This window comes from Neltuma alba, unplaced genomic scaffold (assembly GCF_004799145.2).
Source record: "Neltuma alba isolate B1F8T4 unplaced genomic scaffold, ASM479914v2 tig00013120_pilon, whole genome shotgun sequence".
NCBI lineage: Eukaryota > Viridiplantae > Streptophyta > Magnoliopsida > Fabales > Fabaceae > Neltuma > Neltuma alba.
In genome coordinates this window covers 41,088-185,266 of record NW_021637442.1, presented here as the reverse complement: position 1 = coordinate 185,266, position 144,179 = coordinate 41,088, and the positions used below count along the sequence as shown (strand labels likewise).

Genomic DNA, 144,179 nt, shown 5'->3' with positions numbered 1-144,179 from the left:
TTGCATTTCATTGAGATACTATGATATTTTTTTTTGCTTTTTAATTCTCTAAAAAGACTTCAAAGGTTCAGATCTCATTCTATAATCAACTTTTTAAATGGGGATTTATCCCTGGCTTTCTCAAAGGAAAAATTGAATGGAGAGAGTGTGAATAACAAAAATATAAGAAAATAAAATTCCTAAATTTTCTCCAATTTAAATTTAGTGAGTCTTAATTCCGAGTTTTATTCTTTCCTTTTCCTTTTTCTTGGCATGAGATAAAGTCAAATTTGTGTAATGATAATATTGACCAATATATAAGTAGTTTTTTAATCGTACGAGGCATGTATATGAGAGAAGTTTTTTTTTTCTCAACTTACATGAAACGTGCTTATAAGTTATTGCAAACATGATTCCAAATGAAATGGACAATTAGTCAAACTAGAAGTACAAGGAACAAACATTTATCAAACGTTGATTGTCAAAAGAAAATTTATTAAAAACATTTATATTATAAGTCAAATGTCAATGATATTAAAAATTATAGTTACAAATTATCTATTAATAAAATTCTCAAGTCAATGACATATCTTAAAACCATACCTCCCTCTTATTCCAAATATAAGATTCATAACTAACAAACAAAATAAATACAAGAGTTATACTATACATAAGTATTTAGAAGAGATCAAGTCACATTTATTAGAATTAAGTAATTTATTTAACTTTTTTAATTTACTTAAATTAATTAAGTAGTTCTTATATTAAAGACATGAGGGTTAATTTAGAAAAAAAAATCAATATACATTTTTTAAATTAACCAACATAAATAGTTTCTTAATATTTAAAAATTAGTTATTCGGCTACTATATTTAGGATATGAAAAAAATATTATTATCAGTATGAGCTAATTTTTCTTTGACTTTTCTTTGCTTATATGCATCCATTTCATCAATAGTGGAGGGTTATGCAATGGGACATTTTTGTTTATAGATTTCCACCATTTATGAAAGCACATAATCTTTTCTCCACTTACTTATTTAAATGGTTAAAACCTAATCTCATCCACTGTTTTTTATTTTTATTTTTAATTTTTCTTATGTATAAACTGATCGTATTTTTCTATTTTAAGTAACCATCGCCTCAACTTATTTGAACGTCAATCAATTTATCTACCGCATGATTTAATTATTCCTTGTACATATTGTCCATGTCAAATTTTATTGCGTGCAATAAGCTAGTGAATGCTCCAAATCTGGAAAATGAAGAATGATTATTTGAACTGAAAAAAACAATTCAATCATGAAATTTGAATTGGGCAGAAACAAAAAAATTATCATAGAATGTATAAATGTTGAGAGAATTTCCACAATTTTTATATGGTGAGATTTTTGCGAAATTTTCATTTTTTTTACCGTGTAAAACTTATTATGTTAGAAACAATTGGGTAAAATGACTCAATTTCTCCTAATTAATAATAATAATTTTTCCTTTTATTAGAGACAATCTTATTTAAAGCATGATTGTATATTAAATATGGATATCTCTCTCGGCAAGAATTTTAACCTTAATTCACCATATTATGAAAAACTAGCCATGTAAATCTTATTGATAATTCTTTATCCTTTTAATTAACACATTCAATAGCATCACTGACTCAAAAATTATGTAACTTAATTAACGGATTAAAATATATTGTATGGTATAGCGTGCTGTACAATATAATATAGAATCACATAGACCCTTCGTCATTGGTTTAGTTTTCTTCACTATCAATTTGTTTTATTTTAAACAAATAAAAAAGATAATGTCCCTTTCAAAAGAAGTAAAGAAAAATGAGGTGGAAAAAACAGTCTTATACACAAGGGAAAAAAAAAAGGAAAATTAGACAAATTTAAAAAGTGTAATATTTGTTTTCTTAATTCTTTTGAAATAAAAAAGATATGGACATTAAAAAGTATATTTCAATAACTCAGATATGTGATGTGGAAAACCACAGTAGAAGATCATATCCCCTCATTAACCATATTACTAAAAGAAAACAAGTGGTTGATGATGACAGATTTGTGAGTGTTTATATGTTACTTCCCTTCATTAATAATATGAGAACTAGTTAATTAATTTAAAAATTTTAAATAAGTTAATTAACCTTTTTTGATAGAAATTAGGAGGTATTTTTTTCCTCAATGGCTAGAGACTAATCCACCTGAGGCATAAAGATTACTGAAGTAGATTTTGCCTCTCCCAACGAAGCTTTTTTCATGCACACAGTTTGGTTTGAAAAAATTAATTAATTAGAGCAAATATAATTTGATCTCCTTAAAATACCCATATGTAACATTAGATTAATAATCTATCTATAAATTAGGCAAATTAATTTGAAAAAATAATAGATATGATAAATAAAATTGACTAACTTATTATATTTATGATTAAATTTAACATCTCGATTGATTTGTATGTTAAGGACAGGAGGGAGTATATAAAAAATGTGTGTAGGTGCATATAGTTGGATGTACCAAATGCCAATAGAAGTGGGCAATGAGTCATCAAGTTGAACCTTTCCTCCTTTTTTTCACCGTCACATAAAAATTTATAAATGAGATTCCTTTTCGGTTTCTTATGTCATATTAAGTGAATGGATTAAATAAATAGGATCCAACATAGATAGACCCGTAATTATAATACAATAAATTGACTTGTTTTTTTTTCCTATTATTTGTGGTTGCTTGCGTCTGCCAAAATAGTCTTCCTTTAGAATTATTGTAGCACCCACTATATCTATAAATATATATATATATATATATATATTATATTTATTTATATCATAACTTTGCCTTTGCCTCCTGTATAAATTGTGCATCTCACTGATGTCAGCTTAATTTGCCCCCACAATGATATGGTTGTCCACAAACCTTAATAGTTAATTAGTCTCATTCTCCTTCCTTGGCATCACATTTGTCCACATCAATTATAATATATTTTACTTGTTGTTATTAAATTATTATTTCATGTGCATTTGATAATATTTTCTATATTGTATTATAATAAGTAGGACTGCAAATAATATATCTTGTCTTACTAAATAATGTGGTAAGTGATATCAATTATACAATGTCATTATAATTTATCAATAACTAACTGTTTAAGTATATTATTTATCAGAAATATTCATATTCTATAACTTCTTTTAAATTTTTTTTAGATTCCATTTACATCTTTCCATAAAATTAAAGATTATCAGCATCTGTAATGATGTTGGTTTCACATATTCAAATAAGCAAAAAATTAATCTGTAGAGTTCTAGATTTTTTTGTTGAGGCCAAGGTATCCATCGCCAGCAGTAATGATTAATCTTCTCGCATCGTAAATTTTTTCAAGAGGCTTTAGTGTTAGCTACGAGACCCTTTCCATACACATTATCAGAGATTGAATTCCTGACTAGATTTCTAAAATTTTATCTAGTCTTAAATCTATTCTTATAATTTTTTTCTTTTTTATCATGTTCTCATAGTTTTATTTTATTTTTAATTAAATCTCTATCATCTTTCCTTTTTATTAAGTTCTTATAATTTTACACTATTCTTGTGAGTTAAAGCCCAATTTTGCTGCTAATGTAATAGCTATTGTTATATGAAAATTTTTGTTAAATTAATATCGTCCTAGAAATATTAAACAAGAGCAAAATCAACCTAACTATTAAAACAATAATATAGACTATTAAAAAACTAATATTGACCTATAATATTTTTAGGAATCAAGAGTGATTGCGCTCTTTTTCTAATATTTCTATAGCAATATTAGTGCAACAAAAACTTTCAAACACCCGCAATTTTTATAAGAAAAAAAATTTTGCAACAAAATTACACATTAACTCTATTTTTTTCCTGATGGAGGCCATTCTTGAGTTTAAATGTTAATTTAAATTAAAGATTAATTAAAAAAGTATAAAATATATTAAAATACATTATATTTGCAAGCCATCAGCAATTGTTTCATCTAATTAGCTCCGTACAACACTTGGCAAAACACGTATAACGAAACATAATTTAAATATTTAACACTATCAATAAATTAGTTTAAAAAATTATAAAAACCACCTTTTACAAAGGTGATGTGATCGGTTGCTCCAATTTCTTGCAACCAATTCACAGGTTCACTTTGGTTGATTAAATTCACAGGACCCAGAAAAATTTGAAGGACGTTGTTGCTGTTCATCATACTTTTTGTAGTGGAGTCAATTTTCCCATTAATTTTCTCTTTAATTCCACCTATAAAATCCCCCCACCATCATCGTCACTCTTGCTCCAATTCACAAACAAACCAAAACTCTCTCTCTTTCCGAATGATCATCATCAACGCTTGAAAAATTTTCTCATCCACTTTCCTTCGTTTTCCCCATCCAATTCCATGGATTTTCTCCTCGCTTCCGACACCCCAAACACCCCCATAATGGAATTTCAACTCCAAGCACTACTCTGCAACAGCGGCAACAATTTTCCACTCCAGAATCTCAATGCTCAGATTAATCATCCTCATCATCCTCCTCTTCCTCAGCTTCAAGATTTGGCGTCGTCTCAGTCGACTTCCGATGAAGCGGAGGATCAGACGGCGGTGGTGGCGGCGAACGAGAGGAGGCACCGGAGGATGATATCGAACAGGGAGTCGGCGCGTAGGTCACGGGCGAGGAAGCAGAAGCAGCTGGACGAGCTGTGGTCGCAGGTTGTTTGGCTGCGGAGCGAGAATCGGCAGCTGCTGGATAAGCTTAACCTTGTCTCGGATAGCCATGACCGAGCCCTTGAAGAGAATGTTCGTCTCAAACAGGAAGCTTCTGAGCTGCGTCAGATGCTCTGTGACATGCACTTACAATCCCCTGCTTCTCTTCCTTGATCTCACCATCATCTATCTCTTCTTTGATCCTCAATTTCTCTTTTAGATTAATTAATCCACCATATCATATGTAGAGGTCATATATTTTAATAAAGTAAATAAATTTAGTATTAGCTTTTTTTTTTTGGAAAAAATCGGTAAAAACTCTGTTTGAAAATTTTATTGGATAGGAAGACCTGAACTCAGGTACTGATGACGCTTTTTGTGTATTGAAACACATCAAGTTCTTCTTACCAATAAAATTTTCAAGTGGGATATTTTGACCCATTTTTTCAATATTTTTGATCCCACTGCATCTAGATATTTTGCCATTTGAGTTGATTTTGGATATGCCTACGTCTACACATTCAAACAAAAATTGAATGGTGAGGTGATTGTCTCAGACAAGTTTACATGGTAGGCCCTTCCTTCTTCTCCATCTTGTTTTTTTTGTAGAATGTCTGTTTATGCTACTATCGATCTCTGATCATTAATATAAAAACTTATTTGACTTTTATTTTGATCATAAATATAAGATTCCAATTCACTTTGTCTCTTGTATTTATCCATTTTTTTCTAAGATAATTCTTATAATAATGGTAATTCTAGTCAATACACTTGATTAGTAAAGATATTTTAGAAAAAAAATAACACATATTTGTTACAAATAACTAACTTCACTAATTTTTTTAATTTATTCAAATTAGTCAAATAGCTCTTATATTAAAAAATAAGAACCAGAGATAGTATTTTATAACTTACGCATGCTGTTTGTTGGACACAAATATTCCCTCCGGTTCTTATTACAAGAATATTTCTGACAATTTTATCAAAATTAGCAAGAAATAGTTAAGTTATTAATTTTGTCTAAAACTAGAATAAATTTTTAATTTTACTCATAATTAAATGCAAAAATTTTATATTTGTATTACATTTCCTCACATACTTAATGATTTTAAATAAGGGCAATATTAGAAAAAATTTAGTTACTACCTCTAATCCTAATTATAAGACCCAGCTGACTAATTTGAGGAGATTAAGGAACTTAGTTAAGTTAGTTATTTGTAATGAATATGTATTATTTTTTTCTAAAATATCATTGTTAATCAAGTTTGTTATCTAGAACTACCATTATTAAAGGACTATCTTTTAAAAAAATGATAAATATAAAAGACAAAATAGATTGGAGTATTATATTTATGACTAAAATAAAAGTTAAACAAGGTATTATATTAAAGACCGGAGGTAGTAATATCTTATCGAGTGACTTATATTAAGGATCATTTATATCTTCTAAATATTATTGTCTAACTATCGCAACTTATTATTAATCCAAAATTCATTATCAAATATGAGTGTCACGTATGTGTAAAACGATGCTTCTGAATGGGATACGTCATTTGTATTGTGATGAAAGAAAAATAACACAACATAGTTCTCACGTTCCCTTGTCTCATTTTCTGCTCTAAACTTTGCTTTCTCTCATTGGTTGACTTTATAAAATTATTTATATTGTATATTACTACTATCTTCAGTTTTTAACATAAGAGTTACGAAAAACAATTTGGTTATAAATATAAAATTTCAATTTATTATTTTTCATATCTATTTATTTTTCTCTAAAACAGTTCTTATAATAACTATATATGTTAAAAAGTTTTTATTCTAAATAACTAACTTAGCTAATTTTCTTAATATTCATAAATTAATTGTTTAGTTCTTAATATATTGAGGTCCATATTTAGTAGTTGGGGGATACCGGATCTCCGAAATTGTGCATTCATCACATGCATGGGGCAATTGCAACCGTATTATCATTTACCTTAACAAAAAGTATTGATAATTTGTGGTCTCTCAACAAAAATTTCTTTCATTTAAAATGGTGTAAAATAAAAAAAAAATTTCTAACATAAGCTAATACTAACTCTGGTCATTAATATAAGAACTAGTTAATTAATTTGAGTAGATTAAAAAAGTTTGTTAAGTTAATTATTTGTAATAAATATTTGTATCTTTCCTACAAAATCCTTGTTAGTGTATTAATTAGAATTACTATTTGATGGAACCTTTAACATATATAACTACTATAAAAATTATTTTTTAAAAAATAAATAAATATAATAAGCAAAATAAATTATATTTTTATATTTAGAATTAAATTAAATATTAAACTAGCTTTTATAGTAAATACAAATAATAACACTTACCAATTGGAATCTAGCTTGCCCACATGTACCCTAGCGTAGTGTTTGGTCGTGGATTTTTGGACTGAAGCTAGGCGTGGGGTCGTGTGTTTGGTTAAAAAATTGGAAGAGAGGAAAAGACAAGGAAAAAATTCTAAAAAAATAACTGTTAAATTTTAAATTTTCAAAATCAAGTTACTACACTTAGGGGTGTTCACTGGATGGGACGGGATCGGGATAGGTCCATCCCGGTGAATAGGGACGGGACAGGGATTTTGTCTCATATCCCGTCCTGTCCCGATCCTGTTGAGACAGAGACGGGACCAAGACGTCCCGCTTTTCTTTTTTTAAAAAAACTATAATTTTTTATATGAACTTTTTTATGTTATAATACTTATTTTTTATTGGGCTTCTAAAGATAAAAACATTATAAAAAAATATTATGTAGAAAGCTCAGTTATATAGCATAAAAAAGGTATAAAAACAATACTGTAAAAAAAATACCGTAAAAAAAAACTATATAATGACTTTATGAATTATTTTATTGAGAAAGTAGATTTTGTTGAGATAATACTACAACTTAAGAGCTACAAATCACCATAAAAATAAGAGTTATTATTAATAAGTAAATTGAATAATCTAATAATAATTATTAATAAATAATTTTTAAAAGGAAAAAAAAACCTAGGATGGGATGCCCTCGCAGGCCATCCCGATTAGTGTCCAATCTCGTCCTGTTTTTGTCCTGTCCCAAAATTTTTGTTGTCTCATCCCGTCCTGTCCCGAACTCACCGGGACCGGGACGGGACAAATTGAACACTCTTAACTACACTTGTAAAGAAAATGACTACACTTGAAAAGCAAATAATAATATGTTTTTGTAGTAATTTCTGCTTTGGAATTTTGAAATTCAATGGCTTTTTTTTTGGATTTTCCCCAATGGAAGTTTTTTATCTTTATCTACTTCCCTCCCTCTCCTCCCTCTTCCCAAATTGGGGGTCTTTTTGAAAGAGAGAGAAATTTATTATTCAATCTTCACAAAATTACTTATGACAATTTGCAAATATTTCACAGTTGCCCTTCAAGATACATTTTTTAGAACTGTTGATAATGACAAGTGCGGCTCTAAAGGGCTGGCCCTTGACGTGTTAGAGTCTAAAAAGGCTAACCCTTTAGAGCTGCATACCATAAAATTAGCATATTTTTAAAACTTAGCTCTTGGACGTGCGGGCTCAAGGTTGGCTTGAGGGCTTTCATATCAATTTTTTAATTTTAAGTTTTTCCAGTTATTTTGTAATACAAAAATAATAATAATCTGCAAAAATTCTTGGTTCAAATAATAAATATTGATAAAATAAAGTGTCAAATTATAATTTGAATTAGTAAAACCAATACAAATCATAGCTCAAACACGCTAGTGGTGTATAAAAAAACCTCAAACATTAATAAATTATTGTCCAAACTTAAAATAATCCAAAACTAAATAAAACAAACAAATCAGAAAGATAGAAACCAAGCATTAGCAACCTCAATATGATTATAATCTTTATTCTCATTACTATCATTAAGATCAACAATTATTTGATTATTTTTAACTACAAGTAGGCTTTTCTTCAATGACAAAAATATCAAGGTTTTCATCTTTATCATTATTATCTAAAATAAAACTATGCAACCAGTTACAAGCACTAATAAGAGCCTAAATATTTTGTTGAAATAAAAGAATTTTTATACTTCATTGGGACGCGTGTAAAAACCAATTCACTAGCTATTGTAGTTATTAGAATACCAAGAATATTAATTGTCATTTTTGAAAGAATTGGAAATCAATTTTGATTGTTCTTTCACTAACTTATGATATCTAATTCTTTTGAATTATCAAGCTTACGTATTGGTTCTTATAAATAATTTTTTGTTCAAACTTAGTTATAAAAGATTGATTTATAATTGTATAAATATCTTGATAATCCTACATCATTAAAAAATTTTAAGTACATACTGCAATAGTAGCTAAATAAAATTAAGCAAATTTAATTGAAAAAAAAAATTAAAACATAAACACATCAAATGCATCATGAAAGGATGTTGTCGTTGAAATACTTGAAGTGTGAGGAGAGTAACAAGTGTTGAAACCTTAGAAGTTGATGCTTTCCCACCTTCAAAATTAGTAGGCAATATGCCCATATTATACAACTCTTTCGGTCCTTAGTTAAATTAAGTATCTTAACGATGTTAGTTAAATTAGTTAATATAATATGTTTTTTCCTAAAATATCCTAATTATCTTCTTTAATTCCTTCTCTTTGTTTACTACTTGATTATTATTGAAAGAATATCAATGGGATTAATTTGAAAAAAAATTGATAAAAATATGAAATAGATTTTACATATAGAATCAACATCAACTCTCAAATTAGATCATATATCAAGGAGGAGTATTGATTAGAAAAATTTACCTTGCTCTTCAAATTTACATTAAGTTATTTAGATTTGAATTAAAATTTAAATTATTATCATTTATTATTATTTCCTAAACTAGGTAGGAAAATTGGTTAAAAGTCTGTATTTAACAAATTAATTGAAAAATAGGAGCTGCAATAAATGTAAAGGTGTGGGCCCCTCAAATGTCAGTAAGTGTGATAAGAAAAAGATCATATTATCCTGATGGATGCTAATTCCACATGACAGATCCTCACTTGCATATCATGGATCCTAATTGCATATGGTGGATCCCTAGTTACATATGAGATCTTATTGCATATTACGAATCCTAATTATATATTATTGACCCAATTTTGCATATTGCCGATTCTAATTGCATATAGTGGATACCTAGGTGCATATGGTATCTTATTGTATATTATAGATCCTAATTGCATATAATTGATCCACAGTTGTATATTGGTGATTCTAATTGTATATGTAGATGCCTAGTTGCATATAAGAACTTATTGCATATCACATATTCTAATTGTATATTGCTGATCCAAAGTTATAGATGCTTGATTTTAATTGCATATTGGGGATGTGTAGTTGTATATGAGACCTTGCTGCATATCACGGATTCTAATTGCATATCATTAATCCAAATTTACATTTTGCTAATTATAATTTCATATATGTTACTATTTATATAAACAAATTTCTTTGTATAGTACTCACAAATAAATTCTTATCTATGAATGCTAATTATATATGACGTATTCCACTTTTATCATATTAACTTGTAGATAAGAATTTGCCTGTGAACACTTTGTAAAGGAATTTGTTTATGTAAATTTGGGTCAATGACATGCAATATGAATCACCAATATGCAATTTTGAATTAATTATATATAATTAGGATCCTATACAACTAGATATCTATAATATGCAATTAGAATCAGTAACATGTAAGTTTGGATCAACGATATGCAATTAGGATCCGTAATATGTAATAAGATTCTATATGCAAATGAGGATCCGTTATATGCAATTAGCATCCATTATGACAATATGGTCTTTTTTTAACCACACTTACTGACATTTAAGGGCCCACACCTTTATATTTACTGCAGGTCCTATCTCCCAATTAATTTGTCAAAGAGGGACTTTTAACCAATGTATTAAAAATCTAACTGGTCACTAAACCGGTCGAGGTAGGGTCAAACATGGGTCAACCCGGAATCAGATCAGTATTATACATAAAATTAATAATATGTGACTTATTTTGTAATTATAATAATATATATAATATTTGTGTGCCATCAAAATTATATATAAAATAAACGGTATATATTTAAAGAATTATATATAATAAATAATATTCCATTAAATTCGTTCCCAATTTAAACTGTGGTTTCATGTCTTCTGTTAATGCCTCATATATCTTTAGAGTTGGTAATATGGGTTGAGTCCGCGGGTTCAATCCGCCAACACTCAAAAAAGTGATGGGTTGGGTTGATAAGAATTAAGACCATTTTAAAACGGATCTTTTGATCAGAACCCACAGTGGGCCAACCTGCAAGGTTGGCAAGCTAGCCCCCCCCTTTTTTTTTTTAATTTCTTCCTTTGAAACCCTATCAATATTGAGTGATGGCTCATGATTGAGCACTCGATAGTGATTTATGTAGCGACACATTGTCTTTATGACTTTATGGTGTTGTTGATTTGGATTTATATTTTAATTTGGGATGTTTGTCAAATCATTTAGGATGTATCATGTAATCTTATATTTAATATTTTGAGATATTTGAAAGTCGAAACTTTGGATTTCATGTTTTATTTATGATAATTTCTATTTGCATGTTTTATCTTAGGTATTTAGGAATTTGAGTAGATTTTATTAAAAGAAAAAAAAAGTAAAAAAATTATAAAAACTGGCGAGTTGGCGGGTTGGGTTGAAAAAATTTTAGCCTACCAGATGTCAGTCCTAAAAAAACCGACTTGCCAAGCTTCAGGCCTACCATGGGTCAGCCTGTGATTGATGGGCTGGCTCGTATTACCAGCTCTATATATCTTTAGCTGGGAAATATAAACCGTATTGTTAGCAATTAATATATTTTTAATATTAATTTAATTTATTTCAAATTTTATTTTGTCCTCTCTGTTATTATTATTTCCAAAACTTCTTACGCTTTTCAAAGTCTTCATCATTAATCAAATCACATCACTCTATGCAATGTGAATAGTCATCAAGCTCTTCCTTTTTCAATTATTTTCTTTTCTCCTTCCCCATTCTCTCTTTTTCCAATTTTTTTTTCTCTCTTGTCTTCTTTCGTTTCAAATGCTCTTCTTCCCTTCTTCATTTTCATACCTCCACAGTTCACATCTCCTCACCTTCGTTTTAGATAAACTCAAAGGGAAGTGAATAGATCAATGTCAAGTGACCTATAGCTGCAAAGGGCAAGAGGTAAACTTGCAGAGCAAGAGGCAGATGGAGGTCATTCTTTTATTTCTATGTTTCTTTTTCTTCTCTCCATATTCTCCATCTACTTTATTTTTTCAAGCCATCAGGCCAACTCGCCCAACCCAGCAGGTTTTTCGATTTATGTCTGGTTCACATCGAGTTAGGATGGTTCACACTGGTTTAAAATTTTTCCGGTTTAGATGAGAACCGAACCAGACAAGCGGTTGGTTCATCAGTTTCTGGCCTAAACCGGTCCAGTCTGAGTTTGCAAATATTGCTTTTACCCAAATTTTCCAAACTAAGCTTTATAGCGGCGAATTATTTTAATAATTTATAGATTTTGATAATAAAAATAATAGGCAGATTTAAAAGGACTGGCTTTCTATCCTAATGAGCTGATCTTTTTATTTCTAAGCCCTGTAAAACTAATCCATTTAAACTCAATTTTCTTTTAAAATCCCTATAATACTTAAACTCAGTTTTCTTTTAAAATCCCTATAATACAAGCCCAGCATTTCACTTGACTCAATGAATCTGCCTTTTTCTATCTTTCATTCAGTAGTCATCATGATTGTTGTTGTGATTTTCTAACTTATTTAAAATAATTTATAAGTATCTTTTTAATTATAATGAAGTGTTTGGCTGAAAGTAAATATATGAAAAAATTTGTTTCAATTTATAAAAAAATACATCTAAAAAACACTTCTAAGAATATCTAAAAACCTTTTAAATATTTGAAAATAATTTAACTTGCATGAAATGGGTTTAAAAGTACTTTTGAGTGAGTGTGATTCCAAACATGCCCTTTTTCAGCCTACATTGTGGTGCGTTCTTACCTCTCTGTTGTTTGTCTTTTTCCGTTCTCAAGCCGTTAGCGTCACCCTGTTTCGCTCTGGTTCGCTGTTCTGCTCTGGTTCTTGCTTGTTATATTTCTGTTTCTTCTAAGCCGAGCATGCTTTTGGATGCTGCTAGTCCGTCGTTCTGCTTTGTTGTTGCATCTGATGTAAACAAGAAGGGGCTTAGATCGTTCTCACGTCAATAGACGGTCCCCAGAAAGGCTTTTCGGTCCCTGTCGCAGTCAACGTAAGCCCTAACCGTGCTGCCATCCTTTACCTGAACCCTAGTTGGAGTGCAGTCGACCGTTGACAACCTGCTGTAGAAGAGCTTCTTAATTATTCTTCGATTAAGGTACCTAACTTCTTCCCCCACCCCCCGCCATCTTCTATTTGTATGTACTAATTGCTATTCTTTTCTTGCTTTACCTTTTACTTCCATTTTGCAGTGCCATTCTTCTTTTGAAATCCAATAGTCCAATAGATTGTGTTCTAAATTTTATATCTTTTTTGCCATGTCCTAAATTTTATATTGCCTCCATATAATGTTTGATATCACTGTAAGCTTTATTCCTTCTTGAATTGGAGTTCCTATTCACCGAAGCGTGATAATTTTTCAAACATGAGTTACACTGTTGAAGTTGGTTAAACGTTATTAGATATTCAGATGGAATTACGCAACGAGTCCCAGTTGCTGCGAACTTTGTTTCCTTATTCTGCCTTGGCTACTTGATATGAACCCTTGCTTCTTATTATTCTTCATGCAATATCCCATTTTGAGTAGATCGGAGATCGAATATTTTTGGAGTCCCATGATAGCCTCTTGGATTTATTCAGCTCTCAATTCTCCAGCTACCTGTTTACTGGAAAAGAGTTGTGATTATTGTAGTTTATTTATCGTCATACGAATCATCACTGGGTTTTGGTTAAAAACCAAAAAAAAAAAAACAAAAAAAGAATCATCACTGGGTGTTTTGGTGCCCTTCATTTGGGATATGTGCTATGCATATTCCATTGATGATTAACTCCCTTCATCTGGATAGCGTCTGCGTTAATGTTGACCTAGTAAAAAACAGTGGGCTTCTAATAAGTGATTGGTCTTTAAAAACAATGAGCCCTAATTGTGTTTTGAAGTGATTGGTCTTTTGTTTTCGTTTTTCCCCTTGCATTACGTAGCATCCAATTAGTAGCTGAAAAATTTGGGGTCAGATCCGGGAGAATTTCAATGTGTTTAAGTTAAACATGGGATAGGAGCAGCGTAACTATTTTCTTGAGTTGATGTTGACTTTTGTTTGCAGTGCAAGTTTCCAAGTTGGAATTTTAATTAGGAAAGAAACTTTATTTTCACTTTTAAAGGTAGTGAAATGATTGAAACTTCTTTCGACTTTTAATGCCTATTGAAATGAACTATTTTATTCCTAACTAAATGAACTGGGAAGCGAAAGAATGAAATTTTTTATCATTTAATATTTTGATTTATCTTTTGAAAATTTCTGTTTGACTTGTACCCACGGAACAGTCTTTCTCTTGTGCAATGCTGAAAGCTATTTGTTTGGTAACTGATTATCTTTTCACCTTGATAGTTTTTATCTGAACCTATTGATTGGATAACTTCTCTGATATCGTTTGCACGTTTATGGGTTCATGCTAAAATCTCGCCAATTTGTGGCTTGGGATGTTGCTTTGCTTTACTACGATGCATACTAGTATATTTTAACGTTTAAGTTTTCATCAAAATATCTTGATGTTAATGGTTACATTTTCCCTCTGTTTGTGGATTTTATTGCTCAGTGTTTTGCTTCTTTTAATTAGAGTTATAATGGGTAGTTGGCAAATATATCCATTGTTTAATGGTTCGTGCATCAAATTCATCTTCGTTTTCTACTTGCCTGGGAAGTAGCCTTGTTGGTGGTTTGACATTTATGTATTTACAATGTGTTATGACTGTTATAGCTTAGAAAGGCAGAGGTCAGGTAATTAGGATGCATGTTGAAAGCATATCCTTTTTCATTCCGACATTTGTAAAAATAATGCAAGTCTGAATTAAGAACCATAATGGTGACTTAGTTAATTGTGACATTTTTTTTTTGTTGAGCTATAATTCTTATTGAACTATGGCGTTATGATAAAGAGCTGAAGTTATTAAGTTATCCTTATGAACTGTAGTATTAAAGCGTGAATAATTCCCCATTCAATTGGACATTAAGTTGTGTAATCATACATTTGGAATGTCTCAAATCATTGTAAACTGATTATAGATAGCTATCTCCATTTTACACATTTGGAATGTCTCAAACCAGTGCTTATGTTTATGAATCATTTACAATTATGGATAGTGTTAAGGATGTTGCAACCTGAATATTCAAAAAGATATGCTACGACTATATATTAACAAGTATGTTAACCTCAAAATGAAAGGTTTTTTTGTATCCCTAATATACATATGCAGATTGTGTTTGCTGTTGGCCAAAAAATAAGTCTAGCTTCTAGTTCTACCTTATTAATTAGCCATGTGGTTATAATTTTCATTTATCTATTTTCCTGGCAAGGTGGGTTGATATGATGCTTTGAAGTCATTTTGTATTTGTTCTCTACCTGTCTTAGTTGGTTTTACTTGTTTATGGTTGCTTTTGTGGACATAAATACTTCAATGAGCGGTTTTAAATTTCTAGGTCAAATGGAAGCTAATGAAAAACTTGACCCAAATTTCTTGTTTTGCAGATAAGTTGATTTAAGATGCTTCAACACCAAATTGTGCAATCCCCAGCACGACTAGGCCTCACAAATCCTAATTCACCCTCCATTCAAAACCCTACACCTCCCAAGCTTCATCCATCTCAATCCCATCACCCTCAACCCCACCATCAACTCACTTCCAATGCTCCTTCCCCTGCACTCCTCTCTCTTCTCCCTCCTCTCCCTAGAGCTCAAGCTCTTCTTCTCCAAATGGCTTCTTTGGCTTCTAAGCTCTTTGAAGTATCTCCCAATAGATCCCTTTGGGTCACTGCCTTCTGTGGATCCCTCCCCACTTTCCTTTCTTCACAAACCCAACCACAGTCTTCTACCTCTTTAGAGTCTTCTCCTTCCTCCACCAAGGAAATTCTTTCACTTTTCACATCTCTTCAAACCCAAATCTTTGAAGCTGTTGCAGAGCTCCAAGAAATTCTTGATCTGCAAGATGTTAAGCAGAAGGTTGCTCAAGAAATTCGCACCAAAGATGCAGGGATGCTTGCATTTGCCAACAAACTCAAAGATGCTGAGCGAGTTCTTGACATTCTTGTTGATGATTATTCTGATTATCGCCGGCCTAAGCGATTGAAATCAGGAGAGAGCAATGAGGATGATTCTTTAAACTCAACAACTGTCTCATCTCACCTTAAGCTATCTGATATACTATCTGTAATACAAATTTCAGAATGGATCGAAAACATACCGGGTCGGATCTCGGGTCGGGTCGGTCGGATCTTCTTAGCTCACGCTTAAGCTAGACTATAAAAGTCTGAGCTTTTAAGTGCACAGCAGAGCACCTCTTTTGCAAGAAAGAAAATAAGAGAGAGAGAGAGAGATAGTAGGAAAGCTCTACTACTGGAGTGATTTGAACTGATGGGGGAAGCCTCTATTTATAGCTTTTGTCAGGGATATTTTGGGTAGCATAAAAATATCCACTGAGCCCATCAGATAAAATCCGAGATAAGATATAATATATTCTTATCTCATAATATCATGATATTTGAATTTAAATCAATCACAATTAATTCTAAATATATATACTTAATATATATTTAATCTACACTTAATATAATTAATTAATTTAAATTTAATTAAATTAATTAGATTTATATCGTAACCGATTGGATATGATTCAAGGTGTTTGACCAAGTCAAACATATCACAATATCGCTTGGATATTTGACTGATATATTCTCTTTATACCCGGTCAAATAATCCGGCCCATCAAGGGCGGATCCAAGCCCAAAAATCTAACACTATCCTATGCCCATAAGATAAGTTACACAACTTTTGCGTCACCAGAATTTGGAGCTGGGCAAGCTCCTCTTCGTGGTGCACTTCCCCCTGCACCTCAAGAGGAGCAAATGCGAGCATCACAGTTGTATAATTTTGCTGACCTTGATGTTGGATTGCCTAAAGTGGTTGAAACTAAGGAGAAAACGATTGAGCCTATCATTGAGTCTCCACCTCCTCAGCCTGTGGAAACAAATCCATTTGCCAGTTTGTCTGCAATTCAAGGATTGCTTCCTCCAAATTTTACTGTTCCAACTAGTTGGAAGCCTGGAATGCCTGTGGAATTGCCTGTTGATTTGCCAATTAAGCCCCCCGCCTGGCTGGAAACCCGGGGATCCTGTGCCATTGCCACCAATGGACTCCCTTAATGTACTAGCGTCCAATGAATAGCAAGTACGCCCACATGTTCCTCTACACAAGCCCCCTGAAGTTATTCAGGTGCAGCCTGTGAATTTGGATCTGGGAGGGAGTGATAGTAGTGATTATAGCAGTGATGAAGGTAGCTCTGATGATGAAGATTGACAAGCATAGGAGGATGATAGTTTTTCAAGGGACTAATTGAATTATTCAACTATTTTCCTGACTGAACGAGTCCCCAGCTTATCATTTCCCTTGAGATTTCAAATAGGCATTGCAACTAAGTTCATGTCACGTGTCCGATTGATTGTAAATGATCCTTAATGTCTACCAAAGCTGGTAATTCTTGGACGCTTGGTCATATGTGTTGCTGCTACATAGTTGTTTCATGTCATGTATAGATATTCTAGAATTGCAATTAATATTCCTTTGTGGAGGGAAGCATCTATAAGTTTTCTCAGTCATGTTTTGTTTGGCACGCACTGTTTTCTGGTAATTAGTGCCTGCTTCAGTTTACCAGTTATTGTTAGAGTCATGTAAGTTATGGAAAAGTTTGAAAGAATTTTTAGGAGCTTAGTGCTGGGAAACAAGTGCATATTCGCTAAATATATACACACAGTCATCAAAATGGACGTGTTTTCCTTCACAATATACATCCATGAAAATTTCCATCAAAATTGGTGTTTGCTTCAGTTTGGCCGCTGATATCCACATGTTCACTAGAATTCTTGGAAGTCTCTGGTGGGATTCAGTTGCCCAGAGGAACACAAAGCAGCACAAAAATAGTGGAGATTTCACTTGAATAAACGTTGAGATCTTGGAGCCATTGTTGTTCATGAATGTTAGAAAATATATGCACAAGTTAATGAGGATAATTTTGACCCGTTTATTTAATTGCATTTTTTTTTTTCAAGACGTGTGTTTGTACACTAAAGCTGCTATAATAGGAAAAGACTGTAGAATCAGCAGACATCCATACATCCATTTTGTGTTCATAGTCCCAAACGTAATGAATGAGAAGATGAAATTTTTTAATTTTGTTGGGATAGATTAAGTTTTTGTTTTCCTGTGATAAATAATACTATGAGGAAATTAAAAAGAAAATTTTTTTTTTTAGGAAAATGATAAAAATATTATTAATGTGTTATGCTGTTTCGTTGAAGGTTTTTTAAGGGAAGGTGGGTGTGTTGCGTGAGATCAACCGGCTGACACATACAGATTTATTGCTTAGTCAGCAACTTTAGGGATTCAGAGGAAAATTTGAGTAGTAGGAAGACTAAATGGGGAGTAATTTTCTAAACTTCGAAAAGTCATGGGACGAGAATTAACATTCAAGCAAACTATGGGGCCTATTGATAATTTTCTCAAAAGCAAGCATTCAAACGCCGCCGTTAAACTGGGAGAGGCTCTTCTGTCAACTTCTGCACACCTCGGCGTCTGCAGTCCTCGCGAGTTCTTCGCTTGCCCTTTCCAACGCCCCTCGTCGCCGAGTGCTCTTCGCAGTTCACAGTTCTCTCAATCTCGAGAGCGGCTTCCGCGGTAAAAGGTTTATGTTTGTCCCTCTTTCCTACAATCTGTTCGAAGTACTATTTGCAACTTCTGAATTTTTTTTCCCGTTTCGTTTCTGTAGTTGGGGGATCCATGGCCTCTAAAATGGAAATCGAGAATTCTACCGATGCTCCGTCATTGTAAGCACGAGTTCCCTTTTGTTTCTACTTCTTTTGGAATTCATTTTATATAATTGCAACTGTGCTTTTGTGTGCTTCCTCCTGGATGTACCCCATTTAGTGAACGGATGGATAATCTGGGCTTTTTTGGTTCAAAACATGGAAAATAATAGATTATCATATATGATATTTGCAAATTTGGCTTCGATGGATTTCTGGGTTGCACTAAAATGACTATTTGTGGTTATTGCGTTCCCTTCAGGCCAAAGAATGTATACAAAGATCCAGATGATGGACGGCAGCGATTTTTGCTTGAGCTGGAATTTGTTCAATGCCTTGCTAATCCCACCTACATTCACTGTATGTCCCCCCCCCCCCTTTTACATTGCTTTAAATGTTTTGGGAATTTAGGGATCAAGTTAGGGGCATCTTTGGAATTTGTTCAATGCCTTGCTAATCCCATGGTTTTCAATAGTCCATTGAAATGAGAATGGAGCAAAGGAGGATTTTATTGGAAAATGAAATTTAGACTCTTGTTTTCTTATGGTTTGAAATAAAGTGTAAATTGTAAAATGTGTTGATTATGATTTTATGGGCCCTTAGATTCAGAAGCTAATTGTTTTGGTAGGCCTGAGAATTTCTTCTTAGTGTTTGATTCTTTATCCATCATTTAACAGATTTGGCTCAGAATCGATATTTTGAAGATGAAGCATTCATTGGATACTTGAAGTACCTTCAATACTGGCAACGGCCTGAGTACCTCAAGTTTATTATGTAAGCAATATCATGAAATTGTCACACTGAAACACAGAGACGTATTGATCCTTAAACCACCTTTGACTTACACTGATTCCTTTTCAACAATCTGGTCTCAGGACTAAGAGTTAGAGGTTCTTGTATTCATTTCCGACCCACTTTGTTTTAGTAATATATATTTCAATCTTGAAGGGATTGTTTTGCTAATCCAGTGACTTATTTTTTTCTGAATGTTAGGTATCCTCATTGCCTTTTCTTCCTAGAACTTCTTCAGAATGCAAATTTCCGAAATGCAATGGCGCATCCTGGAAATAAGGTATCTAGTAACAACTCTATTCCTGATTTTTTTTTTGGAAAAAAACCATCTAGTTTCTTCCGTCAAAGATACATGCGGCTGTATCCATTCCTGTTGGGATCAATTCACTTGGGCTGTTGGGTCAAGAATTTGGAGATTTTCACCCTTAAGTTCTGATCTAATAACGTGATAGAAAGATAAATGGTTATATGTTACCGGTTTTACATTACCTATCTTAATTCACAATCACATGATCAGTATGATTAGCGCATTCTAGGAAACTTGAATGAGTTAAATTTGAAAACAGCTGACTCGGTTATCTCTGTAGGATTATAGAATTTGTCTTCTTCTTCCTTTAGGGATTGTCGATATCACATTTGTTTTCATTGGTCCTTTAGGAACTTGCGCATAGACAACAATTTTATTTCTGGAAGAACTATCGGAACAATAGGTTGAAGCACATTTTACCAAGGTCACTTCCTGAATCTAGTGTCACAGCCGCACCTCATGCGGCTGCCTCAACTCCGTCTCAGCCACCAGTGCCTGCTTTGCCACCCGTGCCAGCTGCTAATGTTCCGGTGGCTGTATCATCTGCTCAGGCTCTTTCTCCAATGCCATATGGTGTGCCGCCTGGATCTGCCCTTGCAAAAAATGATATGAGGAATCCTGCACTTGATAGGAGGAAGAGAAAGTAAAACATTTGTTTCCTTAAATTATTTTCTTCCTTTGAGGGAGCATAAATACGCTTTTAGTGCTTCTCAGATTTGTGATAGAACACTAGAATAGTTGTTCTTTAACTAGTGTGCCCCATTGGATATTAGATGATCTACAGGTAAATAGATAACCAGATTGATTTCAAATTCAGAAAGTAACTTTTTTTTTTTTTAATAATAAAATTTTAGGAAAAGGGTTGGGTTCACTCGTGATCCAAGAGCAGAACACCTAAAGCTTGGTCTATTAGGGCCTATCTAATTCTTAGAAAGTAACTTTTAAAGCTTCAATTCTTCATGTGTTGTACTAGTATAATGGCCCCTTTAGCTTGATTACATGGGGATTACGCGCGTAATTCTAGTGCAAAAGACTAACTAAAATGTTTAGTTGGACTTATATGATGCAAAAAGATTACATTTTGTAATGTGGATTGCCCTGAGTAAATGTATTGATGTTACATTATTGGGACATATAAATAATGTTGGGATTTATGATGATGAGGATGTCATGAGAATAGTTTAATATTACTTCTGCTTGTTAATACAAAAACTAGCTTGATATTTAATTAGTTTTAAATACAAGATCTAAATATATTTTGTTTTTAATATTTATTCATCAATTATAATTAAATACTATCACAATAATTAAATAGGTATTTACACGCACAGAAATTTTACTTCCTTTGCACTTCTCATTTCAACCGTTCAATTAAAATTTCAGATTTAATATTTTATAAACATACTAAACAAATTTTTAATTATTAAAATAAACAAATAACTCAAATTGTTAAATTCTAGCAACACCTGTTTAACTTAAAGAAACACAATGAATGATCAAGGCGAATTATTTTTGTAGGGTAAACTATAAACTAAATTATGTATTTAAGATCAGAGGCAATATTAGTTTGACGACCATGAAATACGGAATTACGAATGATGAGGAAATACAACACATGATCCTAAGGAGGAAGATGCAAGTAGTTTAGCATTTTAAAATTGCAGATCAGATCAACGAGACTATTGGATGAGCCCGACTTGAAAATTGTCTTGTAATAATTTGTCATTGGAAATTAGAACACTAGTCTGAGTTTGGAGTTTATATTGAAAATAAAAATACTTCTAGCCCTTTTTGGAAAAAAAAAATAAAAGCGAGTTGGGGCCTCCTTTGAGTTTTCATTTTTTCTGGCACAACCTTGTGCATGATGCACCTTTTTTAAAAAAAACTAAGAGTCTTAATTCCTAAATGTCACGATGTAAAAGAGGTGAAAAGATTCAGAGTCAAATAGCTTGGGACTTTTATGTGAAAATTAGGGGATTAAGTTTGAGAATTCTTTTTTATTACTACCTTTAGTTCTTAATATAAAACTTAATTAACTAATTTGGAGATACTAAAAAAATTACTAAATCACTTTAAAATATTTATATTTATATTTTTTTTTCAAATCAATTTGTCTTATTTATAAATTGATATATAATCTAATGATACACATAAATATCCTACAAAGATCATGTAACGTATGTTATAATTAAATAATTTAGTAATTTTTTTAATTTGTCAATTGAGTTTTATATTAAGAATCAGAGATAATATTCTCTATAGATTAGGAGATTTTACTAGATGATTCATTTTTATACGTGCATATATATACATATATGATCTTCCAAGGAAGGAAAATGAGCCCTTAAAAATCCTATAACAAGTGAAAAATGACCGCAAGTCAATGGCTATTCACTTGCTCTGGCCTTTGGGGTTTTCTTTCTTTCTTTCTTTTTAAGGTTAATATAATCTTGAGTCTCTTAAATTTGCTCCCATTTTAGTTCTAGTTTCTCAAGTTTTCAACGATAGGTTTTGGTTCCTCAAGAGGCAAAATGATTAAAGTTTTTATTGGATTATGGAGACTGATGTTTTAAATGAAAAGAAATTTGAGAGATCAAAACTATAATTTAAAATTTAAGAGTCTAAAACTAAAATGAAAGTAAAAACCAAAATTTATATTAACCCCTCCTCTTTTTTTTTTAATTACACTTTCTGGAGCTTTCCTTCTTTGAGAATTTTACCAAATGGATGTTTGCGTCTCTTCCTCTCTAGAATTCCTGAAATAGTTTTTTTACTTTCTTATTAGAGGTAATCTTATTTAAGATACTGAATGTAAACACTTTTCAAAATTTAAATATTAGTTTATCATGTTCTGAGAGATTAGCTTATTCTATTGGAACCAATCCCCATTATTTATATATTTATATTCATTAAATAGCTGTTTTTTATCAGGAAAAATAGATAGCTGATGGAGAGTTTGTACAGGAATGGCCATGCTTTAAAAATTATGACTTTTTTTTTTACCAAGTATATGTATCATTTTATTAGAGGAATTATAATTTTTAGAGTAAAATACACCAACTACCCTTCTATTTTATCTCAATTATAGAAACCTCTCCTCTATTTTGGAAACGTATATAAATCTCCATTACAATTAAAATATATGATACATAAACCTCCCTCATCTATTTAGTATTCAATTTCTATCCACCCAACCTGTTAGTTGACCGTTAAATTTGACTTTAATTTTTTTTAATCAAAATGCCTCTTTTTAACTTAATAATTATTTAGATATTTATATTTTCCAAAAATATATTTTTTATAAAATCAAAAATAATTCTAATACGTATATTTTTAAAATTTCTAATATGTTATGAAATTTATTAATTTTGATCTAAATCATAAAATTTTCTAATTTTAATATTTTATCACATTCATTAGAAATTATTTATTTTGATGTGTTTTAAATTGTAAAAACATATTTCAAATACATATTTTTTGTTTATCGTAGAGTTTAAATAATATAAGTTTAAAAGATTTTATAAATTATTTAAATTTATAATTCAAAATTTTTAAACACATCTTTGTTACAAAAATTTATAAACATGTTTAGTCAAAGTATATATATATTTATTAAAAAAATTAGTTAAATTTTTAATCAAGTCTCTTATGTTTACCTTAAATAAATAAAATTTTTGTAACTGTAAAAACATAATTTAAGAATTTATTAGAATGAAGGAAAAAATAGTAAGTAAAATTTATTTTAATATAAATTTCAGTTAAAAATAATGTTTTTAGAATCTTTTTAGAATATTTCTAGCAACATTAAATTATTGAATTAAACTGTATATTTTTAAAATAGAAAAGAGATCTGTGTAATTGATGTAAATTAGAAAGGTAGTTAGAGTACGGTATTCTAATTTTTATTGCATCTTCTCCACCGGAGTTTGTTAGCTCGGCCCAATACCAAATCCGGCCCATCATGGGTGGGTCTGGATTACTCCCAGACGCTTCTTTACAATTCTACCCTCACCCTCTGTTTTGATTCTTCTCTGCGTGCCCTCGTTTCCCTCGCTTCCCTAATTCGCCATCCGATCCACCATAGCCTGCCGTCGGTCGAGGCGCACTCGATATATCCACCGTTCGACACTCCTCTCCTTCACCGTTCGACACTCCTCTCCTTCTCCTTCGCAATACAGGTTAGCTTTCTTATCTTTGCATTATTCCCTATCTTCTGTTATCACTGTCTTCTCCTTTTAGATTTTGTACTTCTTTTGGAGTTCCAAGCTCCTTCGATTACCGTATCAGTATTGCTGAGTGTTTGCAGAGTATTCCAAGTTACTGATTCTAAATTGATTTCTTGTTGAAATTCTTCAGAACTGTTTGGAATGTGTCCACCACCACCCATTCCTGCTAATTTCCTTACTTCTTGCACTGTTTTTTTTTTATTCCTTTTCAAAATTCTATTTCGTATTTAATTTCGTTAAAGTATATGGTTAGACAATTGATTTATATAAAAGATTTTAATAAGGATTAAGACTAAACATGTTAGAACATAAATTTTCATGGAAGGCAATGAGGATAGTCATTGAAATCTTACAGCATGATAAATGTTTGAAGTCTGTTGCCTGGAATTATTTATGTCTGACTATCCCGACGGTTATGTATGGACGAGCGTATGTATTAAACCACTGGAATGACATTGGCACACCGATGCCAGTGATTAAGCTGATGATGGGATGTTAGCCTTAGGGCTATCTTATTTTGGGCAATATAAGTACCAGTGATGGTTGTACCCCACATCAGGTATATTCTGCCCGCGTTTTATTTGGGTTTAGGTCTATTGATGATCATATGGAGTAGCCGTTGCTGCTTCCCGCATTCCATAATTGTTTGGAAAAGTCCGGCTAGAAAGTTTGTAAGCTTTGATACATATGATTTTTCAACTTCCTATTACAAGTTCTAGCATTGAAAAAAATTGTTACTGACAAGGATTGGTCTAGTCTGTGGATGAATGTCAATAAGAAAGAAGTTAGGCCTTGCATGCAGATTCATTGTTTGCAATAACGACTTTTTTTTTTTAATGTCAAATCCATCATGTACGATATAATCAGGGAAATTTAAGGTTTTCTAGTTCGATGGTTTGAACTTTGAAGGTAGGCAAGTCACGTGTCTGAACTGAGCGTTGTCTATAACAACATTCACTAACTGTACCAGCTCCTTGATTGATACAAAAGGCAAGGGAAGGGTGTTTAAGTTACTGCTTCAGGCTATGAATCTGATGTATTTTGCTGCCGTTTTATGTTGTGCTTTTTATAATCTTGGGAATCTGTAATTACTAATCATACACTGAGGGTGTTCCAGTCTTTACTGTGATACAGCTATGTCCTAACTTTTCGCTGCATGTCACTTTTGCTAGAAGAATGGCTCTTAGCTCATTCACTTACCATTTGATTCAACTTTGAAGTGTCCTTGCAGGTTTAGTACATACATACGGGACATCATTTAGGAGGTTGTTGAAATCATGGCCAAGCACCATCCTGATTTGATTATGTGCAGGAAGCAGCCAGGGATTGCGATTGGACGACTTTGCGAGAAATGTGATGGCAAGTGTGTGATCTGTGATTCTTACGTGCGTCCTTGTACTCTCGTCCGGGTCTGTGATGAATGCAACTACGGCTCATTTCAAGGTCGTTGTGTCATATGTGGAGGAGTAGGAATTTCGGATGCTTACTACTGCAAAGAGTGTACACAACAGGAGAAAGATAGGGATGGTTGCCCTAAAATTGTGAATTTAGGGAGTGCCAAAACTGACCTGTTTTATGAACGTAAAAAGTATGGTTTTAAGAAACGATGATGACGATGATGACGACGACGACGACGCCGGATTCTTGATAGGCTTGGATCTTATTACTAAGACTGCCTTTTGAGATTGATGTATTTTACTTGGATGTTAGATAGGAAAGGGTATGTCTGCATTCATGTGATGTTGATGCATGATATGAATAACCGTTGTGTATGCATTTAACCTTTTTATAATAACGACTAGCTCTATTATTAAGGTCCATGATCATGGACTGTTATGAGAAAATGTAAAGAAAATGCACCTAGGTCATTGTAAAGAAATCGAGCACGTGGAATTTCCTACTTATTTATACTATATGTACAACTCATTGATATAACCAAAACCTATTCCTAGTAAGATATTAGGAGTAATATAATCTTGGGTGAATGTATGTGCAAATATACTTATGAATTTATATCAAATATGTGTTTGGTATCATAAACAAATCTTGGATACAAATATAGACATAGTGATTTCAAAAAGTTGCAAAATACCATGACCATTAATTATTATATTGTTGACTGTTTGTTTGACTGAAGGTGTTGATGTGAATGCTGACATGACTTAGATAATATGATAAAAAAGAGTATAGGTGTAAATATACTTATGAACTTTTATCAAATGTGTGTTAGACACCATATACAAACCTAAAATGCATAAATACCTACTATTACTCTAAAGAATCCTAAGATGTTATAGTTGTTTAATTCATTAAAGATGACTGTTTAACTCAAACTTTTGACCAAACAAGATAACATAGATATTAAGTTAGTATTTCACTTCTCCTTTTTTAAGTGTAAGCCCCTCCTCCTTGCAAATTAGAGGAGACGTGACAAGAGTAACTAAGGGAGACTAGTGTCGCTCTTTTTAGAGAAAGATATACTTTGATAGAGGAAATGAAGGAGTAAGTTTTGTGGAGAGTTTCAACTTGTTTCTCTTCAATGAAAGTGCAACAGTGGGGAGAAAACATCATTAGGATCGAAGGGAGATTGAAACATGAAAAGAGGAGCAAATTGTATTTGAAGGAGGGAGACTGAAACACTTGCTTAGGGTCTGTGTCATCTTTTTTAGTCAAAAGTTTGAATTAGAAAATCATCTTTGATGAATTAAACAATTGCACTATTTTAGGGTTGTTTTGAAATGATCACAAGTATTTTTGCACTGAAGGTTTGTTTATGGTGTTAGCTAGGCACATATTTGGGGACAAGTTTGTAGGTATATTTATACCTTCACTCTTTTTTATCAAACCCTCTAAGCCACATCAATATCTATGTGAACATCCACATCAGCACCTCCAATCAAACAACGTTACAATAATTAACGGTCATGATATTTTTACAATTTTTTAGAATCATCATGTGTATTTTTACACCCAAAATTTGTTTATGATGCCAAACTCACATTTGGTATAAGTTTATAGGTATATTTGCACATTCACCCTATAAATAATGACAATTTTCATTATTCTTCTGAATGAATATTACTCTATAATTTTTGTGTGTGTGGAATCCCTTCAAATTCTACATTATACATGTTACATGTGTCCTATCTCATAAAATTTAGGGATGATGTTACTTTTAATGTCTAACCTTTTTCTTCATTATCAAATTAGTTTCTAAACTTTGGACTCGACGCAATTAAATTTTTTTTTTATAATTTATGGAGTTAAAGAGTTGAGGATTAGCCTTAGAGCAACAATAAGTTTGCTCGTTAACAGGTGATTTGGAAGTCATGGATTCAAGTCCTAAAAACAGCTTCTCTGCTTGTAAAAAGTGAAATTGTGTACATCTTTCCCTCCTAGATTATATTGGGCCGTACTTTATTGAATTAAATATTTATATATATTATGCTGACTAAAAAAACCCAAAAGAATCAAGTTGTTTCAAACTTAGAATCCAATCGAATTGTTTTAAATCAAAATTTAAGAACCAAATCAATAATTAAAATATCAAATTTTTATTCTGTCATGGTTTTTACTAAATGGGACTTAAAATTGTCAAAGGCAAAAGCTACCATGTCAGCAATAACAACCGAGTACTGACTCACCTAATGCCCTAATCCCCACGCAATGCATCTCTCATAGGAGACTATGATGAGATTTATAAGATACACTCGGTAACTATCTCCAATTTTTGTTTGTGTTAATATTTCATTTTCCCTCTGTTTAATTGCTCACGTTAATACTTTCAGGTATAAAAAAAAAAACTCATGTTAATACTTAATAATACTACCTCTTGTACTTAATATGAGAGTCCGTTAACTAATTTGAACGGATTAAAAAAAATTAGTTAAATTAATTATTTGTAATAAATACTACTTCTGATCTTAATTATAAGAACTAGTTGACTAATTTGAGGAGATTAAGGAAAGAAGTTAAGTTCGTTGTTTGTAATAAATATATATTGTCTTTCTTAAAATATCCTTGCTAATTAAGTGTATTGGCTATAACTACTATTGTTAAGAGAACTATCTTGAAAAAAAAAATATAAATATGAGAGACAAAGTGGATTGAGGTCTTATATTTAGAACCAAAATAAAAGTCAAACAAGGTTTTATATTAAGGACCGGAGGTAATATGTGTTATTTTTTCTAAAATATCTTTGCTAATCATGTATATTAATTAAAACTGTTATTATTACAAGATTACTTAAAAAAATGGATAAATATAAGAGATAAAGTGGATTGTGGTCTTATATTTAGGACCAAAATAAAAATTAAATGAAGTATTATATTAAGAACTAAAGATAGTATCATTTTTCTTATGCTCTCTCCCTGTAAATAATTAAATAAGAGTATTTTTAAAATTAAAGTTATTTGGATTAATATAATTTTTGATCCTTCAAATTTGTCCTTATTTTAGTTTTGGTTCCTCAAGTTTTAAATCATAAGTTTTGGTCCCTCAAGAAATAAAATGATCCAAGTTTTTATTGGATTATAAGGACTATTGTTATAAATAAAAAAAATTTTAAAGACCAAAACTTATAGTTTGAAACATTAGGAAACAAAGCTGAAAGGAATCTTGAAGAAAAAATTTGTATTAACTCCAAATTATTTATATATATCAATATACATTTATTTATGATTATGATTATGATGCTCTCGTAATTAATTGATCACGCTGATTCATCGGTGGACTTGGAAATTAGAAAAGCAGTATGGCAGTGAGAAGTCAATCAAGCGGAAAAAAGCGAGGAGTCGACTTCAGAGAAACGAACAAAATCATGCACGATCGGGTTCAGACTTGAGCTTGACGGCTTTGAATTCTCTCCTGGCAGAATCGACGGTTTTGATTTATTCGACGATTTCCACCTACCGTATTGGTTGTGCAATGTTGACATGAGAAATTGATTCTCCGTCCAAGAAGTTGGTTGGTGATGCACGCCGTCAGCTAGCGAGGTCGCATTATATAATCATTATATATTCTTCATTTTCATCTGTTCTCGTCGATACCCAGATCTGAAGTTGGAGGAAAAGAATCGAAATTCAGGTCAGCTCTTTCAAACCTCTCTTTTTTGGCCTTTACTCTGACTTTGCTTTGAATTGCTGGCGTATGCCATTTTTCTTGCTTTGCTTGATCAGAAATGGCACATCTCTCGATCTTGTCCTTATGATTTTATTGCATCTGATTTTGTTTCTGGAAAATAAACCCATTATTGCTTCATCTTGGTTATGTCTATTCATTGCTCATCATACTTCCACTTATAATGATTTGCTGGGTATTTTCTCTGTGATTGAGATTTTGACAACAAAATACAAAATCTGGCAGTTGACTGTTCCTGGTGAAATGAAGTTGCTAATTTGATTGCAATTCATTAGGTGTATTTGGAGAACTTGCTATCACCCTAAGAAACTGTACCTGATATTTATTCAATTTTTGCGGACTTTGAAACTGTAACCCTTTGATAGTTTGGACTGATAATAATCCTTAGGGGATTGCCGTATAGGAGCTCATATTTTGCTTGTTGCTGCAACCTTGATCAAATTTAGCAGGTATTGAGGGAAAGGCATATTGCTGCTTGTATAGTGTGCTCTTAACGCCTCTTTGGGAATCTCATTCCTTTCCAAATTTTTGTTTGAGAGAGAATTAAAGTATGCGCACCACATTTCAAGAATTGATTTTTGGGGTGAATTTTCACAATCGAATCAGTTATATAATATTTGTTCTTGAGATATGTCAGTGTAGTTTTTAGGAGTAATGATCGTAGTGGGTAGTTGGCTTCAATAATTCCCACCAAAAAAGGGTGGCATCAATAGCCATCTTCGTTTCTGACCAAAAACAAAATCAGCTTCATTTGTCGTAGTCAACAGAACTTATTTTTCCTTAGATAGTTCGGGCAAGTTTCCATTATAATTTTCTCCGTAAATTTATACTTTTTGTGTTTTATCCTCCTCATGTGCGTTAGCAAATATTGAACAGGAAGGAAATCAATTATGGCTCAACCCACAAATCTCACTAGGATAGGCCTTGCTGGACTGGCTGTAATGGGACAAAATCTTGCCCTCAATATTGCTGAGAAAGGATTCCCCATTTCTGTGTATAACCGAAGCACATCCAAGGTTGATGAGACCGTTGAACGTGCCAAACAGGAAGGAGAACTTCCTCTTTATGGTTTTCATGACCCTGAGTCTTTTGTCCTTTCCATTCAAAAACCTAGGGTCATAATAATTCTAGTGAAGGCTGGAGCACCTGTTGACCAGACTATCAAGACTCTATCTGCGTACATGGAGAAAGGTGATTGTATAATTGATGGTGGTAACGAGTGGTATGAGAATACCGAGAGGCGTGAGAAAGAAATGGCAGAATTGGGTCTTCTCTATCTTGGGATGGGAGTTTCCGGTGGTGAGGAGGGTGCTCGACATGGCCCCTCATTGATGCCTGGTGGTTCATTTGAGGCTTACAAGTACATAGAAGATATTCTTCTTAAGGTGGCAGCACAAGTCGCTGACAGTGGTCCCTGTGTGACATACGTTGGTAAGGGTGGATCTGGTAACTTTGTGAAGATGGTTCATAATGGAATTGAATATGGCGACATGCAGCTGATTGCAGAAGCTTATGATGTACTAAAGACGGTTGGGAAGTTGTCAAACGAGGAACTACAGAGCGTCTTCTGGGAATGGAACAAGGGAGAACTTCTTAGTTTCCTGATTGAAATCACTGCAGATATATTTGGAATTAAGGATGATAAAGGAGATGGCTATCTGGTTGACAAGGTTTTGGACAAAACTGGCATGAAGGGTACCGGTAAGTGGACTGTCCAGCAAGCTGCTGAATTATCAGTTGCTGCTCCTACTATTGAATCTTCTTTGGATGCTAGGTTCCTTAGTGGGTTAAAGGAAGAAAGAGTTGAAGCTGCAAAGGTCTTCAGATCTGGTGGCTTTGGAGATATCTTGGCTGATCAGCCTGTGGACAAGAAGAAGTTGATTGACGATGTTAGGCAAGCTCTTTATGCGGCCAAAATCTGCAGTTATGCACAGGGAATGAATCTGATCCGTGCAAAGAGTATCGAAAAGGGATGGGATTTGAGGTTGGGAGAATTGGCTAGGATTTGGAAAGGGGGTTGCATCATAAGAGCGATTTTCTTGGACAGAATCAAGAAAGCTTATGACAGGAATCCTAATCTTGCAAACCTTTTAGTGGATCCTGAGTTCGCGAAAGAAATGGTTGATCGGCAAGCTGCCTGGAGAAGAGTTGTATGCCTTGCCATCAACTCTGGGATTAGCACCCCTGGTATGTCTGCTAGTCTTGCTTATTTCGACTCGTACAGAAGGGAAAGATTGCCAGCTAACTTAGTGCAAGCTCAACGAGACTACTTTGGTGCTCATACATATGAAAGGATTGATATGGAGGGGTCTTTCCACACTGAGTGGTTCAAGCTTGCCAAACAGTCGAGGACCTAAGTTACCTACATTTATACACACATTCAAACTCTAAATAAATGTAACATGTTCTGCTCAAGAATATATTTTGAGCGGAGCTTACATAACTGCAGTGTGGTGAAATTTTATTACATTTTGGTTTTGTAGTTCCAATTCGTTTAATTATATCTCTTCTCTGCCGATATGCTGAATGTTTATGCTTATATCAATAATCCCTGTTTATGTTGCCTTTCTTTATTTAAGAACATGAAGTCTCAGGAGTTATATTTTCAGTTTTTCACTATGTTCAGTGCTTTGCCATTTTCTTTTTTCTTCTCTGTGGGCGTTGAGTTTCAGTGCTGTGTCAATACTGTCATGTAAGAACATGGAGGAGAGGAAATTCAACAGTAACTATGTGCCATGAGCAATAACACAAGGGTCAAGGTCATTTGATACGGAATTACCAGGAGAACTGCACAGTTTGCCAGATGATTTTAACTTGGCATTCTGACGGTCCTAATGGATTTTATTATGAAGTCCTAATACTATTAGTATCTGTGTGGTATCCTTCTCTGTTCCCATGTCCAAGCTTATTTAAATAATCAGACCCTTGTGTATTTAGTAAAACCCTGGAATTCGGCCACGTACTAATTCATGAGACCAGAAAAAGCAGTCGTGTGCGTGTGCGTGTTTTTTTTCCCATTAAGTACAATTATCCTCCCATTGGAGGCTTGTTCAAAGTACGATTGTATATTAAATGTGAACACTTTTCTTAATAAAAATTCAAGTTTTGGTTTGTCATGTTGTGAGGATCTAGTTTTTTTTGTTTAGCCCGGCCCTTGTTTGCAAGCCCAAGAAAAAGCAATTGTATGTTTTTACCTGTGGAGAGGAATTAGACAGAAATTGGGACATACATGACAATCTATGTGATCTTTTGTTGTCATCTGAAGAATCATGTCCTTTTTTGTCCCCCCACCCCCTAGTATTTTTCATTTTCCCTTTATATAAAATCAAATGAGGACAAAAGAGAAACTTTATAATAATATTATATTCTTATGATTCCTATCAAGCCGTGTATACTTTCATGTATTTTAAGTTAATCATACAGCCTGAAACTACCAAATGCCTTGCTGTTTCATTTTGTATCCATTGTTGGGAAAGTTAGCTCAGAGAAAGAAAATAAAAAGGCCAAAAAAAAAAAACAGAGAGAGAGAGAGAGAGAGAGCTTTTTGGTGGTTCTAGTTGTCATTTGTGTAGCTATGTGAGACGTTGCTCTCTTTCCAGCGCAACACTCACCAAATGGGTTGCTTCACAGCTGAATGTGCAGCAACAGAAACACATGCCCATGAATCATCATTATTTGGAAGTTTTGGGGATAGAAAACCACTTTCTGTGCCTTCCGCAATTATCTTCAAATATCTTTTGTCACATTCTCATTCCCTTTTCCTTTCTGGCTACCAGCTCAATCCAAACCGAAAGCCACAATCATTTAGCCAAGCCTGTGTTTATCTGAATATTTTAGCAGTAAATATACTTCTGTATTTAGATTTTATTCTTAGTTATTCCTTTTTCAGATCCCCCATTTTTACCCAATTTTGCAGAAGCCTTACCACGTTGACCTGTCCTTTTAACTTTTGATGAGTTTTTCAATGACGTCACACGGACCTTCTGTTTTCGAGTAAATTTCATTTATTCCAAAGATATCTTAATATCTATTGGTTCCTACAATTTTTCCAAAACTAATGCTCCTTTATATATATATGTTGTTTTTTTGTAAATACCCTCTTAACTATTTATAATAGAAATTAACTATTTGATAGAAACCCTATTAACGTATGCCATTAATAATGATAGTTTGGAAGAAAATTATAAATTTGGGAAAGAAAATGGACGAAGGTGTTGAACCAGAAAGAGTAAAATGATTAGTTAAATCCTCTAAAACAAACAAGACCAAAGGTTGGAATTGTCAAGTGATCCAAAAATTTCAGAGAAAGGTCAATTGTTAACTGAAGTGGGATTATATTCTTTTCCTTTTTCTTTCAACATGATACATAAAGAAAGAGAGAGAGAATCTGAGAGGTTAAAAATCAAAGGCTATATGAAACCATCTTCTCCAGAAGAATACTACTCCATTTCCAGAACCTTGAAAAGACTTTTGCTGAGTGTTTCCCATGTATCTTTGCTCATATACATTCGCTACTAAACAATAATCAGCATCTGAAACTAATAAAACTCCAGAGACATGAATTATGTTTGAAAAATGTTTCTAACTAGAAATGAACAAAATCCAAAGATGAAGATGAAGATGGTGGTGGTGGTGATGGTGCATGTTACAAAACTGGCAACATCATCATCATACAGAAATTAAACTGTTTTTCTGCATTGTTACTTACTGCTACGTTTCTTGTCATGTTTATTTGCAATCTTGGAGAATGATGAACAAAGCTTTTCTGCAAATCCATGATGCTTCTTGTCTTTCTTATTAGATGATGCAGAGGCATTATTGCTGTGATGATGATGGGTTGGACCAGAAGAAGCATCAGAAGCCATGGAATCATCACTGTCTTCTTCATCTTTCTTCTTCTTTCCTCTTCTTCTGTTGTTGTTTTCACCATAGAAGCCATCTTCATTAGCTTCGTTCTCCATGTTGCTGCAATCATCTTCTTCCATGGGAGATGCTATGTACATAGTCCAGCCTGATTCACTGCTGCTACATCCTTCTGCTCCCATGCTTTGCCTCGAAGACTCCATTTTTAGAGAGAGGGGAGAGAGAGATGAATGAGTTACATGTTAGACATTAATGGATAGATAGATATATGAATGCCAGAGGCAGTCTCTGATAGATATATTGAACAGCAAAGTGTTGGTGAGAGGCCTAAAGGCCTAGCAGGCGGCTTGCCCTTTTTTCTTATTAAATTAAATTCATAGAACAACCAGGAAGTTTCCAAATATCTTTTAAACTGCTTTGACGATTTCATAAAAAATTGATTTAGTCTATTATTTTAAAAAAATTAACATGAAAATTTATGTCCAGAGAAAAAATAAAAAATTAACATGCTGTATTCACTTATAAATAAAATTTACTTCTGGTTGAATGGAAATAAATTGATATCTCTTAAGCATAAGTCTTTATCTTATAGATCATGCTAAAAGAATTGTCTCCTCTTTTAAGTTGGCAATGTTCGGAATAATGCAAAATTACTTTCTCAAGTCCTAAATCTAGGAGTTCGATAATTGATTTACAAAAATTTAAAATACAATTAACTTAGTTATTTGTAAAAAAAAAAAAAAATAGGGACCTGGTGCTTAAATATCTCAAAAGTATTCATAAAAGAGCACTCAGTACTTGAAAGTTTTTTTTCTTTTGTTTTTATATGCCCTGGAAGTTTATTTTCATAGCAAAAACATCATCACCGTTATCAACTATTAAGTTTGACCATTAAAAAATACAGTTTGACCAATATCTTTAATGGTCAAATTTAACAATGGATAATGATTCAAAATAGAAATGCTACGAAATAAAACTTTCAAAACATACAAGAGCAAAAAAAAATTTCAGGTGATGGTTTTTTTTCGTGTATATTTTCAGAGTATTTAAACACTTTATTCTAACAAAAATGTGTTTTCATTTTACTAAAATGCTCCATTCAATCATTTGCACGGGAAACTGCTTTTAATGTTACAAAATGTATAAATCGAGAGACAAAATATATTGATATCAAATATTAAAAATCAAAACAAATACCTCAAGTAGCTTATATATATAGTAGCATGCACCCAGCTAGCTTGCGGTTAAATTTAATTCTATATGCACACACACCTTCTAGTCTCTTATACTTATGTGCTTTCCCACACTATCCTATTAATTGCCCACATTAAAGAAGGGTTGCCATCAAAACTAATTCCAATGCAAATGATTACAAAATATATTTTAGGATAACCAATACATATTTTTTACAACTAACCAATTCAACTAAATTTGTTTATCTTTACGGATTAGCTGATTTAAGGAATGAGATTGGGTATAAGGGATCTAAAATAATAGTTAATTATAGATACATGTGTGAGTAAAAGAATGAAGACACATTATTGATAGACGAGGTTTAAAGATTTACTTAAAATATGGTGTAAAATAAATAATAATAATTTGAAATGAAATATTTGATTAGATCCGGTATATTAGTATTGATATGATCGTACCAAACAACGTGAAATATTTAAAGAAAAGAAATAATATGAAATGGAAGGTCATTGTCTCATGAAATGGAAATCTGACTTTTAGTGAAGAATACAGATTTGCTGTGCAATGGCACAACTGGAAAGAACGCACAAGCCATGCCTTAGAGGCTCTCATGGGAAGCAGTGCCTTTGTTTAAACCTTCTTTTTTCTTTGGGTCAAAAAGTTAATTTTCACTTTAGTTAAGATTGATTAATTTATTTCATAGGCCCCCTTTGTGTCATTCCATAAATATTCTTTTTGACTTTGTCTGTGCCCCAAACAGTGCTACTGTATTTTGCATCCACAAACTTACTGTGATATGCTTATGAAATTCCAAGGGAAAAAAATATTTTGATGTTGATATGTTTATGTTTTCCACGTTTAGGAATTGGATTATCATTTTTCAAAAAAAAAAATTACAGCTATTTGATATTTAATACTACCTTTTGTTCTTAATATAAAAACTCGTTTGACTTTTATTTTAATTCTAAATATAAGATTACAATCCATTTTATCTCTCATATTTATTCTTTTTTTAAGGTAGTCACTGTAATAATGATAGTTATAACCAATACATTGATTATAAAAAATGTTTTAGAAAAAACGACACATATTTATTACGAATAACTAACTTAACTGATTTTTTTTAATTTATTCAAATTAGTCAATTAGTTGTCATTTGTCAATATTAAGAATCGGAGGTTGTATTGTTGGTTGTTATGATTTTTTTTTTTGGGAAATCAACTTCAAAAGTACTTCTGTTCTCATGTGAGATGTTTCCAAAAAAATCGCAGAAAAAGTTGTGTGCATGTAGAGACAAAACTCACATAAGTAATCTCTACGTTATGGAATGATTAGTCTCTGGTTATCGGTTGAAGGATACCGCTTGATTTTTACCAAAAAAATTTATTGTACAAAAATACCTAAAATTGGTTTAAGGACCAGGTGCTATCACTTGTACTTAATTATATGCAAAAAATGTATATTTACATATAGTTAAAAATATGTCGTACCACATTGCGCCAATTCAGATACTTGGATGCTTATTAGGAACCTTTAGGCAATAAATTTGATCATTAAAATTTTTCTGAAAATTTCCCAAATTTGTTGGGCCTATTTTGCTTTGATCTCTCCCCTCTCTTCTTTCTCATTTTTGATTCATATGGTGTGAGTATCATTTTATATAATTTTTACTTTTAAGAGTATTCTTTTATATATATATTAAAAATCTTAAGCTAATTTTTCCAGCATTTTCATACATATGCCAAGCAAACGTTGTAATAGTGTTCGATTGATTTTTATTTAATTTTCAAACATCATTTTGTGTTCCAAAATTCTATTTCATCAAGATAAATTATTTTTTCCCTTTCCAATTTTATTTTTCTTAATTTCAACATACCATTCAGTAAAATATTCTTCTTTCCAATTATTCCATTTATCTTTCTCTAAATATTCATAATTTGGATATCTAAATATTTCTCATTTTTCCTTTTCTTTGTGGCCTCTAGGGTAGAAGGAAATTAATAGAAAGTTATTAATTAAATATAAAATGTCAAATTTATAATAAAATATATTACTCATTATATTTATAAGTTGTATGTGAATAATATATGATTAATTTTTAAAATATCGTATGATGCACCAAATCTACATCTAACTAATTTGATTTATTAAAAGGATATATACCATTTTAGCTTATCTAACCTTTTATGTAAGTACTTTATTTGACACATTATTGATTTATTAACATTGTCCGTCAAATAAAATATTTTGAAGACATTTTCTTTTGAGTATTATGCTTATGAGCTTTTTTTTTTATATATATAGATTTTAGATTGAATTTATATGATGTAAGATATTGGATTTATTTTAACGCACTTTTAATTTATTTATCTTTCTTATTGCAAATTTATTTTTGGAATATATTTTAAAGGATGGATTCTTTTTTTTTGCTTTAAATATTGCCATCGCCAACTGGGCTTGGCAACTTTGGTGGGTTCTCATGCAATTAGGTACTGGTTAGGAGGCAACCTAATCCAATTAGTTCACCTAAATAATAAATTATAAACTAATTGCAACTTTGACTTACTTTTTTTGGGTGCTAAAATAGAAAAGTTATATTTTTTTTTTATTTAAAAAATAGGAGTTCAATTATCCAATATTCTCCGCCAATTTAAGTTCACTTTAAAATCTCAGACACACACACACAAAATAAAGTTACAGACACGGTAAAATTAATATTTTTTTACACAGAATTTTTTTTTTTATATTGTGTGTACCATGAATAATGGAACTGTAGAATGCTGAAGAGATATCATGAATGATAGGAAAAATTAACATACAAATATTTATAGTATCACGTTAATTTTAATAGGATCTTGAGTCCTTTGTAGTCTTTTAAATTATAGATATTAATTCCTATACTTATATAAATTACCACCTTCGGTTCTTAATATAAGACCTTGTTTGAATTTTATTTTGATCCTAAATATAAGACCCCAATCCATTTTGTCTTTAACATTTATGTATTTTTTTCTAAGATAATCCTTCTAACAATAGTAGTTCTAGCTAATATACTTGATTAGTAAGGATATTTTAGAAAAGGCAACACCTATTTATGATGAATAACTAACTTAACTTTTTTTTTTTAATCTGTTCAAATTAGTCAACTAACTATTATAATTAGGATCGGAGTTACTATTATTTTGTAAGAGAAATCTCAATAGATGACGCGATGGTTATCACTTAACATGCATGCGAATCTAAGGTCCGGTTTGGTTCAAGGAAAATCCTGCAATGAAAATCACTCGTGTGCGTGTGTGTATTCATTCACATATAATGAAAAAGTGTAAAGTCCGTTTGTCACTTTTAGTATTCTAAAACGTCTCTGAAAAAATGTAACACGCACTACAAAAAAATATGTCAATTGTAGCGGTTAGAGTGACACATTTTTAGCGGTTTTAACCGCTACAGATACCTTTTGTAGCGGTTAACAAAACCGCTAGAAAACCAGACGCAAGAAAAAATTTCTAGCGGTTATGGAAACCGCTACACATCTTGGTCAAAACGCTAGAAAATTTCTAGCGGTTCCTAACCGCTAGAAAATGTCTAAAGCAAGTACATTTCTAGCAGTTACAAAACCGCTAGAAAATGTCAACGGAATAAAATTTATAGCGGTTTTATAACCGCTAGAAAAATGCTAAACCAAATCTATTTTGCCGGGAATTAAATAATTTCAGTAGCGCCCTGAAATTTCTAGCGGTTAAAGAACCGCTAGAAATGTTTGGGAAATTAAATTTTCCCGCCAATAAAATTTTTGGAATGGCGGCAAAAAAATTTCTAGCGGTTTGAACCGCTAGAAAGTTTGGCGCAAAATTTAAATTTGACGAAATATTTCTAGCGGTTTGGAACCGCTAGAAATGTTTACCGTGCCAGAAAAAAAAATTATGGTTTTTCATATTATAATTTTAAAAACCATTAAATAAATTATGTTGAAGAATTTTTGTTAATTTGTATAATTAGTTATATGTTACATTTTATATATTTAAATTTTGTAATAAACAATATGTAATTAAATTATGAGTGTGTCAAAAGAAGTGAATTTAATTTAATAAGATAATTGAATTGAATATTTAATAAGATAGTTGATTTGAAGATGATATATTTTGTAATATTGAACCTATAGTGTTAGGTTGAGGAGTATTTGAATCAGTTGAAGAGGGAATGACAAGTGTGAAGAAGAAAAATCTGAAAGAAAAGGAGAAATAAATATGTTAGTAAATTTTAAATAAAAACAAATAAAAGATACAATGAATTATAAAACAAAATTCACTTACCATACAGTAAAGAGAAAGAAACCACCGTATGAGATAATAAGAAAAAAAGAGAGAGTTATGAAGAAGAATAGGAGAGGAAAGAAAAGAGATGGAGTAAATGAATGTAGAGAAGATATGGTATTTATAGAGATCAGCGACACATTTGTAGTGGTGTTTTTGTAGCGTTTTATTGCATTTTGTAGCTGTTATTCATTTTCTAGCGTATATCTAACCGCCAGTATTTTGTAGCGGTTATTAACCGCTACAAATTATAATTTTGAACAATAAAATTGTAGCGGTTATGTAACCGCTACAAATTGAATTTTTTTATTTTTTAAAAATCTGAACGAATTTTAATTTATAGATATGAATTTGTAGCGGTTAATAACCGCTACAAATTGTAATTTTGTATAATAAATTTGTAGTGGTTATGTAACCGCTACAAATGTGATTTTTTTTATTTTAAAAAAACTGTACGAATTTTAATTTATACATATGTATTTATGGACAGAAAATTTTTTTAATAATTTATTTTGGATGCTGCTATTCTCCATCATCATCCGGCCTGAAAGGACACATTTTAAAAAAATTTGTTAAATTTATAATGTATTTGGAAAAAATTAGTAATTAGTAGTTAATTATTTAAATAATTTAAGAAAAGACGTGTACCTGATAATTGGCAAATTATCATCTCCTTGAGGAAAGAAGTCTTCAAAATTCGAGGGTTGGAAGGGTTCACTGTCGTAAATAATGTCACCATCACCCATATCATAAAGATCCCGTGGCTTGAGGTGAACGACCATATTCCAGTCTTTATGTTTCTCGTCCTCGACATAGTAAATTTGGTGTGCCTCAGAAGCAAGGATATATGGCTCATCATCTTCAGATGCCCCCGTATGAATAAGTCTAGAGAAATTAACTGAGGTGATGCCCAAATGGTCAGTAGCGAGTCCCCGTGAAGTTGTCGTATTTGCCCAGGAGCACTTGAACAGTGTCACGGTGAAAAGCTGGTAACTCAACTCAATAATGTCAATTAGCTTTCCATAGTAAGTGACGCCTCCAAAGCGCATATCGCCATCACTACTGCTAGCATAACATCTCGTTCCGAATGTCCCGCAAACTCCAGAGTTTTGTGTGAGCAATCCCTGATCACGTCCAACCGTACAGAACTTGAAGCCGTTGACATTGTACGCGGTAAACCTTCGTGCATGGTCTAACGGACCGAGAGAAAGAGCTTTGAATTCATCTGTGTATGGGCTGTTGTCATTACGTATTCGACGTGTAAACCAACTGGGAAACTCTTTGTGGACTCTTTTATCAATGTCAGCAGAACGCGGACGGCCCCGTAGCTGACGCCTGAGATAACTCCTAAACTCACTATAGTAAAGTGTAATTTGTTAGAAGAGTCAGTAAGAAACAAATATAAAGTGTAAAAGCTAGTGAGCTTATATGATATATGTACTTACTGCATGAAGGGTTCAACTTGGCTGCAATTTATCAAAACGTGTCTGTGTGCCTGGAGTTTCTCTGTAGGAGTGAGTCTGAAGAATTCATATCCTCCAACTGGTTTCCCAACAGGAGGAAACAAAGTTGACGTGGAAGGACCAGGAGGAGAATCATCTACGCGACGCGGGCGGTTAAAAGATGTCTCCATGTCATCAAAGTACCTCGAACAGAAAGTTAGGACCTCATCTCCGGAATAACCTTCTGCTATTGACCCCTCAGGCCATGCCTTATTCCTAACATATGATTTTAATTTTCCCAAGTACCTGTAAGTTAAAATTGCATTAATAATTACGAGTAAATGAAAGAACAATGTGAAATTTAAAGAGGCGGGAATAAAAGATAATCTAGTACCTCTCTATAGGGTACATCCATCGATAGTGAACTGGGCCAACAACCTTTGCTTCTCGAACAAGGTGGACAGTCAAGTGAACCATAACAGTAAAGAATGATGGAGGAAATATCATCTCCAAGTGACAAAGTGTAAGAATAATTTTATTTTGCAGCTGATCAAGCTCTTCCACTATCAAGACCTTCGCACGCAACTTCTTGAAAAATGAACATAATTCTACCAAAACCACCGATACATCAGAAGGAAGTGTGTTTTTCAAGGCCAATGGAAGTAACTGTTGCATAAGAACATGAGAGTCATGACTTTTCAACCCAGTAACCTTTCGAGCCTGCAGATCGATACACCTTGAGATGTTGCTAGAATATCCATCTGGTACTTTTATGTTCTTCAACGTGAGAGGAAGATATCCTTGTTCTGCTTTGTCAAGGTGAATTTAGCTGGCTGAAACTTGTCGTTTTCATCAGGCCAAGCCTCTTCACGAATTCCCCAGGCCCGTAAATCTTTTCTAGCTGCGAGATGGTCTTTGGACTTTCCAGCTTCATTGAGCAACGTATATAGCACATTATCGCACACATTTTTTTCAATGTGCATAACATCCAAACTGTGTCGTAGCAAATTAGATTCCCAATAAGGAAGAGTGAAAAATATGCTTCTCTTCCGCCATTGCATAGGTTGCGTATCAGATGTCCCACGAGATCGTCGTCCCAATCGTTCGGGATCCACACTCTTACCAAACTCGACATTAACATCTTCTAACTGCCGCAAAATATCCATACCAGACAAAGTAACAGGAGGATCTCTCTTCTCCTGTTTCCCATCAAAGCGAATCCGTTGCAATCTAAGTCTGTGCTTGGAATCAAGGAACCGTCGATGTCCTATGAAGCACCACTTGCGACTGTGTGGAAGGCGACATGGCACAGAATCAAAATTGCACTCAGGACAGGCCAACCCAGTATGCACATTCCAGCCAGACAAAGTTCCCAAACCGGGAAAATCACTTATTGTCCACATCAAGGCTGCACGGAGATTGAATAGTTGCTTGTCATGTGAGTCATATGCCTCAACACCATTCGTCCATAGGTCGATCAATTCGTGTATCAACGGTTGCAGGTATACGTCAATATCATTTCCTGGTGCTTTCTTGCCAGGAATGATCATGGAAAGCAAAAAGGAGCTCTGCTTCATGCACATCCAAGGTGGTAGATTGTATGGAATTAACACCACCGGCCAGATACTGTAACTTGTGCTCATGTTTCCGAAGGGATTGAAACCATCGGTTGCCAATGCAAGACGTACATTTCTAGGATCATTGGCAAAGTCTGGAAATTTCGCATCAAATGCTTTCCACGCCTCCGAGTCTCGTGGGTGCCTTAACCTACCATCTAGATTTTCCTCAGTCGCGTGCCACCTCATGTGCTGAGCCATTTTTGATAACATATACATTCTTTGCAACCGTGGTTTCAAAGGAAAGTATCTAAGAAAATAATATATTAAAAATTTAAAATACCGAATATTTAAATACTAAATATCGACTCAATTTAAAAAAATTGATGACATAATCAATTGTTTTAAGAATTTCAAATATCGAATATTTAGAGACGGAACAAGTAACACACTGTAATAATTTGTACCTGAGAATTTTGGCTGGTTTTTTCTTTTGCTTCTTGCCCTTCCGTACCGACTTATAGCGTGACGTCTTGCATCTCGTACAAATCTCTTTGTTGGCATCATCTCCCCAGTATAGCATACAGTCATTTGGGCATGCATCTATCTTCTTATAGTTCAAGCCAAGCTTGTTAATAATCTTTTTTGCTTCGTAAAAAGATGGAGGGAATTCAACTTGGGGGAAAGCATCTCCCAGTAATTCCAGCAACATGGACATCGCCTTGTCAGTCATACTGTACAAGCATTTGATGTGATACAGCCTCACCAAGAATGACAACTTCGAATACTTTGTGCACCCAGATTAAAGAGGCTTGTCAGCTTCGGTCATGAGGTCAAAAAATTCCCGAGCAGTTTCGTTTCTTAGAAACTCCGGTTGAGGTCCCTCTACTTCATCTTCGTTGGGATTCGGGCTTTCGTGAACCCCAAAAGCATCACGCACAGCATCATTCACGGCATCGGCTTCATCCACTCGAACTCCCATCCGTGAAACTACTGGAACTGACTCAGCACCCATATCTAGCCGTTCCCCATGTAGTTGCCAAAATACGTACTCTCGCGAAAAAGGCTTAAAGATTAAATGTTCTCTAACAATATCTTTGGGATGCCACTTTTTGAAATTACATTTAGGACAGGGACACTGAATCTTATCATTTACGGCAGTATTGGCGAAAGCAAAATCCAAGAAATAGTTTAGACCAGCCAAGTATTGCGGAGTCGACCGGTGCAAGTTGATCCACGACCTATCCATCACTAATAATGCTCAAATTTCGTGAAAATATGACACAGGAAGCTCAAAGAGAAGTTAAAATGGAATTCAGTTGGAGTGCTTCAGCTTATAAAGGAAGCTGTCAACGGTCATTTTTTTGTAGCGGTTACAAAACCGCTACAAATTTGTAGCGGTTTTAATGGAAATTTTTATTTTCCAGCGGTTATTAACCGATAGAAATTCAAAATATCGATTACAAACCGATGGAAATTCTTCTCCAATGGTTTTGCATTTTCTAGCGGTTATAAAACCGCTAGAAAAGTATGATTTACATAATTTTCTAGCGGTTTTAATAAACCGCTAGAAAATTACATAATTTTCTAGCGGTTTTCTAACCGCTAGAAAAGTTCCCGTTGTAATCAAATTCGCCTGAATTTTCTAACGGTTCTAGAACCGCTACAAATATTTCTCCGTGATTTTCTTGCGGTTTATAAACCGCTAGAAATGATATTATTTTTAAATATAAATACTGCATAATAAATTAATAACATTACAAAAATAAATATTTATTAAATTAATAAATGATTATAGACTTATTTTGATTAATTAACATGTTTAACGTGTTTAATAAATTGTAATGTTCATGTTGTAATAAATAAATAAATATTTCAATATTAATTAATACTTGACATAAATAAAATTATAGAAATAAATAAATAAAGTAAACAAATAAATATAAAATTTAAATAAATATCTAAATTCTGAGTAAAATCATAAAATCAAAATTCTAATAAAATCCGATACAATGAAAGCAAGATAAATCATGGGTGAGGGGTAGAAGCAGCATCATCGTGATCATCCTCCGCTGGATCCTCCGGCTGGGGGTGGGCAGGCCGCTCAACCTGATGGGACTGGACTGCAGATGGGGGGTAGGGGCGGGACTGGTGGCAGGTGTAGATCGAGGATCTCAGGAATCGAGATGTTTGGAGCTATACTGACCACCACATGACGCAGAGCCGTAGCAGCTGCCAAGAGCTGGTCAAGCTGCCCTTGGAGCTGACGATCACACTCTTGCAGCTGACGATCACGCTCCACGATCCTGGCCTCCATCCTGGCCTCGAACTCTTGTCTGAGCTCCTCTCGCAATTCCTCTGAGGATGAGGAACCCGGCCGCTTCGCTCTCGCACTCGCCTGAGAGCTCCCGGCAGTATATGAAGGGCCAGCGTCACTTGAGCGGGGCAACCTAGTCGGTGTAGGTCCAAGTCCAAGCCCGCTAACTCGACCAGGGTGCTGCGGCCGGCCACGACCCGCTAAAAGTGAGGCGGTGGGATCCAAGGCAGACCCCTGAGACTCACGCAACTCGATATCGACCTGAGTCATCCGTGCCTACCAAAATTAATATAAAGAAATTAATTATAATATAACGATATTTACACTGTGATATTATATTAATATTTAATTTATTACTTACCGCTATCTCCTCAACCTCATCCGACGCACGCCCGTCTCGAGGTCTATACACCATCGGCCACATCTCGCCATAAGTGGCGTGTATCCCCGCTCCTCCCGTATCTTTTCCCTCTGTAAATGAAATCAAAGAAATAATTAGTTACAAATTAAATACATATACATATTTAATAAATTTATTTCAAGTACTCACAATCTCGTCATAAGTGATCGCAAAGCTCCTGGATCCAGCCCTATGACGTATCGTCTGATGCCTGGCGCTCCTAGCATTTCTCCTAGAAAGAGCCTGAAGCAAAATGTAAAAAAAATTAAATTAAATTAGTCAAGTCGGATAAAAAATAAAGAAATTATAATTAATACAATATTATCATACCATCTGGTCAGCCGTCATCCTAAAATAGACGTAACTGGACCAGTCTTGGTCCGGGACTCCACCAGGTACATCTGCCAGTATCTCCTGGAGGGGCCTCGTCCCGTCACCTTTCTTCTCCCTCCACAGGTCGGCCTTCCTGTTCTTCCATGCCATCCCCAGCCTCTTGATCGTGTCAGCCCTCAACTCCTCCTCCAGAATAAATTTACTCTATGATTAAAATAATAAATTAACTAAATAACCAATTATAAACAAATAATTAAGCAATTTCAATAAAAATATTTAGTTTTTAACTAATTTAAGAATATTATAAATAAAATATAAATTAATCAAAAACAAATAATAATTAAACAATTAAGTAATTTAAATGAAAAAATATTTTTACTCAACTAAATTTAAAATTATTATAAGTAATAAATTAATGAAATCAATAACAAATTATTTTCATTTAATTACTTTTAAATAATTTAAATAAAAAATATATATATTCATTTAACTATTTTTAAAAATATTTAAATAACAAACAAATTAAATAAATAAAAAATTATAATCAAACAATTAAATTATTTGAAAACAAAATATATAATCATTTATTTAAATTAAAAAGAATTATAAATAATAATTTTATATTACCTTCATCATTTTCCAACCTTGCTGCTTCTTCTCTGAGGTGATCTTCCAGTCCTGCACGTAGATGGGGAATAGCGTCCACTGCTGACCAAGGAGGCGCACGTACTTGTTGTACAACTGGCCACCTTTCTTCGTCGGTTGGCCCAACTCATTGAGCGGCACAACCACTCGTCCGCTCGTCGTCATAGACAGCTCTCTGGCTGTCAGCCTCCTATAGGACCTGTTCCCCTCAGTGTCTGTAAAATTTAATTAATTAAGAAATAAATTATATATCAATGAATTAATACAATTTCTATATAAATTAAATACTTATCAAAATTTAAAAAAGTTAAATAAATACTAACCGACAAATTCCACCTCAAAACCAGCCTGACGTCTCGGAGCAGGACGCTGCGCAGCCTGTGGATTCTCATTCCCCTGATCCTGCTCCTCCTCCTCGTCAGCAGCATCAGCATCAGCATGGGGTTGCTCATCCCCAGTAAAATGAGCCTCCTCAGTCCGCTCAATATCATCCTGCTCCATAAAACTGAGGATATCCTCCTCGCTGAGATCGTAGTCATGAATGCTGGGGAATGGCTCACCAGCATCATGATGAACCTCACTGGGTCCAGCTCTCTCAGGATCAACTGGCTCCTTCCCTGGCCGACGACTCATCCTAATAACAACAAATAGTAATTATTTATAAATAAAATAAAAAGAAAAATTATTTATAAGCCACAACGTAATAAATTAAATAAAATAAAACATAAAAATAAAAATTATCTATCAATAAATTACTATTTTTACCTGAAAATAAGGATCTGCAACTGAACTAGAACTCGAATATATTTTGTGGAGAAAATTCAGCAGAGCTTCGCTTCCTAAACGATTGAAGAAGTGAAAGTGAGGGGGTATATATAGGCCGAGAATTTCTAGCGGTTTTGTCAAAACCGCTAGAAATTTCTAGCGATTCTGTGAAAAACCGCTAGAAAAACCTAACGCCTCGAGAATTTGCAGAAATTCCTAGCAGTTCATCTGGAAACCGCTAGAAATTTCTAGCGGTTTCACGTAAAAACCGCTAGTAATTTCTAGCAGTTTCCAGATGAACCGCTAGGAATTTCTCCACTCCTCGGGAAATTAAAACGTTTCTAGCGGTTTATGGGTAAACCGCTAGAAATTTTAAGTATCTAGCGGTTTATTGGCCTGAACCGCTAGAAAATAAACGCTACAATTTTGGCGCCAAGTTCCTGCCAAAACCCGGGAATTTTTCTAGCTCTGAATTTCTAGCGGTTAGGTGATAACCGCTAGAAATATGCGGGCAATGGTCAAATCGTCTGTAATTTGCAGCGGTTTTCCTAAAAACCGCTAGAAATTCAAAACATTTCTAGCGGTTTTGTTGAACCGCTAGAAATGTTCCGCTGCTAATTCAACATTTCCTTGTAGTGACGTTAGCCATACTAATTGAGTCGAATAAATTGATTTTTCATTACCATTTCTATGTGAAAACTTACTTTGTTTGGTGAATAAAAAAACAGAGTACAACAATGGGCATGAGTATGACTTAGTAAAATTAGAATTTTGCACAAAATTTTGAATATCATACATGAAATTAGAATTTGTATAGAGGAATTTGAATATGCATGAAAGAATTTAAATTTACTTGCTCGTTTTCTTGTCATCGATATTTATTTAAATTATAATTTATTGAATTTTTTAACAATATTATTATTCTCTAAAAACTGCGAAAATTTTTTTTATTCATATCATTTTTTTAATAAAAAAAACATTTTTATTTCATAATAAATAATTTTTTTATTAAGAGTAATGTGGTAAAGTGGCTCAATTTTCAACCTATTTTTATCTAACCAAACATAAAATTTTTCATTGAACCCATTTTCAATTCCAGTGTGAACCACATTCACTCTGCTAAAAAATTTTCATTTCCTTCCTTTTAATTTCTTTCCATTCATTTCCATCCCGATCAATTCTTCGAACCAAACAAGTCCTAAATACAAATAAAATCGATTATATTATATATTATATATCTGTGTTAGGAGATGGTTATGAATATATTAATTTTTTATGTTGATAATAACTAAATTTTTTCATCATTTTATTTTTTAAAACCTTTTATTCTTTATTTTGTGGCAATTTATATGCTGTTTGGGCAGCATCTACTTACCAATATCTATAATGGAATAAATGATAAGAATATAGTAAGAAATATTAAAATTTAATTAAAAATTAGATAAAATTATAAGGATTGACAAATTATTTTTTTAAAATGATATAGAGCATGGAATAAGAGAAAGGGAGAGATTAGAATAGAGAAAATAAGGAGAAAAAAAAGGTTCTTTCTTTTATTTATTTATTTTTTCTTTTCTTTCTTCCTTTCTTTTATTTCATTAAAAAAAAATCCCCAACTTAGAGGCACAGATTTACTGGCCAACTCTAACAAGTAACATCTATCTATTTGGAGCTATGCGGATGATAAATCATAATGACTTATCTAGATAACAGGGATTATTCAGATAACATTGCAGATAGAATCCTCTAGGAGACTTATTCACCTTTTATAATATATAATCTTTTTTGTAGACAAATATTACTATGTATGTATAGATTAAGAAAGTTAGTTATTTGTAAATAGTATGAGTTGATTTTCCTAAAGTATCCATTTAATCATGACCACTCTTGGATAGAAATCTCCTTAATAGGTGTAATTAATAGGAATATTTTAAAAAATAAATTATAAATTTAGGAGACCAAGTGAATTAAGGTCCTATATTTAGAATCAAATCTAATTTTTAACTAGCTCTTATATTAATTATCGAAGGAGGTATTGTTAACTATTAGTGCTCGTTCTTCTTAATTAAAAATAATATTTCATTGAATAATGTGGAGAATTAACACTCTTAAATATGGAAAACTATTTCTTGAATTTTTTTCCGGCCATATAAAAATAAATTCCGAAAATTAAGTCTTTCATTGCTATAATAACTATATGTAGGCCTAATGCATTATATATAGTTTTAAAAAAAATATTTTTAATAAAAATTTAATTTGTGCTGTATAAAAAGGTGTAATTTTGTTGGGTGGCAAAACTCAAACGTTGCTCAATTATCTAAATTGGGCCTTTTGAAGCCCAATTGTAATCAACGAGCTGAGGAGGAAGCCTCACCTTGAAGTCACAAGATCGCTTATAAAGTTTTTTTAAGAACAAAAAATGTCACAAGATCTATTCGCTAGGTAGCCCAACAACAACAATAGGAAAGATCAGAAATTTAATACAGGGTGAGAATAAAAATAAAAAAGAAAACTTGTTAGCATTGAATAAGTTCATAGTGGAGGATTTTTGAAAAAAAAAATTGAGTTAATATAATATTTGGTTTTTTAAGTTTGCTCTCATTTTGGTTTTAGTCCTTCAAATTTCAAACAATAGATTTTGGTTCCTCAAGGGGCAAAATGGTCTAAATTTTTATTGGACTATAAGGACTAATATTTTAAATGAAAAGAAACTTGAGAGACAAAAACATATTGTTTGAAATTTGAGGGACTAAAACCAAAATGATAATAAATCTGAAGGACCAAAGTTTATATTAACAAAAAAAATATAAATAAATTTTAAAAATATTAAAACCTAAACTATTAAAAATGCCAATTTAACTAATTTTTTTTTGGACAAAAAGTTTAGGTGAGTTGACCAGGATAAAGGATGCTTTCAGGCTCAGAGTGCCCTTATAAAGAATACTCACAAATTGCCCATCAACAAGATCCTCGTATCAGTAGCGGGGTTTGAATTTACGAACTTGTGGATTATTAGGTGATTCTTTATTCACTGGATCAATTCTTGTTGATTATGTCAATCTAACTATTAGAAAAAGAAGGAGATGAAGAAAGAGAATGAGAAGGAAAGATTAAAGAGAAGATATCTCTTTCTTATGAGGTGAAAATCACACGATAAAAATCTTTTAAAAAGTGATGGGTTAATATAATCTTTGGTTATTCAAATTTGTTCTTATTTTGATTTTAGTCTCTCAAGTTTCAAGCCATAAGTTTTAGCTCTTCAAAGGACAAAATGATCGAAGTTTTTATTTGATTATAAGAACCAATATTTTAAATGAAAAGAAACTTGAGGGACCAAATCCTATCATTTGAAATTTGAAGGACTAAAATCAAAATAAGGATACAGGATAAAAGTTTGTATTAAGCCAAAAGCGATTTTCAATTGAATTTGATAGTACCTGGATGTGATTATGTCAAAAATGTCCAAGGCACAAATGATAATCAATTTCAATATATTTGGTGCATGTATGCGTAAAAGTGGATAACATGTGCGTCGCTCATATGTCTGCTAAGAATCGAAGTACACCCAAAAAAAAAAAAACACAGCTATATTATTTGTCGTAATTTATTTTTTTAAACTGTCTTGATGCATTTAATTTGCTTATCTCTGCAAGTCAGGTTATAAATTAATACCCTCAATTCTTAAATTATTTACCCATAAAACATATTAGTTCCACTCGTAAATATAAGATTCACTTTGTTGAAGTGTAAATTTGCACAACAAAGTGGATTTTATATTTAAGATTAACGGGACCGACAAGAAGAAAAATAAATGCAATAGCTAAATAATGATGAGCAATATCAGTCAGTCATAAACTTTGCATTTCCAGATGGGATTGGAATCCCTGGTATTATATAATATTAAATACTAACTCTCATTGATTTTAGGTTAATTCCTTAATGATAAGATTATCTCTGTTACATTCTATATGAATGATACATTTTAAAATAACCCTAAAATTCAATTATATAATTTCTTTCTTGTTTATAGTACATTAATGTAACACAACATATATTAAATATGCAACTAATTAGCTTTTTTATAACATTATTATATTAGAAGTTTGGTCTATCCAACTTATAATTAAATTCGCCCTTTGTATGATTGCAACCACCATCCATGGCTCATACCTGTCTTGAAATAAAAGAATATTCGCAGCATATTGATCTGCTTCTAAGTTCTAAGATCTAACTTCAACAACCCTCATAAAATGAATTTCCCTATCAAAGAATATCCCCTTTTCACCTTAATTTATTTATCTTACTCGAATATAAATAACTTTTCATAATGAATTGAAATAATTTAAAATCAATGTAATAACTAAAAATTGGACTGGAGGTAGTATCAATGTTTAAACTCCTAATTAATGTAATAAAAAAATTAAATTTTGATTGCAACATTTTACAGAATTTTCAAAATTAAATATTAATTTTGAAAATTACAATTTTGTTTAGTTAATATTCAAATTATGATGATGATATTAAAAAAGGGAGCACTGATGAGTTGTCTATGGTGGACATGGACTTTTTTTTTTTGTGGCAAAAAGACTTTGGTGAGTCGGATCGAGCCTCCGCGTTTTACAGACGACTAATATCGCAGAAGCAAACAAAATCACTTTGGAGAAAGGACGTTGGAAACGACAATGCGTTTCGTCGCTGCCTCTAACTTTTGCTTTAAACCCCTAAAAATCTTTTTGGATATATATGCATCACAAAGCGAAAGGCCACCCCGCTAAAGGAATATCACATCATGAATATTAATGGCTCATTATACATTCAGGAAAAAAATAATAGCTCATTATAAATGTATATTATCAGAAAATTATTTGCACATAAAAATATGTCCAGTCAGTATATTAATAAATAGAATAAAATTTTTATTATTCCCAAGTTATGATTCATTTCTTTTAAACTTTCTTTTGCTGCCCATGAAAAATATGCGTAAAGCTAAATATATGAGAAAATACCAAGAACAAAATCTTCTGAAAATATCTAACTATTACCTCTAGTATTTAATATAAAAGCTAGTTTGATATTCAGTTTGGTTCTAAATATAAGACCCCAATCCACTTTTTCTCTTATATTTATCTATTTTTTTGAAATAGTTCTTATAGTAGTTGGACATGTTAAAAGTTTCATAAAATCACAATTTTAACTAATACACATTATTAGTAAAGGGTATTCTAGAAAAAATAACACATATTTATTACAAATAACTAACTTAACAAACTTTTTTAATCTGCTCAAATTAATCAACTAGCTCTTAGATTAAGAATCCGAAGTAGTATATAATACTATGATATAAATTATAAAATTACAATTATATTTTTATCATTTGCGTTTGTTTAGCAAATCCTCATAATGACTTAAAATGTTCTTTTAATATTACGAGACAAAATTCATTTCAGACACTGATCTTATGTAATACAAAATCACTTAGTCATGCTTGGAAAAGCTTTCAAAATCCAGATTTTGGTTTTAACTCCAAGCCTTGGTTTTGGAATAAACTAGGGAGAATAAAGTTTAATTCCAAAATCCAAACATGCTTGGTTTAGCTTCCACTTTTGCAGATCAAACAGTGTAACTTTTCTTCTCTGTTCTTTGATGAAATATAATCAAACACTTCTTTTTTCAATTTGACTTTTGATGGCCTTGGGGCATATAATGGTAGCAAATAATTAATTATTTGATCATCAACCCACAAAACCTTATTCTCTCTCTCTCTAGCTCTCAGTCTTTTTGTTTCTCTCTCTAGATATAATAATATTATGAGAATGTTTGGACCAAGACCACTAGAAATTGTTTGTGTTGCCCCACTTGATTAATTATTCTGCATTTTGCGTCCAGGTACACCACCATTACCATGTGGTTTAATTGACCCTATTTTCCATCCTAATTATAAAACTTTATTACCATGAAATGTCGTATATATCTCTTCGTTTTAACCCATAATCGTCTTCATTATAAGAGGGGGACTATATTAGAAAACAGAGTATTTTGTCTCATTATAACACCTTCAGTATTTAATATAATACTCATTTAACTAATTTAAAGAGATTAATGAAGTCAAATACATTATTTAATTATAGTGTATATTACATATATGATCTCTCTCAAATATTTATATGTATCATTAGATTTTATATAAATATATATTTATAAGTCAGGCAAATTTGTTTGGAAAAAACGATGAATATAAATATTTTAAAATAATTTTAACTTTCTTAATTTTTTTTCAAATTAATTAACCGGGTCTTATATATCAAGGACCAGTGGTAGTATTTAAACAGTTGACATGAAATGAAGAGCATGACATATACGCCTGTGTATACGAATGATATATATATATATATATATATATATGTTTAGTTTCCAAATAAGTAAGAGAAAAATGAAAACCAGAACTTGGGGACAAGGAAACAAGCTAAATAATAATATAACCGCAAAATTAACCTCATATGTACATATCCAGTAAAGCAGAAACCTTAGGCCTACAAAACCATCAAAAAGTCAGCTTCCGTCTCTCCGAGAAGACTAATAATCACTGATCTTCAGGTTACCGTTTTGTTGTTAATGGAGGTTGAAGAAGAAGAAGAAGGAGTCGGAGGTTGAGGTTGATCACATGTGCAGTACGATAATGGCACTATTGGCTTAGCCAAGTAAGTAGGGTTATCGTCCCCAGCCATTATCACAAGAACCTTTGGCTCAGAGTCCGCCATGGCCATGACCTGCAATCTGATGAAGCCATCACCTTCTCGTTGTTCCTGAGTCGACGAAGACGAAGCCGAAGAAGAAGAAGAAGAAGCTCTTTTTCTGTGAGAGCAGAAGAGGATGATCAATGCCACAGACATAAGAGCAAGAACCAGAGCTAAGCCACCAAAGAGATAAGGAACTGGAGATTTCCAAACACTAATAACAGCCTCACTGTTATTATTCTTCAAAGGCCTCATCTTTCTTTCCTTTCTCTTTCTCTTTCTCTGTCTCTGTATCTGATTGTTGTTGGTTTTGCTGTCTTGAAATGAAGACGGGTGGTTTTCTGGGTTTGAAATTTATAGTGTGCAAACAATGAGGGGTGGGTTTGGAAATTACCAAAGTGTCCTTGTGGGCGGTGAGGAAGATTCCTTTTTGGTGCTTGGTTAGATGCCATTGCCTATGTCAAAAGTGTAATACTATTATTATATTTAGTGGTTTCAAGATATGAAAAGTGAGTAATGAAAGCACTGAGGAATTCATTTAAGTGTGGATCACTGTTTGTCTTCAATAACTTTCCAAGTTCTTAATAGTTTCATATCTATTGCCATTATGTCGTCATCTTCAGAAAAAGCTGGGTCCAATTAGCTGTATATATCTCACAAAAACCTTGAATATAATTAAGTGATTAGTGAGGATCGTTATAATTGCTTTTTGAATAATATTAAGACTTGTTCTGATTTTGTTAAATGACGAAGATCTAATTGAATTTGCCTAAATATTTTATTGTTTGAAATAATATCTAGCTAGTTTTTGTAACCTTTTCACTAAATTCCCTCTAGTTCTAATCATAGAAGCTAACTAATTAGGCGTTTACTTTGATTTGTTGTAAACTATTAAGATCTTAATACACTTTATGTCTCAAATTTATAAAATTTTTTTCTAAATTATTCTTATAGATTGTAAATGTTGAAATGGTTTCTATCAAGAAGTAATTCCAATACAAATAATTAGAGAGGATACTTTAGGAAAATTAATATATATTTTTAACAAATAACTAATTTATGCAATTTCATTAATTTCTGTAAATTAATTATCTTACTCTTATATTAGGAACAATGAGAGAGTAATACGATCCTTTAACCACCATGCCATCACAAAATTTTGTCATATTGGTTACAAGAGCTTACTCACAACGTTACTAAGTTTTTTTTTAAAGTTACTATCAATTAATTTGAATTTCAACCAGTCAATAAATTTTAATGAATTAGAAAAACCTATCGATATCATTTTTGTCACTCAACTGGGGAAAGAAAAGACTGCACAATTGCAAGTTTGAAGCTCACCTAAGTATATGGAGTACTGTATAGCACTGTTCTTTATTATTCTTTTTGTCTATTTTCCCCCAATTTTTTGCAATGTAATTAACACTATTGTTTTTATTAAGGAAATATATAGACATATTTTTTAATATAAATAAAGTATATGAAATGAAAAGTAGTTTTAGAATTTTCACAAAAAAAAATATTTTAGAATTCATAATATATATTGATAGATTGATTCAGCATAGTTTGAAAAATGTAGGATTTTTATATGGCGGTGCTATTGTTATTGACTTTTGACTCAATTATAATTATCCTAATGAAAGAAATTCAATAGGGATATCAATTACAATTATATATATTCTCATAAAAGAAATTCCCTAGAGACTTGTTTTTGCCAGAAAATCATCATTTGTATTCATTTCAATACGGATTAAACAGAAGTCAATTAAAATTATTTTAACGAAAGAAATTTCAGTCTTGTGGAATTAATCTTGTAATGAAGCTAGATCAAAGTTATTCAAAAAGGTATTTATTAATGCCCATTATTTATATAGGTGGAGGTCTGAGCACTAATTACTTATTCGTTGTGATACTATTTTAATTTTATAATTTATCTGGGGTGAAATCAGAAGCATTTCCCACACATACTTGCCACTCAAAATTCTGCTCCATTAGAAACAAGTAATTAACGATTGGTAATGGTATTAAGGGTAAATTTGGAAATAAATTTGGACTTTTAAAACTAATGAACTACTTCCTCCCTTCCGTAGATAACTAATTTACAAATATTTAAAAAATTATTTAAATTAATTATCTGTAAAATTAGAATCTGTTATTTTTTTTCCCCTAAAATTACACCTCTAATAATTTGCATTGGAAAATCCTTTCATTGATAGAGACCCCTTTTACATGCTCAGTCAATACGGATGGTTCCGTAAAAAGTTATAAACTTGAAAGATAAAATAAATCGAGACTTCACATTTAGAATCAAGACAAACAAACTCCTTAGTTAACTATTAGCTCATACATTTAGAACCGAAGGGATTTTTTTTTTGTTTTTTGTTTTAAATGACGAGTGGGTGTATTATAAGATTAAAAATATCTTACATTGGTAAATAAGGGAGTAAAAAGTTGTACACATGTTCCATATGTCTGCAATTATATATATAAATAAGCAAAGATATGGACCACCGGCAGCTCTAATTCCACGTACCATGATTGTTGCCATTCAAGAGCTTTCGTCTAAGAACTGGAATACTAAAAGACTATAATTAAGTCACATTTTTCTCAAGGTATACAAAGATGTGTAAAGTGTTAGGGAATATAATTAAGGGAGCATGACCACACAAAAAAAGTTGAAAATTACTCAATTCCAAATCAGGTTTGATAACAACACTTTATTTGGTATCAACAACACTGAATTTATAAATGACAACAAATTTTTGTTCACATTCCTTATTTGACATTTAATTTACAAATTTCTAATTTTTTTGTCATTTTTCCTATAATAATTAATCACCATAGTTAATAAACTTGTATTGGGGTTTGTTTTCTGAGTTGGTTATATGAAGGGGAAAGTCAAGGGCACAGTTATGAGACTTTATTATGAAGGCAAGAATACTTCTTCTAGTTTCTAGTTTACCAAGGGCCTATATTATTATGAATATGCAAAAAGACCGGTTTGTTTTTTAATAAAGGGCAAGAAATTAGGTTAAGTTGAAAAGTTAAAAAGGTTCGTGCATGTATCTTAATTAAGAGGGAATAGTTAAAGGCTCTAGTATCACAGCTATTATGACATGTTTGATGAGCAGGTCGAATCTTACTAGAATATGCTTCTCTAAGAACACAATTATGAGAGGCAACCTAATCTCACATATATAATAACATCCCTCGTTCTTTTAGAGAAAGTGATCTGATGATAATTTTCAGAATCCTTTAAAATATACTCCTTTGATCTTATTTATAAAAAAAAATATAAGTCATTTCGTTAGGTTTTTATAATACAAACTATGAACGCAAACTACTATTTTCTTTTATTTATTATAGTATAAATAATTATTTTTAAAAATATATATATTAAACAATGATAAAGTAAAAGTACTGTTTCACCTGATTTGTGAACAGGATCATATGTGTGTGTGTGTGTCAACGACATGAACGGTGGAAAAAGGGTTAATCTCAAGGACGACAGCTTTGAAGCGGGTCGACAAAATTAAATTAAAAGCACACATGTTGGGATCAAATGATCATATCATGACATGAACTAGGGTTTCACTATTTCTTCTTCTTCCTATATTACATCCTCAGAATCCTTCATATTTCTGTCCACTCATCAATCTCACTGAAATGACACATCAATCTTCCTTCTCTATTATTGGCCCACTTCATCAATAATTATCAAATCAGCAACATCGTACGTGTGTGTCCCTGTTATTTCTTCGGACTTGAATGCTTTCTTATATATGCCTTATTTCTTCGGACCTGTGAGAAGAATTATTATTGGTCCTATATATAGATATAAGAGTTAAGACCAAAAAAAAATTTACTTTGGTAGTATATAAGATATTAGTCCATTTTGTCTTTTAAATTTATCATTATTTTTTTTCAAAGTATTCTTATTAATTTCATATAAAAAAAAGAATTTTGATCAAAGGTACTTCCAATACATGTGATTAAAAATAATGTTTTAGAAAAACCAACATATATTTATAACAATTAACAAGTAACTAACTAAATTTTTTTTAATATCTTTAAATTAGTTATCCTCTTCTTATATTAAAATAGGAGTTAGTATCTTTTTTAGTACATATATGTGTATTTTATTTCAATTTATTAACATAAATGTTTGTGAAAGTTGTTGTCCTAAAGGTGCTTAGGATAAGGATACACTTTTAAAAAGAAACTAATATTTCCCTGAAACATTTATAATGTGCAAATAAGTAGGATAAGGATACACTTGGTATATCATATACATACAAACACACATATATATAGGAGAGGGAAATTTTATAAATACGGCTTTTTCTAGATACATTTTACATTAGTAAATTATGATCATTTGATTGAATTTGTTGATCTCGAGAGATTCATGATATATAGATCATTACTAACTCTCTTTTTAATTAAAATTTCGATACGATTAAATTAAATTAATGACGTCAATGTATATATATGCTGGACTTGATCGCTGAATTGTATACTCTATACAGAATTGTGATTACTTAACCCCATTATCATAGGGGTAAAAAGAAGAGGCTTAATTAATGTTAATTTCAAAATCGAGATTTGGAAAAGTGTGTCCTTGGTGCATTTTTTTTTTAAAAATAAACTTGAAACTGAAAGTTATTTTATATATAGATATGAAGAATACAGATATCACTCGGTATATTTTTAAACATATGCTAACTCTGGTGTTATTTATAAGACTATATTTGTAGACTACAAACGATGCCTTATAATTAGGACTGGATGTAACATATATGTATTTTAAAAAAGGTAATCTCTTAAACTATAGGCTTCATTTATGAGCCAGCCATTTCTGGGGCCAAGTTGGTCCCTAGCTTCTGAAAATAACAAGAAATTAAAGTACAATTCTTTCTTTTGAGATCTCTTCCAATGGCCACAGAAATTTTTCTGCCTATTATTTTGTTTCCTGTTGGTATTATATTTACAGAAATTTCATAAAAAATTCCAAAGGCACATAGTGTGACTCTTTTCTTTTTCATTTTTTATGATAGCGTGACACTTCTAATACGACATAACGAATATCTTCGACCTCACAGAAAAAGTATCCATATTTTATATTTACACAAAAAATTTGATCAACAGTACGAAAAAGGACACAAAATCAGCCGACCGAAGTATCACTACCAGGGAAAGCATTTGTATGTAAATGGAATTTCCTTTCCCATTAATAACTAAAATAATAGATATATTTTAATTGTGTGTGTAAAAGAAGAAGAATAATTCAACACGGAGTTAAAGAAACAAGAAAGAAGTGATGTGGTTTTTGCAGCCCACCGAAAGGAGGACAAGTGGGACAAAGATGGCTTGGATAATAGTACCTCGTCCGACCCAAATATAAAAATTAATTAAAAAATTTATTTTGATCTTAAATTTAAAATCTCAATATTTTTTAGGCAAAATGACAAAAAGAGAAACTGAAAATTGCTAAATGTTAAATACTACTTCCGGTCCTAATTATAAGAGCCAATTGAATAATTTGAGGAGATTAAAGAAGTAAGTTAAGTTAGTTATTTGTCCTAAATAGGTGTTGTCTTTTCTAAAATATCCTTACTAATCAAGTATATTGAATAAAACTATTATTATTAGAATGGCTACTTTAAAAAATATATATATAAATATGAGAGACAAAGTGGATTGGGATCTTATATTTAGGACCAGAATAAAAGTCAAACAAGATCTTATATTAAGGACCGGAGGTAGTAAGAAATATCAATAAAAATTTGTTGTTATTTAAAAAATCAGTATTGTTAACACCAAATAAAGTCATGTTACCAAATTTGATTTGAGATTTCGTAATTTTCAGCTTTTTTTTCTTGTCATTTTTCTAATTTTTTTAACTTTAATTTAATAAAAAATTTTAAATTATTCTCATTAAATTTACAATTTTTCTCACTTTTTTTATATCTCCAATTTGATACTCCAATAAAAAAAAGAAATATATCTTAAAGAAAGTGACACGTATTTTGTAGGCAATAACAACAAATAAAAATCTTAAACATTTTTTTTATTTTTATAAATTAATTAATTAAATATTATATTTAGAGTCAAACAGAACCTCTAACGAATGAAAATAACAAATCAAAGGAGAAGTGCGTAAAAAGTTAATAGGCTTAGTTGTCCCCCCCCCCCCAATTAATAATTGGCCAACATGCAATAGTGCCACCATATTTAGTTGTTGTGCCACAAATCACAATTATTATATGTGGTATTGCTGGTAAAAAAAAAATTATTATATATGGTATTATTAAAGTAAACAAATTAAAAAAAAAAAAAAAAAGAGGGAAGTGATGATAAAGTCATAGCCTCCTCTCCACTCAATCACCCTTCACGTCATTCTCAAATGTAGATATAAATTCAACTTCTTTGATTGCGTTCTCTAGTTGTCGCGTCCACCAAACCACTCCCACAATTCCCATTTCCCTTTTTTATTCTAAATCTAGACTAGATTTGAATAGGGTTAGGCTTCAATTCACAAAATATTCTTCTAACCCATGTCTTATTATTATTTTTCAATCATATAGACTTGTTATATTCTTCTCTTTTTATAAGACTTAATTAATTAATGGATGTGCTTTGGTTTGGTTTTAAATATAGGACTACAAATCTTAATTCACCTTGTCTTTCTAATTTAATAATTTTTTTCTTATATTATCTTCATTAATTTCACATTTTTTCCCTCTCATTTAATACCTTTTTTAAATATGGGTATTTTAAGGAAAGCGACACATATTTTTACCTATAACCCACTTTAATCAAATTTTTTTAATTTTTTATAAATGGATTAATGAGATCTTATATATTTAGAACCGGAAGGAGAGAAAAAAATTAAGATTTAGCTAATTTAAAGGGTATTAATTAAATCCCTTATTGCTTAACCCCAATTTCTCTTTGTTTTCTTCCTTTGTTTTGTGTGAAGGCAATGTGTATTTAGGAGTCAGTCTTCAACATTTGTTCGAATTAAGTCAGGAGATCATTATCCTTGACGCCATTTCTTATGACTTTCTTTTTCTTTAGTCACTGAAAAGAAAATTTTTTTTATTTTAAAATTCAAATTTAAATTCAATCTTTCATCAGCCTTATTTAATTTCATTTTGATCATTCACTTTTATTTTGAGTTGAGAGTTTTATCACAAATAATACGATTTTTAGATAAGCCACATATGTTACAAGAAATTTCAAAAATAAGCTATGTTAATTATTTATTTTTATGAAGTTATTAGAATTTTTATATCATACATAAATATATAATTTTATAATAAGCTTACAAGATTCACAATATTAGACGCCGGGACGTCCGTACGTGTCCTGAAAGGAAGGTAATAATGCAAGAACATAAGAAAAGACAAAATTACAGGTCAATTTCTAGTAAATTAGCAATATATTGATCTTTAATTTTTCTTTTGAAAAAATTGTGACTGAGAAATTTCTCGACAGTCATTGATATTTGTTGATAACGTTAATGACACGGACAGGTAATTTAGCATCAACCATAAGCATAAGGGTGATTATGATATAAAAAGGAACTTGTGATCCTAAGAAACTGGAAATTAATTAATATTTGCCACATTTCAATAAAATACTACTAATTTGGTATGTCAATTTTGTCCTTGCTTTGATAATTGCTTGTATATTTTCCTCATCACATTATTGATGATGTCTCAATCAGAACAATTTAATGAAATTTCTCGTTGGCACGGCCCCTAGACCTTGGTCCTCAATTTCCATTCTCTTTTCTGAAAGAAATTAACTTCCTGATAATATAATATACTACCCATACCAACTAATTTGAAGGGATTAATGAAGTTAAAGAAATTACTTTAGAGTATTATATTTAATATTCTTTTGTCCAAACTAATTTGTCTGGCTTATATTGACATATAACCTAATGATACATATTAAATATTTTAAAGAGATTATGTAATATATGTTATAATTAATTTTTAACTTTCTTAATTTTCTCAAACTAATCAATTAGATCTCATATTAAGGACGAGAAGTAGTAATCTAATAATTAAAAACGCCATGAGATAATTGAATTCACATGAGAGAGCATCTTCCAGTAGTTACAAATTAGTATCAAATGATTTCCAACGTTATTAGTATTGTTGATTATGTGTTCAACTGTCCCAAGAGGGATATAGAAGTCAAAATCAAAGGAATATTGAACCAACTCAAGTTGCCGTGATTGTAATATTATCAAGAAAAAAAGTCTTTTACACCGGATAAAATAGGTTTTTAGACCGGATTTTTCAGAAGTAATTTTACAGTTACGTGAAAGAAGTAAAAGTACTTTTTTTGAGTAATTGTAAGGGGTTGCCAAATTCTCCCCCGAGTCTGACTAGTTGGAAGGAGTTTATGATCAAATGTAATGATCATATACTTCACTACTGTTGAAGAGGGGATGAATCTAGGGAAGCTCATTCCCGATGAGATCGATGAGAGCTTCCATTGAATCAAATATGAATTGATATGACTAATATATCAAACATTTTTTTTTTTGCAATTAAAGAAGTATGTACTAGCCCACAATATGACGTTATTATTAGCGGAACCAAACCTACAATCTTCTACTTTCTAGAAGATCAGAGAGCTTACATGCCATAAAGCTACAAAATTATTCACAATACATTCACACAATTTTTAATCTTTAATATAAGACCTAATTAATTAATTTAAAATTATTGAGAAAATTATTGAATTATTTAATTATAGTGAATCATTAGATTATATATCAATTTATAAGTAGTTTGGATAAAAAAGATTGAGAAAGTTATTGAATTATTTAATTATAACACGTTATACAATCTCTCTAAAATACTTATATGAATTATTAGATTACACGTCAATTTATGAGTGAAGCAAATTAGTTTAGATAAAAAGATGAGAAAGTTATTAATTATTTAATTATAGCATGTTTTATAATCTCTCTAAAGTATTTATATAAATCATTAGATTATATATCAATTTATAAGTGAAGCAAATTAGTTTGAATAAAAACGATAAATATAAATAGTTTAAAGTAATTTAGTAACTTTTTTAATCTTTCTCCAAATTAGTCATCTGGGTTTTATATTGAAGATCAAAGGTTGTGTGGGTATATATGTGTGTGAAACATTGAATGCACTGCTACTGCCCACCAAACATAAAAGAATTAAGAAGATTGTAGGCGTTGTTGCTGTTGTTCCACAAAAACCTTTAAGGAATCGTGTTGTGCGTGTACGTGTGTCAATAAAATCAATCTCAGGTTGTTGCGTCCCACTCACAATTCCTTCTAAAGTCAAATTTTATTAGCTGCTCTCTTCCTCACTCTCCCCTTGCTGCCCCAACGGATTAATTCGGAGTATGTCATAATTCAAAAAAATCAAATTAATTAATTATTAAAGTAAACAAATTAAAACCAAAAAAAAAGAGGAGAAAAGTGATGATAAGTCATCGCCTCCTCTCCACTCAATTACCCTTCACGTCATTCTCAAATGTACATATAAATTCAACTTCTTTAATTGCGTTCTCTAGTTGTCGCGTCCACCTAACCACTCCCACAATTCCCATTTCCCCCTTTTTATTCTAAATAATTAGACTAGATTTGAATAGGGTTAGGCTTCAATTCAGAAAATATTCTTCTAACCTATGTCTTATTATTATTATTTTTTCACTCACATAGACTCATTATATTCTTTCCGTTTTAAATATAAGACTTAATTAATTAATAGATGTGTTTTGGTTTGGTTTTAAATATAAGACTAGAAATCTTAATTCGCCTTGTCTTTCTAATTTAATAATTTTTTTCTTATATTATCTTCATTAATTTCACATTTTTCTCTTTTTTTCCTCTCATTTAATACCGTTATTAAATATGGATATTTTAAGGAAACTCACACAATTTTTACATAATAGTAGTAAATAATAACCCATTTTAATCAATCTTTTTAATTTTTTATAAATTGATTATTGCGATCTTATATATTTAGAACGGAAGGAGGAGTAAAAAGTCAAGATTTAGCTAACTTAAAGGGGTACTAATTAAATCCCTTATTGCTTAACCCAATTTCTCTTTGTTTTCTTCCTTTGTTATAATCTATCACTTGTGTGAAGGCAATGTGTATTTAGGAGTAAGTCTTCAACTTTTGTTCGAATTAAGTCAGGAGATCATTATACTTGACGCCATTCTTATGACTTTCTTTTTCTTGAGTCATAGAAAAGAAACGCTTTTTTAATTTAATTCAAAATTTAAATTCAGTCTTTCAGCCTTATTTAATTTCAGTTTGATCATTTGCTTTTATTTTGAGTTGATGAGAGTTTCATCACAAATAATACGATTTTTCGAATTCCTGAACTGGAAACTAGGTTTAGAAATTAGATAAGCCACATATGTTACGAGAAATTTTAAAAATAAGCTATGTTAATTATTTATTATTTATGAAGTTATTAAAATTTTTATATTATATATAAATATATATTTTTATAATAAATTTATAACATTCACAATATCAGACGCTGGAACATCCGTTCGTGTCCTGAAAGGTAGGTAATAAACTAATAATGCAAGAACAATAAGAAAAGACAAACTTACAGGTCAATTTCTAGTAAATTAAACCCTAATAATGCAGTATATTGATCTTTAATTTTCTCTTAAAAAAATTGTGACTTAGAAATTTCTCAACACTCCTTGATATCTGTTGATAACGTTAATGACACGGACAGGTAATTTAGCATCAACCACAACCATAAAGGGTGATTATGATATAAAAAGGAACTTGTGATCCTAACGAAACTGGAAATTAATTAATATTTGCAACATTTCAATAAAATACTACCATCTCTGGTCCTATATAAGATCTTGTTTGTAGACTACAAATGAGGTTTTATAATTAGAATATGAGGTAGTACTAATTTGGTGTGTCAATTTTATCCATTGCTTTAATAATGGGAAAATCGCAAAAAATGATTATTGAATTTCAAAATTTTAAATAAGAAATTATTATAAAAATATTTTATCATTTACTTTTTGAGTATAGTCATATTTTTCATGAGTACAGTAACTAATATTGATTTAGAATTTTGAAATTCAATAGTCTTTTTTGTTGTTGAGATTTTCCCTTTAATAATTGCTTGTATATTTTCCTCATCACATTATTGATGATGTCTCAATCAGAACAATTTTAATGAAATTTCTCGTTGGCTCGCTCCTTAGTCCTCAATTTCCATTCTGTTTTCTGAGAGACATTTTTTTTTTTTTTTGGCCAAAAGCAAGTCAATTTTATTAATCAACAAAGCAAATAGGTACACACACTAATAGCCTTTAAGGCCAGGAAAGGAAAAACACTCAAAAAAGCCTAACCATACAACCTACCACACAGCTCAAACCAAAACACAAACCTAACATACAACCTACAGGAACTAAAAGAAACAAAAGCAAGACAGAAACAGATTAAAAAGCACTAACAAAATCTCTAGCAGATCAACCAATGCCACTTCTGTCAAATTCAGCTTATCAGACCCAAAGGCAGACCTTGCAGACTTCCAGTTATTTCCAAATCCACGTCCAGAACTTGTTTCAAAGCAGGTGCTGGATTAAAAATCCACCCCACAGGGCACACCTCTTTTCTACAACACACAGCAATCCAATTTGCTGCTTCATTGCCTTTCCTGGGAGTCAAGGCAATTTCAAACCTTCCACAGTCTTCTATTTCAGAAATAACCGTCTGCAATTCCCATCTACATCTCCAATCAGCATAACTGTAAATAATATATTAAACTGCCTGATAATATAATATATTACCTCTAATTTTTAATATAAGATTCAATTAACTAATTTGAAAGGATTAATGAAGTTAAATAAAATACTTTAGAGCATGATATTTAATATTTTTTTCCAAACTAATTTATCTGGCTTGTAAGCTGATATATAATCTAATAATACATATAATTATTTTAGATAGATTATGTAACATCTGCTATAATTAATTTTTTTAACTTTCTTAATTTTTTCAAATTAATCAACTAAATATTATATTAAGCAGCATAAGTAGTAATATAATAATTAAAAATGCCATGAGATAATTGAATTCATATGAGAGAGCATCTTTCAGTAGTTACAAATTAGTATCAAACGATTTCCAACGTTATTAGTATTGTTGATTAAGTGCTCAACTGTCCCAAGAGGGATATAGAAGTCAAAATCAAAGGAATGTTGAACCGACTCAAGTTGCCGTGATTGTAATATTATTAAGAAAAAAAAGTCTTTTACACCGGATAAAATAGGTTTTTAGACCGAATTTTTTAGAAGTAATTTTACAGTTATACGAGAGAAGTGAAAGTATTTTTTTTAAGTAATTGTAAGGGGTTGCCAAATTCTCCTCCGAGTCTGACAAGTTGGAAGGAGTTTATACTTTTCCCTTAATCTTTGCTGTGGGTTGATTACCATATTCTTTGTACTTGATAATTTATGATCAAATGTAATGATCCTATGCTTCACTACTGTTGAAGAGGGGATGAATCTAGGGAAGCTCATTCCCAATGAGGTCGATGAGAGCTTCCACTGAATCAAATATGAATTCATATGACTAACATATCAAACATTTTCTTTTTGGAATTAAAGAAGCATGTACTAGCCCACAATATGACATTATTATCAGCAGAACCAAACCTACAATCTTCTACTTTCTAGAAGACCGGAGAGTTTACATGCCATTAAGCTACAAAATCATTCACAATACACACACAACTTCTAGTTTTTAATATAAGATCCAATTAACTAATTTGAAAATATTAAGAAAGTTACTGAATTATTTAATTATAAAATGTTATATAATCTTTCTAAAATACTTATATGAATTACTAGATTACACATCAATTTATAAGTGAAGCAAATTAGTTTGGTAAAAATGATAGATATAAATAATTTAAAATAATTTAGTAACTTTCTTAATCTCTTTTCAAATTAATCATCCGGTTTTTATATTGAAGATCAGAGGTTGTGTGTGTATATATATGTGTGCGTGTGTGTGTGTGAAACATTACAGATTAAGCAAGCAAGGGATAAGAATGCTGAATGTACTGCCGCCGCCCACCAAACATATAATAAGATTGTAGGCGTTGCTGCTGTTGTTCCACAAAAATCTTTAAGGAATCGTGTTGTGCGTGTACGAGTGTCAACAAAATCAATCTCAGGTTGCCGCGTCCCACTCACAATTCCTTCTAAAGTCAAATTTTATTAGCTGCTCTCTTCCTCACTCTCCCCTTTCTGCCCCAACGGATTAATGCGTAGTATGTCATAATTTAAAAAGATCAAAATTAATTAGTTAATTATTGCAACTGGATTTGTTTATATGTGCCATGTGAACAATAATATTAATGTTTGATTTGAAACATACTCAAAAAGGAGAAGCAAGTTTGAATTATTTGCAATTCAGGGGGCTTAATTAACTGAAATGGCATCCCACTGGATTTGATCGTGCCCATTAAGGAACAAGAAAAAGCAAGTTTAGTTGGATTTTGAATATATAAATAAAAAAATGAATAAAAGACAGGGAAAAGAAAATGAAACGTGGAATAAGGGAGAAATATGGTGGAAGGAAGGGGCTGTCTTCCACTAGTAGATGTTGATATGAACGTGGACCTTTTTGTGATGGGTCGGGCCCACCCATTTGGTTTTTCCTCAAGACTCTTTCGACCCGCCCCGTCTATACTTCTCCAGTGTCCTGTGTCCCATCTTCTTTCCTCTTCTACTCTTCCTATTGGCGTAGAGCAGCGTGACGCCATATTTGAAAAATGGCCGCACTATACATAATACTTTCCCTGATATGATCTAGATACGGGAGTTTGTCCATGAATTTATTTTGATTTAAATGTAAGATCTTTTTTTTATAATCTAAACTACTCCTATTAATTACATATATTATACTACCTCCGATCCTAATTATAAGAGCTAGTTGACTAATTTGAGAAGATTAAATAAGTAAGTTGAGTTAGTTATTTGTCCTAAATAGGTGTTGTCTTTTCTAAAATATCCTTGCTAATTAAGCGTATTGACTAGAACTATTATTGTTAGAAGAGCTACTTTGAAAAAAAAATGTATAAATATGAGAGACAAAGTGGATTGGGGTCTTATATTTAAGACCAAAATAAAAATCAAACAGGGTCTTATATTAAGGACCGGAGGTAGTACATTGTATGAGTTTCTATAAAATGATAGTGGCCGCGAACACAAATCTGAAAAGAAAGTTTAATTCTAACAACAACAAAAAAGCGTATTTGGTGATAATGTCCCTTCAATTTATAAATCACTTCTGAGACTCGTTAATATGGAATTCATACTGATCCATTCCCTTTGAGGCTCTTGTGAATAGTCTTCTTGTGAATAGTCTTCTTGGTGTGTTTGGATAGAAACCAAACCATGGTTTCAGAAGTGCTTTTACGGATTACGAAGTAAATATGTGGAGGAGATTATCTCGTTTTGCGGAAAAGTGCTTCTGAAACCACGGTTTGGGATACCCAAACGGTTTTGCGGAAAGTGCCTAATCTTAAAATACTAACTTATTTGATAGGAAATTAATTCTCTTGAAATTAGTTTATGACGCAAAACTTATAATATAGTTCTAATACAAATAATTAAAGATAATATTCCTATACCTATTTAACTAATTTGATTAGATTAAGAAAGTTAGGTAAGTTAGTTAATTATAAGAAATATAACATGTTTTTTATAAAACATCACAATCATTTTTTTTAATATCCTCCCTCTTTCCCTTACTTGATTACGATTGACCGAGTATCAATATGGATAATTTAGAAAAAAAACTGATAAATATTAGAAATACGTCTTATATTTAAGAGTAAAATCAATTCAACAATTAGGTCTTATATTAAGAATCGGCAGAGTATTTCAAAAGAAAATCAACACTCATTTTTTACAAATAAGTAATTCAACTACTTTTTTTTTTTTGAAATTTTTTTCATAAATTAATCATCTACAACACTGAAAGGAGTTCTACAAATATTTATAATTAAGAAAACTGGGACGTGAAGGTTTATATGAGACCCTCTTTTTGGGTTGAACGAACCAATTCAGCCACTGGTAAAAAACTATTGGCTGGCCGGTGACCCTCACAACTCCCACCTCACCAAAATAGCTCACAAACATACCACAACAACAATAATGAGAAATGAGAAATTGGAAATGAAAAAGAAACCACAATCAAGAATAATATCGAAATCTCTGATGGACGATGCGTGTGTTATTAACTTATTATAAACTCTCCAGACTAGATACAAGATCTCGCAAAACTCATATGAACTTAGAAAGCCATACCCAAACACAAAACGGGTACGCTTTTATACCTATAACAGCATTTATCTGCATCTCTGTGAACGACAAACAAAACCAGAACAAGAAGAAAGAAGAAGAAGAAGAATGATATTAATTGTCCTTCATAGGGTTTGTTGAGTTGCAGTGGAGGAGGAGGAGGAGGATGAAGAAGAAGAAGAGAGAGGTTTTGCCAAGTAAGTGGGGTTACTGTGTCCGGCCATGATAACCAGGATTCTGGGCTCTGAATCCGGCGTCGTTTTGGCTGCTTCCAATTTGCTTTCTTCGTCATCACAACCGGAAGAGTTCGGCGACGGCGAGGGTCGTTTCCGGTGAGAACAGGCCAGCACCACTAATGCTACTGCAATAAGAGCCAGCATCAGACCGAGCCCTCCGAATAGGTACGGAATCGGAGACTTGAAGCTTCGCATACAGCCGGCTGAAGAGAAAGGAGACGGCGGCGGCGAAGAATTGAAGGTGGTCGGAGTTGATGGAAAAGGCCTCATTTGGCGAGACTTAATTGGGACTCTGGAAGATGCTCTGTTTTCCGGGAATTTGGTGAGGCAGAGACAATCACGGAATTTATTTATAGGGCGCACACTGCAAAAGTTACGATGCTCACCTATTGAAACCTCTCTCTCTGTCTCTGTATATGTATTCAGTATTCACATACATATACGAGTATATATGTATTGTGTATATATGAAATTACTAAACTGCCCCATATTGTTTCTTTCGTTATTATTGTTGTTGTTATTGTAAGGGACAGGGACTCCTTCTTTATGAATTGAAAAAGTTGAAATATGATTTAAACAATATTAACTATTTATAATTTTAAGTAATAAAAAAAGCACAATTTTATTTGATGAGATAAATATTTTATTGGGAGGAATAATACATAAGTAATTAATAATACTTGTATTACAAAAATTGGCGGTGAGGGAAGGCTACCGTCTCTCAACACTAAAATATAGAAGAACAAAAAAAAAAAAACTACAATCCGATGTAACAAATTGAATATTCTTCTGACGTCAATGCATGATAACTCATTTCTTATAAATTATATATATGGATGGAATTTATTTAAATAAAAACGATTAAGCTTTATATATTTTTTTTTGCCAACATACTTTATACGTTATTATACTATCCGTTATAAATAATATAACTTACATTTTTCCCAAAAAAAAGCAAAAAAAAAAAAATATGAGTCAGAAAAAAAAAAGATAATAATAGTGATTAAAAAAAAAGGAAAAATTGAAAGAAATAGCAGACTAATTGGTGACATAAATATTCTTTGTTGTGGGGGGTGTAATGGAGAGAATAAAATACAGCTATATAACAGAAGTTTCCTAAGGGATCTTTATAGGCTTATCTTAATGTATTTTAATTACACATCCAATTCCTTTTCTTTTGAGAAGCAACACGTATAGACAATAGTACAGAATATCTAACAAAGTCTAATCTTGTCACCACTGATATGGCCAGATTTCAAATACATCGACAGAGAGACTTAATTAGCACTATATATGTATCTTCGCTCCTAATTATAAAATCCAGTTGACTAATTAGAAGAAATTAAAAAAGTATGTTAAGTTAGTTATTTGTAATAAATAAGTGTTGTCATTCCTAAAATATCCTTGCTAATTAAGTATATTAGCTAGAACTATCATTATTAGAAGGACTATATTAGAAAAAAATACATAAATATGAGAGACAAAATGGATTGGGGTCTTATAATTAGGACCAAATTAAAAGTCAAACGGGGTCTTATATTAAAGACCGGAGGTAGTATATATTAAAATGAGATTTTCTCGACATTAATTAATTGCAGGAGGAGGAACTTACTTGACTTTGCAAAGTTGATTTACAAAGGGAATTTGGTTACTTATAAGCTGAAACGATTCATATTTCCCCCCATGAAGCAACCAACTAACGTACACATAAGAAGGAGGGAAGGGAACAAGCAAGCAAGACATGGTTGGCCCCACTAAACGTGTTCTTTTATCGACGAATATATGCTCTCATCACCTTTTCTACTGCTATGACATGACATATGTACAACTAACCGAAATTAATCCAGCCAGTAAATAGGCAGCTTGTAATTCATAAAATCGTAAATTTAAATCTCCTTATCAATATAAGGATATTGTTAATGAGCGATTTGTAATTAGTTCTCTAAATATTTTTTGAGTGTGGAGGAATGTTGTTGTATTGACGGGCTCTTAAGACTTAATTCACTTACAATTTTTTGTAACAAAAAAAAAAACATAACGTACGTGTAGTAGCCTAATTTATCTGTGTGTTATTAAACTAGTGAACGGGTAAATCAGTTTTTTAACTGCCCCACTCTAAAGTTTGGATAGGTTTTTAGGACTGAATTGATTTTTTCCCCCTCCTTGCTAGGTATGAAACGATGTCTTTTTAAGTTAAGAACAAAATAAAAAGGTCTTGCCCCTCGATCTTGAACAAAATAGAACTTCTTTTAACATACTCATCCTAAAATTCCAACAAGCAGTATATATGTCAAATTTGTACTTTAATAACTCTGTTTTATTGGATTATGTGTGATATATACATGAATATTCTATTTACTTATGTATTAATTTTTGTTTATTTAAGTATTACTCTTTTTAGGGTTATATATGAATATTTTTGTATACTTTAATTATATTATATTATAATTTTTTAATCATGATTGAGTTCACTCCCTTGCCTATTTCTGAAAGCCTTGATTAAATATTTTTAATAAATTATATTATTATATATTAATAGCGAAATTGGAATTTCCCACGATTAGCAGAGAAAGTCATACAACGATTGGTTGTCTTGTTTTGCTATATATCGAAAAGTGGATTACAAAAGGAACTTGGATTGCTTGAGGTGAACTGTATTCTTGATGCTCTCATCCATGAAGCCACCCAAAAAAAAAAGAAGAAGAGAGGAGCCAAAGAAAGAAAGCACGGTGGATGTTTAAATACTATTTATTTATTTATTTATTGTCATAAAATTTTAAGTAAAATAAATTCTTCCTCATGTAGCATTATAGATTTTCACTGGCATCCATCCCCACAAAAACATGGGAACCAGACAAAAGATATTTGATGGTTTGCAGAAATTAAAGATACTGTAAAGATTTCATATTAGACGTTGGTCTTTCTAATTAAAAAAAGAAAAAAGAAACTATAAGTACTCTATATAAATAAATTGGACACTATCTATAAATCCCAACCATATAATATTGGTAAGGATATATCTACTTGGGAGAATTATTATGGGGTCTCAAGAAAAAAAATTTAATTACCAAAAATTTTCAGTGACAAGTAAGCAATATAAACCAATTGTTATTTTCTACACTGAAACTTATCAGTTTATGCCCCTTAGTTATCAAAGGATTTTAGAGTAATTAAATCCCTCTATTAAGACTTGACTGCAATTCTTCCTATTTATTTTTTATTAGATTTCTTTTCAACGCGAACCAATTCTCTTTTTTTTTTTTGCCATTTGCGATTAGACTTCAAATTATTAAAAAACCATCATCCTCATAAAAAACAACTCGTCCAATACCAAACGGAATATTATAAAAACAAAGGAAAGAAAAAAGAAGAAAAATTAGCGAGTTTACAAGCTGCCGCGTCGCACCTTCATTTAAATATCAATTTTTTTTCAAGGTAAAAATCGTCAAGGAGATTTTTTGTTAAAATATATATATATATTATATATATATATAGTCACCATAGTCTAAGAATAGTAATTATTAAATCAATAATTAACAAAATATATGAAATACTATTTTTGGTCCTTAATATTAATAACTCAATCCAATTTCTTCCCCATATTTATTATTATTTTTCTAAAATATCTCTCTTTATTACACATGTTAAGGGAATTTCTAACTTTGTGTAAAAAAGATAATTTCAATATAAATTATTCAAAAAATAATTTTAAAAAAATAATACATATTTTTGACAAATAACTAATTTAACTAATTTTTTTATTTTATCTAAATTAATTAAGTATATTTTATATTAAAAATTGGAAGTAGTGATAACTTTTACATAATTTAGTGTGAATTCCAAGATATTATTGTTTTGGTTTTATTAAAAAGGTTAATATAATCTTTGATATTTTAAATTTGTTCTCATTTTGATTTTGGTCCTTTAAGTTTAAAACTATTAATTTTACTCCTTCAAGTCTCTTTTCATTTAAAATATTAGTACCTCTAATTTAATAAAAAAATAGACCATTTTACGCCTCCTATTATTTAAAATTTAAAAAACAAAAACCAAAATGAGAATAAATTTAAGAAACTGAAGATTATATTAATCTTTATTTTAAAAAAAAGGATAATGTTTTATGCGGTACATATCAGCAAATAATTCAACCCAATATGATGTGTATGGTCCAGTTGGTGGCGACCATAGAAACTTTTGGTGGCGCCCTCGGTAAAGTTGTAGCCTAATAAAAATCAATTGACTTTTTTTTCCCCCCCTATTCCATTGGATAAGGTGAAAATGATCATAGAATGAAAAAAGAAAAAAACCTCTTTGGTGACCGACAAAATTTTTTTAAAAATAAATATTATCATTATACCCTTAATAATATTGATTTTCTCTACTTTAAAACAAAAGTAAATAGGAATATATTATTTAATTTGATTTATTTTCTTGGATCAAAGAAGAAAAGAAAGCTAAAATAAAGAGAAAATTGCAATTAGGTCCCATCCAAGGTAATTAAATACAAAAAAGTTCCTTGAAATCATGAAATTATTTTGAAGTCCCAAGAAACTTTTTTGCAATAAATTTTATTCGTTTAATTACCAAATTATCCTTCTTTTTTTTTTTTAAGTTTGCATTGACAACTGAAAGAGCAGTAGTTGACAACTTAGGGTGTAAGGATTGACAACTATCGCGGCTGGTTTGACAACTTAATTTAACTTGGGATTTCAGAATAATTTCATAATTTCAAGGAACCTTTTTGTATTTAATTATATTGGATGGGACCTAATTGTAATTCTTCTTAAAATTAAATCATGACACAAGTTTTTGCAAGAACTTTGTGGTGGTGGTTCATGGAGAGGTCGTCTTAGTGACCGTGAAAAGGAGGTCTTCAGGGAAATAATAATAATAATAATAATAATAATTTAATTTGATTGATGTAATTAAGCACTAACTTTAATTAAGTAATTAACTACAGTTTATTTGATAAGACATTGACTTCATTAACTTCACATGGCCTCTAGAACCATGTTTGATTGTTGAAAATGTTTTTATATATCTTTCTGATTTTTGGGTTAGCTTGAGTTAAAACTCCAGTATATGTTCTTGTGAGTTATAAGTGAGTTAAAAAAAAAAACTTATGTTTTCACAAAAAAAAAAGTATGTTTCGAATGTTAAATATAGCCTTGTTACATTAATTATAATATTTTTTTTAAAATGTTTGTGTTTTTATCTATTCGGATTAAATTCGAGCAATTAGCACACTGATCGAGACCTGAGGGAAAATACTTTTTATATATACGCATACTCAAGTTTCAGATATCTTATTTAAGCACTTAATAATACTCATATTTTACACAAACACACACAGAAATAAAATGAGGTATAACCGAAAGATTATCCAATGTCGTATCTTTATCTTTAGTTTAAAATAACTCGTCCGTTAACTTTGGAAAATAAAAAGCAGCATGGGTAATAGTAGTATATTATTAATAGCATATACGATGGCAAAAAAAAAAAAATTAATAGCATGTACTATGATATTGAATGTAAAAAAATTTGAAAATAGCATATTCTAATAAACTGTTCATGCCAAGTACAACGAATTAATTAAAAATAACAAGAATAAATTTGAACAGTGCATACGTGTAACCAAAAAAGAGAATTTAAATTATTATTCCAAAAAACAGTGGCATGTGAGTGAGCGTTTACGATTTGTGTGGGTTGAAGAATTTTGCTGATTGTGTTTATTTTCAAAAATAAGATTTGAAATTCCATCCGTGAAAAAAAAAACCGAACCAAGCCAGTTGGGTTAATCGAAAACTAATGAACTAGCCAATGATCCAATTTGCTTTAAGTGTTGAAGAGATAAAAACTAGTAAAAACCAAAACCAATTTGAATAATTATATTGTTATTAGTTTTATTTTTTCTCATTAATCTCCTAATATCTCAGTTACTATAAATTTGAATGAATTTTAATGATGATTTTGATATCAATGATTACTAATTTTAGTTATTGATGAATTGTAAATATTAAAATTCTCAATGTTATTGTGTTTTGTTATTGTTATAATTAAACTATTGTTATATTTCCTTATATTTTGTTATTATAGATTATTAATATTATTGTATTTTGTTATTTTCAATTAAATTACATTGTTTTAATATGATTGGTTTGATTCTAGTTCGATCAACTAGCTTTTGAATTACTACTTCAACTGGTTTAGTACCTGATCTGATTTTTTGTTCATTACTTTTAATTATAAAAAATTTAGATTTCCAACTATTTAAATATGATCTCATATGAAAAATAGAGATTTGTTTTTCGGTGAAAAAATTTTAGGCAGAAGTTCAGACTCAATCGAAGCCAAGGGTAGCACACTTAAGAGCTTTTTCTAGGTGATATCAATATTGGGCAAGGCAAACCTATATTATATCCTCACGTGTTAACCTAGGCATCATCATTCTAGAATGCTTCCCCAAACATTGTGACGGAAAATCAAACATTCTCCTTTTTGAGGGAGAGGGTATAGTTCCTACCGTTAAACTTACGGACGATGTGTAAAATATAAAGATTTTTTGATTAAATAAAAAATAAAGATTTTTAAATGAGCATGCTGCTCAAAAAGTTGAAAGTAAAACGTGTTAGGCCCGTGAAGAAGGTGGGCCTGGAAGAAGGCTCTTTTTGGAAAGATGATGCCAAGAGAATTTGAGAGCTTAGATTAGGATTTAGAGTGTACTTAGGTGGACCATTCCTGACCTCAATATATAGTTGAAATCGATGAGATGCAAATCTTAAAGCCTAAAGTTATTGTCTGTTAATTAAGTACGATAATTAAAGTCAAATATATACCATTAATCCATATCACCATTTTGAATAACAATCTCAAATCATAAATTACTTTTTTGGCATTGCTTTCTTCCACTGTATTTGGAATTTTCGAAATTCTGATCATTTTTATGGGCACTTCACAATTTTTAATCCTTTTGCATTTGGAAATTGTTAGAGATACTAAAATTTAACTTTTCAGTTGCTTTTCTTGATGCGCATGATTATGGAACTTCTTTTTTTTATTCTTAACTTCATATATAAGCATGATTGAACCTTAACAGTAGGATGTGCAATAAGACTAAAGAGAATACTCGATACCATTATTGAGCAGGACCTTTTGATTCACAACTTATTCAAAGATTTGATCCTTGATAGAGGTATAAAGGCGCCAAACAATCCATATAGCTGATCCTACTTAATAAGATAAAGCTTGTTATTGTTATATTCTTAAGTGAATTTCAGTTTTAGCTTTCAAACCTTTTTTTTAATATTAAAATGATGCTGGAAAGCTTTTCGTCACCCAATGAACAAGGAAAAGCCAATGCATTTATATTTTGTGGATGACAGATTATATAAAAAGATAAATGATTTGCAGAAAAGCCACATACAATACTGTGTATCTAATCCTCAAATTTTGTGTGTTTAATAGAAATGAATCTAGTCTGTTTGTAATTAGGAAAAAACCATAGCTTAATTAATGAATAAAATCATACTAAATCAATTAAAATGAATTTGATTGAAGCTGAAAGAAAAGACAGACAATACAAGTTTAAACAAAGTGTCTACGTAAGCACATGAAGTTGTGCTGAAAGGTCCTATTCCTCTGACTTTTTACACAACAAAAATTTCTGTACATTTAAAAGGAAACATCAAGATTGGTTTGCATTATAGATTCAAGCATCATTATATAGGCTCTTCAAAATCATATACTTAAATTTCTAAACTTAAAAAACCATATATATATATATATAAAAGAAAAATCTAAGCTGTATACAAAATCACCTTGGACCTGAAAGTTCCATGTCTTGGACTAACAAAGAAGAGTCATCAGTGAGATCAGAGAAGCGATCTGATGAAGAGAATTCATGGGGATGTTTGGATTTGCTTGTGGCTGTTGTGTCATGAGCTCTTTGGGAAGCTTCCCATCTTTCTGCAAGTCCATCTCCTTCAAGCATTCTCACTACTTCTGACATTTTAGGTCTCTGTCCTGGAAGGTATTGAGTACTCAGAAGTGCCACTTTCACCATTTCTTCTAGCTCTATTCTGTCATAGTTGCTCTTCAGATCCTTGTCCACCAGCAGTTCAAGTTTCTTCTCTTGATGAATTTTCTTCACCTGAACCAATCATTACAAAAAGAATTTGCACTTCTTGAATCAGTTTCATCATATATTTCTTAGATCACTGAATGGTTTTGAGTTTGACTAGGAGGAGAGTTGAGAGAATAACGTAACATTTCACATGTACTTGCAAAATTTTTCATCTTCCATAAAACAACTAAATGATTTAACTGCTTGGAATTTACACGCAAGCTTTTAGTTTTGGCATAACAGAGTCATCTCCAAAACTGAAGAATCTATTTCTATTATGATCAAATTTCTGTTGAAAACCAAGTTGGGAAAAATGGCTTGTGAACAGTGCATTGATGTGAAATATATGGCTCATGATTTAAGAAGAAACATACCCAATCAAGCATGGCTCCTTTCTGATTGGCAGCTTTTCCAAAGTCAAGAGCCCTGAGTCCAGTAATCAACTCAAGAAGAAGAATACCAAATCCAAAGACATCTGTCTTCTCAGAGGACTGCCCTGTGGAGAGGTATTCAGGGGCAATGTGGCCCACAGTCCCCCTCACAGCAGTAGTCACATGAGAGTCTTGATGATCCAAAAGCTTTGCCAACCCAAAATCTCCAACCACTGCCTCATAGTACTCATCAAGCAGTATGTTTGCAGCTTTCACATCCCTATGAATTATCTTTGGATCACACTGCTCATGAAGGTATAGCAGTCCCCTTGCTGCTCCTAATGCTATCTGCTTCCTTGTTGCCCAGTCCAACACTGGTTTTCCTGCCATCAACAAATGAACTCACCATTTTCATATCTCACTTTGGCTTATCAGAATTTGAGTTAAATTCATTTATTTGTCCGCCAACAGTTGAAACTAGTCTCTTTCAAAGTACTGAGGACAAAGAATTGGCACATCCCAACTAGATTTGCTCTATTAGGGTTTTGCTTAGGGGATTAGAGTCTTTAAGTTCATTGGATTCATTTTTTTTTTTTTTTAGTCCCTCTGGCTTGAAACAAGTTTCATGATTGAGATTACCGGAGGTGGAGTAAAATTCATTTATTCGGTTTTTTTTCCCTGGTGAAACACTAGGAGTATCCTATTTCAATAGCTGAAACTAATCCCTTCAACTATTTGTTTAAAGAGATGAGATTATTTACAGCTCCAACTATCCTGAGTCCGTTGGATTCATTAGTTGTTTAAGCCCCTCTAGCTTGAAACAAGTTTGATGATTGAGCTTACCTTTGAGGCGAGAAGCAACACTGCCATTAGGCATATAAGGGTAAACCAGAAGCCTTTCAGATGGAGTCATACAGAAACCATAGAGTCTGAGGAGGTTTCTGTGCACTGCCAAGCTGATCATCTCAACTTCAGTCTGAAACTGTATTTCTCCTCCAATGGCATTCCCATCTCTAAGCCTCTTCACTGCTACCACTGTTCCATCTGGGAGAATTCCCTTGTACACGTGTCCAAACCCGCCTTTTCCTAGTATGTTCTTGTTGCTGAAATTGTTGGTAGCAATCTGCAACTCTCTGAAATGGAACCTCTTCAAGTTTCCCAGATAGACTTCCTCATGATGACGATCTGAATCATCCCAAGATCAAATATGTTCTGTTAGCTTGAGTAGGACAATCTTGTGCTGTGATCATATCATTGTAAGTTTCAATTGAAGTTTTTATTGCATTGAATTGTATTGTATTTTTACCTTTGACATCAAAGAATGCTTGTTGATTATGCTTATGCCTCCACAAGAGAAATAGTCCAAAACAAACAACTATGAGACACAGACATCCTAGGCTCAAACCGAAGGCAATCGCCACTTTGTGTGTTTTTTGTCTGCCAGAAGGTTGAGCAGCTGGGAAAGGAAATAGATTGATATATCAGCATGGAGAGTCACAAATGAATACAAGCAAAAGCAAATTTACATCAAGTTCCCTCAAGTTTTACTGAAATTAAATGGCTAAAATTCATGGGTGGTGGTTGGTCCAACTTATTCTTTGTTTCAGGAAAATTTGTTTAGGTTTCAAAAATTAAATAAAACCTATGTATATGTAATTTTAAAATTTAGAGACATCTGTATCAATTTTGAAAATAAAAGAAAAATCCATGTGTCATCAGTAAAACTTAGAAGAGTTACCTTGGGTATTGTTTAAGTTCATGGACATAGGCATCAGTGTCATCCCATGGCAGGTTTCTTCTTTCCCAGTACCACAGATGAGCGGATTTCCAACAATGCTGAAATCAGAAATTAGCACTCAATAATTACAACTCAATTTTCTGTTTACAAGGCACACATAAACCAGAAAGGCGTTTACCTGAATGATTTGGCCAGAATTCTGGGCACAGGCTCACTCAGATTGTTGTAGGACAAGTCACTGAAATGAACATCATAAAATGAGAAACCATCTTTTTTTTTTTTGGGGGGGGGGGGGAATTTATGTATTTAGTTCCAAAGAAGAATCCAAGAAACATTACAGAAAAGCAAGTTGTGTCATGTTGGCCAGTGACTCTGGACATTCTCCAGAAAGACTATTATTATTGAGCCTCCTGAAACAAAAACCATTGCAGTAATATAAAGCTTCACATAAGACCTGAAAAGTGTTACTGATATGTGCAGCGCCCTACAATCAGATCATAAATGCTCACTTACAAGTATTGCAGCTTTCTCATGTGGCCTAAAGAGGCAGGAAGTTCCCCACTGAACAAATTATTTGACAGATCTAAAGTTTGCAGCCTTGAAAGCTTCCCCAGTTCTGAAGGAATTGTGCCTGTAATGTTATTATTCTGTAACAACCTGAAAAGACATTAACACTTAGTAAAATCATTGAGTTTAAAGAGAGAAACATGTTTGTGGGTGTGTAGATATATTATCTTGGTATAACTCACAAAGTCTGAAGGTTTGTGAGGTTTCCTATGGTGGGAGACAAAGTACCAGATAAGCTTTGACTGGGAGTGCCCCTGCAGGATTGAACACCAAGTTTATGTTAAACTGCTAAAATCATTCTTCAGTGTTCTGCATTAATTTCAACTTCATTGTCTCTGGAGACTCACTTGCAGACTGAATGATTCAAGTTCAAATCCGAGTCTGATTCAAATTAATGAAAGAAGAAGAAGAAAACAACAGACTCACAGGCTAACGACAAGGCTGTCAGAAGAACAGGTGACCATGGTCCAGCTACAAGGATCGACAGCATCTCCATCCCAAGTATCTAAAACTCCATGAGGATCGACCAAAGAAGCTTTTATGCCCATCAAAGCTTGAACTACATAGATTTCAGAGATACCCATTTCAGAATTCTTCTTCTTGTACTGACTGACACAAAGCTAACAGAAATTGAAGTTACCTTCAAAGTTCACTCCTTTAGGAGAGAGCAAAGCATTTGCAGAAGAAGAATAAGAAAGCCAGACAAGTGCCATGAAACAGAGAAGAGTCTGTGTTCTTAGCGTCTCCATTCAGTTCAGTTACAAACTGATAACGTTAACGATTCAGAAATGGAGGCACTATCTTTACAGTGATTTTTCAAGGAAGAAGAAAGAGACCCATTTCCTTTCAGCAATAACATTCACCAAAAATCTCCCCCCCACCCTTCAGGCCCACAAAAATAGGACATAGATTTTGAAAGTATAAAGAGAACTAGCATGCTTGCCTGTTGTCAGGAAGCTGTACAAAGAACAATATAATACACTACAACCTAATGATCTTATCTCACAGCCACCCAAAGCACTAATTAGCTTTGCCTCACTGAAAGTGCACCAAGGGAGAATTTTTTTCTTTCCTTTTTTTTTTTTTTAAATCAACAGAGTTTAAAGTATATGTTCAAGTTAAAGAAAGGAAGATGTTTTGCTTTGTGGACCAATAATTGGTGAAAATCCAACGGCAGGGACTGAATGGGAAATTCAGTTTGTGTCCTAATCATGCACATGTGCAGAAAGCAGAAAGGGAATTTTAAAAAATGATATGGGGCTGCCCTTCCCTAGTACAGTGAATAAAGCAGAAAAGCACTAAGGCATGGGATACACATTACACACACACACATATGTTAGAATTTAATAATCACAAAGTTACGCACTATTAATTTGTATTATATTGTGTCGAAGAGGCAAAACTTAAAGTGATGACTCATATATTTATCAGATTTGTGCAGGCAAGAGGAGGATTTTGCTTGTGCTTTGCTTGGGGCTTTGGAAAATCCTAGATTCTGTGAGATTGAGGGCATTTATAAACTGACAAGGCTTTAGTGTGTTTTTTCCCCCCTTTCATTGTATGGAGAGAATGTGAGAATCTCGAGAAGAATGTGATGAGTCATGAGTCTGTTGGGGGGACCCACATTTATGACAGATTTGGTTACCCTCTATCTATGAACCCATGGGAAGATCCCTCGTGGATTTTCATTCTCCTCAAAATACTAGTGTTTGAGTGATTTTTTTTTGTCCCCAAACCAGTTTGAAAGTACACTCCCCTATTTAAGAAATAATGAATATGAAATTTTATTAAATCTCTTCTTTTCCAAAATAAAATTTGTGTATGATAAAATCTTTTGCTTGTCGGTTTTAATTCGCATTCATGTTTTTATTTGAATCTAAAACTTATAGAAATGTTTTCAGATTTTTTTTTACTGATTTTATTAATTTATTAATAGATAATATAATCGGTGAAGCTCAATATGCGAAATAACACTCTCATAAATCTAATCTCCTATGCCTTTTTTTAACGGAGAATCTCACAAAAAGAAGTTTAAAATTATTAAATCCCAAATCATGTTTAGTTGCAACACTTTGGGAGGTTTTAATGATATTGGATTTGCAAATAATAACATGTTTTTATAGAAATTTTTTAAAAACATTTAGTAATTTCAAACTTCTTTTTATTTGATTCTCTCTTTTTCCAATTCAATATATTTAATACTTGAGCATACATATTCAGCTCAGTCATGTCATGATTTTTTGATGATTTTTGTTATGTGCACAAGACTTGAATATGTGTTATGTGATCTTATTTGACATCACATATTTGAGTTACACTCTAGTTTCTCTCTACATGACAATTTTTAATTCATGAGAATTAAATGTAACATCTTGTTTAAGGGTTATTAAGCTTTAAGCTCCTTATTGCCAGAATGATTAAAACTACTTAGTCTCTGTTTGGTGGTGAAAAATGTTGTGTTGTGTGGTTGTGGAGGAGCTTTTTATCGTAGATTCCAGAAACCAAAGACCATAAAACATGGGTCCTCCTTGGTGGATTCCATTTTGCAGAAAGTTGTAAGTGCGCCCAGAAATGGTTCAAACTGGGGGAAAAGAACAAGAAGAAGAAGAAGGAAATGGGTTTAAAAAGAAAAAAAAGCTAGCTTTGAAAAGCAAAAGTTGTCATTGATATTTTTCTCCTTGTAAGACCCACACAAACACAAACACATATGCTTTTCCTATGTAAATGTTATGCTTGGTTACTTTTTATGTGTTTGGCTCAAACTCATGATAGTGTATTTGTGTGTGTGTGTTTTCATTTATTAAACTTATAAATTTTTTGTGTCTGCCTCAACGGAATGGCGCATGCTCAGACAATACTTCAATTATGACTTACACTATCACAATGCTTTCTTCTACTTTTGGCTCTTTGATTCGTTTTTAAAACTTTGACCCTTTTTCATGTTCATAGTCTCACAATTAATAAATTCCCCTATCAATCTCAATTATATTTATTCTTCAAATATTTATTGGACTAAATTCGAGTGGTTTGAGCAAGGCACATCAAACATCGAATTTTCTATATTATGATTATTCAAGAACATATAATTCATAGCGAAAATATTTGAAGAAAGCATACGATACCCAATGTTATTTAGTCTATATATATTATTCATAATGGCTTATTCTAATGTATACGTAATGAGAGTAAAAATATGTATCTATATAGTTCATATATCTTACATGTGAGATTTATAACATGGAGAAGGAAGAGGCATATCATACATTATAAAGGAAACACTCATACCAAGTAATACAAATGTAACAAATTATAAAAGTTTTATATTTATGAAATTAATACACTTGCATTCCTCATATTCATCTCCCCCCCCCCCCACATCTCTTAAATTGCTTTTATAACTGCAAATACTTAGATTAAAGATATATATCTTATCATGGGCATTCTTTTATTTAACTCAGAATACAGATTATGAAATGTAAAATCATTTACTCCTCCAATCCTTAATATAGAACCCAATTATTGAGTTGGTTTTGATCATAAATATAAGACCCATTTTTCATATTTGTCAATTTTCTCTAAATTATCCTTATGGATATTCCCTCAACTATAATCAAGTAGAAGAGGAGGAGGGGGTCACTACAAAAAAAAATCAAATTAGCGACAGAATTTAGTGACAGAATTTCCGTCGCTAATCAAAATTAGCGATGGATTAGCGACATATTAGTGACGGAATTCAGTTAGCAACGGAATTAGCGATGAAATTTTTTTCGTCACTAATTCCACCGTCACTAAATAATTAGTGACAGAATTCAAAATTTCGTCGCTAACTGACGGATTAGCGATGGAAATCAGTGACGGAAATTTTTGATCACTAATCTGTCACTAATTAGTAACGGATATCCCACAAAAATTCCGTCACAAAATAATGATGGATTTGTGACGGAACATTCCATCACAAATTGGTGATAGAAATTTCTATCACTAATCTGTCGCTAAATTTTTATTTATTTGGTAAATTTAAAATACCACAGCATCGCCACGTGTCCATCACTATGAGCCGCCACGTTATCAATGGCTGCCACCTCACCAACTTCTCTCTCTCTCCCATGTTGCCACATCATCTCTTCATCCACGTCATCACAACGTGTCCATCACTGGATGCCACCTCAACTCCTCCTCTCTCATATACAGCCACATCATCGCCACGTGTCCATCATTATGAGCTGCCGAATCATTGCCACCTCAACTCCTCCTCTCTCCTATGTAGCCACGTCATCGACACATGTACATCATTATGAGCCGCCACGTCATCACCTTGTCCATGTCATCGCCACGTCACAAATTGAGCCAATTTGTGAAAAAGTGTTGGTTTGAACCTAAAACCTCCTGCATGTGTACTAAAGTCTTTGCCAGTTGAGCTGAGAAGTACCTGCGAAATTCTTTTACAAAAATAAATATATATAATATTTCTAATAAAAAATACAAATATATATATAATAAATATTATATACATAATTTAATATATCTTATAATTTAATATATTATTATTTATTTGAATTTAATTTTTATATTTTATTAAAAAATTTCTAATAATTTATATTTTTATTCAAATATTTAACAAAATAATAAATATATTTTTTATTTTCTTATATAATATTTGTATTTTTTAATTTTTATATAATATATTATTTAAAAATTATGATATATTATATTTTTATTTTAATAGTTTAAAAAATGATTATTATATATTTATATTATATTTTTTTGTGACGGATTAGTGACAGAACTGCAACAGAAATTAGTGACAGAATTTTTTCATCACTAATTTCCGTCACAAAATGAGAGTTAGTGACGGATTGGTGACAAAAATTAGTGATGGAATTTTTCCGTCACTAATTTCCATTACTAATCATTTAAAACAAAATTAGCAATGGACTTGTGATAGAATTTAGTGATGGAATGGGATTCCGTCACTAATCCTATTCCATCACTAATCCATCTCTAAGTAGTGACAGAATAAAATTCCGTCACTAATCCTTCACTAATTTAGTGACGGAATTTTTCCATTACTAATCATTTAAAACAAAATTAGCGACAGATTTGTGACAGAATTTAGTGACGGAATAAGATTCTGTCACTAATCCGTCTCTAAGTTAGGGACGGAATTTTAGTGATGGAAATTTTCCGTCACTAAATTTCGTCGCTAATTTTAGTGACGAAATTTGTGAGGGATTACGACGGAATTTTCCGTCACTAATGTCCTGTTTTTTTGTATGGGTATTAAGAAAGATGATTATGGTATTTTAGGAAAAACATGTCACATTTCTTATAATTAACTAACTTATCTAAATTTCTTAATCTAATCAAATTAGTTAAATAGGTTTTATATTAAGGATCGGAGGAGTATTATAAGATAAATAGCTGACACACACACACTACAACAAAACTTTAGAGCTTTTTTTTTTTTTTGCCCTCAACCAACATTAGAACATGTATTAACTACCTATTAATTTCATGATCCACTTTGTAGCTTCCCCATTATATTTCAAGGTTACTCAAAGTATATACATCCTTTTAATCTAACCTTTTTTCCAAGTACAAATCTCTCCTGATTTCTTTACATATTGTGAGGGGGAGAGATTTGAATTTGAATTTTTATTTTTTTCAAAAAAGAAAAGAAGAAACACTTGAAATTGACATAAAATTTTTGAATAAAAGAAAACAAATATTTTAACATAGTCAAGATTATCCAAATTAAAAATGCATCCTCTACATATTTATGAGAGGAATAGAAAATTTGAAGTCTATAGTAAAACTTAATTTTATGCTTAGAAAAATCCCAAGAATGATCAAACTCGTTTTGCTAAACCATCCCTTACTTAGTACTACTAATTGACCAAATTGGTTTGAGTCAACAATTAATTACTGTTTTTTAGGCTGAAATTTGTACATGATTAGTTTAAAAAAAACACAGAGAAAAGAAAGAAAAATAATTGAAGCGCATTAATTATTTGGGGTGGAGGTGGGCGGCAAAATGTGACAAAAGATGATGAAGTTGGACAGCAAAGTTAAAGTGACTTTATTTATGTTCATTGGATCAAAGACATTAAAGCACCAAACTTTGTTCAATAAAGTTTATTTGATTGAGAGAGAAAAGAGCATCTCTTTGTCCCATTTCTTACTTTTTCTTTTTTCCCACTCCCTCCTTTGCTTCAATTTCCCTCACTTTCTTCTTTTACTTTTTTTTCCCCCAAGATTGATGTGTTTCAACTTCTGTCTTCATAAGATTCCAAATATTCAATTATTATATATCTTACACCCTCACTTTATATGTGAATAGGAAGAAATAAATTATAATGAGACAATTGTTTGATATGATACTAAATATTAGATAATCGTACAAAAATTATTTTTATTGTTAAATTTAAACCATCATTATCCTAAATTAATAGTTAGAAAATTATTTTAATCTGCATTGTATATCTATTAAAATTAAAAAAAATGTATTGACAATGGTTGAGTTGAGTGCAAATGACTTTTGTACTTAAGCAAAGTAGCACAATTAGATATTGTAGATAGAAAAAAATTAAGAAAAATATATACACCGTATTAAATTTAAAGGTAAAGTTATATATTCAGCACTTGCTATGTTTGGACGAGGTCTCGAGTTCATGGCTAGCATTAACATGTTAGCATATGTAGCATCAGAATGTTGAATAACATAAAAATAATAATAATAACATAATAACATCATATCAGAAAATAGCATCAAAATGCTATATTACATAAAACATCAGAATAATAAAATTAAATAGCATCAGAATGCTATATTAAGTTTCACTTTCTTATATGTTATTTTTAACTTGTATTAAGGGATAATTGATGCTAGATGTACAAAAAAATAACATCATGCGTGATAAATAAAATTAGAGTACTGGGGATTCTATTAGAAAATAATAGTAAGGTATTGAACACTACTTTACTCAAAATTTAATCATACTCAAATATAGTTCTGATGGCACAAGATACTACATACATTTGTAAGAAAAAAAAATAATTTCAAGAATAAGAGAGAATAAAATTTGGATCTCGTGCTTATTTTAAGATGAATATTAAGGGATCCAATCATGCATGTGTATTTGTGCACGTCCCACACAATAATTCAATCTTTGGTCCCTTTAGATCATTTCTTCTTTAACATGCTTCTCCTATGTGAAACCATCATGATTATATCCCTCCCTTATCCAAATTCACTTTTTCTTTCTCTTTTTTTCCCCCCCCCCCTTCTTTCCCTTTCTTTTTTCCTCCATTTTTGAATTAAAATGTTTCTTACTGGTTTTGAAGTTTTGATACATAGCCAACCATGTTATATTAAATATTCGAACATTTAAAAGTTTTACCGTTATAACGTTAGTATGTTGTCATGTGATCCACAAATAATAATAATAATAATATATGAAGACACCTATGATTTTGTAATATAATTTTGTCTTTGCTTAAAATTGTATATTTGATCTTTACCCAAAAAATAATAATAAAAGTGTGTATTTGATAACTTAGTAACTAATTTATAAACATAATATATGCGCTTGAGATACTATTTTTATTTGATCAACGATTTTTCCTTTTGAGAGTTATAGCACAAAGTGTTTTCCTCTCTTCCAATAAGTTTGTTTCTTGAGATTCAAATTTATGTTTTCTTTCTTTTCTTATGAGAGTGAGACTACTTACCACCTCAACCAATAACTTGTTGGTGTTCCAAATACTATTTTGAGTCAAGATTAAGTACAATTATTAGTGTTGTTTATATATATATATATATATATATATTCTTATTTGTTTAATTATCCAACCAGCTATATTAAATCATATTCAAGTACTGATAGACGGATAGATTTCATCATGTGATTTTTTTTTCCAAAGTTCACAAAATTCAAACTCAAAATTTTATTTAATGAAAGAAAATATAATACTGTTAGTTCTTATAGTTTTATATGATTTTTCATTAGATCCTTATAATCTATTCTTTTTATTGGGTATGGGTATTTATAGTTTTCACAATTATATATAGGCATTACTATCTATGCTTATCATCTCTTAATTAGGATTTATATGGATGTTGATTAATTGACACGTAGATTACCACAAAGTACAAAATAAAGAGTTTTTTTAAAAATAAAATGATGAAATAAAATTTATTTATTATCAACATAAAATGAAAAAGTATTGCGCTCATAGTTGTCTCCTTGCATTAAATATAATACTCCTTCGGTCCTTAATATAAGACTCAATTATTGAGTTAGTTTTGGTCCTAAATATAATACCCATTTCTCATATTTATTAATTTTCTCTAAATTATCCCTATGGATACTTCCTCAACCATAATTAATTAGAAGAGGGAGATGGGGTATTAAGAAAGATGATTATGATGTTTTAGAAAAAATGTGTCATATTGCTTATAATTAACTAACTTACCTAACTTTCTTAATCTAATCAAATTAGTTAAATGAGTCTTATATTAAGGATTGGAGGAATATATACTTTGTTTGATTTTAATTTTATTTAAATTTATGTGACAATTAACCTATGCGCATGCTGACTGGTAGCCGGGTTATTAGCTATTATCATTATTTCTCTTACAAATTAACAAATTAGGCATAGGGGCCTGCATTTATAATGGAGAAAATTATGAGGATGAAAAAAAAACTATAAAAACTTAATTAAAAATTAGATGAAATCATAAGGATAAATATGTTAAGTCATTTTTACTCAACCCAAGTCACCTTATTAATATTGGTGGTTTGCATACGCTCTACATTACATAAATTAATGACGGCAGCATTTTAATCTACCTTGACACTTTTTAATAGCGTCTTTGTCTTTTAAAATATCAAATGCTATAATTATCAGTATGACGTTTTTTTTTTAAATTTAATCCCACTAGCTTAGGAGATTGTTCTCATTTGACTTTAATATCTTGTCAAACAAACCTTATCAACACAAGATATAAATCAATGGTGCTAACATTTTCTTTTCAATTCCCTACATGTTATTTTTTTTTTAAGATGAATTTAATTTCATTCATAAACAAGGTTCATTTCAAACTGGAATTAAAAATTAAATATTGAAATCATGAGAGTACTCTTTTCCAGCATAGAAATTCGAAATAGATTTTTGCTATGATTCAAGTATAGTATCAATTTTTAGTGATTACTAATTACTTTTTTTTTCCAAATTATAACAAACATAAGAATTAGGACAATAATAATTTGGAGGTTTGGTTGTATCATAAAGACCAAGCCAATTAATGACACTTTATAACAATGTCAAAGGATACATATTGATTGAGCATTCTATGATATGGTTGTAATTAACCCAAGTTCCACATTATATGTCGTTTCATATATATGTTTTTCATGTCAGTCGTTGAAAACTTTAATTTGAAACTTTGGCTCCAAGCAAAGGCTTGCAAAATTGTCACATCATTAAACCCATCACTTAATTTTGTCAATCACTTATTGGTTTAGTGACACTATCAGGATCTGACCACTTCTAAATGTATGAGTTAATTGAAAGATTTGCTTTTATTTTAAATATAAGATTTCAGTCAAATTTGCCTCCTAAATTTATAATTTTTCTTCAAATGTAACATATATTAAAGGAGGGGTTTTCATTAATGGAATAGTTTCTCAAGGCCAATGATTATAGCGGGTATCTTAAAAAAAAAAATCAATGTAATCTTTATATAAATGACTAATTTAACTAATTTTTTTAATATCTGTAAATTAGTTATCTCCGTGTATACTAGGTTTTGTGTTAGATGTTCTTAATCTATCAATTCCCAAAAAGAAAATAAGCATGCAAAAATAACCAGGAAAAGAAAATCCTTCTTTAAATTTTATAGTTAACAATAGCTGTGTGGAAATAAAAATGAATGTCTCATACGTTTTCTAGTGCTACTTTTCAATAGTGTTAATCAAATGTGGAAGAGATGGAGATGTGATAATGAAATATGAACGACTAAGATTAAGAAAATATATTTCTCGGATCGGATATGTTTTTACTTTAATTGACAGATGTAAAGGTATAGGACTAAAAAACTCACTGGGAATTTAGATTCCTGATGCTTATCTCCTAAAGTTATGATATACTCATTATTTACTAAATATTTTCAAATATTAAGTAATTTTTCTCATTCTTTTCATATTTTTATTACAATAAATATACTCTCTAAATTATTACAATAAATATACTGTCTAATTTTTCGTGTGAATTAAAATAATCATTATATCATAGATGGCAACCATAATGATTACTTTTCTATTTATTGAAGAGATTTTAGATATTATTCTGTCTTCAAAAATTGTATTGGGTTTCCATTAATAAGCTCAAAGGATAAATTTATTTAAGATATTTGAACTTGATATTTTATTTAAAAACCCCTTTATCATTCAAAATTTCAAATCAATAGTCACTCGATTAGTTCTTCACAAGCGTATAAAACTTAAAAATGATATTGTATTATTTTCACTATTATTCAGGCTTCATCTTTTTAAGGGTCAAGCTACTAATTTAATTACAAAAGCCAAAGGGACAAGCACATCTGACAAAATTGAACTATATTGCGTGTGTGTGTGTGTGTGGAAGAATTCATAAACTCACTTCATTGAGGTTTTAGGTTAAAATGAAAAGAAAAATATAATTTGGTCCCTGAACCTTCATCACCAATTTAATATAGTTCTCAAATTTCGTACAGCTTGCTCCCTATAATTCCTTTAACTCAATAAATTACAAAGATTATTGTATTGAATCAAATTCTATAGATTAAATCAAGACTATATTAGAAAGAATTACAGTGAGGTGTCTAAGAAAAAAAAACTAATAACTAAAAAATTTTAATGACAAGTGACCAATTAAGACCGGTTATTATTTTCTATTTTAAAAATTGTTGAGTTGCTTACTTATTATAGGACCTTTTCTGTGAATATATTCCTTTTGTAAGATCTTATTGCAATTCTTCCTTCATATTAAACTTACTAGTATGTGAACATATTATTATCATGCCTCAATTCAATCTCTATGTGTGTATATGGCTCTCGGTAAGTTATTATTCTAATGGCAACGCTGCCTGTTATGTCTGGATAAGATCCAAAACTTAAGTCTGCCGTCAATATGTTTATGCGCATGTATATACTCCTCCGGTCCTTAATATAAGATTTATTTAACTAATTTGATTAGATTAAAAAAGTTAGGTAAGTTAGTTAATTATAAGAAAAGTGACACATTTTTCCTAAAATACAATAATCATTTTTTTAACACCTCCTCTCCTTCTTCTACTTGATTATGGTTGAGAGAGTATCCATAGGGGTAATTTAGAGAAAATTAATAAATATAAGAAATGAGTCTTATATTTAAGACTAAAACCAACTCAAGAATTGAGTCCTATATTAAGGACCGGAGGAGTATTTAATTATATAAAACAAAAAAATGGCCCTCAGTAATATTTATTGGCATTGTTGTACTTTTGCGTTTGGATATTAAGCCAAAAACAGAGATGCCAATCAAATCTAATGTAGTCCCTAATTAATCATCACGAGATGATTGCTAGCTCATACATATTTGTCTCATTATGTGTAAGAACTTAGCCTGTCCTTCATATTTCCTTTCTGCTTAAAACCAGAGGTCCCTACTTCTGCACAAGCCTCCAACCAGCTCTTCCACCACCTGTGATTTATATAACTCACGACAACACATTATTTTGATGTAACATCATATAATGTTCAGGAATATTGCCAAGAATTTCCAGAGATAGATATATATCTATATATATAACTCAATTATATCTGTATATATATGTTTTTATGTATAATTAATATTCCTCGTTACTCTTTGGTTACGTTTGGTAGGGAGCATTGAAAATGAGGGATTGGGATTGAGATTATAATTGAAAAAATCTATTAAGAGAGTGTTTAGTATAAGAAATTGTTTGATATATGGGATTAGCCAAAACCATGTATGTGGGATTGGAGAATACCATAGGGGGAAGTGGTATTCTCCAATCCCACCTTTATGAGTTTGTCTAATCCCATATAACAAACAATTACTCATGCTAAGTATTATTTTAATGATTTTTTTCAATTGCAATCCCAATCCCAATCCCTCATTTTCAATGCTCCCTACCAAACGGGACCTTTGTTCATTGACAAGTCTCCTTCACCTCCCACTCAGCCCCAAGAATGGGCTTCAAAATGGTGAAGCACGTATATATCAATATATATATATATATATATATATATATAACATATATTGTTGAGCATTGTTATTAACAAGGTACCTAAAATTTGTTTAGGGACTTAGGTGCATCATATCTTTAGCAAGTGCAACTTTTCTCCAGCTACGTACAGCTTATCTTCAAGGCTTCCATTATATGCAAAACGGAAGACATTTTCAAATAACTGAAGATATGTTCAATGCAAGTGAAAAAGTTGCATCTGTTTAAGAGCCTGGAATCTTAAGCACCTTTAAGCAATTAATTTTTTTAGTATGGGGCCCTTGACCAATTTTCTTAAGCACCTTTAAGCAATTAATTTTTTAATATGGGGCCCTTGACCAATTTTTCCTGATTATTATCTCACAGAAAGAACAAATGTTTTTAACAATGAAAGACCAAGTTGGGTTCTCGGTGCATCGATGTCTGTATCCATTACGTCCAAAAGCAAAAAGACCACATGATAATTCCAAGCTATTTTTTGTTTAGTAGTGAAACCAACTAAGCATGTAAAATATAGTTAAATTATTACTGTCACTTCTATTATGTTTTAAGATGTTTTTGGACTTTGTTTTAATTAATACTTGAGTTTGGCTTTTTCTCATGTACGCATTTCTTACGTCTACTTCTTGTTCAGCCATCTCTCCCCCCCCCCCAAATTTTTTTTTTTTCATTTTGAACACCAAAGCACTAATAAGAAAATAGATCATCCCAAGTCATGCAATTGATGTTTAAGAACTGATTTATCATTGAGTCAAAATTATAAGAATAAAAAAAACTATTTTTTTTCAACTTTAATTAATCAAATCAACCTAGTTGCATATCCAAGACTCAAACCATAACTACCTATTTTGTTATGACTGATAACCAGTCATTAGGAAAAATCTTGCCTTCATCACTTGACAACTACTCCTTCCGTTCTTTTCCATAAGAGACAAAATTAGTTAAGGACAAAGAAAACTTGATCTTGCACTGGCTATAAATTAAGCAAGATCTTAGCCTGGAGGAACCACATCTTTAGCAGGCCATTCTGTTTTTTAACTTTGTTGATTGGGTCTAATCAAGCCCATCCACGAGACCCGGAGCCCGGGGCCCCCTCCCAGGCCCCCCACCGTCCAAAAGATAAATATGCTTTTTGAACCGTTGTTATTTTACAACAATGTTCGTTTAAACCATTCTGAGCGCTGGGTGCATTATTATTTCTTTTTTTTTTTTTTGGTATTTAAGTAATTCATATTTCACTCGACAAATAAAAATTGTCATAAAATGATATCATCCTTGTCAGAACCAGTATAAAAATGTTGACAATATCAAATACATATACATATGTAAACCTTTTATTAACAATAACAGGGGGGAAAGAAACCTATATAAACCTTTTAGCAAAACTTGCTTTATGACACCATTCATTATACAAAACTCTTCCATTTTATATTTCCATAAACCGTCTTCTTAATTTTCTAAAACTTTTCGATGTAATAGTAGTACTTCTACGCTTGGCAACTCCATCAACTCATCGTACAAGACATAAAACAAAAATAAAATAAAATAAGTTAGCCCATTTATTATGCATGACATCAACTTATGTAATATTTTCCTTTAAGAGTTCTCAAGTTACCCAAACAGGTGAGAAAATCATGTTTGCGAAGGCCAAGAAGAGACATAGGATTTTTGAGAACACAATGAAGCAAAGAAGGGATAGAAGATAATGAAACTCAACCTGATAGATTAAAAGCTTCAGATATAGTATATCTCAATAAGCAAAGATGAAAAAAAAATGCCCTCAAGATGATGGAATTATGACGTAATACAGATGAAATACAAATTGCAGAGGGAAGCCTAGTAATGTGAGAACTTTTGGTTATTTGTTATATCTAAATCCCACAAATCAATGATTTCAGATCAAGGGCTAAAGAATAAATACTCAAAATTTTTCCAATTGCCTTCTCCAAAAGGGTACAATATGAGATACATCCCTACAGGCTTAAGAAGCCAATATACCAGAAGTGTTACCTTCTTTAGGCTTCATGGAACAAAAGAAATTCAAGACATCAGCATTGTTACGAATGTAGCGTGGACATTTGGAGAGGAGGTTGTGAGCTTCGTCGTGCTTTCCTTGCTTGGAAAAGGCATCAAACATACGGAGAAAAACCGATGTAGATGGAAACCTCTTGGAAGTCATCCCCCTGAGAAACATAACAGCATCAGCTCCGGTTCCACCCTTTGATACATGTTCAATAAATGGATCAATAAAAGGTGGGAAAACATGACTTCTCATTAAACCCAAAATGTTTATGGCATCCGAAAATCCTCCCTGAACCAGTAGCTTCGTTATTAGAGACTTGTAGGTAGAATGCCAGGGCTCTAACTGTTGTTCCCTCACCAATTGGATGAGGATCTTGCATGCATCAATAGCCCTGTTCTCTTGGCAATATGCATTCATTAACAAATCGAAACCATGGTTTGCAGAAGTGACACCTTCTTTCTCAACCATCTTTTGAAAAGAATGATAAGCTTTATCAAGGTTCCCAGCACGACAGTGCCCCTCAATTAAGGATTCCCATGCCTTGTGATCCAGATTAGACCCAGACGCTTCAATGTTATTGATAAATTCTGAAGCTTCTTCCTCGTTACCAGAAGCACTAAGCAGAAAAGCAATTTTACTCTGTATATCACCAGTAGCCGCGACCCCACCATCCTCCAGTGCTTTCAAAACCTTGTTGCACTCCCAAGACCTGCCAACAGTAGTCAAAGACTTCAACACAGAATCAACAGTAGAACTTGTCAACACATTCCCACTTCCAGTAAAAACCTTCACAACCCTCGAAAGCAAAGTCATATCAAACTGCTTACTGACCGCAATTTTCTTCAATAGAAAGGTACAGCATTGGGGTGAAGGTTTATGTGCCCCAGCCATAGCAAATTCATACAGTTCAACAGCATCCTTAATCATCTTCCGTTTACAAAACCGTCCTAAAACCTTAACATATGTTTCTGATTGCATTTCATGCCCTTTGTTCCTCATTTCATGAACGAGTTTCCAAAACCTATCAATTGAATCTTCCCTTCCTAGCACCCTGGCCATTGCATTATAGGTGCAGCCATCATGTTTAAACTGCCCACTCTCCTCTAGCCACAAGAAAAATATCAGCGCTTTATTTGGATCAGTACCAAGATTATCCAAAATTGAAGTAATCATATCACTAGAGAACGCAATACTCAAGTCCAAGATGTTCTTTTCAACGTCATCACTCCAGACGTCATGCCTCACAATTTTACTGATCTTTGAGCACATCTTCTCAGCTGAATTATCAATAGAACCTGACGCAAACAAAGCTTTCAACTTCTCAATATCACCATTCCTTCCACTCTCTTCAAAGCTTTTCAAGACTTTATCGCGTACACCTTTTGATACCCCATAACCCTTTTTCTTCATAACAGCTACCATGTCCCAGAACTCATTGACGAGACCATTGGTTCCCAAAATAGATAACATCATGTTATAGGATTTCGAGCTCAACCTCTCACAATCACTCTCCAAAACCCAGTCAAAAAGCCTCCTAGCAACGTCAGGGCTAGAACCTAGCTTCCATAAAAGCTTAAGCACCATATCATGGTTAATCGCAATATTATTCAATTCAATTTCTTTCTTAATGTCATCACAGGTCCTGGGTTTCGAGAATATATCGGCAACAAGAACAACGTGATCCGATTCATTCTGCTCAAGTGCAGTCTCAGAAGAGAAACAACGAGTGGTGGTGTTTATGGGGTTTAAGAAATCAAGTAAACCAGTAGAGCGTAAGGAAGCTTGGTTTTGAAGAGAGTGGGAATGCAGGAGTGAAGTGATAGATCGAAGTGACTGTAAATTTGGATTGAGGTGTACCTGAAACTGAGGTTGCGAGAAATGATTGGAAGCGTAAATGCCAGCGCGATGCTGAGCGCGAAGAAGAAGAACACGCCATTGATTCTTCATCAGTGAGATCAAGATTTGAGGCTAAACTTCGGAAAGAAATGAGAAGGTACTGGATTAGAGCGAAATGAGAAGGGGCAAGGTGGAGGAGTAGGGTTTTGCAATTTTGCAAGATTTAGATTTTTTTTTTTTTTAATTTTGCCTTTGAAATGAAGATTCATAGTGGGCCAAATTGACTATTGGGCCCAATCAAGCTTCCTCTTTCGCATCAAAGGATAATTGGGCCTATAACACATATGAATTACTTTTCGCCAACCAAAATGATTGGTGATTGATAAATTTCTATAGATAACCAAATTTAACTTCTAATATAAGGATACCTATGCTTTAACAAAAATTTAAGATATAAAATTTAGAAAATTAATATTCTATTTCTTAAAACCAGATAAAATTCAACTCAGTCTTTAAAAATTTTTACATGATTATTTGGGAAATATTTGTAACACTTTACTGTATTGGATGAGTGGATGGATAATTTTGATACAAAAGAAAGTAGTATTTCATTTACATAACTAAAACTAATGTATGCTGCTCAACGTGGAGATGATGGATATGAATTTATTATATATGGATGTGAAGTTAAGGATGTTTTACTCTTCTACGATAAAACTTGTTAAATTGATTTTTTAAAAATATAGTATTATATCAATTATAAATAAAGGAAAATCCATTAGGGAAAATCATAAAAAACAACTCTAGAAATTTAAAAATTATATACAGGGATCCATTCACAAAAATTGTTATCAAAACTTATATTGTTGTTGTTAAAACCCATACTAATATTGTTATAAGTACTTATTTGTAATTTTTTAAAAAAATTTGGCAGTCTTTTTTTGTGATTTTTCCAATCCATTATATTAGTTTTTAATGCATGTATTAATATGTTGAAATGAGAGTGAATTTTTATAAATTATACGATTTAAATTAAGATGCATTTTTCAGTATAAACTCAGAATCTCTCCAAATCACTTTGGACTTAAGACTAATCTATATTGAGTTGAAAGTGGTATGGTTAAATCCATCACAATAAGTATGTTTTACATTATTCAAACTTATGTTTTCCTTCTTACGGAGGTGTGACCACTCACTATCTTAACCGATAACTTATTGGCAATTAAGGTGCATTAATCTATATAACATAGAAGGAAAAATATATAAGCTACTAAATATATATATATATATACTCCTCCAGTCCTAATTATAAGACCCAATTGACTTATTTGAAGAGATTAAGGAAGTAAGTTAAGTTGGTTATTTATAATAAATAAATGTTGTCATTCCTAAAATATCCTTGCTAATTAAGTATATTGGCAAAAACTATCATTATTAGAAGGATTATCTTGGAAAAAATGCATAAATATAAGAGACAAAATGAATTGGGGTCTTATAATTAGGATCAAATAAAAAGTCAAATGGGGTTTTATAATAAGGATCGGAGGAGTATATATATAAAATGGTAAATTAGTTATTAGCTCCCTTCTCTTTTCCTCTTGAGCCAAACAAAAGATTATTAGATATGTCTTCCCTTCCTCTCTAATTAAACCAAATAAGTAACATTAAAGCCCTCCCCGGCCCTCCCTTCAAACCCAACACAATTGATAAGTTTTAGTAGATGGAATAGTGTTTAATTGGAGATAATTACACTCAAGATAATGTTTGGTACTAAATATGAGTACCTCTCCTAACGAAGATTTGAACTTTGGTTAACCACCGTGTAATAGAGTAATTCTTTTGTTAGACTTAATTATGTTGGTTTGTAGTTTCTTTTTCTAATTTGATTAAAGTTAAATTTGAACCCAACTTCATAGAATCTAATGTTTGAGCTACTGTTAGGTACTAAATATGAATACTTCTCTTAACGAAGATTTGAATCTTGGTTAACCACACTGTGATAGAGTAATCCTCCTGTTAGACTCAATTACGTTGGTTTATTGTTTCTTTTTCTAATTTGAGCAAAGGTAAATTTGAACCCAACTTCATAGAATCCAAAAACAAATACATGAAAATTAAAATACATTTTTAGGATATACGTCTAGTTTTAACATAAAAAGAGTCTTTCAAAAACTATTAATCATCTCCAGTTGCATTAAAAACTTCTGAACTTGTTAGATCCAAACTCTGGAATAACCTGTCGTAATTGTATCCTCATTAATTCAAGCTTTTTCACAAAACAGAAAACACATTTGTCAGTGATATGACAGTACAGATAAATTTGATTTCAGTTATACAAGAAGATGATAGAATTTGATGATTTTTTTGTTGTTTATATTTAATATTTTAATTTAACTTCGATCGGTATATTGGATGTAGGAATTATTTTTGTATCTTTCGTACTTTTAATTTAAATATAATAAACTCAAGCTTAAGATCTTAAACCTAAACTCTCACATAATTTATGAGAAAAAATATATTTTAACTAAATATATGAAATATTTTTATTTTAGAATTCTTTGAATTTGATTCTCTTAAAATTTTGGAAAATATTCGTTGTTTATTTATGTGCTTGTATTATCTTTGATCTTTTCCACATATGGGAGATTTTATTTTATTTTTTTATAAGTTCTGAGATATTTTTTATTAATAAATTTTCGAAATTCGGAAATATAATTTGGCATAAAAAAAAATCGAAAGAAAGGACGAAAAAATTATATATATATATAATATTCATATATTTATTATTTAATTTCATACTTAAATAACTAAATTAGCCCTAAATATATTTAATTTCACTTTAATTATAAGAATGAAAAAATAAAAGAAACGAAGAGTTGAAGAGGAAAAATGAGTCCAATTAATAATATGAAGCTCTCTTCCTAAACAAGAAGAGGTACTAAACAAACTAAAAAGAAAAAACAAAACTAGAGCATCAAAATTACATATAATGCCCTATATATTATGAAACTCAAAATCAGAAACAAATTAGGAAAAACCAAACTGATCAAGAGGATTAATTAACTTTAATCCCTCTTTAATTAACTAATTAATGAAATAATTAATTAGTTGCTCTTGTTCATCCCAGTAGCATCCTTCACTGCATCAGCCGCATCCTGTGCCTTGGCCATCATCTGCTGACCAGCCTTCATATTTACGGGAAAAAAAACCGTTAAGTCATAATTAATTGAAAGTGTTAATTAGGAGATTAATAATATTATAAAAACAATTGAGAAATCATATGTTAATCCCAAAAAGAAAAGAAAAGAAATCAGAGATTAGATATAAACCTCTTGAATTGATTCCTTAGCCGACTGAGCAGCATTGCTAGCCTTCTCCATCATGGAACCAGCCTTTTCCTGCATAATATAACCCACCATTTAATTTTGGTAACTAATAATAATCTAACTGATGAAATTGATCACACGCAGATCTTTTCTTTTTGTCATCCTTCACCATCGGAAGAAACTCATGCGCACTCATCATATTCATAAAAGAGTCGAACTCGCAATCTTATATCTAAGATATATTTAAGGAAAGTGCTTAATGCCTTTGGGCAGATGATCACATGGAGACTAATCATTGATAAAAAAAAAGAAGAATTATAATCAGGTCTCAAGAATGGGATTTAATTACCCTAAAGTTTACCGACAAGTAAAAAGTAAGTAATGATAAGTTTCAGAATAAGAAATGATAATAGGTTCAAAGTAATTCCTTATCCTTAATTAAATTTCTTCTTTAGGATTTCTTGATAATTCTTCCTAATAAACATACTACTCATAATGGAGAGAAATTAACAATGCGTATACCTGAGCTTGGCCTTGGGCTTGGCCAGCGTTGTAGCTCATCTTGTTAGTGGAGTCCATTTTGTTTGGTAAAATATTGAAAAAAGAGAAGACAGAAGAATTATATGAAGAGGATAATTAGAAGATTAGAGAGTGATTAAGCTTTGAATGGTGATATGAATGTTGAGGATGAGGCAATTATTTATATAGAGAGTGTATTATGTATGGGAGCATTAATTGCGGATTGTCATCTACTTTTAAGGCCATATTTGTGATGATGCTCATTTTTAGGAAAGCTATTAAGTAATTAATTTAGATGATCTATCTTTAATTTGACCACAACATTTGAAGTTACTTAATTAATTAATAATTGCTAGCTAGTAGCATAGTCTCCACCACACACTCCATATTTGGTAATTTAACCAAGCCTATAATAATATTTTCTTGTTTTTCATTTTTATGAAAATTGAAATATGTCCAAGTTAGAAAAGTTGCAATGGATTTGTTAGAAAATTCTTTTGGTTGCAAATCTAAAAGTTAATTAGGAAAAAATATATTTTTTGGCTCGAAAAAAATATACTTTCACTAAGAATAAAACTCAATATATTTTAAAAAGTATCATGATTAAATAGAAAATATTTTCTGATTGTGAAAAAAACTAACTGCTAAACTATCAATATGCGGGGGAAAAAACTAATAAACCTAAAGAAACTGGAAATACTAACTCATAAATTTGGAAATTCCAATTAGATTTGACGGTGATTTTAACTATATCAAGTTAATTTTAAGTGACATTTTGCATTATATTCGTAAGAATTATGTGTAAATAACAAATAGTTCATGTGTTGGGTGTGTGTGTGTGTATTAAGAAGGTTTTGAACTCAATAACTTCTATCTCATTCTACACACACTCTCTAACCACTGTGTGTTAAATGTATTGTTACGTTGTATATTATACTTCTGATTGGGAGAAATTTCATTCTTGGCTATATATATATAATTATACAATAATTAGTTAAGTTTTTCGTTCTTAATTTATTTTGAATTATTTTATGCTGAATAATACTATGTCCGGTCCGTGATATAATAGTTTGTTTAATTTTTATTTTGTTCCTAAATATAAGACTCCAATATATTTTATTTCTTATATTTATTCATTTTTTTCAATATAGTCCTTGTAATAATAGTAGTTGTAGCCAATACACTTAATCAATAAAGATATTTTAGAAAATACAACCCATATTTATTACAAATAACTAACTTAATTAGTTTTATTAATTTATTCAAATTAGTTAACTAGTTCTTATATTAAGGACTTGAGGTAGTATTATGTATTTTCAAATGAGTATTTAGTAATAATATTGTTCATGTTGTTAGTTTTTTTTATTATTAGATTATCCACATCCATCAGCTAAAAAAAAAGATTATCCACATCCATACCATAGTGAAAAGCGTCCGTGACTAGCCCTTTACCAAAGACGTAGTGTTTTAATTTTTTTTAATATAAATGTTATTTATTTTTAATTAGGAACCATGAACTTTATTCATTTTACGACAACAAAACTTACATGTGGATTGATATTATTCGTGAATATGTGTTTTGCTTTTAATAATTTATCCTTTGTTAAATGATCTGATAATTTTCTATTAGTCAAAATGCATATTTAATTTTTATTATATATACTATATAATTATAAAATACACTAATGAATTTTGGTTATGGGTAAAAATTCTAATTCCTGCATACACACGTTTTTTGTTTATTTCCTTTTTTTAACTAAAAAGAATTTGGTGATTTGACTAGCAAAACAATGCTGTTTGGTTTCATGCCAAGAGTCGCGATATAAAAGTTGACATTAATTTTTTCCGTAGCAGGGAGATAAATTTCTCCTCCTCGAGCGCTTTTCTTAAGACTCTAGGTGTGAAATTGTGAGTTCAAACTCTTTATAAAAAATATAATAGGTATTCTAGTTTTTAATACAAGATCTATTTAACTAATTTGATTATATTAAAGAAGTTAGGTAAGTTAGTTAACTATAATAAATATAATATGTTTTTTTTAAAATACCTTAATCATTTTTATTATATCCTCCCTCATTCTCATACTTGATTATGAGTGAGAGAGTATCAATAAGGGTGATTTGAAAAAAACTGATAAATATAAGAAATAGGTCTTATATTTAAGACCAAATCAACTCCATAATTAGGTCCTATATTGAGGACCGGAGGAGTATATGAGTTACAACAATATATATATATATATATATATATTTATTGGGTAAATTTTATTATTCCATCATTTGAATTTTGAAGGATTGCCCTTCATATTCGAATATGAGAGAAATCAAAGCATTATTAGAAAGGAAATAGAGTTGTAAGATGGCAATATAATGCCTTTTTAAATTTCATGCTAATTTTTTATTCTTTATATGCTTTCTTATACTTTTTTTTATTGAGGAATTATTTGTTATTGGTAAATTAATTAAAATGATTCATTTTATCATCATTAATTTAAAACTATTTTTACAAATGAAAAAAGGAAATTAAATATTCTACTATTTTTCTTAAATACCTTTAAAAGGCAAGTGATGTTTCAAAATTATATAAACATATTAGTCATTTATATGAGCAATTTTTAAGACACTTTTCCATAAAATTTGTTGTTTTGTTTATTTGATGTAAAATTGTCAATTTTACAAGCACAGTATTAAAACATGCTTAATGCGTTAACCAGTCATATCTAATACTATCTCCAATCCTAAATATAAGAGTTAGATAATTATTTTGTAAATATTAAAAAATAAATTAAGTTAATTATTTATAATAAATAGGTATTGTCTTTCCTAAAATATTTTTATTAATCATATGTATTGAAACAATTCTTGCAATTATCATAAAAATTACTTATGGCCCATGAATTCAACCAAATTTATAATTAACACGAGTTTAAGAACAATTCAACATGATTTTAAATGTTAAAAACGCAAAAGCATTATCACAAGTTTGACAACAATACGCATGTACTTATAATGGATCTTGGATATGACATTTTAGTCATTCAACTCAAAATTAAAATAAAGACTATTTGATTATGATTATGAGAAAAAATAACGAAATTACAAGTAATCAAAAAAGATGTTGCGTATAAGAAGAAGAGTTTAAAGGAAAACAATTAATCAAAAGACAAAGAACATCATTAATTATTCATCCATTTCATCCATTAATGATGTTAGCTCTTCACTTGTTGGTGCCAGTTGCATCCTTCACTGCATCAACAGCTCCCTGTGCCTTTGCCTGTAATTGTTGACCTCCCTATATAACATACACAAACACACCATCATAATATATATATATATATATATATATAAAATTAATCTTATTATCTATATATTCCAAATCACACACATATTTATTATATAAATAATTGATTAAGTTCAACCAGAGAGTATGTAATACCTCTTGCATGGATTCTTTTGCAGATTGTGCTGCATTGCTAGCCTTATCCATCATGCTGCTTGCCTTTTCCTGCATCGTTTAAATTATTCGCACACAAAACATGATTAATTATTAATTAATACCGTAATTAATTAAAACTTAAAAACTTATTGAAGGGTACGTAATAGATAGATTAGTTATTATGAAAGAAATTAAAACGAATATGGATGAAGCTACCTCAGCCTGACCCTTGGCCTGTCCGGCATTGTAGCTTGCCTTGTTGGAGTCCATTTTCTTGAGAAAATGTATGAACTATGTGATATGAGCTTGAGAAAGAATTAAGAAAGATTAAGAAACGTTAATGATGAGATTGTGAAAAATATGAAGATTGAGTTCATATATATACACAAGGAAGCCTCTCTTTCTCTCACACACACAGCCACTTGTCTTGTTTTGACCAATTAATGGATCTTGTGGACGAAATTAAACTACGAGACTTCTTCACGATCCTACCTTGTAGGCTGTGGCCAAAGACCAGTTTTTTTTTTTTTTTTTCCTTTTCTCTTTTGGGTCTCAGGTATTCCAGTTTCAGATTTTGATTCTGATCAATTTTAATCCTACAATTTGTAGCCAAGAGATTTCTTCTTTGATCCTACCTTATGTTCAATTTAAATCTTTTTTAATCAGTTTAAATCTGTTAAAAAAATCTCAGCCTTTAATAGGCAAAATCCCCCCCCCCCCAAAAACACACACACACACACACACATTTTTTGAGAAGGTTATGTATCTATTCTCATCCTCTTGGGTCCAATAAAGCCTGGGTTTATGCCATGAATCAAAACAAGTATTTTGCGGGTATATTTGAGGGCAATAATTAACCGCAAATGTTCATCTAATTAAAAGCCATTGCTCAGAATTAATGTGAAAAACCCAAAAAAGGAAAATCATCCAACAAGAAAAGGAAAAACTCATATAATTGAGGAAACATCCAGCTTAGCTTGCGTGCTTTTCAATTTATTCTATCCTTAATGTGTCAAAATCAATTTCTAACATGTTAACCTCAAAGCTTTTCATTTAAATAGTTGTATCTGTGTTCACTTTAACGCATTAATCTCTTGTGATTAGCGTGTTAACCATGTGTTAAACAACTTGATTTTCACTTTTTATCATCTATTTAAACACTCACGTTAATTAATAGATACTCCTCCAATTTTTAATATAAGACTTAATTAACTAATTTAAGTAAATTAAGGATATTAGTTAAATTAGTTAATATAATATATTTTTACTAAAACACCTTAAACATCTTTTAATTTTCTCATTCCCTCTCTTATTTGATTATTTTTGAGAAAATATTAATAGGGTTAATTTGATAAAAAAAATAATAAACATATGAAATAGGTGTTACATATAATTTGATAAAAAAGTCAATAAACATATGAAATAGGTGTTACATATAGTATCAACATCAACTCCTCAATTATATCTTATATTAAGAATTGAAAGAGTACAAGTTTATGCGAACTTCTATTTAACACATTAACTCCCCATCCCTTACGCGTCATCGATCATGTGGTGAAAACCAAATTTTGTGTTTCAATGTGCTTAACGTGTTAACCAATACTAGCTTATGCATTAACAAGAGATTGTTGAACAACTTGGTTTTAACTTTAAACTGATTTCAAGGTTAAAAAAAAGAAGAAGAAAAAACTTTAAACTGATTTTGACGCATCAAATCTTCTAGTTAACTTTTCATTTAAATTCTAGAAACTTGATTTCTTCTACCATCTTTCTTTCTTCTAATGCATCAACTAAGCTATTTAGCATGTTAATGGGTTTTATACGAGACCAATAAGTTTTACTTCTGTGAAGCAATATTAATTAGCATCTCAATCACACTACCTATCTATCGTGTCCACTGATTGTTTAACAAAGGAAACATTTTGTGTTTCAGTTTTAATGCATTAACAGTCACACTTTTTTTTTGTGACAAAACGAGAGTCCATTTTATTAATTCTCAAAAAAAACTCAGACATACATTTGACATAGTATTTTTGATGTTTAATATAAAATGTAGTTGACTAATTTAAAAAAATTAAAAAAATTACTAAATTATTTAATTATAGCATAGGTTACATGATCCCTCTAAAACACTTACATGTACCATTATATTATATATCAATTTATATAAGTGGCAAATTAGTATGAAAAAATGATAAATATAAATATTTAAGATAACGTATCAACTTTCTTAATCTTTTTAAATAAGTCAATTGAGTCTTATATTAAGAATCGAAGGTAGTACTAATGATTAAGAGAAGTCTCAACCATCATAAATGGCTAGTAATTTATTTCTAACAGCCATACTTTTCGATTTGCTATATGCAAGTAAAACACCTCAAACTTGCTTCAAAAAGCTTGAGTGATTAAAAATTGCTGAAATATAATGTGAGCTTTAACTATTTTCTACTAAAGGATAGAGCTAATAAAGCATCTTTAAATTGTGTTCTGTTTTATTGTTCTCTAAATTAAATTTTAAGTGTATACTGTTTCATCCTCAAGGATTCCTCCTGGGAATCCAAACTTCTTTCACACTCTTTAATTTTATTGTGAAAATTGTTCAAGCATTCTGTGAAACAAGTTTTTGATCTTGGATTTGCTCAAACACACACTTATTTACACTTTGTTTTGTGATGAAAAGTTTTTAAAAATTTGTGAACACCCAATTCACCTTGATCACGGGCGTATTGCCATTTCTTTCATAAATTTTGTATATGACCAAACCATCTTAAACAAGTTTTCCATCATTTTCTCCCCATTAAACATACCACACAGACTTATGCTTTTACAATCTAATATTGATTTGATGTGAAATTACTTGAATTGGGGTAGGGCTTTGTTTTTGGGGTACAACGGAAATAGAATTTGGTGGGGTTATTAGGATTTGAAATTCACCTAATTAATTAACTTCACTCGTAAATTGGGTGGGGTTAGTTGTTGCCATATGATTTCGCTTTTTCTTCTTTTGATCTCCTTATATGTTATTTTAAAATGATGTTCTTTTTATCACCAAGAAAAATGATCATCTTTTGCTCCAATTATTTTGATTATTTTACTTTCTCTTTGCCAACGATTATTTTACTTTTAATACCATCTAATTTTTTTTAGGGAGAATTAGAGAGAGGGACTTATTGTGGATAATATTTATTGGAAAGGATTTTAAAAACTGTAATTATGTAGAAAGACCAACTACTAAAATATAAATTTAAAAAAATACTAATTTGCTTCTAACTGAATCTCCTATATTCTCTCTCGCCACATCCTATTATTATCCTATTTTTAAATGAAATAATGGAAAATTCAAACTGATCGGAATTACAAAGTCAGGAAGCAGTTCTAATTAATAAAATTAAGTTAACAATCAACACTAATTCATTTATTTGTCTATCATTTTTTAATTAACAAAACAATTTTTGGCTTTTTGGAATAATGAGCCTATTAAAGCTATAAAGTTTAATTGTTATTTATTTATTTATTTATTTCATACTATTATTCTATTTCATGCCTTATAATCCCAATTTAGAATTAAATTGAATCCTCTTATATAATACAATTACAAATTTAAAAAACTTTATAATAATAAATAATATATAACTTGTTCATAACTTATAAGCATAAAAAATATTGTAGCAATTTTTTTTTTAATGAATGTTACCCCTTCATATATTCATATCGTGTGGTAAATGTTGCATGGCATGTATGTTTTTCTTGGACTTAGATACCATTAAGATAAAATTGGTTAAAAAAAATTTTTGTCCAAAAACTTAATTGGCTAAAAGGATATAAATTTGAGAGCATACAAGTATGATCGATAAGTGCAACATATCTTTTGCTGTGTGCAAATGACTTTTAGATTGATGATTGTTGCATATCATTGATGGTATGTTGCACATAGCAGAAGATATCTTGCATTCATGGATTATAGTTGCACTTGTTTAAATTCAGATCTTTTTAACAAATTAAATTTTTAAACAGGTATTTTTAACTAATTTTTCCTATCATTAATAGTTAATATAATACAAGTTCAAGCCTTTTTATATACAAAACTGAATGTTGAGAATTTATTATGAAAAAATATAGAGGGTAAAAAGAGAATAAACATTGAACCCAAATAAAAAGTTCTTTTATTCAATATTTGATATTTGGTGTTATTAGGTCAAATTTTTATCAAGTCTAAATGGAGATAGCTCTTTCAATTTTATCCTTTATATTTAGGTAGAATCAAATTTGCATTTTGGCACTCAAGTTATTATAGTTACTTTTATATGTTACTTTTAATTTGAAATTTGTAATTTTATTAACCAATATGATAGATATTATTTCTAAGGGTTGGGTTTATAAATTTATAATTAATGTCCTGAAATAAAATAAGAGTACGTTGGTAAAAACAAAAACAAAAGAAAATAAGAGCATGAACTAAATAAATAAAAATGTGGTTGAATTTTATAACTTTGATGGGTTCATCATTCAGAAAGCTTAAACAAAGTTTTATTGATTAACAATGATGGAAAAGTAAATTAATTAGTGTTGGTCATTAATTTAATTTAATTATTTAGAATTGGTTTTGACTTTGTAATTCTAATTAGTTTGAATTAACACGAATAAGTCATTATTATTTCAATTAAAAAGGGATAATTATAGGATATGCATGGTGAGATATAGGGGATTTAGTTTAGGGCAAAACAGTATTTCTAAATGTATATTTTAGTATTTAGCCCTTCTAAACAATTATAGTTTTTATGATCCTTTTCAATAAATATCATCCATATCAGGTCTCTCTTTCTAATTCTCCTTATTTTAAAATTAGATTTTGTTTAAATGTAAGAATTTTTTTTCCTACAAAAAATCAACTTATCAAAACTATACCTTTTCTTTTGTAATTATTATAAAAAAATTCTAATTATTAAAAAATCAAAATATTTACAAATTCAATAATTCATAAATTAAAAAAATAAAAATATTCAATATAAAATTTCATGCAAAAACCAAGGAACCAAACTTTATACCATATGAACATGAGATTCGGTAAAAACAAAAAACAAAAAAAAACCATGACATTTGTTTTGGCAACCGGACGTACCACGCGAATGACTTTGTAGCAGGATTCAAGAAAGGGCATGTCAAGGATTAAATAGCACTCTTGCTATTAAGTTATTTAGTTAATAGCTTGCTATGATTTCTGTTATGTAAATTAGGCATCTCTCTTGTACATAAATATCTATTACTCCTTTGGTCCTATTAATAGAATAGAGAGAGAAAATATTTTTTAATCCTATTTATATGGCATTAAAAGAAATTTTTTTTATAGATGTATAATTTCATCCTTAATTTATTATTGTATTGACTTTTTTTAATTAGATATAATGAAAAGGCATTGAATTTTAAATGAAAGTTAATGAAGTTTAGATTTTTCTTAGTCTATATGAAACATATTGCAAGTGACTTGTAAACAAAATCAGAGGAGTATACAATGAGAAATAAGATTTTCCATTCTCAAAATATTCCTAGTCGCATGGTATCTAGAGCCTTTTGACTCTTTCTTTCCCTTTTCGCCCTTAGCTTTTCCTTCTTCGCCCTCTTCTCTTTCTTATAAGTAAGGGAAAATTTTAATGAAGGACTGCAGTAGACAATTTATTTCAAACAGTCCTCAAAACATTCTGAAATATCACTACATGACCAAAGGAACAAACTGAAATTAATTCAAGAAGAGAAAAGACATTGTTACCCCTTAAAATTATGACTCTGAACCTCTTCCGTCTCTCTCTTGAATCTATCAATAACTCAAGCCTTTCTCTCTTTCACTGTCTGAAAAATTCGCTGCTCCATTCGGAGAGATCATTTGCCATCATCGCTATTCCGGTAAGGAGAGCGTTCATCGTCACTGCTATTTTGGTATGGAGTGCCTTCGCCATTGGCCCTGTTCTGGTAACAGGAGCCTCCGCTGTCGCCATAGTTCCCCCCCTCTGTGTGTGTGTGTGTGACCTCATTGATTGCCTTTCCATTCAAAAATTTCCATATAGTGCTACAAAATCCGTCTCCATTTCTTTTATTGTAAATTTTATGGGTTTGGTTTGGGTTGTGGAGAAGTTTTGAACCAGCAAAATTTTTTTTTTACTATTCAGATTTGAGCTAAAAATATACAGTGGGTTGATTTTAGATTCACACTGTTAAATGTTGAGAGTAAGCCTTTCAGATCTTATCATAAATTGTATTATGAATTTGCAAATTCTATTTCTCCAGAAAAATAGTGATTTGGTGTTATGAAAACTCGCATTTTTGTTGTGAATTCACAAATTCTTCCTGTAACATATACTGTGTTTAATTATTAAAAATTGATTGAAATTAATATTTGAATGATGGGCAGCAACTTACTATATATGGCTAGTAATAGTGTCTAGGTTGTCAACAGCTCTCCTTGGGTTATTAATACTCATTGTTGAAGTTGTCAATAGATCTCCGTATTAAAATTTTATTATAATCCTATTGGGTTTAGTTAAAGTTCTTAATGGTTTTAAAAAAGCTTTCCATTTCAATGTTAAAGTTATTGTATTATACTATTTAGTTATAATTTACTCTTTTATGGAGGTTATGTGATCCTATAAAAAAAAAGTTATCAGCGGATGTTGCTTAGGTTGTCAACATCTTCTTATTAAGTTGTTAATAGTCGCTGCCAAAGTTATCAACCATAATGGCAGAAAAAATGTAAATTAGGAATCTGAGGGGTAATAATATCATTTTACAATTAGAATATAATACTCTAAGGTCCTTTGGGACCTACTAGTAATTTTGACATTTCATGGGACTTTAGATAAATAAAGTCTCTTCCTAAGAACCTGTGAGTAATTTTCCCTAAAAGTAACATGTTCAGAAGAAGATGTGCATTAATTCTCTCTGTTATTATTAAAATTTTAATTTTTGTTTTTTTAAATTTTATCATTACAATTTTATAATTTTATATTGTTGTTGGTGGGGGGAATGAGAGTTGGGCTTTAAAATCTGAAATGTTAAAGTTGGACTTGGACTAGATACTAAATAATTTATATTGAAGTAAAACCATGCATGAAAGTGATTTTTTTTATTTAAAAAAAACGCCAATCCACCGCGGGCTCAAAGCAATACCAGCTTAAATAACCCACATCTTGGTGGATTGGCATTTTGCCAACCTGAGCCCACTATTTTTGGCAAGCCTATCCCGTATTCCTAGTTCTTTAGAAGCACTTTAGAATTAATGGGATAATCTTATAACTGTTGGATATTGAGAATGAGATCTTATGGTTGTTAGATATTAGCTCATTAGAGAAATAATTACAACAAATTTAGGTCAGTGCTTAATTGAAATGACAAGTAATAGACAGTTAAGAATTCTGACATGTTTAGGTCGGTGCTTAATTAAAATGAGAAATAGACAGATGCCATCAACTCAAAATTTGTTGCAACAGTTGTCATTAAAGGGTTTTTTTCCCCGTAAAACAGGCTTAAAACTCAAGCTTTTTTATTTTTAATTTTATTGAATCTTTTTGTTATAAAAACTGAAATGTTTTACTATTTTAACTTTAATTCTTTTTTTGTTATAAAAGAACTCAAATTTATTTCCAACTCTATTCTCAATCAAAATCAAATTAGGCCAAAACAGGAATTCTTAATTTATCCGTAAAGGTTCTTTTTTTTGAAAAATTAATAATTAATTAATATTACTTTTAAAAATAAAAAAATTACCAACCATATGATGAATTCGGCTCTATTTGGCTTTAAAAAGCAAAATTTTTTTGGTTAAAAAAATCTGGTTTGGCTTTGTCTCAGTAGGCATTTCATTGATCCAAACCTTGGGATAAAAGAGAGACAGGCTCAAATTTTCCCCAAATAAAAACACAGAATAATAGAAGTTTAGTGGCATTAATTCATCAATGCATATTAAGAGGTAAGCGAGAGGCAGGAGAGGTTTAATGGCCCTAAAGATTAATCTCTAGAAGGTCTATGACAAGAATCAAAAGGAGTTTCTTACTATGCGTGCTCTCGGAGGGAAGAATGGAGTGTAATTTCATAAATCTCATCATGCAGTGTGTTTCTACCCATTATTTTGTTTCAAAGAGGGGACTCTGTCAAAGAGTCTCCATGTCACCCTACTTGTTTGCCTTGTGTATGAACAGGTTATCACATTTTCTTCTCCGCTAGAGCTCCCGAGGCTCTAAGGAGGAAAATTAGGTTGCTGACTGGCATGAAGATTACAAAAGAGATCGGTAGGTACTTGGGTTTCCCTCTCTAGAAATAGAAGACCTACAGAGACCTTTCAATATATAGCGGACAGAGTCAGATCTAAAGCTGATGCCCGGAAGGTGAATTAACTACAGGAAGAATTACTCTTGCCAAGTCAGTTTTAAGTACAGCTCCAATATATCCTCTGCAAGTTGCTAAGCTACCGATGAGTATTTGCAATGAAATAGAAAGAATTCAGCGAAAATTTCATTTGGGGAAGAATCATCTCTAGCATGGCTTTCATCCGATTAGATAGGAGAGAATTAATACTCTTCCACGGAATTATGGAGCCGGATCAGGATTTAAGAGATTAGCTTCACTCAACTGGGCTTTTGGAGCTGAATTGGCTCGGTGAAAGTAGTGGTGGGCTCCAATGCACAATGGGCCAACAATAAGGTGCTGCATCATAAGTATCTGATTAGGACTTGGGAGCCAACAGAATCTGCTTAATGCCCAGCAGGGAACTCTAAATATATTGTGGAGATTCATTTGTCCGCAAAAAGAGATAATTGACCAAGGAAGCAGATGGCATGTGAGGAATGGTGAATTGGTTCACTTGGCTCTTTCAAGATGTTTCTATCAAAGACAAATGCTATAGATTATTGTCTTGTGAGGAAAATGACAGTAAGGTGACTGATCGGGTTAAAAACAGAACCTGGGATTTAACTCGTCTTGCTTCTATTAAGAGTGCTTATTTTGTGATTGAAAATAATCCCATATGTTTGCACAATGCAGGAATAAAGGAGGAGTTAAACATAGAAAGCTCTGGCAGAATTTGAACATGTCTAAAGACTTGGGTCTTGATATAATATCATGTTGGAGACTCATTTGGAGAGTTGCTGTTTGGCTTTTAGGGACATGGAGAAATAAATCTGTGTTTGATGATGATTTCAGTAAACCCATAGAACCTGGCGGATGTTGTTTGCAATAATACACTCATTATATATCCAAGTGATATTTAATTTATTACATATTATAACTAAAGTATATAGCATGTGGTTTTAAAGTAAAAACAAATGTTAAAATTATCCACTCCTTATACTCTTATAATAAAGCGTACCTTCAATTTATGTTAAAGCTGGACTTGAATTGCTTCTTATCCAACACTCTGCCTTTCGACTTGGAAACATTTTCCTAAATAATCATTAAGCTTAGAAAATTGATTTATCTTTCTAGAAAACAAGTTTGGTAATAAAGATTACTCAAATATATCTTATAGTGCTGTTTTAGAAATAGTTTCAAAAGGTAGCGAAAATTTTGCGGGCACCCAATGCACTAGCTTCTTTTTTTAGGGGTTGTCACAATTTCTAATAGAAATATCTGAAGTGGAGGATTTAACATCAAAGGGCCAAATAACAAGAGAGAGAATCAAGAGATTACAAGATCCATTACCTAAGACTTATATGCAGATAAAGGAGGCAAATGAAGCCTTATTATTGCTCACTCAATCCCAAAGGGACGTATGATTTATTAGGGTGTGAACTGTGAATAGTAACTTAGGCTCCCTTTTATAGTAGAAGGCAACAATGGACGGTAGTGATTTCTTTTTAAAATACTAAGAAAAAGTTTAGGCATTTCCTAATGGGAGAATCTTAGTTGAGGACCGCAGAAAACAATTTATATCAATCAAGGACCAAAACTTTCTGAAATTTCACTGCAGGACTAAGGGATCAAATTGAAATTAAAATTTAGAGTGAGATTATAATAATACCCCTCTCTTTTTATTTTATTAAAAAATAAATATTAACCAGAGATATTGTTCCGGCTACCGGAGGTCGGAGGTCCGGTCATCGGCACTCAGGTAGCCGCCGTCGGGAGTCTAGCCACCGGTGGCCGGAACAGTAGTTTCGGCCGGCCTTCGGTGGCCGGAATTTTTTTTTGTTTTAAACAAGGTGGCCAAAGGAGGGTTTGAACCCATGACCCCTTGGCACACCAAAAGGTTTGCAACAACCAAGCCAAGCAACCCATTCAAATATAAGATGCAAATAAAAATACATATAACAAAACAACGCAACTGTTTGAGTGTAAGTGAACAAGTGAATTAGACGATTTACAAGTGGAATTTAGTAATTATAACAAAAATTAGGCAATCTACCAATAACATAATAGAAGTCATAATCTCAAATGCAAGTGTTTAAGTGCAAATGAGCAAGTGAAATTTGAAGATTTATAATAAAAGTTTATGGATTTACAACCCAAATTTGACAAACACAAGAGAATGCACAACCCAAAATGTAAGTGTTTGAGTGTAAGTGAACAAGTGAAATTCGACGATTTACAAGTGGAATTCAGCAATTTACAACAAAAATTAGGTAATCTACAAATAACATAATAGAAATCATAATCCCAAATGTAAGTGTTTAAGTGCAAATGAGCAAGTGAATTTGAAGATTTTCAACAAAAGTTTATGGATTTATAACCCAAATTTGACAAACACAAGAGAATTCACAACCCAAAATGTAAGTGTTTGAGTGTAAGTGAACAAGTGAAATTCGACGATTTACAAGTGGAATTCAGCAATTTACAATAAAAATTAGGTAATTGACAAATAACATAATCGAAGTCATAACCTCAATGCAAGTGTTTAAGTGCAAATGAGCAAGTGAAATTTTCTTGCAAATATATAACTTTTGTTGTAAATCTTCAAATTTCGTTTGCTCATTTACACTTAAACACTTGTATTTAGGATTGTGAGTTCCATTATGTTATTTGTAAATTTCCTAATTTTTGTTGTAAATTGTCGAATTTCACTTGCAAATCCATAAACTTTTGTTGTAAATCTTCAAATTTCACTTTCTCATTTGCATCTAAACACTTGCATTTGGGGTTATGACTTCGATTATGTTATTTGTAAATTGCCTAATTTTTGTTGTAAATTGCTGAATTCCACTTGTAAATTGTCGAATTTCACTTGTTTACTTACACTCAACACTTACATTTTAGGTTGTGAATTCTCCTGTGTTTGTCAAATTTGGGTTGTAAATCCATAAACTTTTGTTGTAAATCTTCAAATTTCACTTGCTCATTTGCACTTAAACACTTACATTTGGGATTATGATTTCTATTATGTTATTTGTAGATTACCTAATTTTTGTTGTAAATTGCTGAATTCCACTTGTAAATCGTCGAATTTCACTTGTTCACTTACACATAAACACTTACATTTTAGGTTGTGCATTCTCTTGTGTTTGCCAAATTTGGGTTGTAAATCCATAAACTTTTATCGTAAATCTTCAAATTTCACTTGCTCATTTGCACTTAAACACTTGCATTTGGGATTATGACTTCTATTATGTTATTTGTAGATTGCCTAATTTTGTTATAAATTACTGAATTCCACTTGTAAATCGTCGAATTTCACTTGTTCACTTACACTCAACACTTACATTTTGGGTTGTGCATTCTCTTGTGTTTGCCAAATTTGGGTTGTAAATCCATAAACTTTTATTGTAAATCTTTAAATTTCACTTGCTCATTTGCATTTAAACACTTGCATTTGAGATTATGACTTCTATTATGTTATTTGTAGATTGCCTATTTTTGTTATAAATTACTGAATTCCACTTGTAAATCGTCTAATTTCCATTTGTTCACTTACACTCAAACAGTTGCGTTTGTTTTTTTATATGTATTTTTATTTGCATCTTATTTTTGAATGGGTTGCTTGGTTTGGTGGTTGCAAACTTTTTGGTATGCCAAGGGTCATGGGTTCAAACCCTCCCTTGGCCACCTTGTTTTAAACAAAAAATTTCCGGCCACCAGAGGCCAGACTCCCGGCGGCGGCCACCTGAGTGCTGGTGGTCAAACAGTATCTCCGGTTAATATTTATTTTTTATAAAATAAAAATGGAGGGGTATTATTGTAATTTCACTCTAAATTTTTAATTTCAATTTGGTCCCTTGATCCTACAGTGAAATTTCAGAAAGTTTTGGTTCTTGATTGATATAAATTGTCTTCTGTGGCCCTTAACTGAGATTCTCCCTTTCCTAATTGTTATCCATTTTGTGTGCAATCCATTATGCATATTTAATACAATTCATGTCTTCTAATTCCAATTGTGTAGGATCATTATAGCCGGTAATATGAGTTAGGTTGATAGGCTGGGCCAAAAATGGTGGGCTCATGCTGACTTGCCAAGGCGCAGCTATTTCAAGCCCTCACCACTTTGAGCTTGTCAGCAGGTTTGTCTCGCTTTTCTTTGTTTTCTTTTTTTTTTTTTTATAAATCAATCCTTATATTATCTTATGACAATTTGCTACTCAAGTCTAAGATTTCAAGTCTAATTTTAACATTTTCAACTTTAAACTCCAACCTATATCAATAATAGAGTTTTTTTATCTAAAAATAATAAATTTTGTATCTAAAAAATAATAAAATAGTGGCATATTAGGCTTGCGTTAGGAAGTTTTTTTTTTTTTTTTGTTGACTTGACCACACCTATTAGTTTTAAAATATATGGCTATTGCGTACATAAGGAGACAAATGCAAAAATCATTTACTAGTGTGTGGAAACAATTTAGAATATATTTTTAAAAAATATAAGCAGCCTGGCGGCCCACCTTGGTGGACACGGGCTAGCATTTTGCCACCTGTCAGGTGCAAGCTACTTCAGCCTTATCCATACTGCTAACCCGTTTTAACCAATTTTAGATCAACTAACTTTGTGTCCAATTGTGCCCATTCCACACATTTATATTTTGGGAAAATTATGATGCAGTCACCCATAAATAATTTAATTATTAAAATTTTCTTGATTTGTTAATTAATATGTCATATATATATTTTTGCATAAGAGCTTATCATTCTTACATACTGTTTCGTCTCCGGCCATTTCTCTTGATGTCCCTTTATGTCACTTTGTCATTATTTTGTGGGGAATTTATTGGGGAGAATTATGATGAGGTCCTAAAAAAAAAAGATAATTATTATTAGTTCTTCTTAAAATAAGTGAGTAGTTGTCATTTGTTACCCTGAAAGTTTGTTATTGCGGGCTTTTCTATTGTCATTGTCTCACTGGGATTTTCTAGTAATTATATCTTTATGTGAAATTTTATAGCAATTCTCCCAATTCATTATCACTTATATAATTGAGGCTATAATAATTGCAGTTATCCCTTCCAATCCCTTGTATTTATGTACTGTAGGTTACTTTCTTTCTTCATGTAGGTAGATTTATTTCCCCTTTTTGACCTTGTAGATTTTATTTCCTTTTAATCTTTGCTTTAAGTTGCTTCTTAAGCAAATGAAGAGAGTGTATTGAAGCTTAACTAGGTTGTTGGTACTCCCTCTAGTCCTATATATAGCTTCATTTTGGAGAAGGTCTAATCTAAATATAAGTTTTATTTTTGAATTTGCTTGAGTATTTATTACTTTTTTTTCCCTATCTTGTTTTTAGTTGATTATATTTAGTACTCCCTCCCTCTCATTAATATTATTCTCATGTATTCTCTTTCAGCATTTTTTTTATTTAGTTCCTTTCTCATTTACTCTTTTAATAAATAAGGACAAATTTGAGAAAAAATATATTTCTAACTTATTTATTATATATAACTAATTTTAGCTATTAGTTTGTTAAACATGATTCAATTATTTGAAGTTTATATATAGGACTGGACGGAGTATTATTAATCTTTTTGGAAAAAAAATTCCTCTTATCATTTTATTACTTTAAAGTCACGAATTATGGAATAAAAACTGAATAGTAATTCTATATAGTTGCACATAATTAAGTAAAACAATTGCCATACTCATAAAATCTACCCATAAAAAAACGCGTTTGGAATGGTCTTTAAGACCAAACCATAATAATAGTAGTTGTAGACTTCTGAATCTTCTGCAGTTTTGCGTGAATTGTAAGAGACAAGTAACATCATGCAGTAAATTATTGGCCACAAATTTGTGACCGTGATTTACAATAAATTACTACCCTCCTGTTTTTCATATATGTGACTACCTAAGAAGAAATTGATGGTCTTTTATCCTTATTTATTTGTTCTTATATAAGAAAAAGAACATACAAATTGATTTTTTAATAATTAGGTTCCAAAAATCTTCTGTTGAATGATGAGTTAGAAATATTTATCTAAACGGCAACAAATATAAGAATCTCGGTTCTAATTGAGAATAACTGATAATAACTTGAGCCTTAAATACCTTATTTACAACTCACACTCTTATATCTGTAACTCATCTTTTAGTAATATTTTTTTAGATATAAAAAGTTGATGATTTCGGGCTTGAGCTTCCTTTCTACATTTTTATGATTTTTATTGTTTAGTTATATAATACATTTATCTTCTTTTTTTTCTCCTTCTTTTTTGGTTGGGGACACTAAGCACTGCACACAAACCCAATACAGCACATCCAAATCCCTAATTTCCAGCTACTAATTACAAATCTAAGTATTACCATAACCAAAAAAATCAGGAGTTAGCATAATTTTAGTTCGCATCTTTAAACTTCCAACCCATAACCTTACATAAAAAAATTTAAAGATGTTCAAGCTTGTTTTTTCAATGAAAGGGTAGCTGAGTAGGTACTAAAGGCCTAGGATTATATTACAAGCGATATCAAACCTGCTCGTGACCTTTCATTTAGAGAAGAGTTTTTGTGTGCCACTAGGCTACAATGCTATTATTTAAAAATGTTCAAACCTTGTGTTTGATCAATCTGGAGCTACAGATTACCATTCAGGCAACTAGAGATAGACATTAGGTTAAGGCTAAGCTTGACTTATTCGGTAGAAGTTAATGGAGGGTGGTAGTTTTTTCCAAAACAATTAATTAGAAAAAATTTGGGCATTTTCTAATTAATTGTCATCCACTTCATGTGAATCTATTAAGCATATTTGAGAGTTTATTGTATTCCAATTCTAATTATGGTGGACCCAATAGGCTAGTTTTATATTTTGTTATGCCCTTCTCACACGTTATGTTTATGTCCATTGCCTTAATTTGGATGTTCTCCAAAGACTTCTGACTCTAATATGTGTCCATCCCACATGTCTTTAATAATGAGTTTGCTTTTTTGGATTTTCGTAGGACCTTTATATGTGTTGTGGTGTTCATCTCACGCTTAGCAATTTCATGTCCATTTTCACTGTACAAGACTTTAATATTGACGAAGACCATTAACAATGATATTTTTTTTTCTTTGATTTTAATATTGATGAAGACCATTAACAATGAGTTTCTTGTATTCTAATTCCAATTATGTGGGATCCAATAGACTAGTTTTGTATTTTGTTATGCCTTCTCACATGTTATGTTTATGTCCATTGCCTTAATTTGAATTTTCTCCAAAGACTTCTGACTCTAATGTGTGCCCATCCCACATGTCTTTAATAATGTGTTTGATTTTTTGGACTTTCATAGGACCTCTACATGTGTTGTGACGTTCATCTCACGCTTAGCAATTTCGTGTCTATTTTCACTGTACAAAACTTTAATATTGACGAAGAGCATTAACAATGATTTTTTTTATTCTTCTTTGATCTCTCAAAAAAGAAGGGAAAGAAAAACTATACTATCTATTACAATTATTACAATCATCTATATATCTCACAGATTATATATATACAAAGTTTTAAAAAAAACAATTTGATAAATAGATCAAATCCGTGTGAAGAGAAAAACTAGTTTCCATAGTATTTATATTTTTTAGGGTTAAGGATAAAAAAATATCCATGAAAATATACCAAAACTTCATTTAACACCATGAATTTTTTTTTGGACTCAAATTGACCAATCCAAATTTAAAAAGAGCTCAATAATGCCAATGCTGTCAAAATTAACAAATGTTCATTTTTTTAGCAATGGGACCCATGATTTTTTTAATAAAAGTACCAAAATACTCCTAATTAAAACAAAATAAGTTAAGGGTCAAAATACTCATGAACTTCATCAAACACCATATGACTTTGGGTTAAGGGTAAGAAATATTCATGAAAATATACCAAAAGTTTACTTAGTACTATAGCCTTTTTTGGGGTTCTAATCTATCAATCAAAATTTAAAAAGAGCTCAAAAATAAGAGCCTTGTTAAAATGTAATAACGTCGTTAAAATATACTGTGGGACTCATAATTTTTTAATGAAATTATCAAAATACCCCTACTTAAAACAAAAAAATAAAGGATCAAAAATACCCATAAACTTATACCAAAAATTCGCCCAACACCATATAATTTTTAATAAAGTACCAAAGCACTCCAATCTCGAAGGGCTATTGAATTAGAGTGTGTTAAAGATTATAATTATAATAAATTTTTATAATTAAAATAACTTGTGTAAAAAAATTGAGTTTGAATTGAATTGCTTTGAAACAATAAGTTGTTTATATTCTGAATTTTTTTAAGTAAACACCATGGGTATCTTTTGAAAATAAAGGCAACAAAATTCTTTTACGCTTATTTTTATCCTTCAGTATGTATTATCAAATTTAACAGTGAACATGAAATTTTTTTAATGTTTATGTTCAATTCTTTGAGAGAATCTAAATTACTTTTGGTAGTAGAACCTACAATATTTTTAATGAAACTACCAAAATAGCCACACTTAAAAAAAAAAAGAAGAAAGAAACCACCATCTCCCTCCACCCTCTTGATGGTTTTCTTAGTTTATCTCCATTTTAAGGGGAAAAAAACTCATTCTCTTACAAGATGGATTGAAATTCTTTATTCAATCAAACTTTAAAGTATCCTCATATAATTGTTTGAAAATTTAATTATAATTTTTTTAAATTAAATTAAATATGAAATTATCAAATGAATACTAATCAAAGAATTAAAATGTAAAAATTTATTTTGTTGCCTTAATTTAACAATTTTCTGCAATTAAAACACTTCGGGATAAGTAATACTGGTGTTAAATATAAAATATGATAAGTTATAAAAATATTTAATTTGTAGGTATAATATTTATGCTATTAAAATATTTTCAACCATAATAGTTAATAAAATAACTACAACAATTGACTGGTTTTTATTAATAAAATAAAAAATTGGTTGATCAAGAAAAATTTATTTTTTTTAAAAAAATCTATAATGTCTGCTAAAACAAAGATTGAGACATAAATAACTTATTATTGAAGCTAAAACTTTCGGACATGAGTTATTTTAATTATAAAAATGTATTATAATTAATAATTTCTAGCACACTCTAATGTAATAGCCCTTCGAGATTGAGATATTTTAGTACTTTCATTAAAAATTATATGGTGTTTGGTGAACTTTTAATATATGTTCATGAGTATTTTTGACCCTTAACTTTTTTTTCCCTCTTAACTAGGGTTATTTTGGTAATTTTATTTAAAAAATGTGGGTCCCACATCCAATTTTAACGGACGTTATTGCATTTTAATGGTGTTGGCATTTTTGGGCTATTTTAAAACTTTGATTAGTATATTTGAAACTAAGAAAAAGTTCACAGTGTTATGTGAATTTTTGGTATATTTTCATAGGTATTTTTGACCTTTTAGTGTACCCTATGATTTTTTATAAAAGTACCAAAATACCACCAATTTTGAAGGGTTATTGCATTAGAATGTATTAGAGATTATTAATTATAATAAATTTCTATATCACCAATCTTTATAATTAAAAAAGGTTATTAATCTTTCTCAATAAATTTTTTTATCAGCCAATATTTTCTCTTTTTATAAAAACTAGCCAATTGTTAATTAATGGCTGAAAATATTTTAATAGCATAAATATTATACATAATAATTAAATATTTTTGTAACTACTAAAAGTAGCCTTAAATTCTCTCGAAGAATTGAACATAAACGTAAAAAAAATTTTAGGTTGACTATTAAACTTGATAACATAGACTAGAGGATAAAGGCACAACTCTATTTGTCATTGATATAAGTAACTTATTTTCAAAAGATATTCATTATATCTACTTTAAAAAAAAAAAGATGGGGGATATAAACAACTTAACATTGAAGAGCAATCCAATTCAAACTTAAACTTTTTATATTATTTATTTAAATTATAAAAATGTATTATAATTAATAATATCTAACACACTCTAATGCAATAGCCCTTCAAGATTAGGTGTATTTTTGTACTTTTATAAATATTATATGGTGTTAGGTGAACTTTTAATATAAGTTCATGTGACCCTTAACTTTTTTTTAAATTTTAATTGGAGGTATTTTGATATTTTCATTCAAAAAACTATGGCTCCCACAACCAAAAAAAACGGACGTTTGTGATGTGAATAATTTAAATATGATGATCATAATACTAATAAACGCCCTATCAGTAAATTACTAGAGTGAATAATAAAGAGCGCATAACTTTCATTGCAAAGAGAAATAAAGAGCGCATAACAATATATGCAAAGCGATGCTAAGCTTCTGCCCTCTGTCATTTCAATATTTCTCTATATAATAAAGACTCTAAGATTGCACTCATTTTGTGATCATCACTTTGTGGAAAGAAATTAAATAAAAGATGGGCATGATAGTGGTATTTTTAATAAGCTTTTCCATAAAAAAATTAAAATTTGTTCTAAAAACAAAAAAAAATCAAAAGATTTTTCAATTTTGCTGCCTTTTGTTTTACAAAATTCGGGAAAAGATGAAGAATATTATATTTTTGTTAATTATGATCAGGTTAATAAAACAAACTAGTTTTTACCCTTCACCTCACCATTTTATGTATGGATTTTGAAATAATCATTCTAACATTTTTTTTTATTTTTTGTATTCATAACTTATTCTAAAAAGTAGCTGTAACAACATAAAAGTTTAGCATAATATCAAACAAGCTTTTATTTTATTTACTTTCTGTTTTTTAAATTTTTGTTAGTCAAATTTATTTAACTCGTTTCTTTATATGTCACTTAAAAGTTGTAATTTTGTTTTAAGAAAAATGAATTTATGCTCCTATAAAGAATCAGTTTCTGCACTCATTTGGTGATCACTTTGCATGAATTAGTAGGCATTCTCCAATATTAATGTCAACTACTCCAACAATAAGCACTGGGATAGTAATAGTGATTTTACAACTATACTCTGCCACTACTTTCTTCCCCAATATTGCCACCTCCATGATAGCAGAGGAGAAACATGCTCTGGTTCAGAGCAACTATTGGTAAGAAAAGGTATAGTTCTATAATTTGATATGTCACGCGTCTTTCAAAATATAATCCTAAAAGTTAAAAACAATGGGTTATTTAATTCAGAGTTTCATGGGATCACTATACTGTGGTGTTCATCATCTCATGTTTGGCAATCTCACGTCCATTTTCACTATAATAACTCAAAAACTAAAGACTTTAATATTGACCAAGAGCATTGATTGACAACTGAGGCAACCTCACACGATATGATTATGTCAATTTGCCATTGGATCTACACACTCCCACCACTTTGATACGTAGAAGTGAGATTCAATAATATTGCTTTATATATAAAGACTCCGTCGACGCACTCATTTTATGATCGCTTTGTGTAGACAAATGAACTGAAGATGGGTGTGATGAGAGTGGTATTTTTTATTATATTTTGTCGTAATAACTTGCTTTCACATTGACGGTGCAGCATCAATTGCCATACACACTCCAATGACTTTGACATTGCCGATGACTCATTGAAAACGTCTTTAATAAAAAGTAGAACAAGAAGCTGAGAAGTTGTGTGATTTTTGTCAGTATCAAATTAAAAACACCAAATATATTATTATGTGGGAGTATATTGAAATGCAGCGTGCAAGGGGCATCGCCTTAGAATTTAGAATACCAACCTTCATACAATGACTCGGCTTCTTTAATTTGCTCATTTTGGTGATCACCTTCATTAACTAATCAATAATTTTGTACTAATTATCATTCTATAATTTTAAATAACAGTGATCAAAAGTCAGGTGATCTCAAATACTCATGAAACTCAAAACTAATTTTCCATGGTCAACTCAAATTCAAACAGGTATGAAAGAGTAAAGTTCAGTATGCATGTGTGAACTTAATAAGAATCATACTGAAAAAATATTACTACCTCTGTTCCGTAATATAATAACCAGTTTAATGTTTAGTTTGGTTTTAAATATAAGACTAAAATTTATTTTGTCATCATATTTATTCATTTTTTAAAAGTAGTTCTTATAGTTTCACTTGTTAAATGTTTTATCAAATGATAGTTCTAATTAATATATATGATTAGTAAGAATATTTTAGAAAAGATAAAATATAATTATTATAAGTAACTAACTTAACAAACTTTCTTAATCCACTCAAATTAATCAACTAGTTTTTATATTAAGGACAGAAGGTATTATTGTTTTCTTTATAAATTTAATGAACTAATGTTCATTTGATTTCTTTCTTTCTGTCCATATAAATGCCTGTAATTTTTCCGACCGCCAGAGGAGCGCAACTACGGGTGAAGACTTTATAGTACCACTCAAATATTTTTTTTTTTTTAAATTGTGACTTGTACGAGGGATTTTAGTTTTTTACAGGAAAAATGACAAATAAAAAAGCTAGAAAATATGATATTTTAAATCATGTACCTAAGAGTTGAAAATGATAAAGAAAAAAAATGATACTTGATCTGTTATTTTATAAATATAGTTAAATAACTAAAATACCATTATATCAAAAAGTTTACTAACAAGTTCTGAACTGACAATGACAAGTGTAGAATAATAAATGATGAGAAATCTATTGGGAATGACAAGTTATGAACTGGTAATGATAAGCATTAAACAGTTAATGACAAGAAATGCAATGGCATTGACAAATTTGATATTTTTTTTCAAACATGATACAATGATATTTTATTCATTTAACTACATTTACAAAATATTAGATCATGCATTACTTCTTTTTCTATTATTTTCCATTCTTAAGTGTCTAAATTGGAAAATGATAATTCCAAGGTTCTTTTTCTGAAATTTTTTCTTTTTCCCCCTTAAATTTATCGCTTAGACCTTTTTAATACTTCATTTCTAATTTTGCTCTTATTAATTATAATAAAGGTAAAAAGAGAAGGAACATGTCAGAGATAATACATTAGTATTTAATGCTCTCCTTAATAAGATAAGAGGTTGTTAGTATTTAATTTCTCCAACCTTTCGGGCATTCTATGGCATCTGTACGTAGAAGCATCAAATAAAAACTCAATAACAATTCAATAAACGTGTGCATAACTCATTAAGAAATATGTCATACTCCAATGGCATGGAGATTGCCAAATTGCAACACATTTGACACTTTAGGCACATAAATATGCATGTGTGTAATATGATTATGAAGGATTTTGGAGGAGGAGGACGCAGCGGCTCCAACAATAACAACAAAAACAAGCTCTAGTTTTGCCGATCATCACGGAAGGTTTTTTGGTGAAAACCAAAACCGCATTAAAAATTAAAAAAAAAACAGGAAATTAGAAAAATGCAAAATAGGAGGAGAAGAAATGAACCGAAGAGTAGACTAATGTCTTCTTTAGAGTTATTTATATTAAGTTCTTATAAGTACTTTTATATAAGTCGAGATAAAACTATCTTTGCACACTTACTTCCGTAAATCATGATAAAAAATACTGTTTTTGAATGATCCCATCACCATTCCAACCTAACACTAAAACTAAATATTAAGCTAATTTGGTGGCTGAGTTATTGGGCTTTCGATGGCCCATTCTGTTTTATAAGACTTTATTAACAACAAGGGTTAAAAATGACAAAAGAACGGAAAACTACTCCTGTTTCAATTAAATTCCGCAAACTTAATTAAGGTCATTAGAGTTTATCTTTAGGATTTGTATCCTCTTAGTTTAAACTCCTTTGGCTGACAATTAACTATGCTGATATGGCGTAATAGTGTTAAAACAATTATGTGGCAAACGGTTTTAATAAAAAAATTGCTTAGAATTACTTGAAGATTTTAAAATTTTAAAATTATCTCAAAGAATTTTTATTCAAAAAATAAATAAATAAAAATATCAATGAAATCAAGTCTTCTTCTCATCGCGCACGTTATAGTTTTGTCCATTTTGTCTTGAGGAGGCGTACGCATGCTCCAGCGACTTTGACGTCAACGGTGCCTTATAAAAAGGGAACTCACAAAGCTAGAAAAAAGGAGTGAAATTGGGTAGTTTTTGCTATCAAAACAAAAGGCAGCAAAATAGATAAACAAAAAGTAGCAAAGTAGATAATAGATTGAAACGCCATGCGAATGAGCCCACGACATTGACTGATAAAATTATATGAATAAAAACCAAATCATAATTTTAATAGTAATTTTATGATATATATGAAATAAGCAAGTGAGAAGAGTTTTATATTAACTTATGTAAAAATATTTTTTAGATAAACCAAACATCGTCAAAGAAAAAAAGCACAAACACGTTTGTTTCTTTTTGCTGCTATTTTTTATTATGAGAAATAAACTCGCTCAGCTTTCCTCATTCGAATAACAACCTTCCTAAATCGGTTTTCATGCTAATTTTTGATCACTTTCAATCTTTCATTAACTAATGATGATGAATAGTTGTATTAATTGTCGTTCTATAATTTTAAATAACAGCAATTACAATTTGAATTATTTCAAATGCTGTATTTATTAGGCAAACTTGCATCTCTGATCCTTTACATTTACTTAAAATTTTATTTTGAAAACACGTTATCACATGCTCATGTATCACGTTTAATTTTGAAGAACAACAATGGTTGCCACAAAAAATCATTTAAGGTTGATTGTGTTAGGGTTATGAGACTGAAAAAAAATACTTAAAAGATAAAAAATGTATTTTTATCTTTTTATTAATTAGTAGTATATTTTCCTCTTTTTTCCAACTAATTAATAGTATCTCAATTAAATAGTAATGTTAAATTTTATTCTAATCTAAGTTATTTAAGCTCTCTTAACCCGCACATGTAAATCTTGAATGATAAATATCATAAAAAAATTAATGATTGTGTTTTGTTTATCTCATATGGTCCAGGGACTCAAAATATTATTTTTATTCTTTAATCTTTCCAATCCCAAAATATAATCTCATTTAGGATATCAACTGTTCTTTTTTTTTCTTCCCAATTTATTCTTGCTTGAAAACATGCAGTCCCTTGGAAATGTAAAGCATCGATATCTTTAAATTTAATAAGAACAATGCCGGAAAGTATTATTATTATTATTTTTAAAGTAAATTTATGAGTTAACTTTCAGTTTGCTTCTTTATTTTTCTTTATCTATATGCACGTAATAAGTAAACCGACAGGTGAGTACAGGTGAGGAAGACTTTAATATTGACTTGGGCGGTTGAGAATATAATGATAATTTCATCCCGCGTATGTGCAACTCGTTTTCGTTGTCTTTATTTGTTTATTTTGCCACCGGTTTTCTTTGTCTTTATTATGGTGTCATTGGACGACATTGACGTGGAAACAACATACTTCCAGAGCCATGGTAGTTAAGCTTTTGTCTATATAAAGACTCTATGATGGGTGCATTCATTATTGTGTGATCACCACTTTGTGCAAACATAATTAAAGGAAGATGGGTGTGATGATATTGGTATTGTTACTATGCTTTGCTATGGCTTTCTCCCAGCAGATTAATATGATAGAAGTGGAGAAACGAGCTCTGCTTCAAATCAAATGGTGGGATTTTAGCGATCACTTCTCGGACGACCCTTGTCACTGGGAAGGTATATATTGCAATGACTTTGGAAGCGTTACTGAGATGAGGCGGCCAATAATCCCTTCAAAGCACTGTCGGCTAGCAGATCTCAATCTCACTGCATTTCCCAACCTACAACATTTGGATCTTCATGAAATGGGTTTGATAGGCGCTATTCCAACTCAGATAGCTACTCTTCATAACCTCAAGCTTCTGAACTTGTCTCATAATAATCTTACAGGTGAGTTATATAGCTTCTACTTTCATTCTTACCTTGCAAAACTCACTCAATTTAAAAATGTCATATTTACCTCTGCACAATCTAATACATCTATTGACAAGTACCATTCAAACACTGATAGGAGCACTTCAAAATCTTACCATTATTTATTTCAAAACAATCTTGCTAGTAAATTAATTAACATTTACTCTTACCAAAACTCACTCACATACTGGCAAGTTACCATTTATTCTAGCTTCTGCCGCTAACCTTTTATGCATCACAGTTGGATTAGGAGAACTATGTCTGTGAACTTTGGTTATCCGGTTTTTAAAATATTGATGATCTATCACTTCCTTTTTGTGCAATTTCAGAAAAATACAAAAGAAGAGGATAGAAGAGACTGAAAACCAAACTAATTTTTTGCAGCTAAGTTATTGGGTTTTGGATGTTCCAAATGTTTGCTCACAACTTTTATCGGGACACTTGTAATAGGAACCAGTTTAAGTGCTTATTGCAGGGATGAGCACCATTATGCTCATCACTACAATGATATTATGTGAAATTGTAGTTCAACGATTTAAATTTATAATTTTTTAACCAATGATTTTTAAGTACGTAAAAATTTATTTTCTTGAAAACGTGAACAATTAAGATATTATATGTATTTTAAATTTTTGCACAGATAGAAATATAAAATTATTTAAAAAATAAAAATAAAATCATATTAAATCTAGATCGTTCAATTTTATCATTTGAATAGTCCACATTCCCAAACTGAATCCCTTTTGTAAAGGTTTCGCTGTATCTGCACATTAATTCTCTAGTATGTATTGCTTCATTTGATTTCATTTTATGAGGCTTTATTAACAACATTGTATAAATTTAAAAATTTAGTTAAAATTGATTGAAATTTTTAATATTTAAAAAATTACCCGACATCGTTTTGTTTAAAAAAAAAAAAAATCAATGAAATCTCCTCTTCCCATCACACACGTTATGGTTACGTCCATTTGTCGTGAGGCATACTGCAACTTTGGCACTGGCGATGGCTTATAAAAGGGTGTTTAGAACGTAGAAAAAGAAGTCGTAAAGTTGTCTGAATTTTGTGATGTCAAATTAAAAGCACCAACCAAAATATAGAGTCCTCCCTCTTCAACTGGTGGAATAGCTACAACTCTTCAGCCGACCACTGTGATGAATGGGATGCCATATACATGGCAATGATAATAATGGAAGTGTTATTTGGATAACACCCATCTGTGGACCCATTTTTCAAGCCAGCCTTAGCTAGCACATCTCAACTTCACTGCATTTAACAATCTTACAGAATTGGATCTTAGAGAAATAGGATTGATAGGTATGATTCCAATTCAAATAGGATATTAGAAAACAAGGAAATTAAAGCTGCAATACATACATCAGCCTGCGATGCAATTTTCTCAGTGGCAATATTGCAATGAAGTTTCTAGCTCTTTTCCACACTACATTTCTAATGGTAACGCAGAAATGGTTGGAAAAGAGGGGATCCACGATTGTTCTACAATTCCTTTATTTGATAAGAAATAAACTACAACACATTTGCAACTCAAATTATTGACTTTGACAGGTATCATTCCAACTCAAATTGGAGCTCTTCATAATCTTACCGGTTTGGACTTGTCTAACAACAATCTTATTGGTGGGTTAGGCACATTTTACTCTTATCTTGCAAATTTGCTCAATTTAGAGTTTTATTTGCCTCTACAACTTAATAGAGCAAATTAACCCTCAATTTTTATTTGATAAAAAGTAAGCTCCAACACATTTCTAGCTCAAATGACTGGCTTCGACAGATACCATTCCCACTCAAATTGGAGCTCTTCATAATCTTTTCACTTTGGACTTGTCTAACAACAATCTTACTGGTCAGTTATGCACCTGTCACTATCATCTTGCAAATTGGCTCAATTTAGAGTTTTATTTGGTTTTATAACTTGCTAGAGCAAATTAACCCTCTATTTTTTATTTGATAAGAAATAAGCTCCAATACATTTACAACTTAAATGAGTGGCTTCGACAGGTACCATTCCCACTCAAATTGGAGCTCTTCGTAGTCTTATCATTTTGGACTTGTCTAGCAACAACCTTATTGGTGGATTATGCACCTTTCACTCTCATCTTATAAATTTGTTCAATTTAAATTTGTATTTACGTCTGTATGTTTGCCTTGATAAGAAATAACTTATTTGTATTTTAAATTTTTGCACAGATAGAAGTATAAAATCATTTAAAATGTAAAAATAAAATTATATTAAATCTAGATCATTCAATTTTATCATTTGAACAGTCCACATTCCCAAACTGGATCCCCTTTGTAAGGGGTTCATTGTATCTGCCCATTAATTCTCTGGTATGTATTGCTTCATTTGATTCATTTTATAAGGCTTTATTAACAGCATTGTATAAATTTAAAAATTTAGATAAAACTGATTGAAATTTTTAATATTTAAAAAATTACCCGACATGGTTTTGTCAAAAAAAAAAAATCAATGAAATCTCCTCTTCTCATCACACACGTTATGGCTACGTCCAATTGTCGTGAGGCATACTGCAATTTTGACAATGACGATGGCTTAAAAAAGAGTGTTTAGAACGTAGAAAAAGAAGCTGTAAAGTTGTCTGAGTTTTGTGATATCAAATTAAAAGCACCAACCAAAATATATAGTCCTCCCTCTGATCAACTGGTGTAGGAGCTACAACTCTTCAGCCGACCACTGTGATGAATGGGATGCCATATACATGGCAATAATAATAATGGAAGTGTTATTTGGATAACACCCATTTGTGGACCCATTTTTCAAGCCAGCCTTGGCTAGCAGATCTCAACTTCACTGCATTTACCAATCTTACAGAATTGGATCTTAGAGAAATAGGATTGATAGGTATGATTCCAATTCAATAGGATCTTAGAAAACAAGGAAATTAAAGCAGCAACAGATACATCAGCCTGCGATGCAATTTTCTCAGTGGCAATATTGCAATGAAGTTTCTAGCTCTTTTCCACACTACATTTCTAATGGTAACGCAGAAATGGTTGGAAAAGAGGGGATCCACGATTGTTCTACAATTCCTTTATTTGATAAGAAATAAACTACAACACATTTGCAACTCAAATTATTGACTTTGACAGGTACCATTCCAACTCAAATTGGAGCTCTTCATAATCTTACCGGTTTGTACTTGTATTACAACAGTCTTATTGGTGGGTTAGGCACCTTTTACTCTTATCTTGCAAATTTGCTCAATTTAGAGTTTTATTTACCTCTATGACTTAATAGAGCAAATTAACCCTCAATTTTTATTTGATAAGAAGTAAGCTCCAACACATTTACAGCTCAAATGACTGGCTTCGACAGGTACCATTCCCACTCGAATTGGAGCTCTTCATAATCTTATCGATTTGTACTTATTTGGCAACAATCTTACTGGTCAGTTATGCACCTTTTACTCTCATCTTGCAAATTTGCTCAATTTAGAGTTTTATTTGGCTTTATAACTTGCTAGAGCAAATTAACCCTCTATTTTTCTTTGATAATAAATGAGCTCTAATGCATTTACAACTCAAATGACTGGTTTCGCAGGTACCATTCCCACTCAAATTGGAGCTCTTCGTAGTCTTATCATTTTGGGCTTGTTTAGCAACAACCTTATTGGTGGGTTATGCATCTTTCACTCTCATCTTATAAATTTGCTCAATTTAAATTTGTATTTACGTCTGTATGTTTGCCTTGATAAGAAATAACTTATTTGTATTTTAAATTTTTGCACAGATAGAAGTATAAAATCATTTAAAATGTAAAAATAAAATTATATTAAATCTAGATCATTCAATTTTATCATTTGAACAGTTCACATTCCCAAACTGGATCCCCTTTGTAAGGGGTTCATTGTAGAGCTAGGAATCAGGGCTGGCCCGGCCCTCCAGGGCTGGCCTTTCAGGGCTGGCGGGCTTAAAAGGGCCGGCCCTCCAGGGCTGAAATTTTAAAAATACCCTAATTTGCTAAGCCCGGCCCTTAAGCTACAGGGCCAGGGCCGGCCCGCGGGCTTTTGGCCCGTTTAAAAAAAATACTATTTTTTATATTTATCATGTTTTTTTATAAAAATATAAAAATAAACCAATGAAATTATTAATAAAAGACATAACTATGAAGAAAATTAAGTCACAAATATAAAATATCATCATATATAAATATTCATCAACATCTAAGAACATTTAAAACATTCATTAACAAGATAACAACATCTAAAAGTTTTATCTATAATGCAATTGTGCAATAAATAAACACTATCATTAATTTTTTGAAATTTCATCATCACTATAATTAATTACTTTTCTTCATAAGTATGCTTTTCTTTCGTAACAAAAATATCTAGTTTTTCTTCTTTATAAGAATTTTATTTTTAAATTTTGCAATATAACAATTATTTTACTTTAATGTGAAAAACATTGTTGTTGAAACTCATGAATTTCTAATTCAAATTATAAAATCACAAGTTATATAAGTATAAAAATATTCTATTATCAAATATATATATAGTTTAAAAATATCAACGCATATAATATAAATCAAATTATTATTAAAGTCCAAATTAACCTATTTTTTAAAAATTTAATTGGATAAATTATTGTCTAAAACTAAATTTAATTTTAAAATGATTATAATAACTAAATATTTGAAATATTATTAACAATATAAAAAACTAATAGCATTAATATTATATAAAAAAATAAAAAAAATTATAAAAGGGCTTAAAAGGGCCGGCCCGCGGCCCTCCAGGGCCGGCCCTTTTAAGCCCTTGGCCCTCCAGGGCTTATTTCTCATTTTAAGAGAAAAATATCAAGCCCGACCCTCACAATTTCAGGGCCTAAAAGGGCCGGCCCGACGGGCTCGGCCCGTTTTCCCGGCTCTAGTTCATTGTATCTGCCCATTAATTCTCTGGTATGTATTGCTTCATTTGATTCATTTTATAAGGCTTTATTAACAGCATTGTATAAATTTAAAAATTTAGATAAAACTGATTGAAATTTTTAATATTTAAAAAATTACCCGACATGGTTTTGTCAAAAAAAAAAAAAAATCAATGAAATCTCCTCTTCCCATCACACACGCTATGGGCACGTCCATTTGTCGTGAGGCATACTGCAATTTTGACACTGACGATGGCTTATAAAAGGGTGTTTAGAGCGTAGAAAAAGAAGTCGCGCGTAAAGTTGTCTGAGTTTGTGATATCAAATTAAAGGCACCAACCAAAATATATAGTCCTCCCTCTAATCAACTGGTGGAATAGCTACAACTCTTCAGCAGACAACTGTGATGAATGGGATGCCATATACATGGCAATGATAATAATGGAAGTGTTATTTGGATAACACCCATCTGTGGACCCATTTTTCAAGCCAGCCTTAGCTAGCACATCTCAACTTCACTGCATTTACCAATCTTACAGGATTGGATATTAGAGAAATAGGATCGATAGGTAAGATTCCAATTCAAATAGGATCTTAGAAAACGAGGAAATTAAAGCTGCAATACATACATCAGCTTGCGATACAATTTTCTCAGTGGCAATATCGCAATGAAATTTCTAGCTCTTTTCCACACTATATTTCTAATGGTAACGCAGAAATGGTTGGAAAAGAGGGGATCCACGATTGTTCTACAATTCCTTTATTTGATAAGAAATAAACTACAATACATTTGCAACACATTATTGACTTTGACAGGTACCATTCCAACTCAAATTGGAGCTCTTCATAATCTTACCAATTTGGTCTTGTCTAACAACAATCTTATTGGTGGGTTAGGCACCTTTTACTCTTATCTTGCAAATTTGCTCGATTTAGAGTTTCATTTACCTCTACAACTTAATAGAGCAAATTAACCCTTTAATTTTATTTGATAAGAAGTAAGCTCCAACATATTTACAACTCAAATGATTGGCTTCGACAGGTACCATTCCAGCTGAAATTAGAGCTCTTCATAATCTTATCAACTTGGACTTGTCTAACAACAATCTTATTGGTGAGTTATACACCTTTCACTATCATCTTGCAAATTTGCTCAATTTAGAGTTTTATTTGGCTTTATAACTTGATAGAGCAAATTAACCCTTTATTTTTCTTTGATAAGAAATGAGCTCCAATGCATTTACAACTCAAATGACTGGCTTCGTAGGTACCATTCCAACTGAAATTGGAGCTCTACATGGTCTTATCTTTCTGAACTTGTCTAACAACAACCTTATTGGTGAGTTAAGCACCTTTCACTCTCATCTTTCAAATTTGCTCAATTTAGAGTTTTATTTGGTTTTATAACTTGATAGAGCAAATTAACCCTCTATTTTTCTTTGATAAGAAATGGGCTCCAATGCATTTACAACTCAAATGACTGGTTTCGTAGGTACCATTCCAACTGAAATTGGAGCTCTACATGGTCTTATCTCTCTGGACTTGTCTAACAACAACCTTATTGGTGAGTTAAGCACCTTTCACTCTCATCTTTCAAATTTGCTCAATTTAGAGTTTTATTTGCCTCTATAATGTTATAGAACAAATTAACCCTTGATTTTCTCTCTATAAGAAATAAGTTCCAATATATTTACAACTCAAATGATTGGCTTCAAGAGGTACCATTCCAACTCAAATTGGAGCTCTTCCAAATCTCACTTATCTAAACTTATCTTACAACAATATTACCGTTGAGTTATGTACCTTCTACTTTCACATCTCAATTTAGATTTTAAATAGACTAAAGTATACTTTTGATTCTTTAACTTTGTATAAAGTTTCATTTTGGTTCCTTAATTTTAAAAAGTAAACTTTTAGTCTTCTAATCCTAGAATCATTAACAAAAAATGATGATATTAAACTCTTGAACATTGATAAAACATTAATAAATGCTATAATATTAAGTTTAATTTTCAAAATAATTATGATTGTTACAAAAAATCATCATTTAAGACTAATAATTTTATGATCATTTAAGACTAATAATTTTATGGTTAAATGACTAAAAGTGTACTTTTTAAAGTTAGGAGACCAAACTAAAACCTTACATAAAATTAAAAGAATAAATATATACTCAACCTACAACACATTTGCAGTTCAACTGGCCAGTAAAATTGTTATAAGACACAAGCAATGCTAATTAGTTCATCTTCCTAGAAAATTCAATAAACAAAAGTTGAAGTAGATGTTATAAGACACAAGCAATGCTAATTAGTTCATATTCCTAAAAAGTTCAATAAAAAAACTTAGAGTAGATGAATAAGGATACCTCATAGACATGATGCCACACTTCTGTCCAGAACTAATAAGCATATTCTTTCATTGTTCCCTAGGCCACCACCTTCCTACCCCACAATTATTCAACCCTATATACTTTTCGTTGACGAAAGGAATAAAGGAAATTATATTGGCATGGATCGAATAACTCCTATCCCACTCTCATCATTCCCATAGCATTAGTATGATGTAGATGAGTATGAAAACACATGGCTGGGTAACATGTGAGGTCCAGTTAAGCAGTTTTGTAAGAAGAAAATTCAGATAAATTTATGTTTAGCTACAAATATAAGTTAATTGTAATGTAAATATACACTGTCTATTAAACTTTTCAAGCAAAGTTGTTCTTCTACCAATTTAATTTATTATTGTAATAGGCATTAACAAACCAGGAAGTGTTGGCAAAACTTTGTCTCAAACGAAAATTATTATCTCCAAATCTGTTAAATGACATGGAGTGATTAGCATAATTTTGATATGTTAGCCCTCAATAACTAGTAGAAATAAACAAAATACCCTGCACCAACGCTACTACAGAAAACATCTTTTACAACGGTTAAAAAGGATTTTTAATAGCAATTTTAGAGGTGAAGTAATTACTGTCGACATAAAAAGTTGAAAATTTCACACCATTTCTTAGAAAATAATCACTATGAAAAGGTCTCAATAAACAGCGTTAAAGAGCTCAATTTCCATTGCGATTATTTTATTAATTGTTGTAGAAAGTTAAAATTTTTCTATATAAATTTGTTTTAATTTGCATATAACCTCCTTGTAATACCAAACCAAAGCAGACAAATTCTAGCAAACAAACACATACCAAAATAATGCAAAACCAATTCAAAGCTAAAACATAATTACCAATAAATTTAAATTCAACTAAAATTCAATGAATTCAATACTGAAACTAAAATCTAATACTAAGATAATTAAAGTTTCAAATCCTAATTCAACTAAACCTAATAATCAACAATATAACCAATCTATAGTTCAACTAAACCTAATAAACAATCAACTGAAAACCCTATATTCAACTATGAATGCCAAAATTTTGAACTTCAACTCCACTAAATGTTTATCAACCCATAATCTTCACTAATATTCGTCACAAACCATCCCTCACTGAGTTGATTTCATTGGGTTCATATTTCCCACTATCTCCAAGTAACCAATAATGTTCAAATCAACTAACTAATAAAAGAGGCAAATCTCAATAATTATAACCAACAAAACAACAACAATTTTAAGCCAGCAAATGGAACTTTTTTTTTTTGCATAAAACTTCTAAATTCAAAACGGGAACCCAAATAATATACGTTTGCCATGAAATTTCACACAAATCAAAATTGCTTACAAAAGAAATTTTGGCCAAATATTCAACAAATTAATAATAAAAATATATCAAAAATTCAACATAAATATTTGAAAATTCAAGGAAAAAAATGACAAACTTAAAAAATAATTAACTATAAAAGCTTCAACATGCATCTCATCCCATGGAAAGCAAGTAATTAATGTATTTCATGCATGTAACAATCAAAGCATTCCAATCTCCAATCCAACATGCTCCAAATTCTCACAAAAAGAATACACATGTGATTAATCACCAAAGCTAGATAATACAATGTCAAAGTCATGTTTTAATCAAAGAAAGCACTACCCACAATGATTCAATAAAACCAAAACACTAAAAGTATGAAATTGATGGAAAGAACAGAGGAGAAAGGGTAAAAAACTCCAAATGAGGATAAAGAAGAGGAGGCGATGACAGTGACAATAGAAGAACACGACAGAGATAACAAAGACAAGGGGAAATGGTGGCAAAGGTGGGAGGAGAAAGAAATTGGAGTGGGGATGACAATAGGGGACTATGAATTGTTGCTGTGAAAAGTTAGAACCTGTCATTTATAACACCTACTTTAACTATACCATAAAGGTTAATTAATCAGCCATTGAACCACTAAGCCCAGTTTGATCCTGGGAGAAAAGAATATTTTTCTTAAATCCATTATTAGAACTTCTCCCAAACACAAGAGTAGATCTTGTATGAGGAATGAGATTTTTTTGAAAAAAGAGTTTAAATTTTTGAAATAATTTGCAAAATGTCCTATTTAGTTGTTCAAACATCCAATTGATTCCCTAGCTCAAATATCATTGAGCTACTTGTACTAAACTATTAATATTTGACTTCATATAATTATATACAGAAGCATAGCCATACATCACTAACAACATTTAACTAGAACATCCAAAAATAAACTTGATCACCAACAAATTAACTTCTCCAGCTTCCCATTCTTCTTAATTCTCAGCAAACATCATGCTCTTGCCTTTTGAGCCACTAACCTTTGCTGTATGTCATAGATAAACAAGGTGAGATTCTACAAATCTCAATAGTGATAGAAGTCCATCATACAATTATACAAAACTCATAAATGCATGCAAAACAAGCCATATTAACAGCACTTACATCCAAGTATAAACATCAATGCTTAACATCATAAGCTTTGCAAATAGATATATCAACAATGCCCATGCATCTCACGCTTTGCAAACAGATATAAGCAATGATGCTCATGCATCTCACGCTTTGCAAACAGATATAATCAATGATGCTTATGCATCTCACGCTTTGCAACGCACATGGTTGTGGCAATTAAATCAACATCACATACTGATAATTGAGTACAGCTCTACGAGCTCAATGCAAGGCAAATTCCACATACTCATACTTGAGTACAGCTCTATGACTCAACACAAAGCAAATTTCACATGCTCATATTTAACTATAGCTCTACGAGCTCAATGCAAAGCAGGTTCCACAAACTCATACATGAGTATAGCTCTATGAGTTCACAATCATTCATCATAGAACGCATCCATCATATATTTATTAAAGAATATAGGCACTGTGATACAAACAGACATGCAAAACTATTACATAAGTATATAAGAGAGAAAAGTCACTACCTAGAGTCCCTTCTTCTGGATTACCTTGTCTAGATTTCTTCTTTACTGGCTTTCTTGGTGGGCTCAGGCAAATATCAAATCCTATAACATAGTTCCATATATAAATGGGTCAATGTTTAGTTCATTTAGCTTTTATTATCCAAAATATAACTGCTCTTGACCTATTAATGAACTCTATCCTTTTTATTTAATAGTTGGTCATCCTGGATAATATTTTTATATTTATATTATAACTTTTGAAAGGTCTTATACTTTCTTTTCTTTCCCATCCATAAGGTTCACGTCAAACTCAATATACTTATATAATGTCTCTTTGAATATTTTAACTCTCTTCAAAATTTCAACGCCCCAGGCTTCAAGCATCTCTATTCACATTGTCCTATAACCAAATATTACACACAAATACCTGTATATAAATACATATGTATATACCGAAAAGCAAACCCAGATTTAAATCATCTAACCCTCCTCAACTTTTCGGTCAACACAATTAGTCAATCTAAACATATCCTCATTCATTTTGGTTAAGCTCCGATCCTAAACCTCTTTGAACATTTTTTTCCAATTCAACCCATTTAAAACCAATAAACGTCTTTAAACCATTAACAGTAACACATATCTACGGGTATGTAACTAAAGCAAGGGCATTTCCTCCCATTTTGTTTTTTCAAAAAATTGAGCATAACAGTACCCAATATCACATTCCTTTTTATTCGTTTATCCCTTCAATCTGCACAAAATAATTCCCTTAATTCTTCCCAAGTTCAAAAACCAAAACTACTCGTCTATTTTGCAACACATGTACCTACACACATAATGGTTCGCACATGTGTATGTCTATATATATATATATATATATATATATATATAAAACTTTCTGTTCCATTGAACCCGATGACCTCCCTGTTCAACCAATCTAAATTTTGCAACAAAGTCTCTTCACAAACCAGTCACAAGATGCACAAGATTGAAGAAGAAAGTGACATGCAACCATATTACAAGAGAGTGTGTGTGTGTGTCATATTTTCTCCTCAATCAACATCCAAATCAATTGCTATTTCCTTGATTCATTTAGACCCCTGTTTCAGCCAACCCAGAGCAGAGCAAAAACCAGAAAAGAAAATCAACATGCAAGCTAAAAACATACTCCCTAATCATCAATAAACATTGCTCTTCCATCATCATCAAGTTTCAGACTTGACCGGGGGTTTTTCTCACCAGAACTCAACTTCGAAGCAACATCAACACCTCATACAGCCATCAATCAAGAAAATAAAGGTGGGAAGAGGCTCAAGATACTCACCTTATTCATAATCAAGTGTTGCATGTAAGAGATCCTCCTTCGATGAGCTTCCTCCGGTCACCTTTTTCCTTTCGGTCTCTCACAATTTCTCTCAACTCTCTCCCTGTTTCTTTCCCGTTGCAGAAGATAAAAATGAGAAAGAAGTGAATCATTGATGATTAAATGGAGAGGGTAACACGTGGGGTATGGGTGTGGGTCATTGTATTGAACATTTTGCCCTTCACAATACACCTTGTCTTTAGTTTGACCCTTTCTCTATTTTCCCCCTCAAATTTAAGAATGAATCCAGAAATTAATCCGTAATGTTTTATATGGATTTTCCTCATCCATTAGTTTCTTTGATCCATGAAATAATTTCTCTAAAAATTTCAGGTTAAAAGTCAACTCCTAAATATTTTTCTTGAATTTTTTTAAGAAAAAAGTCATTAACTCCAGAAATTAATCCTTAAGCCATTTTAAGGATTTTATGCTTCAAATAACTTCATTATCACTTAAAATAATTTCCCTGAAATTTGTAAATTAATTAGAAACCTTTAAGTATTTTTCTTCAAATTTTCTAAGAAATTAACCCATTTTGCTCTAAAAAATATCTTTAAATTTATTTAAGCCACTTTTTGGGGAATAAAATTTTCCAAAATATTTCCAAGTCTTCAAAATTCATATTCCATATTTTCCCCCAATTTATTCAGGCACTAAATAATTTTAAATAAATTTTTTCATTTATGTTTTTCCTGAGTCAGAAAAAACTAGGGTGTTACATTGTTGATGTTAGGGATTTTAAATCATTTTAAAAACTTTTTGAAACTACCATTAAAAAGATTTTTCATGAAGGTTAACTACGTAACTGCCGTTAAAAGTGTTTACCACAGCATTTTTTTTAAAAGTTGCAGTAAGTCCAAGCATCAACCTCATTATTTTCACAGTAAGGGCATGCTTTTCACGACGGTTATTTAAATAACTACCATAAAAAGTAACTTTTACTATTAGATAATTGCAAAATTACCATTACTTTTTTTTTTCATGGTGTTTTTTCATTTTAATCGTCATAAAAGGGTGTTGTTAAGGCTACTTTTTGTAGTAGTGCAACATGAATCGAGTAAACAATTGAAATGAGCCATTGACAAGGATGTCTCTTTCTAACTCATTTTTGAAAGATCGTGAGCTTACACTTCATTGCAATAATCTTACTTACATTCTGTCTTTATGAAAATAGAATAGAAATAATCTAGTTGGAGACATCCCTTTAGCATTGGCTTTTATGACAAATATCAAAGACTTATATTTGTGCACAAATGTATTCACAAATTTATGAAAACTAGTATATTTGAATCTCAATCACTTGATCTTGTCTAACAAAAACCTTATAGGTGTGTTACCTTTCACTCTTGCCAAACTTATTGAGAATTTGCTAGATTTGAGTAGAAACAATGAAGTTTGAGTCATTCTCTTTTAACTTTGGGTTTTATGACAAATCTCAGGAACTTATATTTGAACTCCAATTCATTCATTGCACGTGCCATCCCTTCTTCGATTTTTAATTTGATAGTTTTACATTACTTTATTGTTTCTCAAAATCAGTTAAGTGGAAGCATACTGGAACAGATTGGAAATTTCACCAATTATCTTTCTAATCTCGATATCTCCCAGAATAATCTGAGTGGAAAAGTGCCACGCATGTTGAATGATTATTTCCAGGATTTTCATGGTAACTTTAGTCACAACAAATTCAATGGAATATTACCGCATGACATATGCGCTTCCCCATCAAAATGTAGCATTGATTTGAGCTACAATAATATATCTGGTAGTATACCCAGAGAGCTTGGTAGACTACACTACATCAATTTGTCATACAATCTTCTCAGCGGCTATGTTCCAAGTGAAGTTTATAGTCATTTCTCTCATGACATTTTAGAGGGGAATGAAGAATTACTTGGTCCAGAGATTCATGATTCTTCTACAGCTCCAAAGTCTTTATTATTGAAAATCTATATTCCTTTAACAATTTTTCTTATCATCATATTTGTCATGGGTTTCATTTTATTTCAATCGTTCGAAAGGAACAAGAAATCCATAAGTCAGACAAGAGAAGCAAAAAATGGGGATTTGTTTTCCATATGGAATTATGATGGAAACATTGCATATAAAGATATCATTGAAGCAACAGAAGATTTTGACATCAAATATTGTATTGGAACTGGTGCCTATGGAAGTGTTTATAGAGCACAACTTCCTAGTGGCAAAATTGTAGCATTGAAAAAACTCCACAAAAGAGAATATGGAAACACATATTTTGCTAAGAGTTTTGATAATGAAGTGAAGATGTTAAGTGAAATTCGACATCGCAATATCGTAAAGCTTCATGGTTTTTGTTTACATAATCAATGCATGTTTCTCATCTATGAATACATGGAAAGAGGTAGCCTTTTTTATGTGTTGAATAATGATGACGAAGCTAAAGAGTTTGATTGGACTAAGAGAGTCAATGCCATCAAAGGAATAGCAAATTCTTTGTTCTACCTTCATCATGAATGTGCCCCTGTAATTATCCATCGAGACATAACAACTAGTAATGTGTTATTGAACTCAAAGATGGAGGCATTTCTATCTGACTTTGGCACAGCTAGAATCATTGATCCAAATACATCTAATCAAACTCTTCTAGTTGGTACTTACGGTTATGTTGCTCCAGGTCAACTTTTCTAATTCTCTTGTACTTCTCGTGTTTCTGTTGTATCTTTTTTAACATTTACTTGCCTCTAGACAGTACAATCACATAATTTCTTTATATTTTTGCTCAATTGCAGAGCTTGCATACACCTTAGTTGTGAATGAAAAATGTGATGTTTATAGTTTTGGAGTGGTGACAATGGAAACAATCATGGGAAAACATCCAGGAGATTTGATATCATCTTTGTCAAAGACATATTCTGAAAGTATTTGGCTAAAAGATGTGTTAGACCCACGTATCCCACAGCCATCATGAAAAGATGCACGAGATGTGACTCTTTTGATCACAATAGCATTAGCATGCTTGAATCCATCTCCCCAGTCTCAGCCATCGATGCAGCATGTGTCTCAAAGGTTTTTATCCTCCAACATGCCATTAGCCATTCCTTTTAATGATATTTCGATTCAGCATTTGATGAATCAATATGTGCAAATAATGTAGTCTAATAAAAAGCTAGTAGACTTGGCTTTATATTTGCTTTTTGAGGCAGATGTAACCTTTAGTTAGGATTTTCCATAAAGTCTAGATTTGAACTTTGAACTTAGCCATATGTTTAATATCTTGTTGCTGATATTTGTCTGTTTTATTTTGCTAAAAGTTGAGAAAAAGTTGTCATATTCACAGGATCTGATTGCAAAGAACAAACTGACGCCTAAATTTTAATTTCTAAAACAAATTCCAGTTTACATCTTAGTGACCGATATTTTCAATAATTTCATTAATTAGATTGAAATGGGTGTTTATTGATATTTAATTTGATTCAAAACAAAACATTCTATCATTTAGAGGACTATAAAGTGTGTAAAATATGTTTATCAATTAGTATTTTTTTCATGACGAATGTTATAATTGTTGAAGAATAGAACATTCTGTTTTAAAGTGAAAGAAATGTAAATTACTCATCCCCTTACACGCTTATGTAAAGCTTACTTTTAATTTATCATACTGTTGCATATCATCAAGTCGATCAAGCTTATGGATAAAATTTGAAGATTGAACTATATATTATTCATTATCTTTAATAATATAATTTAATGATGCACATAACCTTGGTCATTCTCTCTAAAGAACCTATGAAATGTCTTAAGTTCCTAGCTAATCCACTGATTTACCAAGTTAATGTCTCAAGACGAAAGTATTTATCTTTTTCCCTTTCTAATTTTGAATTTGAGGAATTAAATTCAGAATTATGATTCTTAACTACAAACACAGAAACAGAAAATTTCATCTATGAATGAGTCATTCCCCTAACAATTCACCTTACTTTCCTAGTTCAACTAAGATTATATTCAGTCTTCTTACACTTATCTGAATAGAATTGACAAATGTCTAATTCTCTTCATCTAGAGATCAATGCAACTACTCGAGTGAGATCATCACAACAATATGATCCAAGAATTAGATAGACTCAATTGGTAAGGACACTAATACAGCAATTTTGAATTTTCTGTCAATAACCACAGCTGTGCATTATCATAGAATCATTCAATCTAATAGGAAACCATGAAACAACTAGCTCAATGTCACATTCCAAAAATTTTCATTTGGCAATAAAGGATCAAAAATTGGGATGAGGGTCAGTGTAAGAACTAACGGGGAGATGAAACAACTTTTGATATGAAACCCCGAAAAGGTCTGGGCTGGCATTTTCGTAATTATCAGTCTAGGAAGGGCAAAATGAGAAAATTTGGAAAAAATTCCAGAAAATCCCTGAAAAATGGGAAAAGTGTAGTGTAGAGGTTTTGGAAATTCGGTTGAGGCTCGAAAGGTGGAATTTCAGTGAAAATGAATTATTACGGAATTTTCCGTAAACAGAGGTTTTTTGGGAAATTATTAGGGAAATGAAGGAAAATAATTATTTTAATGAGTTAGAGGTCTCAATAAATTTGGGAGATTGATGAAAAATTCATCTAAATATGTGTTTGAATTTATAAAATTGGTTTTAAGCCTTGGAAGTACAGGAATTAATTTTAGGGAATTTATTTTCCTTTAGATTTACTGATAAAGGCCTAATAAGAGAAAATTCAAAATAAATATCTAGAGGTGGCAAAAAATTCTGAAAATTTTCAGATCATT

General features: G+C 31.2%; 13 protein-coding genes across 19 annotated transcripts; 6 read left to right on the top strand and 7 right to left on the bottom strand.

The window, feature by feature from the left end:
• The first annotated feature begins 4,301 nt into the window (after positions 1 to 4,301).
• LOC114734650 (basic leucine zipper 43-like) lies at positions 4,302 to 5,227 on the top strand. The gene has a single exon (XM_028922290.1). It carries the CDS (start codon positions 4,390 to 4,392, stop codon positions 4,867 to 4,869), a length of 480 nt encoding a protein of 159 aa, XP_028778123.1. The 5' UTR covers positions 4,302 to 4,389; the 3' UTR covers positions 4,870 to 5,227.
• Positions 5,228 to 12,789: 7,562 nt separating this feature from the next.
• On the top strand, positions 12,790 to 17,595 carry LOC114734629 (mediator of RNA polymerase II transcription subunit 4-like). Its single transcript, XM_028922264.1, has 3 exons — positions 12,790 to 13,106; positions 15,473 to 16,148; positions 16,742 to 17,595. The coding sequence occupies exons 2-3, from the start codon at positions 15,488 to 15,490 to the stop codon at positions 17,140 to 17,142; spliced, it is 1,062 nt and encodes a 353-aa protein (XP_028778097.1). The 5' UTR covers positions 12,790 to 13,106; positions 15,473 to 15,487; the 3' UTR covers positions 17,143 to 17,595.
• A 952-nt stretch (positions 17,596 to 18,547) lies between these two features.
• On the top strand, positions 18,548 to 20,713 carry LOC114734631 (mediator of RNA polymerase II transcription subunit 31). 2 transcript variants are annotated; one of them, XM_028922266.1, is made up of 6 exons: positions 18,548 to 18,670; positions 18,762 to 18,819; positions 19,061 to 19,158; positions 19,476 to 19,572; positions 19,792 to 19,870; positions 20,248 to 20,713. In XM_028922266.1, exons 2-6 carry the CDS (start codon positions 18,773 to 18,775, stop codon positions 20,542 to 20,544), a joined length of 618 nt encoding a protein of 205 aa, XP_028778099.1. In that variant the 5' UTR covers positions 18,548 to 18,670; positions 18,762 to 18,772; the 3' UTR covers positions 20,545 to 20,713. The 2 variants fall into 2 exon arrangements, with proteins under 2 accessions (XP_028778099.1, XP_028778098.1); XM_028922265.1 differs by having other exon boundaries at positions 18,548 to 18,683.
• A 3,006-nt stretch (positions 20,714 to 23,719) lies between these two features.
• Positions 23,720 to 26,025, top strand: LOC114734632 (PHD finger-like domain-containing protein 5B). 3 transcript variants are annotated; one of them, XR_003739187.1, is made up of 2 exons: positions 23,720 to 24,075; positions 25,344 to 25,747. XR_003739187.1 is itself a non-coding variant. In XM_028922268.1 (2 exons), the coding sequence occupies exon 2, from the start codon at positions 25,401 to 25,403 to the stop codon at positions 25,731 to 25,733; it is 333 nt and encodes a 110-aa protein (XP_028778101.1). In that variant the 5' UTR covers positions 24,093 to 24,682; positions 25,355 to 25,400; the 3' UTR covers positions 25,734 to 26,025. The 3 variants fall into 3 exon arrangements, 2 of the variants coding, with proteins under 2 accessions (XP_028778101.1, XP_028778100.1); XM_028922268.1 differs by lacking the exon at positions 23,720 to 24,075 and adding an exon at positions 24,093 to 24,682 and having other exon boundaries at positions 25,355 to 26,025; XM_028922267.1 differs by lacking the exon at positions 23,720 to 24,075 and adding an exon at positions 24,093 to 24,682 and having other exon boundaries at positions 25,344 to 26,025.
• A 2,880-nt stretch (positions 26,026 to 28,905) lies between these two features.
• Positions 28,906 to 31,868, top strand: LOC114734649 (6-phosphogluconate dehydrogenase, decarboxylating 2-like). 2 transcript variants are annotated; one of them, XM_028922288.1, is made up of 2 exons: positions 28,906 to 29,208; positions 30,139 to 31,868. In XM_028922288.1, the coding sequence occupies exon 2, from the start codon at positions 30,153 to 30,155 to the stop codon at positions 31,617 to 31,619; it is 1,467 nt and encodes a 488-aa protein (XP_028778121.1). In that variant the 5' UTR covers positions 28,906 to 29,208; positions 30,139 to 30,152; the 3' UTR covers positions 31,620 to 31,868. The 2 variants fall into 2 exon arrangements, with proteins under 2 accessions (XP_028778121.1, XP_028778122.1); XM_028922289.1 differs by lacking the exon at positions 28,906 to 29,208 and adding an exon at positions 29,446 to 29,711.
• Positions 31,869 to 33,597: 1,729 nt separating this feature from the next.
• Positions 33,598 to 34,369, bottom strand: LOC114734606 (uncharacterized). Its single transcript, XM_028922227.1, has one exon. It carries the CDS (start codon positions 34,326 to 34,328, stop codon positions 33,963 to 33,965), a length of 366 nt encoding a protein of 121 aa, XP_028778060.1. The 5' UTR covers positions 34,329 to 34,369; the 3' UTR covers positions 33,598 to 33,962.
• Positions 34,370 to 53,539: 19,170 nt separating this feature from the next.
• LOC114734605 (protein GLUTAMINE DUMPER 6-like) lies at positions 53,540 to 54,191 on the bottom strand. The gene has a single exon (XM_028922226.1). The coding sequence runs from the start codon at positions 54,077 to 54,079 to the stop codon at positions 53,681 to 53,683; it is 399 nt and encodes a 132-aa protein (XP_028778059.1). The 5' UTR covers positions 54,080 to 54,191; the 3' UTR covers positions 53,540 to 53,680.
• Positions 54,192 to 69,093: 14,902 nt separating this feature from the next.
• Positions 69,094 to 69,773, bottom strand: LOC114734658 (protein GLUTAMINE DUMPER 6-like). Its single transcript, XM_028922300.1, has one exon. It carries the CDS (start codon positions 69,698 to 69,700, stop codon positions 69,320 to 69,322), a length of 381 nt encoding a protein of 126 aa, XP_028778133.1. The 5' UTR covers positions 69,701 to 69,773; the 3' UTR covers positions 69,094 to 69,319.
• A 7,185-nt stretch (positions 69,774 to 76,958) lies between these two features.
• LOC114734653 (protein NSP-INTERACTING KINASE 1-like) lies at positions 76,959 to 81,209 on the bottom strand. Of its 3 annotated transcripts, none has more exons than XM_028922295.1 (12): positions 80,869 to 81,209; positions 80,655 to 80,787; positions 80,411 to 80,482; positions 80,175 to 80,318; positions 80,000 to 80,071; positions 79,840 to 79,899; positions 79,662 to 79,759; positions 79,230 to 79,379; positions 78,767 to 79,108; positions 77,927 to 78,306; positions 77,430 to 77,579; positions 76,959 to 77,393 (listed from the first exon to the last, which is right to left on the bottom strand). In XM_028922295.1, exons 1-12 carry the CDS (start codon positions 80,975 to 80,977, stop codon positions 77,244 to 77,246), a joined length of 1,860 nt encoding a protein of 619 aa, XP_028778128.1. In that variant the 5' UTR covers positions 80,978 to 81,209; the 3' UTR covers positions 76,959 to 77,243. The 3 variants fall into 3 exon arrangements, with proteins under 3 accessions (XP_028778128.1, XP_028778127.1, XP_028778126.1); XM_028922294.1 differs by having other exon boundaries at positions 76,959 to 77,579; positions 80,869 to 81,002; positions 81,032 to 81,208; XM_028922293.1 differs by having other exon boundaries at positions 76,959 to 77,579; positions 80,869 to 81,207.
• Positions 81,210 to 94,480: 13,271 nt separating this feature from the next.
• Positions 94,481 to 96,469, bottom strand: LOC114734639 (pentatricopeptide repeat-containing protein At3g02490, mitochondrial-like). The gene has a single exon (XM_028922277.1). It carries the CDS (start codon positions 96,467 to 96,469, stop codon positions 94,481 to 94,483), a length of 1,989 nt encoding a protein of 662 aa, XP_028778110.1.
• Positions 96,470 to 99,462: 2,993 nt separating this feature from the next.
• Positions 99,463 to 100,263, bottom strand: LOC114734615 (stress-induced protein KIN2-like). The gene is made up of 3 exons (XM_028922239.1): positions 100,207 to 100,263; positions 99,688 to 99,756; positions 99,463 to 99,543 (listed from the first exon to the last, which is right to left on the bottom strand). Exons 1-3 carry the CDS (start codon positions 100,261 to 100,263, stop codon positions 99,463 to 99,465), a joined length of 207 nt encoding a protein of 68 aa, XP_028778072.1.
• A 3,156-nt stretch (positions 100,264 to 103,419) lies between these two features.
• Positions 103,420 to 103,908, bottom strand: LOC114734617 (stress-induced protein KIN2-like). The gene is made up of 3 exons (XM_028922240.1): positions 103,855 to 103,908; positions 103,639 to 103,707; positions 103,420 to 103,494 (listed from the first exon to the last, which is right to left on the bottom strand). Exons 1-3 carry the CDS (start codon positions 103,906 to 103,908, stop codon positions 103,420 to 103,422), a joined length of 198 nt encoding a protein of 65 aa, XP_028778073.1.
• Positions 103,909 to 127,387: 23,479 nt separating this feature from the next.
• LOC114734651 (probable leucine-rich repeat receptor-like protein kinase At1g35710) lies at positions 127,388 to 142,653 on the top strand. Its single transcript, XM_028922291.1, has 5 exons — positions 127,388 to 127,793; positions 129,382 to 129,453; positions 130,945 to 131,016; positions 134,216 to 134,287; positions 142,180 to 142,653. The coding sequence occupies exons 1-5, from the start codon at positions 127,430 to 127,432 to the stop codon at positions 142,356 to 142,358; spliced, it is 759 nt and encodes a 252-aa protein (XP_028778124.1). The 5' UTR covers positions 127,388 to 127,429; the 3' UTR covers positions 142,359 to 142,653.
• The last annotated feature ends 1,526 nt before the right edge of the window (positions 142,654 to 144,179 follow it).

What these genes read in the sequence shown, in the direction of transcription:
- LOC114734651 (XM_028922291.1), top strand. Translation starts at nt 127,430, where the DNA reads ATGGGTGTGATGATATTGGTATTGTTACTATGCTTTGCTATGGCTTTC. An exon ending in GTCTCATAATAATCTTACAG is followed by an intron (nt 127,794 to 129,381) that starts GTGAGTTATATA and finishes TGACTTTGACAG; the next exon opens with GTATCATTCCAACTCAAATT. An exon ending in GTCTAACAACAATCTTATTG is followed by an intron (nt 129,454 to 130,944) that starts GTGGGTTAGGCA and finishes TGACTTTGACAG; the next exon opens with GTACCATTCCAACTCAAATT.
- LOC114734631 (XM_028922266.1), top strand. Translation starts at nt 18,773, where the DNA reads ATGGCCTCTAAAATGGAAATCGAGAATTCTACCGATGCTCCGTCATT. An exon ending in TCTACCGATGCTCCGTCATT is followed by an intron (nt 18,820 to 19,060) that starts GTAAGCACGAGT and finishes CGTTCCCTTCAG; the next exon opens with GCCAAAGAATGTATACAAAG. An exon ending in GAGTACCTCAAGTTTATTAT is followed by an intron (nt 19,573 to 19,791) that starts GTAAGCAATATC and finishes TCTGAATGTTAG; the next exon opens with GTATCCTCATTGCCTTTTCT.
- LOC114734606 (XM_028922227.1), bottom strand. Translation starts at nt 34,328, where the DNA reads ATGGAGTCTTCGAGGCAAAGCATGGGAGCAGAAGGATGTAGCAGCAGT.
- LOC114734653 (XM_028922294.1), bottom strand. Translation starts at nt 80,977, where the DNA reads ATGGAGACGCTAAGAACACAGACTCTTCTCTGTTTCATGGCACTTGTC. An exon ending in ATGACACAACTTGCTTTTCT is followed by an intron (nt 79,900 to 79,999) that starts GTAATGTTTCTT and finishes TGTTCATTTCAG; the next exon opens with TGACTTGTCCTACAACAATC. An exon ending in ATTCTGGCCAAATCATTCAG is followed by an intron (nt 79,760 to 79,839) that starts GTAAACGCCTTT and finishes TTCTGATTTCAG; the next exon opens with CATTGTTGGAAATCCGCTCA.
- LOC114734658 (XM_028922300.1), bottom strand. Translation starts at nt 69,700, where the DNA reads ATGAGGCCTTTTCCATCAACTCCGACCACCTTCAATTCTTCGCCGCCG.
- LOC114734649 (XM_028922288.1), top strand. Translation starts at nt 30,153, where the DNA reads ATGGCTCAACCCACAAATCTCACTAGGATAGGCCTTGCTGGACTGGCT.
- LOC114734650 (XM_028922290.1), top strand. Translation starts at nt 4,390, where the DNA reads ATGGATTTTCTCCTCGCTTCCGACACCCCAAACACCCCCATAATGGAA.
- LOC114734605 (XM_028922226.1), bottom strand. Translation starts at nt 54,079, where the DNA reads ATGAGGCCTTTGAAGAATAATAACAGTGAGGCTGTTATTAGTGTTTGG.
- LOC114734617 (XM_028922240.1), bottom strand. Translation starts at nt 103,908, where the DNA reads ATGGACTCCAACAAGGCAAGCTACAATGCCGGACAGGCCAAGGGTCAG. An exon ending in AGGCCAAGGGTCAGGCTGAG is followed by an intron (nt 103,708 to 103,854) that starts GTAGCTTCATCC and finishes TAAACGATGCAG; the next exon opens with GAAAAGGCAAGCAGCATGAT. An exon ending in CAAAAGAATCCATGCAAGAG is followed by an intron (nt 103,495 to 103,638) that starts GTATTACATACT and finishes TATGTTATATAG; the next exon opens with GGAGGTCAACAATTACAGGC.
- LOC114734632 (XM_028922268.1), top strand. Translation starts at nt 25,401, where the DNA reads ATGGCCAAGCACCATCCTGATTTGATTATGTGCAGGAAGCAGCCAGGG.
- LOC114734615 (XM_028922239.1), bottom strand. Translation starts at nt 100,263, where the DNA reads ATGGACTCCACTAACAAGATGAGCTACAACGCTGGCCAAGCCCAAGGC. An exon ending in AAGCCCAAGGCCAAGCTCAG is followed by an intron (nt 99,757 to 100,206) that starts GTATACGCATTG and finishes TATATTATGCAG; the next exon opens with GAAAAGGCTGGTTCCATGAT. An exon ending in CTAAGGAATCAATTCAAGAG is followed by an intron (nt 99,544 to 99,687) that starts GTTTATATCTAA and finishes GTAAATATGAAG; the next exon opens with GCTGGTCAGCAGATGATGGC.
- LOC114734629 (XM_028922264.1), top strand. Translation starts at nt 15,488, where the DNA reads ATGCTTCAACACCAAATTGTGCAATCCCCAGCACGACTAGGCCTCACA. An exon ending in TAAGCTATCTGATATACTAT is followed by an intron (nt 16,149 to 16,741) that starts CTGTAATACAAA and finishes ATCTAACACTAT; the next exon opens with CCTATGCCCATAAGATAAGT.
- LOC114734639 (XM_028922277.1), bottom strand. Translation starts at nt 96,469, where the DNA reads ATGAAGAATCAATGGCGTGTTCTTCTTCTTCGCGCTCAGCATCGCGCT.